This window comes from Pseudophryne corroboree, chromosome 10 (assembly GCF_028390025.1).
Source record: "Pseudophryne corroboree isolate aPseCor3 chromosome 10, aPseCor3.hap2, whole genome shotgun sequence".
NCBI lineage: Eukaryota > Metazoa > Chordata > Amphibia > Anura > Myobatrachidae > Pseudophryne > Pseudophryne corroboree.
The window spans coordinates 96908745-97052923 of NC_086453.1; the positions used below are offsets into that span (position 1 = coordinate 96908745).

General features: G+C 48.0%; 2 protein-coding genes across 7 annotated transcripts in view; one reads left to right on the forward strand and one right to left on the reverse strand.

Moving 5' to 3' along the window:
* Positions 1 to 7103: 7103 nt before the first annotated feature.
* On the reverse strand, positions 7104 to 90446 carry ARCN1 (archain 1). The gene is made up of 10 exons (XM_063942628.1): positions 90331 to 90446; positions 70163 to 70426; positions 37217 to 37396; positions 32117 to 32328; positions 31831 to 31995; positions 25481 to 25646; positions 21652 to 21799; positions 19126 to 19234; positions 15596 to 15800; positions 7104 to 7751 (listed from the first exon to the last, which is right to left on the reverse strand). Exons 1-10 carry the CDS (start codon positions 90331 to 90333, stop codon positions 7662 to 7664), a joined length of 1542 nt encoding a protein of 513 aa, XP_063798698.1. The 5' UTR covers positions 90334 to 90446; the 3' UTR covers positions 7104 to 7661.
* Positions 90447 to 106554: 16108 nt separating this feature from the next.
* IFT46 (intraflagellar transport 46) overlaps positions 106555 to 144179 on the forward strand; it is a 127870-nt gene continuing 90245 nt past the window's right edge. Inside the window, exons 1-3 of one of the 6 annotated variants that reach the window (XM_063942629.1) lie at positions 106555 to 106762; positions 123109 to 123205; positions 125740 to 125819. In XM_063942629.1, coding sequence (XP_063798699.1) covers positions 106733 to 106762; positions 123109 to 123205; positions 125740 to 125819 — 207 coding nt within the window. In that variant the 5' untranslated portion in view covers positions 106555 to 106732. The remainder of the gene's footprint in view (positions 106763 to 123108; positions 123206 to 125739; positions 125820 to 144179) is intronic. The other 5 variants (XM_063942634.1, XM_063942632.1, XM_063942630.1 and 2 more) reach the window with 5 other exon arrangements.

Here is a 144179-nt window from a genome sequence, read left to right on the forward strand (position 1 = left end):
CAATCCCAATTCAATTGGGATCTCATCGCAAAAAACTCAAACAGAGGTTGACCACTGCCAGTGCACCGCCGCCATGTTTCCGATAGCAGGAAACGCAGGCGACGTCATCGGCCAGCCACGAAAATAAGAATTTACTTACCGATAATTCTATTTCTCATAGTCCGTAGTGGATGCTGGGGACTCCGTAAGGACCATGGGGAATAGCGGCTCCGCAGGAGACTGGGCACATCTAAAGAAAGCTTTAGGACTATCTGGTGTGCACTGGCTCCTCCCCCTATGACCCTCCTCCAAGCCTCAGTTAGGATACTGTGCCCGGACGAGCGTACACAATAAGGAAGGATTTTGAATCCCGGGTAAGACTCATACCAGCCACACCAATCACACCGTATAACCTGTGATCTGAACCCAGTTAACAGCATGATAACAGAGGAGCCTCTGAAAGATGGCTCACAACAATAATAACCCGATTTTTGTAACAATAACTATGTACAAGTATTGCAGACAATCCGCACTTGGGATAGGCGCCCAGCATCCACTACGGACTATGAGAAATAGAATTATCGGTAAGTAAATTCTTATTTTCTCTAACGTCCTAAGTGGATGCTGGGGACTCCGTAAGGACCATGGGGATTATACCAAAGCTCCCAAACGGGCGGGAGAGTGCGGATGACTCTGCAGCACCAAATGAGAGAACTCCAGGTCTTCCTCAGCCAGGATATCAATTTTGTATAATTTTACAAACGTATTTGCTCCTGACCAAGTAGCTGCTCGGCAAAGTTGTAAAGCCGAGACCCCTCGGGCAGCCGCCCAAGATGAGCCCACCTTCCTTGTGGAGTGGGCATTTACAGACTTTTGGCTGTGGCAGGCCTGCCACAGAATGTGCAAGCTGAATTGTACTACAAATCCAACGAGCAATAGTCTGCTTAGAAGCAGGAGCACACAGCTTGTTGGGTGCATACAGGATAAACAGCGAGTCAGATTTCCTGACTCCAGCCCTCCTGGAAACATATTTTCAGGGCCCTGACAACGTCTAGCAACTTGGAGTCCTCCAAGTCCCTAGCAGCCGCAGGCACCACAAATAGGTTGGTTCAGGTGAAACGCTGAAACCACCTTAGGGAGAAACTGACGAGTCCTCAATTCCACCCTGTCCGAATGGAACATCAGATAAGGGCTTTTTCAGGATAAAGCCGCCAATTCCGACACGCGCCTGGCCCAGGCCAGGGCCAACAGCATGACCACTTTCCATGTGAGATATTTTAACTCCACAGATTCAAGTGGTTCAAACCAATGTGACTTTTGGAACCCAAAACTACATTGAGATCCCAAAGTGCCACTGGAGGCACAAAAGGAGGCTGTATATGCAGTACCCCTTTTACAAACGTCTGAACTTCAGGGACTGAAGCTAGTTCTTTTTGGAAGAAAATTGACAGGGCCGAAATTTGAACCTTAATGGACCCCAATTTCAGGCCCATAGACACTCCTGTTTGCAGGAAATGTAGGAATCGACCCAGTTGAATTTCCACCGTCGGGCCTTACTGGCCTCGCACCACGCAACATATTTTCGCCAATTGCGGTGATAATGTTTTTGCGGTTACATCCTTCCTGGCTTTGATCAGGATAGGGATGACTTCATCCGGAATGCCTTTTTTTCCTTCAGGATCCGGCGTTCAACCGCCATGCCGTCAAACGCAGCCGCGGTAAGTCTTGGAACAGACAGGGTCCTTGCTGGAGCAGGTCCCTTCTTAGAGGTAGAGGCCACGGATCCTCCGTGAGCATCTCTTGAAGTTCCGGTTTCCAAATCCTTCTTGGCCAATCCGGAGCCACGAATATAGTGCTTACTCCTCTCCATCTTATCAATCTCAGTACCTTGGGTATGAGAGGCAGAGGAGGGAACACATACCCTGACTGGTACACCCACGGTGTTACCAGAGCGTCTACAGCTATTGCCTGAGGATCCCTGGACCTGGCGCAATACCTGTCGAGTTTTTCCCAACGGTTTATAATCATGTGGAAGACTTCTGGGTGAAGTCCCCACTCTCCCGGGTGGAGGTCGTGCTGAGGAAGTCTGCTTCCCAGTTGTCCACTCCCGGAATGAATACTGCTGACAGTGCTATCACATGATTTTCCGCCCAGCGAAGAATCCTTGCAGCTTCTGCCATTGCCCTCCTGCTTCTTGTGCCACCCTGTCTGTTTACGTGGGTGACTGCCGTGATGTTGTCCGACTGGATCAACACCGGCTGACCTTGAAGCAGAGGTCTTGCTAAGCTTAGAGCATTGTAAATGTCCCTTAGCTTCAGGATATTTATGTGAAGTGATGTCTCCAGGCTTGACCATAAGTCCTGGATATTCCTTCCCTGTGTGACTGCTCCCCAGCCTCGCAGGCTGGCATCCGTGGTTACCAGGACCCAGTCCTGAATGCCGAATCTGCGGCCCTCTAGAAGATGAGCACTCTGCAACCACCACAGGAGGGACACCCTTGTCCTTGGTGACAGGGTTATCCGCTGATGCATCTGAAGATGCGACCCGGACCATTTGTCCAGCAGGTCCCACTGGAAAGTTCTTGCGTGGAATCTGCCGAATGGGATTGCTTCGTAGGAAGCCACCATTTTACCCAGAACCCTTGTGCATTGATGCACTGAGACTTGGCTCGGTTTTAGGAGGTTCCTGACTAGCTCGGATAACTCCCTGGCTTTCTCCTCCGGGAGAAACACCTTTTTCTGGACTGTGTCCAGGATCATCCCTAGGAACAGAAGACAAGTCGTCGGAACCAGCTGCGATTTTGGAATATTGAGAATCCAACCGTGCTGCAGCAACACTACCTGAGATAGTGCTACACCGACCTCCAACTGTTCCCTGGATCTTACCCTTATCAGGGAATCGTCCAAGTAAGGGATAACTAAAATTCCCTTCCTTTGAAGGAATATCATCATTTCGGCCATTACCTTGGTAAAGACCCGGGGTGCCGTGGACCATCCATACGGCAGCGTCTGAACTGATAGTGACAGTTCTGTACCATAAACCTGAGGTACCCTTGGTGAGAAGGGTAAATTTTGACATGAAGGTAAGCATCCTTGATGTCCCGAGACATCATGTAGTCCCCTTCTTCCAGGTTCGCAATCACTGCTCTGAGTGACTCAATCTTGAATTTGAACCTCTGTATGTAAGTGTTCAAAGATTTTAGATTTAGAATCGGTCTCACCGAGCCGTCCGGCTTCGGTACCACAACAGTGTGGAACAATACCCCGTTCCCTGTTGCAGGAGGGGTATCTTGATTATCACCTGCTGGGAATACAGCTTGTGAATGGCTTCCAAAACTGTCTCCCTGTCAGAAGGAGACATCGGTAAAGCCGACTTTAGGAAACGGCGAGGGGGAGACGTCTCGAATTCTAATTTGTACCCCTGAGATATCACCTGAAGGATCCAGGGGTCTACTTGCGAGTGAGCCCACTGCGCGCTGAAATTCATTGAGACGGGCCCCCCACCGTGCCTGATTCTGCTTGTAAAGCCCCAGCGTATACTGAGGGCTTGGCAGAGGCGGGAGAGGGTTTCTGTTCCTGGGAACTGGCTGATTTCTGCAGCCTTTTTCCTCTCCCTCTGTCACGGGGCAGAAATGAGGAACCTTTTGCCCGCTTATCCACGAAAAGACTGCGCCTGATAATACGGCGTCTTCTCATGTTGAGAGGCGACCTGGGGTACAAACGTGGATTTCCCAGCTGTTGCCGTGGCCACCAGGTCTGAAAGACCGACCCCAAATAACTCCTCCCCTTAATAAGGCAATACTTCCAAATGCCGTTTGGAATACGCATCACCTGACCACTGACGTGTCCATAACCCTCTACTGGTAGAAATGGACAACGCACTTAGACTTGATGCCAGTCGGCAAATATTCCGCTGTGCATCACTCATATATAGAAATGCATCTTTCAAATGCTCTATAGGCAAAAATATACTGTCCCTATCTAGGGTATCAATATTTTCAGTCAGGGAATCCGACCACGCCAACCCAGCACTGCACATCCAGGCTGAGGCGATTGCTGGTCGCAGTATAACACCAGTATGTGTGTAAATACATTTTAGGATACCCTCCTGCTTTCTATCAGCAGGATCCTTAACGGCGGCCATCTCAGGAGAGGATAGAGCCCTTACAAGCGTGTGAGCGCTTTATCCACCCTAGGGGGTGTTTCCCAACGCACCCTAACCTCTGGCGGGAAAGTATATAATGCCAATAACATTTTAGAAATTATCAGTTGTCATCGGGGGAAACCCACGCATCATCACACACACCTCATTTAATTTCTCAGATTCAGGAAAACTACGGGTAGTTTTTCCTCACCGAACATAATACCCCTTTTTGGTGGTACTCGTATTATCAGAAATGTGTAAAACATTTTTCATTGCCTCAATCATGTAACGTGTGGCCCTACTGGAAGTCACATTTGTCTCTTCACCGTCGACACTGGAGTCAGTATCCGTGTCGGCGTCTATATCTGCCATCTGAGGTAACGGGCGCTTTAGAGCACCTGACGGCCTATGAGACGTCTGGACAGGCACAAGCTGAGTAGCCGGCTGTCTCATGTCAACCACTGTCTTTTATACAGAGCTGACACTGTCACGTTATTCCTTCCAACAGTTCATCCACTCAGGTGTCGACCCCCTAGGGGGTGACATCACTATTACAGGCAATCTGCTCCGTCTCCACATCATTTTTCTCCTCATACATGTCGACACAAAAGTACCGACATACAGCACACGCACAGGGAATGCTCTGATAGAGGACAGGACCCCACTAGCCCTTTGGGGAGACAGAGGGAGAGTTTGCCAGCACACACCAGAGCGCTATATATATACAGGGATAACCTTATATAAGTGTTTTTCCCCTTATAGCTGCTGTATAGTTAATACTGCGCCTAATTTGTGCCCCCCTCTCTTTAACCCTTTCTGTAGTGTAGTGACTGCAGGGGAGAGCCAGGGAGCTTCCCTCCAACGGAGCTGTGAGGGAAAATGGCGCCAGTGTGCTGAGGAGATAGGCTCCGCCCCCTTATCGGCGGCCTTATCTCCCGTTTTTTTATGTATTTTGGCAGGGGTTAAATGCATCCATATAGCCCAGGAGCTATATGTGATGCATTTTTTTGCCATCCAAGGTGTTTATTATTGCGTCTCAGGGCGCCCCCCCCAGCGCCCTGCACCCTCAGTGACCGGAGTGTGAAGTGTGCTGAGAGCAATGGTGCACAGCTGCAGTGCTGTGCGCTACCTTGTTGAAGACAGGACGTCTTCTGCCGCCGATTTTCCGGACCTCTTCTGCCTTCTGGCTCTGTAAGGGGGCCGGCGGCGCGGCTCTGGGACCCATCCAAGCTGGGCCTGTGATCGTCCCTCTGGAGCTAATGTCCAGTAGCCTAAGAAGCCCAATCCACTCTGCACGCAGGTGAGTTCGCTTCTTCTCCCCTTAGTCCCTCGATGCAGTGAGCCTGTTGCCAGCAGGTCTCACTGAAAATAAAAAACCTAAACTAAAACTTTCACTAAGAAGCTCAGGAGAGCCCCTAGTGTGCACCCTTCTCGTTCGGGCACAGAGATCTAACTGAGGCTTGGAGGAGGGTCATAGGGGGAGGAGCCAGTGCACACCAGATAGTCCTAAAGCTTTCTTTAGATGTGCCCAGTCTCCTGCGGAGCCGCTATTCCCCATGGTCCTTACGGAGTCCCCAGCATCCACTTAGGACGTTAGAGAAAATGGCCATGACACACCTGCGTTTCCAGGTCCACTCCCCCCCCCCAATGACGCATTGCCTCCTGTCAATCAATGCGATCGTATGGTAAATGTTACTAATGCAAACACAGGTAAGGCAATCAAACACAGATAGAAGCTTCAAAAGATCTTGTACATTATCCGAGGCCAACTGTGACAATTGCTTTACGTAATGTGAGATCTCTACACCGCAGTGCTGTTTTATCGGTCACCCACTACCCCTCCTACTGTACATTCCCTATTCACAAAGCAAACTATGATCTGTATTACAATTGGTATCAAACTCTTTTGAAGCTTCTATCTGTATCGTGCTTGATTTACCTTATCTGTCCTTGCAGAAGTAACATCACGTTACCATACAGATTCACATCTGTATGTATCCACTGACAATACACACTCCCCACTGTGAATCACTGCACATACACAACCAACCCCCCCCTCCCCCCCACACACACACACACACACGTGTAGCACCATACTGTTCCCTCTCCTATTTGGAGCTGGCTACAACATAGACACGAATGACCTGGGAATAATACGTATGTGTGATCTCCTTGTGTAGTAATCTTAGCATGTGCCTGCTTATTTCTGTGTAAACAATAACAGGGGTTTGTATTAGAGAAGATAGCCATAAATCCGTATTACATACATGTTGCTTGTGATTTTCTTTTAATAAATAGTAAAAAACATTTTACCCTAAAGATAGACCCTCTTAAAAGAAAATGAAGTTGAAAGCAATGGACCATTGAGAAATGCCCTAAAATCTATATAAACGGATGTGTGTACTTGTTGCCAGCTATGAATGAGTGAAGGGTAACGGTACCCAATTGTCCAGACTTACCTATATTTTATAATAATACATATATATATATATATATATATATATATATATATATATATATATAAATAAAAGAGAGAGAGAGAGAGAGAGAGAGAGAGAGAGAGAGAGAGAGAGAGAGAGAGAGAGAGAGAGAGAGAGAGAACAAATCAAATCGTGCCGTTTTTGAGGAAATGGACGGTGGTCTTACAGCACATGCACCCCACGGTTAGTGCATACGGAGTCACAACTGCAATGGAGATGGCCAGCCACAGAAAAGTGCTGGGATTTGATTGTGCATCAGTTGCCCGCCCAATCTTCCGGAAGGTTTATGGGAGTGTTGCGGGTGTGTTGCTGAACTGGTTGCAAACTTAAGATGCATCGATGCTCACATTGGAGGCCATACTCCAGCGGTTGGTGCAAGTTTCAATGCTGTGTCCGGTGGTGGAGTCTAAGGCCTTGCACATTCAGAATACGGGAATGATTTGGTAGTTAACATAAAGAAACCTGAACAGAGAACACCGCAACACAAGAACGCTACACATATTCCATTCTCAACTCATTTATTTGGTTACAGAACAACGTTTCTGTGTTACGGAATGTGAGTATTCTCTAAGTACTTATACAGGATTACAAAAAAAAAACATGTCCTGTCCATCCCTTCCTCAATCACTCCCCGCAACATCACTAGGTGTGCCCACATCTTCCCTTTGCCCACAAAAAAAAAATGCTCAATTTGCCTCCAAAAAATAAATTGGCTAAATGACGACCAACCCATAAAAATTAGAGTATTCCAGAATATGGAGAAACTAGTTACTAACAGGCCTAGGTATATAAATTATTCTTCTTTTGCTGCCACAGGACAATTTACATTGATCGTCCCCTTTTGCAAGCAAGGAATAAAAACAAAAACAAAAAAAAATGAAAACAAGGAACACAAATCTGGCTCCCAGCTCTGTAGGAGTGAGTATGATCTGCAGAAAAGTTTTTATGGGGTTTCTGCATGCCTGTAAAGTGCAAGACATAAAGAAAAACCCTTATGACGCTTTTATTTTATTTTGAAAGAAAAATTTGCAGCCGATAAAACCTCATTCTGGGAGCTGGTTACAGGATTTCATATTTATCCACCAGGAAAGCAGTCTCCATAGAATACCTCACAGGACTGTTACCATCCACTTGAGTCACTTTGGTCACCTACAGAAGAGAGAGAGATAATGAATTGTTCTGCTGAGACACACACATGGGTTTAATATTATCCTTTATTTAAATGGCGCCACAAGGGTTCCACAGCACCTAACAAAGTACATAAACGAAATGAGCACATAAGAAAACAATGACTTATAATAAAAGACAATGCTGGATAAGTACATCGTTTATAAACATTGCTGCATCAGTGGTCACAGCACAGTGGCAGAAACCAAGGGTTGGGAGTCTTTGAAAGGAGTATGGAGTAGATCAGTGGTTCTCAACCACAGTCCTCAAGTAGCCCCAACAGTTCATGTTTTCCAGGTCCCCTAGCAGTTGAACAGGTGTATTCATTACTCGCTGACACATTTTAAAAGACCCACAGGTGGAGCAAATTATTTTAGCTGCAATCCTGTGAGGAGACCTGAAAAACATGAACTGTTGGGGGTACTTGAGGGCCGAGGTTGAGAACCACTGGAGTAGATGATGGTAGCTAAAGGAAGGAAAAGCACATGAGGGAAGAGCACCCTGCTCGCGAGTGCTTACATGCTAAAGAGGAGGGACAGAGAGGGGTGACAGATGGGGTAGACAGTAAGCATGGAACAGAGGGTTAGGATGAGAGCTGGATGGCTTTGATGAAGAAGCGTGTCTTGAGAGCCTGTTTGACGTTATGTAGAGAGGAGGAGAGTCTGATAGTGATAGAATTCCAGAGGTAAGTTTATATTAGGTTCTCAATGGCGTCAGGCAGAGGCATTTCTGATGGATACTATTCACCCGTTATTTCCTGAGGGCCACAATGTTCATCTACCACATACAGAAACTCCTTTTATTATCCCAGGGAAAGTAACCCCAAACCTCTATCCCCTGGCAATACCAGAAACATGGCTCACACAATCAGACACTGCCTCGTCTCCTTCACCAGGCCCCGAAGCAGACAATAATTACCACTCCATTGCAAGGCATAGGAGGGTAATTTTCCTAAACAGTGCAACCGTACCTCCTTGCTAATTTTTTTTTATTTAGGCAGGTGTTATGGAATATTTACAACGCCAAGAGTCTCCTGATTCTACAAACAAAGGGCGAGATGTATTTATGATCACATTTTTTAATGTGACCAATAAGACACATTTTCACCTACTTCACTGTGGGAACATCAGTCTGTACTTTTCTTCTTGCTGGGACAGTTCTGCGATACCCAGCTGTCCTGGCGAGGTCATCACTTCCGGCTTTATGACCATTCGGCTGGGCAAGTGCCAGGCCACTCTGTGGAATTCTAACCAAAAAACGACTATAGCTGGCACCATCTAATAATGGCGTTGGCTCGCAGACACAAGCTCCGGAAAGTTGCACTTTTGCGGAGTTTGATGCCATACTGCAGCCTCATAGAAACATATAGGAACTTCTGTGCCGCATAGCTCATATATTGGCAGCCGATATTTTACATCCATATGGGGCACCTATAGAAGAGGATTTTGGTACTTACCGATAAATCCATTTCTCTGAATCCTCTAGGGGACACTGGAGTCCTATACAGTAGGGGTGTGAAGGCTTGAACCGGAGGTGTGGCACAATCTAAAATTAGCATTGTCTGCACAGCCGGTTCCTCCCCCTTCACATCCCTCCTCCCTCAGTTTGAAAAATTTTGACTGAGAGAATAGGACATGACACTATAGCCCATGGCGAGGAACCGACCCGTACAACATATCAAACAGCGGCCAAGATCTCTTCACCGAATACGGAACATCGTTTATACGAACTGTTTATACGAACTGTTTAAAACAAGAACTGAAACACAGCAGGTTGACAGCACCGAGGCGGGCGTCCAGTGTCCCCTAGAGGATTCAGAGAAATGGATTTATCGGTAAGTACCAAAATCCTCTTTTCTCTTTCATCCACTAGGGGACACTGGAGTCCTATACAGTAGGGGACGTACCAAAGTTTTCCCTCAGGGAGGGAGTGCTGTCGGTTGCCTGCAAGACTAAACGTCCGAAGTTAGATTCTCCGGACGCAAAAGTATCAAACTTGTAAAATCTTGCGAACGTGTGGGCTGAAGACCACGTCGCCGCTCTGCAAAGTTGAGTAGTGGAAGCACCCCTGGCAGCCGCCCACGAGGCACCCACTGATCGGGTAGTATGAGCACCCGTCTGAACCGGAACCTGTTTGCCACAGGAAACATAAGCCTGCCGAATGGTAAGTCTAATCCATCTAGCCAAAGACTGCTTAGATGCTGGCCAACCCTTCTTTGGCCCATCATAAAGAACAAACAAATGGTCCGATTTTCTGAAGGAGGACGCAACCTGTACGTATACCCTTAAAGCTCGGACAACATCCAGGGACGCGTCTTCATCTGTGAGACCCTGGAAAGATGGACCACTATTGGTTGGTTTACATGAAAACCCGAAACCACCTTAGGGAGGAAGTCCGCCCTTGTACGGAGTTCCGCCCTATCCGCATGAAAAACTAAGAAGGGACTCTTACAGGATAAGGCTCCCAACTCAGAAACCCGTCTAGCCGAAGCCAAGGCAAGTAATAACGTGACCTTCCAAGAGAGATATTTCAGGTCTGTTCTTGTCAACGGCTCAAAAGTCGGTGACTTCAAATATTCTAACACCAAATTTAAGTCCCATGGTGCCGTGGGAGGACGAAAAGGTGGTTGAATCCTCAGAACCCCCTGTAAAAAGGTTTGAATCTCTGGCAAGGATGCTAACCGCTGTTGAAAAAGGATGGAGAGAGCCGAAATCTGAACCTTCAAAGAGCCCAGTCTGAGTCCTCCCTCTAGACCAGCCTGCAGGAAAAGTAGAAGTCGAGATAAATGGAAATTCGTTGAATTCCATCCCCGCTCCTGACACCAAGCCATGTACAGTCTCCAAATCCTGTAGTAGTGCCTGGCTGTGACCGGCTTCCTAGCGGCAATCATAGTAGGAATGGCCGTTCGTGGAATCCCTCTGTTTCTTAAGATCCGGGTTTCAATAGCCACGCCGTCAAACGCAGTCTGTTCAGGTCGGGGTGTAGAAATGGTCCCTGAGATAGCAGGTCCTCTCTCTGAGGTAACCTCCAAGGATCTTCCGCAAGTAACCCCCGTAGGTCGGAGTACCAACTCCTGCGAGGCCAATCTGGTGCGATTAGAATGGCCCACACTCGTTCTCGTTTTACCCTTTTTAGAACCCTGGGTATGAGTGGGAATGGGGGAAATATGTAAACTCTCCTGTAGCACCAAGGAAGTGTTAATGCGTCCACTCCCTCTGCTGCTGGATCTCGAGTCCTTGACACATATCTGGGTAGCTGATGGTTCTGTTGAGACGCCATTAGGTCCACCTGAGGCAGACCCCATCCTCTCACAATCATGTTGAAAATCCGTGGATGAAGGCACCACTCTCCCGGATGCATGTCCTGGCGACTGAGATAATCTGCCTCCCAGTTCTCCACACCTGGAATGAACACTGCCGAGAGAATGAGGTCTCGTCTTTCTGCCCACAACAAGATCTTTGTGGCTTCTCTTAACGCCATCCTGCTCTTTGTTCCTCCTTGACGGTTTATGTAAGCCGTCGTCGTGACATTGTCTGACTGAATCCTGATGTTTTGTTTCATGACTAGGTCTTCTGCTAAGAGAAGTGCATTGTAAACTGCTCTTAGTTCGAGGATATTTATGGGTAGTTTGCTCTCCTGTAGCGTCCACCGTCCTTGAAACTGATGGTCCTCTAGGACGGCTCCCCAACCTCTGAGACTGGCGTCCGTCGTCAGGATCCTCCAATCCCAAATGGCGCATTTCTTGCCGGCTGCAAGGTTCCTGTGTGACCACCATATCAAGGAGACCCGTACTTGTGGTTGAAGTCGGAATCTCCGATGAAGAAGCCAGTGCGAGCCTGCTCCCTATTTGGAATGGTCGGGAATGAAATCTGCCGTACTGGAGAGCTTCGAATGACGCCACCATCTTCCCGAGAAGTTTTACACAGAGGTGCAGAGAAACGGTTTGCGTCCTCAGCACCTGAGCCACTAATCTCTGTAAGTCCTGGACCTTGCTCTCTGGTAGGAACACACGTAATAAGACCGTGTCCAAGATGAGACCGAGGAATTGAATCCGTTGAGTCGGTATAAGGTTGGACTTTTTGAAATTGACAATCCATCCATGTTGAATTAGAAATTGATGGGATGTCTGAACATCTTTGAGCAGTTGAGTCTGAGATGGAGCCTTGATCAGTAAATCGTCCAGATAAGGTATAATCGTGACCCCCAACAGTCTCAGTCCTGCAACCATGATCGCCATGATCTTTGGGGCTGATGCTAGACCGAACGGCAAGGCCCGGAATTGGTAGTGATCCGCCACCAGTGCGAACCTTAAGTAAGCCTGGCGAGGAGTCCAGATTGGAATATGCAGATATGCATCCTTTATGTCCATGGATACCATGAACTCGCCCTCTTCTAAGCCTGCAATGACTGATTGGATTGATTCCATCTTGAATTTGTAAACTCTTAAAAACTGGTTGAAAACTTTTAAATTGAGTATTGGTCTGACCGTCCCGTCTGGCTTTGGCACGACAAAAAGTTTGGAATAGAACCCCGTTCCTCTCTGGGAAGCGGGAACCGGAATAATGACCTCTGCTTGTAGCAATTTGAGAATTGCTGTCTGTAGTGCCCCTGCCTTTTGAGGGCACCGAGGCAATCCTGTTGTAAAAAATTGACTGTGAGGCCTCTGTTGAAATTCCAGCTTGTATCCCTGAGAGATTAAGTTGTTCACCCAAAGTTCTGGTGAGGTTTTGGCCCAGATGTCCTGAAAACCTTCCAGTCGGCCGCCCACCAAAGGGGACCCCAGGTGAGCTGGGAGGCAGTCATGCCACGGTTTTGTCAGCAGGTTTATCGTGCTTTCTGGTTGCTGCTTGTGAGCTGCCTATACCTCTGCCCCCACGCGGTTGTGTACCGTAACCCCTTCCTCTGGCTCGAAAGGACTGAGATCTAAATGAAGTAAATGCTGGACCCGAATAACCTCTCCTAGTCTGTGGAGTGGTTCTCGTATAAGGAGTAGGCAGAAAAGTGGACTTCCCCGCTGCAGCCTGCGAAATCCACTTGTCTAATTCTGGTCCGAACAGCATCTCACCCCCAAAGGGGATGTATTCTACCGCCTTTTTGGTCTCGGAGTCTCCCTGCCATTCTCTGAGCCATAAAATCCGTCTAGCCGATATGGCCGATGCAGATATGCGCGATGCTATTCTGCTAATATCTTTAGAAGCCTGACATAAGTACGATGCCGATTCCCGAATGTGTTCCGCCAGTTGGGTAATCTCTTCTAAACTGTTTTCCTCCTCAATAGCTTGTACCATACGGCCGGACCATGCACCCATGGCCTTGTTGACCCAAGCACAGACTATCGCAGGTCTCTGCGCTGCACCAGCTGCAACAAAAATTGACTTTAACGCAGTGTCAACTTTACGTTCTGACGCATCCTTTAAAGTAGTTACGTTAGGAATCGGTAAAATTGTCTTTTTTGACAACCTTCCTAGTGAGGCGTCCACTACCGGCGGAGTCTCCCACTTGTCCATTACACCCCTAGGTAGGGGATAAGTTACCTGAAATCGTTTCGGAAATTGAAACCGTTTGTCAGGTTGTTTCCAAGCCTCCTCTATCTGAGATTGGAGGGATTTAGGAATAGGAAACACTGCTGAACGCGGCTTCTGGGATTCGAACAAATCGAAATCTTCCGGCTCCCGTATTTCCTCGTCCTTAAAGCTTAAGATCTCTTTTACCGCGTCAATTAAGGAGTCTAGACCTGAGATTGCCGAGTCCTCTTCTGGAAAGTCGGCGTCTAGGTTAGGTTCAATTAACTCACCTTCCTCCGTATCAAGAAGAAAACCCTCTTCCTCTTCTGATATCATAGGGAGAGTTCTTTTAAAAGCCTTGCGCACACTTGTGTCTGCGTGTGCGGGCGGCGTTAACCTGATGAGAAATTCCTCCATCGTCTTTGAGAATCCCGCAGCCCATTCTGATTGCTGCTTGCGCGATTCTGCCATCTCCATGGAGATTCTATTAGCAAGGTTGTCTTCCCATGCCTTAGCCAGAGCACTGCTCCCAGGTGTAGCGTCCTTGTCTAAGCAGGAGTCGCACACCCCGGAGCTGCCAACCCGCGTGCTCTTCTTGAAACATTTCGTACAAACATAACAGGTCTTGGAGGTCTTGGTTGCCTTAGACATGTTGTTTTGCAAACCCTGTACCAGGGTAACCCGCCGCGCTTTCACCCTTTAAACTAGGAAGAGAAAGACTGGGAGATGACGGAAGCGAAGGTATTGGATCCGGCTGGCAATTTCCTGTCCCTTTCGTATATAAAGAGGGAGCAGTCCAATATCCTTATTTTAATTAAATTAAAAAAATAAAATAAAAAATAAAACACCAGCCGACTCGCAATCCTCACACCCCAACTGTAAATCAGCTACGATGTTAGAGTTGGTATTCGCTTGCTTCTGTGAATTTTCTGCGGGATCTTTGCAACAGAAGTCCCTTGAAAATATAAATTGTAAAGTTATATTACTTTTCAGGAGATCCTCATATACTGTAAATATATTTTACACCAGCAGAGGGAGCTCTAACGATCACTCTTCTATATGTTTCTATGCACTATGCAGGCAGTGCAGCAGGGGGAGCTAATTTTGAAAGAAGCAGCCCTTTTCCTTACTTCTCTGGGGAGAGGGGGAGGACCCATCCATTATCTCACTGTGGCGCCATAATAATTAAATATGGCCCCCATTAAATGTGCGCCCCACATATGTAATAAGCAATTGTGAAAAAGGCACTTGCTGTTTACTTTAAACACGGAGATGTGGTGGGTGATATCTGTTCCCCTCCCTCCGCCCGCTGGCTGACGCGCGCCGAGCCATCGTCGCTCGGTGAACAGACTTTCCCCGCTATCCGGCGTGCTCCGGACCCGCTGGCCGGCGCGCGCCGTGACAACCCTGTAGCGGCGCCTGTGCTCCGCTTTGGCTGCCAGTGTCCGTCGCTGTGCAGCGCGCCTCCCTGCCGTCGCTCCCTGCTCACAGGGAGAAAAGGCTTGAGTCCCGCGCCGCACTCTGCTCCCGCGCCTGTAGTTGCAAGAGGGATCTATCTTTTACAGGAGGCAGCAGTTAAAGTTTTACTTTCAAGAAAGAAAAAAATAAATAAATTATAAAATACATGAAGTACCCTAGTCCTAAGCTACCTTCTCCCTTCACCAGTACTCACTGTTAGAAGGCTGGAGGATCTCCTGTGTAGAGAGGCAGGTCCCTTCAATAGGGATCTTTGTCTCTGTTATAGTAGGCAGCCTTGTCCCCCTTTTATTAGGGTTACGCAGCCCCTTTTAGATTTTTGTCAAGAGCTCAGTGCTTCACCTCAGCACAATTTTTCAAACTGAGGGAGGAGGGATGTGAAGGGGGAGGAACCGGCTGTGCAGACAATGCTAATTTTAGATTGTGCCACACCTCCGGTTCAAGGCATCACACCCCTACTGTATAGGACTCCAGTGTCCCCTAGTGGATGAAAGAGAAAGATGCAGTAAAACCTCAGAAAAATATAAATACTTTGCTACATCTCGCACATAATCTGACGTAAATAGAATCCCATTCACTAGTCAGATTATAGATGTCCTAATGCGTTCAATAAAAGGAGACAAACTGCATCCATTTCATACATCTCCAGACCGCAGGTCCAGAAGAATTTGGATGCCTACTATTGGGACAATCACGAGGGTAAAAGCAATGCAAATTACTTCATATATTAAAGGAAAAAAACAAACATTATATTTATCTATTTTTAATCTTTAAAAAGCACCTAAACTGTATATTAACTGACCAGGCCCCATTCAGAGAGGAGGTAAGAGAACGTTATGGTCTAACCTGTAGGCTGCAGTAGTTCTTCTTGGATACAAATGACACTGTCACTGGGAAGAAGTCATTGGGGTGACCAGCGATGCTGAACTCCAGACTTCCGGACTTGTTTTTGGAGTCAATAACCGGCAGAGTCCACTCTAGTGTATTCCTTCGGCTATCATGGTGGTAGTCTCCATCTATGTCTCCAATTAGTGGAGCCCCTACGCCGGACCTATGTTTAAAGCAATACGTTAAAAATTTACAACAAAAACACACACCAGGGAGAAAAAAAAAGCAAAGGTAGTAAGGTTTTAGGACCGTGCTAGAAGTACAGAACAAAAAAAGAAAAAATTATACATTTGTTCAGTTTCTTTAGGTAAAGGAATACATTTATAAAGATAATTCCACTGATGTAACACGTTTAGGTGACACACCCTCCCAACTAGCAAGGTTGTGGGGTCACAAACCACGGATCTACGCAAAGCAGGAGACCTACTCAGGCTCTATCAGCTTTGCTCCCTTATTGGCCACTGGTGTTTGCTTAAGATGAAACCATATGGTGTCACTTTCTAACAGATGCTCTGATTGGACAGCGCAGTCTGTATCAGAGCTTTGTTTTTCAGTGTAGAGAAAATAAGTAGTGTGTGAGAATAGATTCTATCACTAATTTGGGAGGTCAGGTAGGGTATGATTTATAGGCAGACAGGATGCCGGCTCTCCGTAAACCGAAAGCGGCATCCTGTCTGCCGGAATCCCGGCAGCAAGTACCCTTGTGGGCTCACTGCGCTTGCCACAAGTTCTATTTCCACTCGGTTGGTGGGGTAGACCACCAACAGAGTGGGTATAGCGGGTGGCGGCAGGAGCGGCTACAGGGGGGGGGGGGGGGGGGGGGGGGGGGGGGGCTTACTGAGATACATATTACATAGGGTCTAATTCAGACCTGATCGCAGCAGCAATTTTGTTAGCTAATGGACAAAACCATGTGCACTGCAGGGGGTAGGGGGGCAGATATAACATGTAGAGAGAGTTAGATTTGGGTGGGGTGTGTTCAAACTGAAATCTAAATGGCTACTTTATTTATACACTGCAATTATTTACCCTGCACAGAAACAAAATAACCCACCAGAATCTAACTCTCTCTGCACGTTATCTCTGCCCCCCCCCCCCCCCACCCCCCCCCCCTGCAGTGCACATGGAGCTTAATTCAGACTGGTTTGCTGCTGCTGCAGCAATTGCTGTATGAAGCCCTTTGGGTAGTGCGCACGCACAGCAGGCATACTGCGCGTGTGCACCCCGGGAGACCCAGTGAGATGCTAAAAGCATATCAGGGATGCACTCGCCTCTGCTTGATTGACAGGCAGAGACGGTCACTGGGCGGGAGGGGGCGTGTCAACGGGGGCGGCCCGCGGCGGCTGCATGACGTCACATGCAGCCACTGTGACCCGGGATGCAGCAGGTAGTCGCCTGCCAGCACAGGTAGGCTGTGCAGGCAGGGAGCAACTTGGTGGGTGCAAAAGCATCGCTGCCGTGAGATGCTTTCGCACCCGTGCAGGGAGGGGGTAGGGCCTGACATACGGGGTGGACTAGCCCTGTGCTGGGCGTCCCTCCACATGTCCGAGTGACTGATCGTAGATGTGCTAAATTTAGCACATCTATGATCAGATCTGAATCACCCCTATGGTTTGCCCATTAGAGAACAAATTTGCTGCTGCCATCAGGTCTGAATTAGGCCCATAGTCCACTCCCCCTGCAAATTAAGTAAAAACAAAAACACAATTAACTTGCTGCTCCGTGTTACCCTGTCGACGTATAATGCTGCGCCGGGGGGGACACACATTAATAAATTAAGCGTTCACATAGGAGGCCGTACCAGACGAAGAAACTGCACCTGTCATCTACAGACACGTCCCAGTCCATACACATACATGCGCACAGCTGTACACCAGGGAAAGACTGTTGAGTCACAGATGGACAACTGCCGGTAGATGCAGACACAGACGTGGCCGTCTGCTTCCAATGCAGAATCAGCCCCTAATATGGGATATTTGTACTTCGATCCATTTCTCTGAGCCCAATCACGACACTGAGACACTGAGAAATAGCGTGCAATGACGGGTGCTTGGGCACTTTCAAGCCTCCACAAGCTCAAGCTTTTCCCTTTCCTAGTCCCAATGACTGACAGCCACTACAGGACTTCTGTAACAAAGTCCCAAGGACAGAATAATGAGAGGAGAACAAATGTTCCCAAGCGAGAACAATAATCCCAACAATTAACCATGAAAACAAATAAAGAAGAACAATGTGCATAAATAGATGGCATCCAATGTCCCCCCCTGGATAGATAAAAGGACTTAATGTACAAAAATGCCACTCACTTACAGGAGCACTAATGTTGGGGATGTACCAAAGCTACGCCAAAGTGGACACTCTGACACTGCGGTGCATATTTGGACACAAATGTATTGAATCTCTCTCTGATGAAACCACCATGCCACTGGGTGGAGAAACGCGCCATATGACCCGTGGAATGCACAACTGGAAGCCGAAGCTCCAAAACCGGAAGTAGCGGACAGAGTACATAGAGCTCACGGTTTTACCAAAGCAACGTCACCATTTGTGGATGCTACAGTTAAGGAGGCCCACTGCCAGGCCCAAGCACCTCCAGCACCTAACAGTGCGTACAGCAACCGCACATTGCACCCGGCACCAAGCAGTAAGTGGCAGGAAACAGCTGCATTTTCTCCTCAAACAGGGTAGAGGAAAGGACTGAAAGCCTAAAGTATTTACAGAAATTGGTTTTAAAGGCAGAACTGCAGATCAGCGGGTCAGATGTTATATATGTAGCTAGCAGCACAGGCAGTTATTGCATGTTGTTAGACTCTGGGGGTAATTCAGATCTGAGTGCTGCTGTGTGTTTTTGCACGGCAGGCGATCAGGTCCTAACTGCGCATGCACCGCAATGCACGCGTCGGACAACAACGATGGTTATATCCAGTCAGTGACGGGATGCTGCGAAAAATCTGATTGCACAGGCGTTCGCAAGGTGAATGACAGGAAGAGGCTGTTTGTGGGAGGCAACCGACCCTTTACAGGGAGTGTCACAGGCGTGACCAGGTGTTTTCAGGGAGGCTGTCTGATGTCAGCTGGGTATTAAACTCCCTTCCAGACCCTTGTGCAAGAACAGCAGTAATTGGTCCAACCAAAAAGAAGTCTAAAACCCATTAGTCTTCACTCACTTGAAATAATTCTTTCAAATCCTTTGATAATTCAGGAGCAAAACAATGGGAAGCATAGAGGGAGAGGAAGGTGAGCTTTGGGAGGTTAATGTTACAGTGCCTAAGCGTCCATCACTGCACTTCACAGCCCAGTTTTCCAGCACCACCGTAGATAAAGGGATGATCATACTGTACTGCTAGCAGACCTATTGACATATATTATAATCTCTTTGGCATGCCATAAAAAGGAAAATGTTAGAACAGTAATGCTTTGTAAATTCATGTAGCAGGTTAAGGTCTACAGCAAAACAAAGAAATATACTTTATATCTGCATCACTTACGGCAATGGGATTGTAATAACCACATCATTCAGCTCAAGTTTGTCCTCTTGAAGTTCATACTCTATATTTACATCACAACCGTTCCCACTCTCTGAAGGCCAGCAGTTAACTAGGGATCAAGAAGAAATGTGTTTACATACAGAGGCTAGAGAAACTAGTTGCTATGGCGCGTAAAATATCAGCATATCAGAACTGTAAATTAGCAATTCCCTTTGACATGAATGAAGTATAGTTAAATACACAACCCCACAGTAATCATGTGGCTGTAGCATAGAAGATGGGAGCACCAGGTGTACAGAAGGTCTGTAAGTCCTCATATAGTTTTATGTGCCTGTTAATCTGCACATAAAAAGATTATAAAGCACCACAATTTCAAAAAATAATAGATTAAGCGCTACAGCCATTTTTCCTTTGAACCCAGGAAGCCCCAGTACAAGTCTCTGCAGCTGCCGCTGTCCTGAGGCTCACGTGGGGTAGCATTCTGGGTACAGAGCTCCTGTGACCCCTCCACTGGATCACAGAGGATGGAGGACCTGACCCTACCACACTCTAGGTTCCCATGATTGCAGCCCCAATCCTCACTGCACCATCAGGATGGGAAAACCTCCAGAGTGAAAATACTATTAAATATAATTTTGTTTAATAACATTTAAAATACTAAGGGGACAATTTACTAAGCCTTGGACAGAGATAAAGTGGCTGGAGATAAAGTTCCAGCCAATCAGCTCCTAACTGACATTTTTCAAACCCAGCCTGTGACATGGCAGTTAGGAGCTGGTTGGCTGGGACTTTATCTCCGGCGACTTTATCTCTATCCAAGGCTTAGTAAATAGACCCCATTGTTTCCAAATTCCTTAGTGTTGGGAATTAAACCCTTTAATGCCGATACCAGCATACAATAAATGTACATACACCTTATGACATCCCTGCACCTACTGACCACCGCACTGCTGGCCAATGGGTTAGCTTCTGACAGTGTTGTGGCAGGCATCAGCTACGTTTAAGAAAGGGGGCGTGGCAAGGGCTGCATTGATGGGAGGTGAGATTTTCGTTAGGCTCCTACGTTTTTCCTCCAACCTTGTCTAAGGTCAAAGGTCTCCACGGAGAAAGTCTTATGCCATCTTCAGTTTTATTAACTTCTTGCCAAATATTAAGGGCCCCATACACTACTGTGACATGTCCGACCCTCCTGTCGCAGACCCCGGCAGCCTCCCGGGCGGCAGAATTACCCAAGATACATCGTATGCTGTCCTTTTGCATACAATATATCTTGGGCAATCCCAGCCATGCCTGCGGGGTAGGACAGAACGGTCAATCTGGAGGACCCGATGCTTGCGGGAACGCGCATCGGATCAGATACACCCCCAAAATGCCTGATTTCATTGGATATATCGGGCCGAATGGCCGAAATCGGGCATTATCGTTCTAGTGTATGAGGCCCTTTATTCTCTTATTCTACAGCTACACATTTTAGCCGACGATTATTGACACTTACTACTGAACTGCAAACTACTAACTGTACAATATCTCCATGCAGCGGTGTACCGGTCAAACACAAAATTAGATGCCTGCTATATGTTATTCGTTTCCTTCAATTCCCAATAAGAATGAATAGGATTTTGATTTCTTAGGTTAGATCCTTTTCTCTGATTCCATGTGGGCTATTGGATACCTTGGAGTACAAAGAGGAGAGAGCGCAAGAAGTCTGGAGTTTTCAGAGTTGGTGCTTTAACTGCAGCACCTCTTTTATATACCCCAAAGGCTGCCTGAGTAGTTATGAACAAACCCAGCCCCATAGAAAGGCAGTGGATAATAAGAGGGGGGGGGGGGGGGGGGTTTAAGAACCTTATCACTATAATAGCTTACAAAACTGCATTAATAATAGAACATACGGGCTTCTGTTGTACCAATGTACATCTAGAACCCGGCACAACCTAACAGCATGCGGGATAAAGGCTGGTCCGCATATTAAAATTTTAACAGGAGCAATACACATTTTAGAACAACGCCAAAGTAAACCGTTTATCCAAATCAGTGCGCAGTGAGTTGTGAATGAGCCATTAAGGTTACCTACACATGACCGATGCAACAGTTCTGGGGTGGATGTGAGGGCTTTCCACTGAATATATCTTTTTAAAATGAAGTGTCAGCTGAAATCTCCAGCTCACAAGTAGGTCGTTAGGAAAATAGGTAGAAATACAAGCTTACATATTTATATTTTTCAAGAAGGTAAGATTAATAATAGTTTGACACCAATGTAATGTAAGCATTTGGAGGACATGAACTTCGCTATATATTGACTACCCTTCTACTGACTTCTCTTCTTGTAGTTTCTAAGAACGTATCTTGCCCTGGTTACAGAGCACTGAATAATTACTACACAGCAAACAGCAGACTGAATAGGTGTCTATCATTGGGCACATCAAGATGGTACAGCAAACCCATCATGTAGCCAATTTCCCAACTTCCTAATTGAACTCCGAACACTATCATTGAAAACATAAATTAAACCCTCAGTAGACTCACTGGTTAGAGGTATCAAGGCTTCATCGGTTGTCTGTAGCCGCCATTTTAAGACCCCAACATCACTATTAATGGGGAAAGATTTTTCTGGATTTTTCAGTCCGATCAAGGAGTCTGATGTGAAGAGTTTTTTGTCCACATTGGGATGAGTCTATTGAAATAAGTGTGTACACAAATATAATTATTTATTTATTAGCAGTTTCTTATATGGCGCAGCATATTCCGTTGCGCTTTACAATTAGAACAACAGTTATAAAACAAAACTGGGCAAAGACACAGACAGACATAGGAGGTAGGAAGGCCCTGGTCGCAAGCTTACGATCTATAGGGAAATAGGCATTGATACACAAGGATAGATGCTACCTGTCGCAAAATGGTCCACCAGATTGCTAGGTTCTTAATGGGTTGTGAGATATGATCACCCAGCAATGTTGGAAGACAAAATATGTGAGGTTATGTGGACTGTACAGAGAGGATGTAATTGGATAGGGAAGCACTGAAGGTTATGTGGGTGGGTCTGGAATTTGGTAAGCTTGTCTGAAGAGATGAGTTTTCCGGGAACGTTTAAAAGGTTTGAAGACTAGAGGAGAGTCTTATTGTGCTTGGAAGGGACGTTCAACAGAGTGGGTGAAAGCCCAGGTAAAGTCCTGTCATTTTGAGTGGGAACAGGTAATACATGTGGATGAGAGACACAAACCTTCTTCAGAGTGGAGAGGTCTGGTAGGGAGATATTTTGAGATAAGTGAAGAGATGTATGATGGTGCAGTTTGGTTAATAGCCTTATATGTAAGTAAAAGTATTTTATATTTAAACACGGTAGAATACCGGTAACCAATGGAGGGACTGACAGAGCGGATCAGCAGACGAAGAACGTCTAGCGAGGAAGATTAGCCTCGCAGCTGCATTTAAAATGGATTGTAGTGGTGAGAGCCTATGTTTGGGAAGACCAGTAAGGAGACTATTACAATAATCAATGCGGGAGATGTGAGCATGGATTAGCGTTTTTGCAGTGTCTTGTGTAAGATAAGGGCGTATTTTTGGATAGGTTTTTTAGGTGCATTTAGAGACAGGTTGAATGTGTGGAACAAAGGACAGTTCAGAGTCAAGGGTGACACCTAGGCAGCGAGCTTGTGGGGTAGGGTGGAAAGTTGCATTGTCAACAGTTATGGAGATATCAGGTTGGTAACTAATCTAGTTGTGGATTCTATTACCACTCTTATGGAAATATCAGCCTAAAATGAAATGTGCAGATGTTTATACAAGGAATAACTTCTAGTTCATGGAAATATACAGTTTATGGATGAAATAAAATAATATTCAGGTGAATACTATGGCCCATAAGTAATAGCCTGCGAGTTGCCGTAACCGCTACATTTCCTGCTATTTACCAGTAGATTTAAAGCGGCAATCATTTCAAAGGCAAAACCAACCCATAATGAATGGGTTATAACAGCAGAGGCTTCACTGAATAACTGAAGGCTTTTCTTCAGCACCGAGCATCAGTAGGAGTCACATCCAGAAGACAGCACCGGTTATGATACAGTATGAAGAGAGGGGTGTGGTATGTGTTAACGGAGGCCGGGGGGGGGGGGGGGGCAAGCACAACAAGCCCCTTGCGGGCTCGCCACAGGTTCTATTCTCACTCTATGGATGTCGTGGACACCCACGAGTGGGAATAGTCCCTGTTGGTCGGCATGTCGACCGTCGGGATAGTGAGAGGCGGCATGTAGATGGAGGTGTTGTGACCGGCGGTCTCCGGACCACAAGTTACATAATGAAATCCCAAAGGGAGAACCATTCTCTGCTGCCTTGTGCCAATACTCTGCTTAAGTCTAAGCCCTGAATGCCTAGGTCAGGCATGTCCAAACTGCGGCCCTCCAGCTGTTGAGAAACTACACATCCCAGCATGCCCTGACACAGCTTTAGCATTCTCTGACAGCAAAACGGTGTCAGGGCATGCTGGGATATGTAATTTCACAACAGCTAGAGGGCCGCAGTTTGGACATGCCTGGCCTAGGTGTAACGGAATGTAGTCAAAAGGTCAATAACAATGTCAACAGTTATGTCCACATTGCTAAAATATCAACAGGTGAACTGTTGACAGGCGAAGGGCTGACATTACGGTTAGGGATAGGGGAAATATACTTACCTGAACGCTGTAGGAGTACTGCAGGTCCGAACCAGAAGAGACAGTCACACGACCACCGGAAGACACCACATTCCCACCATATGAAATGACGACATTTCATCACTATCTACATGACGAATGTCGACATTTCAGCCATTTTTAGCTCTGGAGTCATACTACTTGTACTACTGTATGTAGAAGAGAGCCCCAAGCCTTAGGAGCTGGAGACTGCAATGAGAACGGCCTATTCTAGGGAGACTGTATGATCTTTTAGTCTTAGATCCTATTATCCAAAATGTATCCAAAAGATCTCCTTACAATATCTGTAAACACGATAACATGATCTAAAAAATAAAACGTTGTATTTGTATTTCACTGATTGAACAGGTCCAAGTGAAGACAACTTGTTCACAGAAGAATGCTTATAGTGGATGAGAAGGCTGTCAGTATAGCGACATCCAGTCTGCCAGAATCCTGGCAGTGAGGCCGCAAGTTTCCGTGCAGGCTCGCCGCGTTTGGGCCCGGTAGTGATGATTTCCACTCAGTTTGTGGCGTGGATCCACCAACTGAGTGGGTATTCCAGGCTGGTGTTGGGATTCCGGCCACCGGTATAATGTCAGCTGTCAGGATTCCAGCGTCGGTATCCTGAACGCCAGGATCCTGACAACCAGCACATTAACTGCATCCCGACAAGAATACGCCTAGGAGACATACTATGATCCCTAGTTCTCTTAGACAGAACAGAAGTACTACCAGCATTTCAGCAAAGGCTCTTGAAAACGGGCACATGCTGAATGGGAGAAACATGAGAAGTGGTGGGCAAACACTATCCTGTGGCAGATGATGGGGTCTCCCCATACAGAAAATAGCCAACTAAACGGAAGTTTGATCGTATGATCCTTTAACTGTGTATCTGCCACTCATGGACACAGCTATACGGCTCTACTGGTGACTATTGCTAGAGCCATACTTCTGCATGGGAAGGCATCAGCACACAGGAAATAAGTACCTTTATGCATCACTTGAATATTTTCACATCAATACGGATACGCAACCTCATGAACAGCATCTAGCCATACTGAAGACTAAATCCAAACTGGGGGGGGGTTATTGGGGGTGGGTGGGGTGCAATTACCGGAATGACCGCCCCCCCCCCCCCCCCCCCCCCCCCCATTCAATTTGCTGTGGCTAATTGAATTACCCCCATAATGTAAGTAATGTTCATGTCGAAACATGCAGTCTGTTTTCTTATCTATAGGGCGATTCAGTGAACATCCATCACCTAGCTGTCTTGTGAACGGAATGGCTAAAGCACCGAGCACCATTCACTAGCTTTCCCCTGAAAGGGAAACCGTTAAGTCTCTTAAAGAAACAAAACGATCCTGTGCTTCCCATGAAGATAGTATACAATATATGCATGGGTTTTCAGGTGCTCAGTTAGAACTCTGCTTCACTGACTATGCCGACTTGTTCGTTTTCTACCTACATGACAATTTGTAGCACATCTTTTTCTTTTACTTCCCTAGCTACAAAAGACAACAAGTTTACTATACAATAGTATTATATATCCTACAAAGTACAGTTTACATCCAGATATTAATACAAATATAGCTTTTATCCTTGCATTACACATATTGCATCTGAAGAAAAATAAAAACCTGAAAAAAAGTTTTAAAACTATGCATGGTAATTCCAACTCCTAACCTGAAGTTGCACCCCTTTCTTGTCTTCATTGTCAACGTGCACACGAATCCTTCCGAACTTCTCATCAGACACTCTGAGCATAATGAGACCGTGGACTTCCATATTCTGCAACCCTCCATCCCTGCTGCAGGTTAAAGATATTTTCTCTTCAACCTTCAAATGAACACTGAAAGACAGGGATACTTTGTTAGATAAAGACCTTGCTTGTCTTAGCGGGATGTAGTCAGGTGACTGGAGTTGAGATCCCGGCGGTCAGCATACAGACACCGGGTTCCCGGCCGCCAGGGGGCCCGGGGCTATTCCCACTTGTGGGTGTCCACGACACCCATAGAGTGGGAATAGAACCTGTGGCCGGTATCTCGGCGTCGGTATGCTGACCAACGGGATCCCGACTGCCAGTCACCCGACCCCAGCCCATCTTAGCAAGCTAATTAACTAGGCATGGAAAAAATAAGATTTTACTTACCGGTAAATCTATTTCTCGTAGTCCGTAGTGGATGCTGGGGACTCCGTAAGGACCATGGGGAATAGACGGGCTCCGCAGGAGACAGGGCACTTTAAGAAAGAATTAGGATACTGGTGTGCACTGGCTCCTCCCTCTATGTCCCTCCTCCAGACCTCAGTTAAGGAAACTGTGCCCGGAAGAGCTGACAGTACAAGGAAAGGATTTTGGAATCCAGGGTAAGACTCATACCAGCCACACCAATCACACCGTATAACTCGTGATAAACTTACCCAGTTAACAGTATGAACAACAACAGAGCATCAGTTCAACCCTGATGCAATCATAACATAACCCTTATTTAAGCAATAACTATATACAAGTATTGCAGAAGAAGTCCGCACTTGGGACGGGCACCCAGCATCCACTACGGACTACGAGAAATAGATTTACCGGTAAGTAAAATCTTATTTTCTCTAACGTCCTAGTGGATGCTGGGGACTCCGTAAGGACCATGGGGATTATACCAAAGCTCCCAAACGGGCGGGAGAGTGCGGATGACTCTGCAGCACCGAATGAGCAAACACAAGGTCCTCCTCAGCCAGGGTATCAAACTTGTAGAACTTTGCAAAAGTGTTTGATCCTGACCAAGTAGCCGCTCGGCAAAGCTGTAATGCCGAGACCCCTCGGGCAGCCGCCCAAGAAGAGCCCACCTTCCTTGAGCAGTGGGCTTTTACTGATTTTGGAAGCGGCAATCCAGCCGCAGAATGAGCCTGCTGAATCGGGTTACAGATCCAGCGAGCAATAATTTGCTTTGAAGCAGGAGCATCCAGCTTGTTGGATGCATACAGGATAAACAGCGACTCAGTTTTCCTGACTCTAGCCGTTTTGGCTACATAAATCTTCAAAGCCCTGACCACATCTAGTAACTCGGAATCCTCCAAGTCACGAGTAGCCACAGGCACCACAATAGGTTGGTTCATATGAAAAGATGACACCACTTTTGGCAGAAATTGCGGACGAGTCCGCAATTCTGCCCTGTCCATATGGAAAACCAGATAGGGGCTTTTATGTGACAAAGCCGCCAATTCTGACACACGCCTAGCCGAAGCCAAGGCTAATAGCATGACCACCTTCCACGTGAGATATTTTAACTCCACGGTTTTAAGTGGCTCAAACCAGTGTGATTTCAGGAAACTCAACACCACGTTAAGATCCGAAGGTGCCACTGGAGGCACAAACGGGGGCTGAATATGCAGCACTCCCTTTACAAACGTCTGAACTTCAGGAAGAGAAGCCAGTTCTTTTTGAAAGAAAATGGATAGGGCCGAAATCTGGACCTTAATGGACCCCAATTTTAGGCCCAAAGTCACTCCCGACTGTAGGAAGTGAAGGAAACGGCCCAGCTGGAATTCCTCTGTAGGGGCATTCCTGGCCTCACACCAAGCAACATATTTTCGCCATATACGGTGATAATGTTTAGCCGTCACGTCCTTCCTAGCCTTTATCAGCGTAGGAATAACCTCATCCGGAATGCCTTTTTCTGCTAGGATCCGGCGTTCAACCGCCATGCCTTCAAACGCAGCCGCGGTAAGTTTTGGAACAGACAGCGCCCCTGTTGTAACAGATCCTGTCTTAGAGGTAGAGGCCATGGGTCCTCTGTGAGCATTTCTTGTAGCTCTGGATACCAAGTCCTTCTTGGCCAATCCGGAACAATGAGTATTGTTCTCACTCCTCTTTTTCTTATGATTCTCAGCACCTTGGGTATGAGAGGAAGAGGAGGAAACACATAAACCGACTGGAACACCCACGGTGTCACTAGTGCGTCTACAGCTATCGCCTGAGGGTCTCTTGACCTGGCGCAATACCTCTGTAGCTTTTTGTTGAGGCGGGATGCCATCATGTCCACCTGTGGCAGTTCCCATCGCCTTGCAATCTGCGTGAAGACTTCTTGATGAAGTCCCCACTCTCCCGGGTGGAGGTCGTGTCTGCTGAGGAAGTCTGCTTCCCAGTTGTCCACTCCCGGAATGAACACTGCTGACAGTGCTCGTACGTGATTCTCCGCCCATCGAAGAATTCTGGTGGCTTCCGCCATCGCCACCCTGCTCCTTGTGCCGCCTTGGCGGTTTACATGAGCCACTGCGGTGATGTTGTCTGATTGAATCAGCACCGATTGGTTGCGAAGCAGGGTCTCCGCTTGACTTAGGGCGTTGTATATGGCCCTTAGTTCCAGGATATTGATGTGAAGGCAAGTCTCCTGACTTGACCACAGACCCTGGAAATTTCTTCCCTGTGTGACTGCCCCCCACCCTCGGAGGCTTGCATCCGTGGTCACCAGGACCCAGTCCTGAATGCCGAATCTGCGGCCCTCGAGAAGGTGAGCAGTCTGCAGCCACCACAGAAGAGACACCCTGGCCCTGGGGGATAGGGTGATCAGCCGATGCATCTGTAGATGCGATCTGGACCACTTGTCCAACAGATCCCATTGAAAGGTCCTCGCATGGAACCTGCCGAAGGGAATGGCCTCGTATGACGCCACCATCTTTCCCAGGACTCGCGTGCAGTGATGCACAGACACCTGTTTTGGTTTTAAGAGGTCTCTGACCAGTGTCATGAGTTCCTGAGCCTTCTCCGTCGGGAGAAAAACCTTCTTCTGGTCTGTGTCCAGAATCATGCCCAGGAAGGCGACTTTGGAATATTCAGAATCCAGCCGTGCTGTTGTAACACTTCCCGAGAACGTGCTACGCTGATTAGCAACTGCTCTCTGGACCTCGCCTTTATGAGGAGATCGTCCAAGTATGGGATAATTGTGACTCCCTGCTTTCGCAGGAGCACCATCATTTCTGCCATTACCTTGGTAAATATTCTCGGTGCCGTGGACAGACCAAACGGCAACGTCTGGAATTGGTAATTACAATCCTGTACCACAAATCTGAGGTACTCCTGATGAGGTGGATAAATGGGGACATGAAGGTAAGAATCCTTTATGTCCAGAGACACCATAAAATCCCCTTCCTCCAGACTTGCGATGACCGCTCTGAGCGATTCCATCTTGAACTTGAACCTTTTCAGGTATATGTTCAGGTATTTTAAATTCAATATGGGTCTGACCGAACCGTCCGGTTTCGGTACCACAAACATTGTCGAATAGTAACCCCTTCTCTGTTGAAGGAGGGGAACCTTTACCACCACCTGCTGGAGATACAATTTGTGAATTGCTGCTAACACTATTTCCCTCTCTATGGGGGAAGCTGGCAGGGCCGATTTGAGGTAACGGTGAGGGGGCATCACTTCGAATTCCAGCTTGTATCCATGAGACACAATCTCTATAGCCCAGGGATCCACCTGTGAGTGAACCCACTTGTGGCTGAAATTTCGGAGACGTGCCCCCACCGGGCCTGGCTCCGCCTGTGGAGCCCCAGCGTCATGCGGCGGATTTAGAGGAAGCCGGGGAGGACTTCTGTTCCTGGGAACTAGCTGTATTGTGCAGCTTCTTTCCTCTACCCCTGCCTCTGGCAAGAAAGGACGCACCTCGGACTTTCTTGCCTCTATGTGATCGAAAGGACTGCATTTGGTAATACGGTGCTTTCTTAGGTTGTGAGGGAATATATGGCAAAAAATGTGACTTTCCAGCCGTAGCTGTGGAGACCAGGTCCGAGAGACGGTCCCCAAACAACTCCTCACCCCTGTAAGGTAAAACCTCCATGTGCCTTTTTGAGTCGGCATCGCCTGTCCATTGCAGAGTCCACAGGACCCTTCTGGCGGAAATCGACATTGCATTTATTCTAGAGCCCAGTAGGCTAATGTCTCTTTGGGCATCTCTCATATATAGGACAGCGTCTTTTATATGCCCCAGGGTCAGTACTATAGTATCCTTGTCCAAGGTATCAAGTTCCTCAGATAAGGTATCTGTCCATGCTGCTACAGCACTACACATCCATGCCGACGCAATCGCCGGCCTTAGTAGGGTACCTGAATGTGTATAAATGGACTTCAGGGTACCCTCCTGCTTTCTATCCGCAGCATCTTTTAGGGTGGCCGTATCCTGTGACGGCAGGGCTACCCTCTTGGATAAGCGTGTTAAAGCTTTGTCTACCCTAGGGGAGGATTCCCAGCGTAACCTGTCCGTTGGCGGGAAAGGATACGCCATAAGCATCCGTTTGAAAATCTGCAGTTTTCTATCTGGAGATTCCCAAGCCTTTTCACATAACTCATTTAACTCATGTGAAGGGGGAAAGGTTACCTCTTGCCTTTTTTCCCCATACATATAAACCCTCTTGTCAGGGACTGGGGTTTCCTCTGTGATGTGTAACACATCTTTCATTGCTATAATCATGTAGCGGATGGCTTTTGCCATTTTAGGCTGCAACTTTGCATCATCGCCATCGACACTAGAGTCAGAATCCGTGTCGATATCTGTGTCAACAATTTGGGATAGTGGGCGCTTCTGAGACCCTGACTGCCTCTGCGATGTAGGATCAGGCATGGGTTGAGACCCTAACCAAAGTATATTAACTGCTGAAAAAGCGCCTCAGCAGAGGATAAACATAAAATTGAGAGTGTGTATTGAACCTATTTCAGAAATCCTGCGCTAGCCAAACAACTATATGTGTTATAGTGTAGCAAGGAATAAATATGACTATCCCAAGGCTTCAGCTTTATCCAACCTTTTATGCAAGGAATTAACATTATCATTTAAAACCTTCCACATATCCATCCAATCGGGTGTCGGCGGCGACCCCACATTCATTTGTACCCGCTCTGTTTCCACATAGCCTTCCTCGTCAAACATGCCGACACAAGCGTACCGACACACCACACACACAGGGGATGCTCTAATTGAAGACAGTTCCCCCACAAGGCCTTTTGGAGAGACAGAGAGAGAGTATGCCAGCACACACCCCAGTGCTATATTACCCAGGAGTCACACAGTAACTTAGTGTTAACCCTGTAGCTGCTGTATATACTGTTTTTGCGCCAAATTTATGTGCCCCCCCTCTCTTTTTACCCTCTTTCTACCGTGATTCTGCAGGGGAGAGCCTGGGGAGCTTCCTCTCCGCGGAGCTGTGGAGAGAAAATGGCGCTGGTGAGTGCTGAGGAAGAAGCCCCGCCCCCCTCAGTGGCGGGCTTCTGTCCCGCGTTTTGTGTAAAAATAATGGCGGGGGCTCATGCATATATACAGTGCCCAACTGTATATATGCTGCATTTGCCAAGAGGTACCTAATTGCTGCCCAGGGCGCCCCCCCCCCCTGCGCCCTGCACCCTACAGTGACCGGAGTGTGTGGGTTTAGTGTGGAAGCAATGGCGCACAGCTGCAGTGCTGTGCGCTACCTCATATGAAGACTGGAGTCTTCTGCCGCCGATTTCGAAGTCTTCTTGCTTCTCACGCCGGCTTCTGTCTTCTGGCTCTGCGAGGGGGACGGCGGCGCGGCTCCGGGATCGGACGACCAAGGGTGCGTTCCTGTGTACGATCCCTCTGGAGCTAATGGTGTCCAGTAGCCTAAGAAGCAGGACCTATCTTCTAGTGAGTAGGGCTGCTTCTCTCCCCTCAGTCCCACGCTGCAGAGAGTCTGTTGCCAGCAGAGCTCTCTGAAAATAAAAAATCCTAACAAAATTCTTTCTTTTTTAGCAAGCTCAGGAGAGCTCACTAAGGTGCACCCAGCTCGTCCGGGCACAGATTCAAACTGAGGTCTGGAGGAGGGACATAGAGGGAGGAGCCAGTGCACACCAGTATCCTAATTCTTTCTTAAAGTGCCCTGTCTCCTGCGGAGCCCGTCTATTCCCCATGGTCCTTACGGAGTCCCCAGCATCCACTAGGACGTTAGAGAAATAAGGGTCCCGTAAAGAAATAAAGAGTTGTCCGCCTATATTTAAGCACTTGGTTTAATAAGAAAGACATTGCACTTACCTCTCTAAGTTGGCAGGTGGGGGCAAGACTTTTGCTGCTTCTGATGGTCTCATGCTTGAAGACTGGTTAACAATGGTCTCTCCTTCAGATTTGAGCTTGTCTACAAAATTATCTACTTCCTTTCCTTTGGCCCCAAGTTTCAGGGCTTTGTTGATGCCAGAAGGCCTAGAACAAATATACACTAACATTTCAGATCACTGCTCCACAAAACAGCTTCTGGAGAGCAAAGTATTTCCATATAGACCGTGACCATGGTCAGCAACACATTATAATTTACCAATCTTACCTGGTGGGTAAGGAAGCAGCCTTTGTTTTCTCTGGCTCCATTATATTTTCTGTTATCAACGCTGCAGCATTGCTGGACATAGAGGAACCGCCAGAACTTCCGAACCCTCCGAACCCCGGAGGCTTTTTGCCCTGACGCTCTGCATCCCTCCTAGCCTGCTGCAACTCTTTTGCTTTACGTCTCATCTCTGCCTTTGCCTCTCGCTCTTGGGTCTGTGGAGGAAGTACAGAAAGTTATTTAAAGGAAGTAATCCCACAACCTGTGTGTCAGTGCGATGTGCGCTTTCAGATGCCAGGCTGGATGTAGAACAAGAAAAAAAAGAAAAAAATTCAGATAACCGGGAAATGCTTAAAATGTTGAATATGTTCAGTTACATTTGAACTGAATAGAAAGTGTGCACACATGCAGCATGCCCAGTGATTACATTAATCTGCCCTCCCCAGAAAAGCTGGGAACGCACTATACAGATTATCTGGCAGATGATCTGCCAGGTTGAGATGGAAATCTGGTAATGGATTAGAGCAAACAACTATCAACCATTTGCTCTAAAACACAGGAAAATGGTCAAAACCTGTCATTCAGACAAATTGGTTTAATCCGTGATTTAAACAATTTGTATGAACGACAGGTTGACAGTTTTCTAGTGTTTGTGAACAAATGGTCGATTGTAATTTACTCTCATCCATTACCAGATTTTCATTCCAACCTGACCGATCTGGCAGATTATCTGCCAGATATTTGTATAGTGTATGCCCATCTTAACTATTATTTATATAATAAACTACTACAGTCTATTACATAGCACAGCAAACGCCACAGCGCTTTACAATTGGAAACAGTGAAAACAAAACTGGGTAATAACAGACAGTCAGAGGTAGGAAGGCCCTGCTCACAAGTTTACAATTTACTACAGGTAAAAGCACTAGACATGAGTTACTGAGTTGAGATACATACACTTCCATTCTGAGTGCCAGTAGTCAACAGGAAATGCATTATTTAAAAAAATAAAAGTAGGAGGGAAATAATCCAATGCTCAGCCATCTCTCTGTGATATGGTTAAAACAAAGTTTGACCACATTTCAGTGGGGAAGACGACTGAAGGGACCACACCATTTAGATCAAAATCCGTTTTTTCTTCACCCTGCCAGAACACTAACTACTCCGGATCAGACTCACTCTCATTGCTGCTAGACATGAAGTGTGCCAGTTCCTGAAGTGGAGATGTTGTGCTATACAGTATTCTCTTGTCATGGTCTACTTGTGAAGCCTCAGCGGCAGTCTGGAGCTGTGAGGACCCTGCTTTTCCCCGTTTTGGTTTCTGTTCCTCCTGCCAGTTTTTCCTGCTGGCTCCTGGGTGGTTTCTGCTTTCACCGACTATGCCGGTTGATAGGATATCCAATGATTAGTGAAGCAGCGCGGAGGGAGTTCGAGGGACTAAATTCCTTCTTGAACCCTTGTGCGCTGATCGCGCAATACTCAGTCTGCGACTTCCCTGATGTGCTCTGAGGGGGTTGGTGCCATTATCTGCTGTTGAGGTTTAAGTACCTTTCTGGATAGCTCCCCCTCACCATCTCCTCCTGGATGCTATTTAAGATCCATAATTCCAATTCTCCATTTTTCTGAGGGGCTATATACAGTGTACTTTGCTATGTTGTCCTTCTCCTATATGCTAGACCTGGATTGCTGGGAGATATAGTGCACCTTCTTTATTTTACCTGTGCACTTTATGACCCAGAAGTAACAGTTCTTGTGCAAGTCAGTGTGAACTATGTGCCTTACCCTGACTGTACTGCCCACTAATCAACTATGCGCAAACACTCAAAGCTCTGCCAGTGAGGCTGGAGCAGCTCTCTCCAGACTCACTTCGGACCCCTCTGCTCCTGCCTGCTGTGGCTTCAGAGATGTCCAGGAAACCGGAGAATACTTAACAATTGTTGCAAGCCACTGCTCATCTGAGAAAAAGTGACCACCACAATTGCCGAGGTCCAGATTGACCTTTCCCTGGTTTGCCAAGATAAAGCTGACATTACAGCTCCCATGAAGGATCAAATGTCTATCCTTGAGTACCAGATGGTGCCTTGTTGGCTGAGGCTTAATGATTTTTGAGGGCTCTAAGCAAGAGGAGTTTCTGGAAAAGTGGCTAGTGGAACTGTATGGCAGAGATACAGATGTAGCCTTGCTCACTGCTGCAGTGATGCGTTCGCACACATTGCGAAGGCAACTTAGTTCGCCCGGGTGTGAATAGTCGCACCCATGATTGCACAATGTAATTCCTATGGCATCGCGAGTGCCACTATTCGCACATGCCCGTCGGCAGGCACGCTAAATGCGGCACCCTGCAAAGAGTCACGAGTACAATAAGCAAGGCTACTTCTGTAAACTCATGGCTAAATTCGCTGCAGAAAGTGTACCGTACTCAATCATCCTCCTGTTGCTTGTCACTGTCCTTTTAGCTCTAAGATTCTGCTCTATAAAGGACTGTGATGCCATCCTCCTGGCATGTCTGAAGAGTCCTTTGGAACACAATGGGCAGCAGGTGGCTGTCTATCAAGACTTCTCCATGAAAGTTCTGAAATGCAGGTTTCTTCATGTGAAGCAGCAGTTACATGATCTTGGATTTCCTTATGTCATGTTGTTTCCAGCCGGATGAATAGTGGTCGCAGAAGAGAAGGACTCACTTCTTCAAATCCTCCAGGAAGGCTACTGCCCGACCGCAGCTTGATCTTTTTAAGTTTCCTGTGAGTGAGTGGCTCGGAACCCTTACATACTGTATACTGCGCACAGGCATTTCTGCTGCTGTTATTGCCAACCTGGCATGGTATGACAATGTCCTGCCATAGGGGCTAATTCAGACCTGATAACTGCTGTGCATTTTCGCACAGCAGGTGAGCAGATCTGAACTGCGCATGCATATGCACCGCAACGCACAAGAGCGACGGACCGCAGCAATGGGGATCGCAAGGAGATTGACAGGAAAAAGGCATTTGTGGGTGGCAACTGAACGTTTTCAAGGAGTGTCTGGAAAAACGCAGAAGGGACCCCGCGTTTGGAAGGGGGGGCTCGTGACGTCAGCTCCGGCTCCGATCATCGCAGTGGAAGAGTAAGTCCTGGGCTGCGCAGAGACTGCACAAAATTAGTTTGTGCAGCTCTGCTACACATCTGAACGCACACTTGCACAGCGAATTTCCCCTCCCCCTCTAGGCGGCAACTACCTGATCGCAGGGATGCAAAAAACGCACTCTAGCGATCAGCTCTGTATTACCCCCATAGTCCTAAAGGCATGTTTCGCATTGCCTTTATAATGCCTTGCAGAGATTCCCTTCCAGGAGCCTAAATTGCACCTACCTTCTGGCCAGAGGTAAGACTCAGAATCAGAATTAGCTTTATTGGCCAGGTGTACTCACGTACACTAGGAATTTTTTGTGGTACAATGTCAGTAGGTGGGATGGGGGTTCTTAATAGCAATTATGCATCCCTCCAGGGATACCTTTGTTTTATGCTAAAACAGGACCAGTGACCCAGGTGGTTTTTGTTCCACTACCTCCTTACTGGTCAGGTGGAGCATGGATTACATGTTGTGTCAGAACATACAGCTTTATCCTGGTCTTAAAATATTGCTATGACTAGGGGACAAATATTTTAGAAGATCTACCCCTTCTGGCTTACCCCGACAGGCGCTGGCTTTAGCCAAGGTATGCATTGCTAGAAACTGTCCGGCCTCCAGTGGTCCCATTATTCGCGACTGTTGCACTCTGATGAACGTCAGGCTGGGGCACAAGAGGCTTATGTACAATAAACATAATTGTGTGCTGAAGCCTGATCGTGTCTGAGGTTCCTGGAATGCATCTCCATATGGCTTGATGGAAGAAATGCCTCTGTACCGGGTGCAGCATGGGGCAAGACAGACATTTAGACATCAGGCCAATTGTTCATTGCCTTTTTTTTTTTTTTTATTACTTGAATTGTATATACTAATTTTTATGCAAACATAGGACTTTAAACAAAAACAATTCTGAAATAGACAATAGGATAAAAGCTGTGGTGGGAGCGGAAGAGACCCAGGTGCACAAAGCAGACAATCCACATGGTACAGTTACTTCATAGCTTTTATCTAGCATCCACTTTTTCAGATGGTCAGCCAGAACCCAAAGAATAAAGGGCCCTACAACTAGGTCACTGGCCGCCGAGCTGCCCAACAGCCGATACTGCCAGCGGGTGACCCGGCGGCGGGGGGGAAGGGGGGAGGAGGAGGAGGAGTGAAGTTTCTTCACTCCCCCCCCCGTCCCCATAGGCCTGCATGCTAATATGGATGAGATTGTCCATATTTGCCTGCAGGTATGAATGAGCCACCAACAACTATGAACGAGCACGGTGCCGCGCATCGTTGGTGCCTACACACTGAAAGATATGAACGGTATCTCGTTCATTAATGAACGAGATCGTTCATATCTTTCAGTGAAATCTTTATGGGGTATATTCAATTAAGGTTGAAACTGCCGTCTTGTCGAAAAGACGGCAGTTTTCGACTTTTTCAGGTCAGAAGGGGTTCCGACCTATTCAGTCTTCAATTCTTTACTCGACAAGTTGGGGAATTTGACTTGTCAATAGTACGTGAATTGGCGGCATAGCTGCCGACTCACGTGCTTCTGAGGGAAACGTCTCCGACCATCTCCGTTCGAATTAAAAAACAGTCGAATTGAGATGAGGAACCTGAGGAGGAGATTGGGGGGGGGGGGGGAGACAAGCACAGTGCTGCAGGAGGATGTGGCACAGCCGCCAGACCTCACAGCAGCGTCCACCCGGCTCCAGCAAGTGAGGTTCCGCTTGCTGGAGCCGGGTGGACGCTGCAGTGATGTCTGGCGGCTGTGCCACATCCTCCTGCAGCGCTGCCGTCTCCCGTCTGCCCTCACCTGTCCCCAGTCTCCCCCCTCTCCGGTCCCTCATCTCAAATCAAATTGAGATGGGCATTGAATAGCACTTGTCAGATCCATTCCGACAAATGCATGTCGGAATGGATCCAACCTCAATTGAATATACCCCTAAGTGTGTAGAGCCCTTAAGTTATGTTTGCAGCACAGAGAATCACAGGCTGACACTCACCTCTCTGACTGCTCGGAACACCTTTTCTTCATGCGAGTCCATCTCTGTGAATGTTCTTATCTGGGCCAAGTTCACATTTTCTCTATATCCCAAAGCCACAATTTCATCAAATGCAAATATTAGATCAAAACAGTGATCAGAGATCTCGGTCTCCTCCAAAGCTCTACAGTACTCTGGAATCTGCCCCAAAAAACAAAAAAAAAAGTGTTACACATTACATTCAATTTGAAAATGTGCTGTTTACCAGCATGAAAGTGCATTACACAACACGTGATCACTGTCCACATATGTACAATAAGGTGTATTATTTAAAGAGGTTCACAATATTAAACGGACATTCAAAAGTGAATAAGTTATTGAGCCTAATTCAGATAAAGACGCTAAATGTACAGCTGCTGTGTCTTTGGAAGCAGCAGCTATGCGAAAATAGGTAAAATTTACGGGTGTGGTATGAGTTGCCAGCGGCTGGGTCCCCGGCGGCCAGTATACTGGCGCCATCAGGATGAGAGCTAATGAGCCCCTTGCTGGCTCACTGAGGGCACGGAGGCATGGGTATTCTCCCTCCAGGGGGGTCGTGGACCCCCAAGAGGGAGAAAGGGTGTCGGTATGCCGGTTATCGGGATTCCTGCTCCGGTATACTGTGCGCCGGGATCCCAACAACCGGTATACTGAATACCACCCAAAATTTCCCACTGCCTGCTTTTGTGACCTGCTGCTGTGTTCGGGGACACAGCATCAGATCATCTGCATGAACATTGATAATCCGAGTAACCATCAGGTGTCTCTGGATGGCTGCGAGATTCACGCTTCCGATCCAGTGAAGCTGCCAATGGCCCCGGCCGGCAGAGAACACAGGGCAGGCCAGTGATTGAGAATACGAATTCTTAGTAAACTACCAAGTTGTATAATATAACAGCTGAGTTTGACCGATGGTCTATTCATTCATATTTGTGTGGTCAGCAGTGTATCTCAATACAAATAGCCCCAACACTGCCGAGATTTGTGTTTAGTAAATTCCAGAGATCATACTTTGAAAAAAAAAAAAAAAACTCGAATGAAATCCAGACCTTAGTAAATATACCCCAATGAGAGGTGAGATTTACACACCAGCACACCACTAACATAAAAAAAAAAGCAACGGCTAGTAACAAAACAGCAACAGCTGAAGAGGTAACCATAGAAAAGAGAACCTGCAGAAAAGTCAACGCACTGAGGCAGGCGCCAAATATCCCTTATGGACTACGAGAAAAGGATTTACCGGTAGGTAATTAAAATCCAATTTTCTCTAGCATCCATAAGGGATATTGGGGGAATCTAGTACGATCGGGACGTCCCAAAGCTTCCAGAACGGGCGTGAATGTGCGTAGCAGTCTGCAGCACCGCCTGCCCAAACTGGGAATCCTTTTTGGCCAGAGTATTAAACTTGTAGAACTTCAAAGGTGTTCTTCCCCGACCAGGTAGCAGCTTGGCATAGTTGCAAGGCCGAGACTCCATGGGCAGCCACCCAAGAAGACCCCACTGACCTTGTAAAGTGGGCCTTCAGAGACTGTGGAACAGGCAAGGCTGCCGACACATAGGCCTGTTGGATAGTAAGCCTAAGCCAACGAGCAATGGACTGCTTAGAAGCAGGGCAACCCTTTTTCTGCGCATCATAGAGCACGAACAAGGCATCAGTCTTTCTGATCAGAGCAGATCTCTTGACATAGATCTTAAAGGCTCACACAGCATCCAATGCCTCTGGGAGGAGCAGAAGTGCCAGAACTTGACGGAACCACAATAGATTGATTCAAGTGGAACGCAGAGACGACCTTCGGCAGGAACTGCTGCCTAGTCCTGAGCACCACTCTGTCCTCGCAAAAGACCAAATAGGGGCTTTTACACGATAAGGCCCCCAATTCTGAAACACGCCTAGCAGAAGCATCACTGTCTTCCACTTGAGGTACTTGTCTACTACAGTCATCAGTGGTTCAAACCAGGAGGACTGTAGAAAATACAACAGTACATTCAAATCCCATGGTGCCGTGGGCGGCACAAAAGGAGGTTGAATGTGAAGCACCCCTTGCAAGAAGGTCTGAACTTCTGGCAACACTGCCAATTTCTTCTGGAAGAAAATGGAGAGAGCGAGCTGAAATCTGGAACTTAATGGAACCCAGACGCAAGCCCTTATCCACACCTGCCTGCTGGAAACGGAGGAACCGTCCCAAGTGAAACTCTGCAGGCGGATACGTGCGGTCCTGGGACCAAGAGACGTATCTCCTCCAGATATGATGATAGTGTTTTGACGTCACAGGCTTCCTGGCCTGCACCATGGTAGCAATAACCTTTTTGGAAAGGCCCTTGTGAGATAGGATGTTCCGCTCAACCTCCATGCCGTCAAACGAAGTCGCCGTAAGTCCGTGTAGATGAACGGTCCTTGAAGATCTTTTCTCAGTGGCAGAGGCCAAGGGTCTTTGATGGACATGTCCAGAAGATCCGCGTACCAAGCCCTCCGAGGCCAATCCGGGGGCAATTAGAATTGCCTGGACTAAGATTCCTGATTCGCTTGAGCACCCTTGGGAGCAATGGAATCGGAGGAAACAGGTAGACTAAGGCCACGGCGCCGTCAGGGCATATACTGCCCTCACCTGAGGGTCCCTGGTTCGTGAGCAATACCAATGAAGCTTCTTGTTGAGTTGAGAAGCCATCATGTCTATTTGTGGGCATTCCCACCGGTCGATGATCTGCTGAAACACCTGATTGTGAAGCCCCCACTCTCCCAGGTGGAGATCGTGACGACTCAGGAAGTCCACTTCCCAGATGTCTACTCCCAGAATGAAGATTGCAAACATTGCTCTTGCATTTCTTTCTGCCCAGAGGAGTATCTTTGACACCTCTCGCAGGCAGGCCCTGCTTTTTGTTCCTCCTTGTCGATTGATGTACACCACTGCTGTGGCGTTGTCAGACTACCTGGATCGCGTGATCCCTGAGTGAGGAGAGGACTGAAGCAGAGCATTGTAGATCGCCCGAAGTTCCATAATGTTGATCGGAAGGAGGGCTTCATGGGCTGACCACCTGCCCTGGAACTGAACCCCCTGGGTGACAGTTCCCAATCTTCTCAGCCTCACATCCGTCGTGAGGAGGATCCAATCCTGAATCCCGAAACTTCGGACTTCCAGTAGGTTGGAGGACTGCAGCCACCACAGGAGAGAAACGCTGGTCTGAGGAGACAGCCAAATTATCCGGTGCATCTGAAGATGTGATCCGGACCACTTGCTCAGGAGATCCATTTGAAAAGTCCTGGCATGGAACCTTCCATACTGGATCGCCTCGTACAAGGCAACCATTTTCCCCAACAATCTTATGCAAAGATGGATGGATACCCGAGTAGGCCGGAAAACCATTCGGAACATCTCCTGAAGTGTTCTCACCTTGTCCTATGGGAGTAACACTTTCAAGGCCACAGTATCCAGCAACATTCCCAGGAACAGGAGCCTCTGAGTGGGCTCCAGGTGGGACTTCTGTAAATTGAGGATTCACCGATGGTGTAACAGAAGCTTGATAGTGCAGTCTATATGGAGCAATAAAAGCTCCCTGGATCTTGCTTTGATCAGGAGATCGTCCAGGTAAGGGACAACATTTACCCCCTGAACCCGGAATTGGAATATTATCACCGCCATCACTTTCGTGAACACCCTCGGAACTGTGGACAGGCCGAAGGGTAGTGCCTGGAACTGGTAGTGATCGTTCAGCAGGGCAAACCTCAGGTAAACCTGATGAGGTGGCCAAATCGGAATATGGAGATAGGCATCTTTTATATCCAGGGAGACCATGAACTCCCGTTCTTCCAGGCCGGCAATCACTACTTACAAAAATTCCATCTTGAACTTGAAAACCTTTAGGTAAGGGTTCAAGGATTTTTGATTTAAAAAGGGTTTAGGTACCATGAACAGGTTGGAGTAGTAACCCTGTCCCTGTTGTTGCAGCGGCACTGGGACAATGACTTGGGATTGGACCAATTTTAGGATGTCCTGTTGCAGCGTAACACGCATATCCTCCGAAGCTGGTAAGTTTATTTGAAAAATAGTTTGGGAGGAGCACTGTCGAACTCCAGCTTGTAGCCCCGAGAAATAAGGTCTTTGATCCTGGCAGGAACTTTCCCAGATGCGGCTGAAGTGACACAGCCAAGCTCCCACCTCGAGATCCCCTCGGGGTGGGTGGGCACAGTCATGCTGGGGCCTTAGTGGAAGCAGTACTGGTGCTCGGTTTTCTAGTCTTACCTCTGGTGCCTAAAGCCGTGTTGGAGTAGACGGCCCCAGGTAGGAACGCCTAGCCGGCAGGGCCCCAGAGGGGAGAAACATGGATTTCCCCACAGTAACTTTAGAAATCCACGTATCCAATTCTACCTCGAAGAGCCAATCCACCGAAAAGGGAAGAGCCTCGACACCGCACTTTGATTCTCCGTCCGCTATCCATTGACGCAACCACAAAGCCCTTCGCGCCGACATCGCCATAGCAGTGGTTCTAGCATTAATATAGCCTATCTCCTTGAGAGAGTCAAACAGGATACGTGTGGTGTCGTCAATGTGCTACAGAAGTCATTGCAGTTACCAGGGGCATATCCCCCCGAGAGGCCCTCCTGAATCTGAGTAGCCCAGGTATGAATGGCATGAGTCATCCAGCAACCTGCTATGATCGGTCTATGTGACATACCCACTGCTATCCCCAGGGCCCTTCACGGTGAATCTGAAAGTAAAAGCAGGCAACCAACGTTTTTGTGGTCCTATATTAGAGAGGGGGGATGGGGGATGGTCAGCCCTTGCAGCCAGATCTGCAACAGCCTGCTGCAATTGTTGAGTTTTTTTGACCATTAGCAGTGAGCTGAGATGACATATCAGACACCATATTTCTAGGAAGGCACTTGACACAGCCCCCCAGGGGGGCCTCACTGAGCTGTGAGGACTGACTACATTGTTCACATGATAATGAACCAGACGTAGGAAGAGAGAATCTGGTCTGACACACTGCATAATTGGTGTTTTACCATGTTTACAGTAATAACACTTACATACACACAGACAAGTAATATGATAGCAAGCCTGCCCTTACTGTATGTGTGAGGGAGACAGAGAGAAGAGACCAGCACACCCAAGCACAACAGCCACAGTGAGGCTGCAAGCTGATATAACACTGTGAAACACCGGTGTTTTGTCCTTTTCAGGACACAGTGTACAAAAGTGGCTCTCCCCCTTTACTACACCCCTGAAACCAGTTTTCCTGCGTATCAGAGTGTCTGGAGGAGCGGTGTGTGCCTGCTGCTGCAGCTGTAAGCAGAGAAAGGCGCCAAAACGCCGCTGGTCTTGCTCTGAAGAAGCTCAGTACCCTGTAATGGCGCCAGAATTTCAGCTATCTTTATACTGGCAAAAGTCTCCCCTTGAGTAGAAAACTCCACACAAGTGCTAGTTTTACCCACCGCTGCCAGTTTACACAGGGGGGCTATAGCGCCCCCTTCCCCCCCAGGAATCCGGTATGCCGCGCCCACGTTCTGCCGCACCATGAACCGAAGGATCCCCCTAGCGGCGCCCCCGGTTTCTATCTCACCACTGATGTCACCTTCAGGCTATCGTTAGGGGTGTGCGGCGTGCTGCAATTGTGACCGCAAAGGCAAGGCTGGTGACCGTCTCCCCACTAACTCCCCCGGTGCAGGTATGCTGTTGCCCAAACAGCATACCGAAAAATAAGAATTTACTCACCGGTAATTCTATTTCTCGTAGTCCGTAGTGGATGCTGGGACTCCGTAAGGACCATGGGGAATAGCGGCTCCGCAGGAGACTGGGCACAACTATAAAGAAAGCTTTAGGTCTAACTGGTGTGCACTGGCTCCTCCCACTATGACCCTCCTCCAGACTTCAGTTAGGATACTGTGCCCGGAAGAGCTGACACAAGAAGGAAGGATTTTGAATCCCGGGTAAGACTCATACCAGCCACACCAATCACACCGTATAACTCATGATACAATACCCAGTTAACAGTATGATAACAACTGAGCCTCTCAACAGATGGCTCAACAATAACCCTTTAGTTAGGCAATAACTATATACAAGTATTGCAGACAATCCGCACTTGGGATGGGCGCCCAGCATCCACTACGGACTACGAGAAATAGAATTACCGGTGAGTAAATTCTTATTTTCTCTAACGTCCTAAGTGGATGCTGGGACTCCGTAAGGACCATGGGGATTATACCAAAGCTCCCAAACGGGCAGGAGAGTGCGGATGACTCTGCAGCACCGAATGGGCAAACTCTAGGTCCTCCTCAGCCAGGGTGTCAAACTTGTAGAATTTTGCGAATGTGTTTGACCCCGACCAAGTAGCTGCTCGGCAAAGTTGTATAGCCGAGACCCCTCGGGCAGCCGCCCAAGAAGAGCCCACCTTCCTCGTGGAATGGGCTTTCACTGATTTAGGATGCGGCAGTCCAGCCGCAGAATGTGCAAGCTGAATCGTACTACAGATCCAGCGAGCAATAGTCTGCTTTGAAGCAGGTGCACCCAACTTGTTGGGCGCATACAGGATAAATAGCGAGTCTGTCTTTCTGACTCCAGCTGTCCTGGAAACATATTTTCAGGGCCCTGACTACGTTCAACAACTTGGAAGCCTCCAAGTCTTTTGTAGCCGCAGGCACCACGATAGGTTGGTTCAGATGAAACGCTGATACCACTTTAGGGAGAAACTGGGGACGAGTCCTCAATTCTGCCCTATCCATATGGAAAATCAGATAAGGGCTTTTACATGACAAAGCCGCCAATTCTGATACACGCCTGGCCGAAGCCAAGGCCAACAACATGACCACTTTCCACGTGAGATATTTCAAATCCACGGTTTTAAGTGGCTCAAACCAATGTGACTTTAGGAAATCCAACACCACGTTGAGATCCCAAGGTGCCACTGGAGGCACAAAAGGGGGCTGAATATGCAGCACTCCCTTAACAAACGTCTGAACTTCAGGTAGTGAAGCCAGTTCTCTCTGGAAGAAAATCTATAGAGCCGAAATCTGGACCTTAATGGAACCCAATTTAAGGCCCATAGTCACCCCTGACTGTAGGAAGTGCAGGAAACGGCCCAGCTGAAATTCCTCCGTTGGGGCCTTCCTAGCCTCACACCACGCAAATAATAAGAATTTACTTACCGATAATTCTATTTCTCGGAGTCCGTAGTGGATGCTGGGGTTCCTGAAAGGACCATGGGGAATAGCGGCTCCGCAGGAGACAGGGCACAAAAAAGTAAAGCTTTACTAGGTCAGGTGGTGTGCACTGGCTCCTCCCCCTATGACCCTCCTCCAGACTCCAGTTAGGTACTGTGCCCGGACGAGCATACACAATAAGGGAGGCATTTTGAATCCCGGGTAAGACTCATACCAGCCACACCAATCACACCGTACAACTTGTGATCTAAACCCAGTTAACAGTATGACAACAGAAAGGGCCTCTTAAAGATGGCTCCTTAACAATAACCCGAATTAGTTAACAATAACTATGTACAAGTATTGCAGATAATCCGCACTTGGGATGGGCGCCCAGCATCCACTACGGACTCCGAGAAATAGAATTATCGGTAAGTAAATTCTTATTTTCTCTATCGTCCTAAGTGGATGCTGGGGTTCCTGAAAGGACCATGGGGATTATACCAAAGCTCCCAAACGGGCGGGAGAGTGCGGATGACTCTGCAGCACCGAATGAGAGAACTCCAGGTCCTCCTTTGCCAGGGTATCAAATTTGTAAAATTTTACAAACGTGTTCTCCCCCGACCACGTAGCTGCTCGGCAGAGTTGTAATGCCGAGACCCCTCGGGCAGCCGCCCAAGATGAGCCCACCTTCCTTGTGGAGTGGGCTTTTACAGTTTTAGGCTGTGGCAGGCCTGCCACAGAATGTGCAAGTTGAATTGTGTTACAAATCCAACGAGCAATCGACTGCTTAGAAGCAGGTGCGCCCAACTTGTTGGGTGCATACAATATAAACAGCGAGTCAGATTTTCTGACTCCAGCCGTCCTTGCAATGTATATTTTTAAGGCTCTGACAACGTCCAACAACTTGGAGTCCTCCAAGTCGCTAGTGGCCGCAGGCACCACAATAGGTTGGTTCAGATGAAATGCTGATACCACTTTAGGGAGAAAATGCGGACGAGTCCGCAGTTCTGCCCTATCCGAATGGAAGATTAGATAAGGACTTTTATAAGATAAAGCCGCCAATTCAGATACTCTCCTGGCAGAGGCCAGGGCTAGTAACATAGTCACTTTCAATGTGAGATATTTCAAATCCACCTTTTTCAATGGTTCAAACCAATGGGATTTGAGGAAATCTAAAACTACATTTAGATCCCACGGTGCCACCGGAGGCACCACAGGAGGCTGTATATGCAGTACTCCCTTGACAAAAGTCTGGACCTCAGGGACAGAGGCCAATTCTTTTTGGAAGAATATTGACAGGGCCGAAATTTGAACCTTAATGGATCCCAATTTGAGACCCATAGATAATCCTGATTGCAGGAAATGTAGGAAACGACCCAGTTGGAATTCCTCCGTCGGAACCCTCCGATCCTCGCACCACGCTACATATTTTCGCCAAATGCGGTGATAATGTTTCACGGTGACTTCCTTCCGTGCCTTAATCAAGGTAGGAATGACTTCTTCTGGAATGCCTTTCCCTTTTAGGATCTGGCGTTCAACCGCCATGCCGTCAAACGCAGCCGCGGTAAGTCTTGAAAAAGACAGGGACCCTGCTGTAGCAGGTCCCTTCTCAGAGGTAGAGGCCACGGTTCGTCCGTGAGCATCTCTTGAAGTTCCGGATACCAAGTCCTTCTCGGCCAATCCGGAACCACTAGTATTGTTCTTACTCTTCTTTGCCGTATGATCTTCAATACCTTTGGTATGAGCGGCAGAGGAGGAAACACATACACTGACTGGTACACCCAAGGAGTTACCAGTGCGTCCACAGCTATTGCCTGTGGATCTCTTGACCTGGCGCAATATTTGTCCAGTTTCTTGTTGAGGCGAGACGCCATCATGTCTACAATTGGTCTTTCCCAACGGTCTATTAACATGTTGAAGACTTCTGGATGTAGACCCCACTCTCCCGGATGAAGATCGTGTCTGCTGAGGAAGTCTGCTTCCCAGTTGTCCACGCCCGGGATGAACACTGCTGACAGTGCTATCACGTGATTCTCCGCCCAGCGAAGAATCTTGGCAGCTTCTGCCATTGCACTCCTGCTTCTTGTGCCGCCCTGCCTGTTTACATGGGCGACCGCCGTGATGTTGTCCGACTGAATCAACACCGGCTTTCCTTGCAGGAGAAGTTCCGCCTGGCTTAGAGCATTGTAGATTGCTCTTAGTTCCAGAATGTTTATGTGAAGAGACTTTTCCAGACTCGTCCATACTCCCTGGAAGTTTCTTCCTTGTGTGACTGCTCCCCAGCCTCTCAGGCTGGCGTCCGTGGTCACCAGGATCCAATCCTGAATGCCGAATCTGCGGCCTTCTAATAGGTGAGCCTTCTGCAACCACCACAGAAGTGACACCCTTGTCTTTGGTGACAGGGTTATTCGCAGGTGCATCTGCAGATGCGACCCTGACCATTTGTCCAACAGATCCCTTTGGAATATTCTTGCATGGAATCTGCCGAATGGAATTGCTTCGTAAGAAGCCACCATTTTTCCCAGGACTCTTGTGCATTGATGTACTGACACTTTTCCTGGTTTTAGGAGGTTCCTGACCAGATCGGATAACTCCTTGGCTTTTTCCTCTGGAAGGAAAACCTTTTTCTGAACCGTGTCCAGAATCATTCCTAGGAACAGCAGACGAGTTGTCGGGATTAAATGGGATTTTGGAATATTCAGAATCCACCCGTGTTGTCTTAGCACCTCTTGAGATAGTGCTAAAGCTGTCTCCAGCTGTTCTCTGGACCTTGCCCTTATTAGGAGATCGTCCAAGTATGGGATAACTAATACGCCTTTTCTTTGAAGAAGAATCATCATCTCGGCCATTACCTTGGTAAAGACCCGAGGCGCCGTGGACAATCCGAACGGCAGCGTCTGAAACTGATAGTGACAGTTTTGAACAATGAACCTGAGGTACCCCTGGTGTGCGGGGTAAATCGGAACGTGTAGATACGCATCCTTGATGTCCAAGGATACCATAAAGTCCCCTTCTTCCAGGTTCGCTATCACTGCTCTGAGTGACTCCATCTTGAACTTGAACTTTTTTATGTAGAGGTTCAAGGACTTCAGATTTAGAATAGGCCTTACTGAGCCATCCGGCTTCGGTACCACAAATAGAGTGGAATAATACCCCTTTCCTTGTTGTAATAGGGGTACTTTGACTATCACCTGCTGAGCGTACAGCTTGTGAATGGCTTCCAACACCCTCTCCCTTTCGGAAGAGACGGTTGGTAAGGCAGACTTCAGGAAACGATGAGGAGGATCCGTCTCTAATTCCAACCTGTACCCCTGAGATATTATCTGCAGGATCCAGGGGTCTACCTGCGAGTGAGCCCACTGCGCGCTGTAATTTTTGAGACGGCCCCCCACTGTCCCCGAGTCCGCTTGAGAGGCCCCAGCGTCATGCTGAGGTTTTTGCAGGAGCCGGGGAGGGCTTCTGTTCCTGGGAAGGAGCTGCCTGTTGGTGTCTCTTCCCTCTTCCTCTGCCTCGTGGCAGGTACGACAAGCCCTTTGCTCTCTTATTTTTGTAGGAGCGAAAAGGCTGCGGTTGAAAGGTCGGTGCCTTTCTCTGTTGGGGAGTGACTTGAGGTAAAAAAGTGGATTTCCCGGCAGTAGCCGTGGCCACCAAGTCTGATAGACCAACTCCAAATAACTCCTCCCCTTTATACGGCAAAACCTCCATGTGACGTTTTGAATCCGCATCGCCTGTCCACTGTCGTGTCCATAAGGCTCTTCTGGCTGAAATGGACATAGCACTCACCCGAGATGCCAGTGTGCAAATATCCCTCTGTGCATCACGCATATAGATAAATGCATCCTTTATTTGTTCTAACGACAGTAAAACATTGTCCCTATCTAGGGTATCAATATTTTCAATCAGGGATTCTGACCAAACTACTCCAGCACTGCACATCCAGGCAGTTGCTATAGCTGGTCGTAGTATAACACCTGCATGTGTGTATATATTCTTTTGAATAACTTCCATCTTTCTATCTGATGGATCCTTAAGTGCGGCCGTCTCAGGAGAGGGTAACGCCACTTGTTTGGATAAGCGTGTGAGCGCCTTGTCCACCTTAGGGGGTGTTTCCCAGCGCGCCCTAACCTCTGGCGGGAAAGGGTATAATGCCAATAACTTTTTTGAAATTATCAACTTTTTATCAGGAGCAACCCACGCTTCATCACACACGTCATTTAATTCTTCTGATTCAGGAAAAACTGTTTGTAGTTTTTTCACACCATACATAATACCCTGTTTTACGGTATCTGTAGTATCAGCTAAATGTAACGTCTCCTTCATTGCCAAAATCATATAACGTGTGGCCCTACTGGAAAATACGTTTGAATTTCTACCGTCGTCACTGGAATCAGTGCCCGTGTCTGGGTCTGTGTCGACCGACTGAGGCAAAGGGCGTTTTACAGCCCCTGACGGTGTTTGAGGCGCCTGGACAGGCATTAATTGATTGTCCGGCCGCCTCATGTCCTCAACTGACTGTTTAAGGGAAGATAAACCATCACGTAATTCCACAAATAAAGGCATCCATTCTGGTGTCGACCCCCTGGGGGGTGACATCTGCATATTTGGCAATTGCTCCGCCTCCACACCAATATCGTCCTCATACATGTCGACACCACGTACCGACACACACCGCAAACTCACAGGGAATGCTCTAATGAAGACAGGACCCACTAGCCCTTTTGGGGAGACAGAGGGAGAGTCTGCCAGCACACACCACAAAGCGCTATATATACAAGGGATATCCTTATATTAAGTGCTCCCTTATAGCTGCTTTAATATATATATATATATAGCCATTAATGTGCCCCCCCTCTCTGTTTTACCCTGTTTCTGTAGTGCAGTGCAGGGGAGAGACCTGGGAGCCGTTCTGACCAGCGGAGCTGTGACAGAAAATGGCGCCGTGTGCTGAGGAGATAGGCCCCGCCCCTTTTTCGGCGGGTTCTTCTCCCGCTATTTTTCCAGTCAGGCAGGGGTTAAATATCTCCATATAGCCCCTATGGGCTATATGTGAGGTATTTTTAGCCTTGTATAAGGTTTATATTTGCCTCTCAGAGCGCCCCCCCCCAGCGCTCTGCACCCTCAGTGACTGCCCAGTGAAGTGTGCTGAGAGGAAAATGGCGCACAGCTGCAGTGCTGTGCGCTACCTTATGAAGACTGAGGAGTCTTCAGCCGCCGGTTTCCGGACCTCTTCACGCTTCAGCATCTGCAAGGGGGTCGGCGGCGCGGCTCCGGGACCGGACTCCACGGCTGGGCCTGTGTTCGATCCCTCTGGAGCTAATGGTGTCCAGTAGCCAAGCAGCAAATCCACTCTGCATGCAGGTGAGTTTACTACTTTCCCCCTAAGTCCCACGTTGCAGTGATCCTGTTGCCAGCAGGACTCACTGTAAAGAAAAAAACCTAAACTAAACTTTCTCTAAGCAGCTCTTTAGGAGAGCCACCTAGATTGCACCCTTCTCGTTCGGGCACAAAATCTAACTGGAGTCTGGAGGAGGGTCATAGGGGGAGGAGCCAGTGCACACCACCTGACCTAGTAAAGCTTTACTTTTTTGTGCCCTGTCTCCTGCGGAGCCGCTATTCCCCATGGTCCTTTCAGGAACCCCAGCATCCACTTAGGACGATAGAGAAAAGAATTTACTTACCGATAATTCTATTTCTCATAGTCCGTAGTGGATGCTGGGGACTCCGTCAGGACCATGGGGAATAGCGGCTCCGCAGGAGACAGGGCACATCTAAAGAAAGCTTTTAGGATCACATGGTGTGTACTGGCTCCTCCCCCTATGACCCTCCTCCAAGCCTCAGTTAGGTACTGTGCCCGGACGAGCGTACACAATAAGGAAGGATCTTGAATCCCGGGTAAGACTCATACCAGCCACACCAATCACACTGTACAACTTGTGATCTGAACCCAGTTAACAGTATGATAACAAACGAAGTAGCCTCTGAAAAGATGGCTCACAACAATAATAATAACCCGATTTTTGTAACAATAACTATGTACAAGTATTGCAGACAATCCGCACTTGGGATGGGCGCCCAGCATCCACTACGGACTATGAGAAATAGATTTATCGGTAAGTAAATTCTTATTTTCTCTAACGTCCTAGTGGATGCTGGGGACTCCGTCAGGACCATGGGGATTATACCAAAGCTCCCAAACGGGCGGGAGAGTGCGGATGACTCTGCAGCACCGAATGAGAGAACTCCAGGTCCTCCTTAGCCAGAGTATCAAATTTGTAAAATTTTACAAACGTGTTCTCCCCTGACCACGTAGCTGCTCGGCAAAGTTGTAATGCCGAGACCCCTCGGGCAGCCGCCCAAGATGAGCCCACCTTCCTTGTGGAGTGGGCCTTTACAGATTTAGGCTGTGGCAGGCCTGCCACAGAATGTGCAAGTTGGATTGTGCTACAGATCCAACGCGCAATCGTCTGCTTAGACGCAGGAGCACCCATCTTGTTGGGTGCATACAATATAAACAACGAGTCAGATTTTCTGACTCCAGCTGTCCTTGAAATATATATTTTTAATGCTCTGACAACGTCCAGTAACTTGGAGTCCTCCAAGTCGCTAGTAGCCGCAGGCACCACAATAGGCTGGTTCAAGTGAAAAGCCGATACCACCTTAGGGAGAAAATGAGGACGTGTCCGCAGTTCTGCCCTGTCCGAATGGAAAATCAGATATGGGCTTTTGTACGATAAAGCCGCCAACTCTGAAACTCTCCTGGCTGAAGCCAGGGCCAGTAGCATGGTTACTTTCCATGTAAGATACTTCAAATCTACAGATTTGAGAGGCTCAAACCAATGAGATTTGAGAAAATCCAAAACTACGTTTAGATCCCACGGTGCCACTGGGGGCACAATCGGGGGCTGTATATGTAGTACACCCTTGACAAAAGTTTGTACTTCAGGCACTGAAACCAATTCCTTCTGGAAGAAGATTGATAAGGCCGAAATTTGAACTTTAATAGACCCCAATTTGAGGCCCATAGACAATCCTGCCTGCAGGAAATGTAAGAATCGACCCAATTGAAATTCTTCCGTTGGGGCCTTCTTGGCTTCACACCACGCAACATATTTTCTCCAAATGCGGTGATAATGTTGTGCGGTCACTTCCTCCCTAGCCTTAATCAAGGTAGGAATAACTTCCTCTGGAATGCCCTTTTCTTTTAGAATCCGGCGTTCAACCGCCATGCCGTCAAACGCAGTCGCGGTAAGTCTTGGAACACACAAGGTCCCTGCTGAAGCAGATCCCTTCTTAGAGGCAGAGGCCACGGATCCTCCGTGAGCATCTCTTGAAGTTCCGGATACCAAGTTTTTCTTGGCCAATCCGGAGCCACTAGTATTGTTCTTACTCCCCTTTTCCGAATAATTCTCAGTACCTTTGGTATGAGAGGCAGAGGAGGAAACACATACACTGACTGGTACACCCATGGTGTTACCAGAGCGTCCACAGCTATTGCCTGAGGGTCTCTTGACCTGGCGCAATATCTGTCCAGTTTTTTGTTGAGGCGAGACGCCATCATATCCACCTTTGGTTTTTCCCAACGGTTCACAATCATGTGGAAAACTTCCGGATGAAGTCCCCACTCTCCCGGGTGAAGGTCGTGTCTGCTGAGGACGTCTGCTTCCCAGTTGTCCACTCCCGGGATGAACACTGCTGACAGTGCTATGACATGATTTTCCGCCCAGCGAAGAATCCTTGCAGCTTCTGTCATTGCTCTTCTGCTTCTCGTGCCGCCTTGTCTGTTTACGTGGGCGACTGCCGTGATGTTGTCCGACTGGATCAACACCGGCTGACCCTGAAGCAGCGGTTTTGCCAAGCTTAGAGCATTGTATATCGCTCTTAGCTCCAGTATATTTATGTGAAGAGACGTCTCCAGGTCTGACCATACACCCTGGAAGTTTCTTCCCTGTGTGACTGCTCCCCAGCCCCGTAGGCTGGCATCCGTAGTCACCAGGACCCAGTCCTGTATGCCGAACCTGCGGCCCTCTAACAGATGGGCACTCTGCAACCACCACAGGAGAGACAACCTTGTTCTTGGTGACAGTGTTATCCGCTGATGCATGTGCAGATGCGATCCGGACCATTTGTCCAGCAGATCCCACTGAAATGTTCGTGCATGGAATCTGCCGAATGGAATTGCTTCGTAAGAAGCCACCATCTTTCCCAGGACTCTTGTGCATTGATGTACTGACACAGTTCCTGGTTTTAGGAGGTTCCTGACCAGTTCGGATAACTCCCTTGCTTTCTCCTCCGGGAGAAACACCTTTTTCTGAACCGTGTCCAGAATCATTCCCAGGAACAGCAGACGTGTTGTCGGGGTCAATTGAGATTTTGGAAGATTCAGAATCCACCCGTGTTGCTGAAGCACTACTTGGGTTAGTGCTACACCGACTTCCAGCTGTTCTCTGGACTTTGCCCTTATCAGGAGATCGTCCAAGTAAGGGATAATTAATACGCCTTTTCTTCGTAGAAGAACCATCATTTCGGTCATTACCTTGGTAAAGACCCGAGGGGCCGTGGACAAACCAAACGGCAGCGTTTGAAACTGATAATGACAGTCTTGTATCACGAACCTGAGATACCCTTGGTGTGAGGGGTAAATTGGGACATGCAGATAAGCATCTTTTATGTCCAGGGACACCATGAAGTCCCCTTCTTCCAGATTCGCTATCACTGCTCTGAGTGACTCCATCTTGAACTTGAATTTCTGTATGTACAGGTTCAAGGATTTCAGATTTAGAATAGGTCTTACCGAACCGTCCGGCTTCGGTACCACAAATAGTGTGGAATAATACCCCTTTCCCTGTTGTAGGAGGGGTACCTTGACTATCACCTGCTGAGAATACAGCTTGTGAATGGCTTCCAATACCGTCGTCCTTTCTGAGGGAGACGTTGGTAAAGCAGACTTTAGGAACCGGCGAGGGGGAGACCTTTCGAACTCCAACATGTAACCCTGAGATACTATCTGCAGGATCCACGGGTCCACCTGTGAGCGAGCCCACTGATTGCTGAAAATCTTTAGTCGACCCCCCACCGCTCCTGAGTCCGCTTGTAAAGCCCCAGCGTCATGCTGATGGCTTTGTAGAACCCGGGGCGGGCTTCTGGTCCTGGGCAGGGGCTGCTTGCTGCCCTCTCTTACCCTTTCCTCTGCCTCGCGGCAGATAAGACTGTCCTTTTGCTCGCTTGTTTTTATAGGAGCGAAAGGACTGCGGCTGAAAAGACGGTGTCTTTTTCTGTTGGGAGGGGGTCTGAGGTAAAAAAGTGGATTTGCCGGCAGTTGCCGTGGCCACCAGATCCGATAGACCGACCCCAAATAATTCCTCTCCTTTATATGGCAATACTTCCATATGCCTTTTGGAATCCGCATCACCTGACCACTGTCGCGTCCATAAACTTCTTCTGGCAGATATGGACATCGCACTTACTCTTGATGCTAGAGTACAAATATCCCTCTGAGCATCTCGCATATAAAGAAACGCATCCTTTAATTGCTCTAGAGTCAATAAAATACTGTCCCTATCCAGGGTATCAATATTTTCAGTCAGGGAATCCAACCACACTACCCCAGCACTGCACATCCAGGCTGAGGCTATTGCCGGTCGCAGTATAACACCAGTATGAGTGTATATACTTTTCAGGGTAGTTTCCAGCCTCCTATCCGCTGGATCCTTGAGGGCGGCCGTATCAGGAGACGGCAACGCCACTTGCTTTGATAAACGTGTGAGCGCCTTATCCACCCTAGGGGGTGTTTCCCAGCGCGTCCTAACCTCTGGTGGGAAAGGGTATAATGCCAATAACTTCTTAGAAATTAGCAGTTTTCTATCTGGGTTAACCCACGCTTCATCACACACGTCATTCAATTCCTCTGATTCTGGAAAAGCTACAGGTAGTTTTTTCACCCCCCACATAATACCCCTTTTTGAGGTACCAGCAGTATCAGAGATCTGCAAAGCCTCCTTCATTGCCGTGATCATATAACGTGTGGCCCTGTTGGAAAATACGTTTGTTTCTTCACCGTCGACACTAGATTCATCTGTGTCGGTACCCGTGTCGACTGACTGAGGTAAGGGACGTTTTACAGCCCCTGACGGTGTCTGAGACGCCTGAGCCGGTACTGACTGGTTTTCCGGCCGTCTCATTTCGTCTACTGACTTTTGTAATGTACTAACATTATCACGTAATTCCATAACTAAAGCCATCCATTCCGGTGTCGACTCCCTAGGGGGTGACATCACCATTACCGGCAATTGCTCTGCCTCCACACCAACATCGTCCTCATACATGTCGACACACACGTACCGACACACAGCAGCCACACAGGGAATGCTCTAATCGAAGACAGGACCCCCTTAGCCCTTTGGGGAGACAGAGGGAGAGTTTGCCAGCACACACCAAAAGCGCTATAAATGTATATAAACAACCCTAAAAGGTGTTGTTTTTGTTATAAGCGCTTTTAATATATAAATATCGCCAATTTATGCCCCCCTTCTCTTTGTTACCCTGTTTCTGTAATGCAGTGCAGGGGAGAGTCCTGGGAGCCTTCCTCACAGCGGAGCTGAGCAGGAAAATGGCGCTGAGTGCTGAGGAGAATAAGCTCCGCCCCCTTTTCGGCGGGCTTTTCTCCCGGGTTTTGAGAAATCTGGCCTGGGTTAAATACATACATATAGCCTTAATGGCTATATGTGATGTATTCTTTGCCACTAAAGGTATTTAATATTGCTGCCCAGGGCGCCCCCAGCAGCGCCCTGCACCCTCCGTGACTGGTCAGTGAGAAGTGTGTAGCAACAATGGCGCACAGCTGCCGTGCTGTGCGCTACCTTCATGAAGACTGAAGAGTCTTCTGCCGCCTGTTTCCGGACCTCCGATCTTCAGCATCTGTAAGGGGGGTCGGCGGCGCGGCTCCGGGACGAACCCCAGGATGACCTGTGTTCCGACTCCCTCTGAAGCTATGTCCAGTAGCCTAAGACTCCAATCCATCCTGCACGCAGGTGAGTTGAAAATCTCTCCCCTAAGTCCCTCGATGCAGTGAGCCTGTTGCCAGCAGGACTCACTGAGATTTAAAACCTAAAAAAACTTTTTCTAAGCAGCTCTTTAGGAGAGCCACCTAGATTGCACCCTGCTCGGACGGGCACAAAAACCTAACTGAGGCTTGGAGGAGGGTCATAGGGGGAGGAGCCAGTACACACCATGTGATCCTAAAAGCTTTCTTTAGATGTGCCCTGTCTCCTGCGGAGCCGCTATTCCCCATGGTCCTGACGGAGTCCCCAGCATCCACTAGGACGTTAGAGAAACATATTTTCGCCATATGCGGTGATAATGGTTTGCGGTTACTTCTTTCCTAGCCTTAATCAGCGTAGGAATGACTTCCTCCGGAATGCCCTTTTCCTTCAGGATCCGGTGTTCAACCGCCATGCCGTCAAACGCAGCCGCGGTAAGTCTTGGAACAGACAGGGCCCCTGCAGCAGCAGGTCCTGTCTGAGCGGTAGAGGCCATGGGTCCTCTGAGATCATTTCTTGAAGTTCCGGGTACCAAGCCCTTCTTGGCCTATCCGGAACAATGAGTATAGTTCTTACTCCTCTTCTCCGTATTATCCTCAGTACCTTTGGTATGAGAGGAAGAGGAGGGAACACATAAACCGACCTGTACACCCACGGTGTCACTAGAGCGTCCACAGCTATCGCCTGCGGGTCTCTTGACCTGGCGCAATACTTTTCTAGCTTTTTGTTTAGGCGGGACGCCATCATGTCCACCTGTGGCCTTTCCCAACGGTTTACAATCATTTGGAAGACTTCTGGATGAAGTCCCCACTCTCCCGGGTGGAGGTCGTGCCTGCTGAGGAAGTCTGCTTCCCAGTTGTCCACTCCCGGAATGAACACTGCTGACAGTGCTAACACATGATTTTCCGCCCATCGGAGAATCCTTGTGGCTTCTGCCATCGCCGTCCTGCTTCTCGTGCCGCCCTGTCGGTTTACATGGGCGACCGCCGTGATGTTGTCTGACTGGATCAGTACCGGCTGGTTTTGAAGCAGGGGTTTTGCCTGACTTAGGGCATTGTAAATGGCCCTTAGTTCCAGAATATTTATGTGCAGGGAAGTCTCCTGACTTGACCATAGTCCTTGGAAGTTTCTTCCCTGTGTGACTGCCCCCCAGCCTCGAAGGCTGGCATCCGTGGTCACCAGGACCCAGTCCTGTATGTATATAGATTTCAGGATAGCCTCCTGCTTTCTATCAGCAGATTCCTTCAGGGCGGCCGTATCCGGAGACGGTAGTGCCACCTTCTTTGACAAGCGTGTGAGCGCTTTATCCACCCCAGGGGATGTTTCCCAGCGTGACCTATCCTCTGGCGGGAAAGGGTACGCCATTAGTAACCTCTTAGAAATTACCAGCTTTTTATCAGGGGAAGCCCACGCTTCTTCACACACTTCATTTAACTCTTCAGATGGAGGAAAAGCTACTGGTAGTTTTTTCTCTCCAAACATAATACCCTTTTTTGTGGTACCGGGGGTAACATCAGAAATGTGCAACACATTTTTCATTGCCTCAATCATGTAACGTGTGGCCCTACTGGAAGTTACATTAGTCTCGTCGTCGACACTGGAGTCAGTATCCGTGTCGACATCTGTGTCTGTCATCTGAGGTAGCGGGTGTTTTAGAGCCCCTGATGACTTTTGAGACGCCTGGGCAGGCACAGGCTGAGAAGCCGGCTGTCCCACATTAGGTATGTCGTCAAACCTTTTATGCAAGGAGTCGACACTGTCGCGTAATTCCTTCCACAGCACCATCCACTCAGGTGTCGACCCCGCAGGGGGTGACATCACGTTTACAGGCATTTGCTCCGCCTCCACATAAGCCTCCTCATCAAACATGTCGACACAGTCGTACCGACACACCGCAAACACACAGGGAATGCTCTGACAAAGCCCTTTGGGGAGACAGAGAGAGAGTATGCCAGCACACACCAGAGCGCTATATAACACAGGGATCCCACTATAAATGAGTGTTTTCCCTTATAGCTGCTTTTTTATATATCATATATATATATCTATACTGCGCCTAAATGTAGTGCCCCCCCCCCTCTTTTTTACCCTTCTGTAGTGTTCAGACTGCAGGGGAGAGCCAGTGAGCTTCCTTCCAGCGGAGCTGTGAGGGAAAAATGGCGCCAGTGTGCTGAGGGAGATGGCCCCGCCCCTTTTCGGCGGACTTTCTCCCGCTTTTTCTGGAATACTGGCAGGGGTAATTTTACATCTATATAGCCTCTAGGACTATATATGATGTAGATTTGCCAGCCAAGGTGTCATATTGCCCTCAGGGCGCCCCCCCCCAGCACCCTGCACCCATCAGTGACCGGAGTGTGAGGTGTACATGAGGAGCAATGGCGCACAGCTGCAGTGCTGTGCGCTACCTTGGTGAAGACCGAAGTCTTCTGCCGCCGATTTTCCGGACCTCTTCGTTGCTTCTGGCTCTGTAAGGGGGACGGCGGCGCGGCTCCGGGAACGAACACCAAGGTCGGGTCCTGCGGTCGATCCCTCTGGAGCTAATGGTGTCCAGTAGCCTAAGAAGCCTTAACTACCACCTGTTAGGTAGGTTCGCTTCTTCTCCCCTTAGTCCCTCCCTGCAGTGAGTCTGTTGCCAGCAGATCTCACTGTAAAATAAAAAACCTAAATAAACTTTCTTTCTAGGAGCTCAGGGGAGCCCCTAGTGTGCATCCAGCTCAGCCGGGCACAAGATTCTAACTAAAGTCTGGAGGAGGGTCATAGTGGGAGGAGCCAGTGCACACCAGTTAGACCTAAAGCTTTCTTTATAGTTGTGCCCAGTCTCCTGCGGAGCCACTATTCCCCATGGTCCTTACGGAGTCCCAGCATCCACTTAGGACGTTAGAGAAATAAAGTTTAAAACAAACTGACAAAGACTCTCTGGAGATGCAGAGTGTGCATCCTCTCCTGAGGGCACTTTTTTCTAAACTGCCTGTGGGAGGAGGCATAGAGAGGAGGAGCCAGCACACCCAGTTGAAGAAATTTAAAGTGCACTGGCTCCTTTGAACTCAGTCTATACACCATTGTACCCAATATTCCTTATGGATGCTAGAGAAATGTATGCGATATACCCAGAAAGTATATAAAGCAAAAGTGTGTGGAAAGTATATTCAACATGTTTATTACTTTGGGCACATTACGTAATTTTCCCCTGCAAGCTGCAGAATGATATCATTGACTCATCTTGTAAGACATGTTCCATACACATGGGGCAAATGGTGCCTGTGTGCTAAGCGATCTAGTTTACACAGATCACTCAACACACATCGCTATACACCCAGCGATGTGTGCTGAGCGATCTGTGCTAACCAGTGTTTCCTTAATGCATGCTACGCGATCTGACTAGATTTGTACTGCATGCATGAATGATCTGAGCCGGCGAGAGCGACACGCGTGGCCGCGCAGCACTATCGCTATGGGGCATACACACGGAGCGATTTGTGCTTAATTTGTAAGCGATCTAGTCAGATCGCTTAGAAAATAGGCAAAAGTCACTCTGTGTGTACCCCCCATAAGTTTGAATCGAGCATACGCTGACTAGTTTCTGCAGGATGGACAATAGATGATCAGTCTCTCTTAATTCTTCATTGCTGGAATGTTACACAGAGAATGGCCTGTAAAGATCCATGGCGTATAATAGTTGCTCATTGTTAGATGGGAAGAGAGAATGAAGTAGGATTTCCTGATAAATATGAAGAGAGGAAACAACATACACTATTGCTGCAGTCATGCCAAACAGCCCTTCTCAGCGCGCCAGGTCCTGTGTGACTATGCTTAGCAGAGTGATTTTTTTTGTTGTTGCTGGAATGTGTGTCTTAAGGTAGGTACACACCTGACCAACACGGAGGAGCCGCCATTACGCAGACCGATCAAGATACGTGTAAACAATTACCAATCGGCTGCTCAATGTGTAGGACAGCATCTCCAGCTGGGCGGCATTTGAATTTGCCAGACCAACTGTGACATCAGCACCCCATAGCCAGATGGCACAATATATCTGCAGATACACTATATGGACAAAAGTATTTGGCCACACCTGTTAATTATTGAATTCAGATGTTTCAATCAGAGCCATTGCCACAGGTGTATAAAATCAAGCACCGAGCCACACAGTCTCCATTTGTTCTGAAGAGCTCAGTATCTTTAAGCGTGGTACTGTGATAGGATGCCATATGCAATAAGACAGTTCGTGAAATTTCATCCCTGTTGGATAGTCCACGGTCAACTGTCCACAGCATCTGTTCACGCAGTGGCGGCAGGCTGTTTAAGCAGGCGCCGCTAAAGTAGCTAAAACAGCCTAGCGAGTATACTGTGTGTATATTGTTGGTAGTCAGCAGTTCATAATGCACTCCTGTACTATGACAATTGCTGACAGACTCCTATTCCTGTTCTGACTGTTCCAGTCCGGTCCAAGTGCAAAGTCTGTCCCAGCCCACTCCTGTAACATGTTCTGCCGGATCCAGTCCAAGTGCAAAGTCAGTTCCAGTCTGACTTATGTTCCTGCTCAGCCGTTTCCAATCCGGTTCAGGTGTACAGACAAACTCAGAACCACACTCCTGTATGTTCTTCGGCAGCTGCTACTAGATTAGCAATCCTAGATAGCCTCCTCCAGCAGTCAGCTCTGTCTCCTGTTCAGTCGTGTTCTACCTCATGCGCAAGAGCTACATTCACCCACCAAGTTTTCTGCATCATACTCCCGCCAGTGTCACCCTCAGGTTCACAAGAATTCTCTGAAGTGACAGATACCAACTCTGACAATCTGCTATCCTGTTGCTTTTATTTGCTAAGTCCAATATAGAGACGGATATCAATTGTTTTCTACCCTGTCAACCCTTCTGCCATTATGGTTCTGCTTCTTGTGACCCTGTACAATTTTTGGAAAGATCCCGAGAAGAAAGTGCTAAATCACATGCCGTACTGCCCTCATTTCTAGAATGCTCTGTAAGTAGAGATGAGAGCTCCAGCCTTAGGTGCTGTGCACAGGGACACTCCATCGTTGTTTACTCTTGGAACCGGCAATCATCGAAGGGATTTCTTTGCAATATTTGTAGGATTGAGCAAATCTAGCTGAAGATCTCACCTATTCCACCTTGCCCAAGGAAGAATGCCTATAGTGGATGACAACATTCCAAAGAGACAAAGACTATTCATTATTGGCAGCACTTTGAGATTGAAATACTGCATGTACGCTTAGTGCTGAATTTTTTTTCTGAAAGGCTCAAATATTCTGAAAGACTAATAAGAGATGGTCTAACAGAACTCAAACTGTTGAGACGGACCCAGATCAATTTAGCTGCATTAATGATCCAAGCATATTGCTTAGCCAAGTTATCACCTGAGATATAAAAACATCAAAGTACATATGACTGTCACGGCGCTCTTTAAGGAGATGATTTCTAGAAACACTGTTAAGGTAGACACTTAGATGGCTCGTTTCGTAGTATGATTCTTACCCCAGCTAGGACTCCATCCAACGGAATATCTGTATAAGACCGGCAAGGGCAATTTCTTGATCCCAGTTTCAGTCCCCAATGCTTAGCACAGCAGAGTAGTTGTAAATTACTACAGGGGGAATCCCGGTTCCTTGTATGCCACAATTGGTCAGAGGAGATGTTCAGTCCAAATATTTACTAGGGTAGTGTTCGTCACCAGTCCAACCGGATAGCGATGTGTCTATCAGGTTCAGGCTCAAACCTGATAGACACATCGCTATACGATTGGACTTGTGACAAACTGTACCCTAGTTATTATTGGGTGGTATATTGTATTTAATAATTCTTTGTACCAGACCGTCCCACTAGCATTGTTCTTACAGCCAGCGCTGGTACACATTTTTTAATAATACTCCGTTTTCATATTGGGGATCTGACCACCCCTGGTACTAGCTGCTGCTGACCGCGCACCCAAAATAAAATTCTATTTCTCTTATCACCTGAGATGTGTTTGGCGAGGTGTTTCGACTTTCCTGCCACCAAAATGTCATTCAGGGAATGCTTTACAATGATACCTTGTAGTTTGAGAACGGCAATAAGGACTACCGGCACTTTGGTGACAGTCACAATGTGAGACGTGAACTTGAAGTGGTGACATAGCACAACGAACCTGAGAAACTAATGATGTTGAGCCATACAATAGACCGCCTAGACCGACTGTAATGACTTAATACGGAAAGGACTTTCAGAAATATACTGATTGTTTGAAGCAGCTCAAACTGTTCAAAATGGCCCAGACAGAAGACTTGGAACAGAAGCCAGTGCACCTCTGCGTCACAAGAACAGGAGAAATGACTTCTTCCTTCAGCAAAGTCTATAAACCAATCTGTAATGGTTCCAGATCTACTTCAAAGATTTTCCCGCTGTGTATAGAGTGGAATTCAGTTTTGTACCCTTTGCTGATGGTATTGCACCACACAAGTAAACTTGAGTGGTATCCGTGTATCTGCATACTCTGAAATCCTGCCACCCACAGGACTCCCTGGTGGTTGGTTAAAAAAAAAAATAAGATTTTACTTACCGATAAATCTATTTCTCGTAGTCCGTAGTGGATGCTGGGGACTCCGTCAGGACCATGGGGAATAGCGGCTCCGCAGGAGACAGGGCACAAAAATAAAGCTTTAGGATCAGGTGGTGTGCACTGGCTCCTCCCCCTATGACCCTCCTCCAAGCCTCAGTTAGGATACTGTGCCCGGACGAGCGTACACAATAAGGAAGGATAATGAATCCCGGGTAAGACTCATACCAGCCACACCAATCACACCGTACAACTTGTGATCTGAACCCAGTTAACAGTATGACAAACGTAGGAGCCTCTGAACAGACGGCTCACAACAATAACAACCCGATTTTTTTGTAACAATAACTATGTACAAGTATTGCAGACAATCCGCACTTGGGATGGGCGCCCAGCATCCACTACGGACTACGAGAAATAGAATTATCGGTAAGTAAAATCTTATTTTCTCTGACGTCCTAAGTGGATGCTGGGGACTCCGTCAGGACCATGGGGATTATACCAAAGCTCCCAAACGGGCGGGAGAGTGCGGATGACTCTGCAGCACCGAATGAGAGAACTCCAGGTCCTCTTTAGCCAGGGTATCAAATTTGTAGAATTTTACAAACGTGTTCTCCCCCGACCACGTAGCTGCTCGGCAGAGTTGTAATGCCGAGACCCCCCGGGCAGCCGCCCAGGATGAGCCCACTTTCCTTGTGGAATGGGCCTTGACAGATTTTGGTTGTGGCAAGCCTGCCACAGAATGTGCAAGTTGAATTGTGCTACAAATCAAACGAGCAATCGTCTGCTTAGAAGCAGGAGCACCCAGCTTGTTGGGTGCATACAATATAAACAGCGAGTCAGACTTTCTGACTCCAGCCGTTCTTGAAATATATATTTTCAATGCCCGGACCACGTCCAACAACTTGGAATCCTCCAAATCGTTAGTAGCCGCAGGCACCACAATAGGCTGGTTCAGGTGAAACGCTGACACCACCTTAGGCAGAAAATGAGGACGCGTCCGCAGTTCTGCCCTGTCCGAATGGAAAATCAGATATGGGCTTTTATAGGATAAAGCCGCCAATTCTGACACTCTCCTGGCTGAAGCCAGGGCCAGTAGCATGGTTACTTTCCATGTAAGATATTTCAAATCCGCCGATTTGAGTGGCTCAAACCAATGGGATTTGAGAAAATCCAAAACTACATTAAGGTCCCACGGAGCCACTGGGGGCACAACCGGGGGCTGTATATGTAGTACTCCTTTTACAAAAGTCTGGACTTCAGGAACTGAAGCCAATTCTTTCTGGAAGAAAATCGACAGGGCCGAAATTTGAACCTTAATGGACCCCAATTTGAGGCCCATAGACAATCCTGTTTGCAGGAAATGTAGGAATCGACCCAATTGAAATTCCTCCGTGGGGGCCTTCCTGGCCTCACACCACGCAACATATTTTCTCCAAATGCGGTGATAATGTTGTGCAGTCACCTCCTTCCTGGCTTTTACCAGTGTAGGAATGACCTCTTCCGGAATGCCTTTTTCCCTTAGAATTCGGCGTTCAACCGCCACGCCGTCAAACGCAGCCGCGGTAATTCTTGGAATAGACACGGTCCCTGCTGAAGCAGGTCCCGTCTTAGAGGTTGAGGCCACGGATCCTCCGTGAGCATCTCTTGAAGTTCCGGGTACCAAGTTCTTCTTGGCCAATCCGGAGCCACGAGTATCGTTCTTACTCCCCTTTGCCGTATAATTCTCAGTACTTTTGGTATGAGAGGCAGAGGAGGGAACACATACACTGACTGGAACACCCACGGTGTTACCAGAGCGTCCACAGCTATTGCCTGAGGGTCTCTTGACCTGGCGCAATACCTGTCCAGTTTTTTGTTGAGGCGGGACGCCATCATATCCACCTTTGGTTTTTCCCAACGGTTCACAATCATGTGGAAGACTTCTGGATGAAGTCCCCACTCTCCCGGGTGTAGATCGTGTCTGCTGAGGAAGTCTGCTTCCCAGTTGTCCACTCCCGGAATGAACACTGCTGACAGTGCTATCACATGATCTTCCGCCCAGCGAAGAATCCTTGCAGCTTCTGCCATTGCTGTCCTGCTTCTTGTGCCGCCCTGTCTGTTTACGTGGGCGACTGCCGTGATGTTGTCCGACTGGATCAACACCGGCTGACCCTGAAGCAGGGGTTTTGCCAGACTTAGAGCATTGTAAATCGCTCTTAGCTCCAGTATATTTATGTGAAAAGACATCTCCAGGCTTGACCATACTCCCTGGAAGTTTCTTCCCTGTGTGACCGCTCCCCAGCCTCTCAGACTGGCATTCGTGGTCACCAGGACCCAGTCCTGTATGCCGAATCTGCGGCCCTCTAACAGATGAGCACTCTGCAACCACCACAGAAGAGACACCCTTGTCCGTGGTGATAAGGTTATCCGCTGGTGCATCTGCAGATGCGATCCGGACCATTTGTCCAACAGATCCCACTGAAAAGTTTGTGCGTGGAATCTGCCGAATGGAATCGCTTCGTAAGAAGCCACCATCTTTCCCAGGACTCTTGTGCATTGATGCACAGACACTTTTCCTGGTTTTAGGAGGTTCCTGACAAGTTTGGATAACTCCTTGGCTTTCTCCTCCGGAAGAAACACCTTTTTCTGAACCGTGTCCAGAATCATTCCCAGGAACAGCAGACGTGTTGTCGGTGTCAACTGAGATTTTGGAAAATTCAGAATCCACCCGTGTTGTTGCAGCACTAATCGGGTTAGTGCTACTCCGTCCTCCAGCTGTTCTCTGGACCTTGCCCTTATCAGGAGATCGTCCAAGTAAGGGATAATTAATACGCCTCTTCTTCGAAGAAGAATCATCATTTCGGCCATTACCTTGGTAAAGACCCGAGGTGCCGTGGACAATCCAAACGGCAGCGTCTGAAACTGATAATGACAGTTTTGCACCACGAACCTGAGGTACCCTTGATGTGAAGGGCAAATTGGGACATGCAGGTAAGCATCCTTTATGTCCAGGGACACCATAAAGTCCCCTTCTTCCAGATTCGCTATCACTGCTCTGAGTGACTCCATCTTGAATTTGAATTTCTGTATGTACAGGTTCAAAGATTTCAGATTTAGAATAGGTCTTACCGAGCCGTCCGGCTTCGGTACCACAAATAGCGTGGAGTAATACCCTTTTCCTTGTTGTAGGAGGGGTACCTTGACTATCACCTGCTGAGAAAACAGCTTGTGAATGGCTTCCAATACCGTCGCCCTGTCTGAGGGAGACGTTGGCAAAGCAGACTTTAGGAACCGGCGAGGGGGAGACTTCTCGAACTCCAACCTGTAACCCTGAGATACTACCTGCAGGATCCAGGGGTCCACCTGTGAGCAAGCCCACTGTGCGCTGAAATTCTTGAGTCGACCCCCCACCGCTCCTGAGTCCGCTTGTAAAGCCCCAGCGTCATGCTGAGGGCTTTGCAGAACCCTGGGAGGGCTTCTGTTCCTGGGCAGGGGCAGCTTGCTGTCCTCTCTTACCCCTTCCTCTGCCCCGGGGCAGATATGACTGTCCTTTTGCCCGCTTGTTCTTATAGGACCGAAAGGACTGCGGCTGAAAAGACGGTGTCTTTTTCTGTTGGGAGGGGGTCTGAGGTAAAAAGGTGGATTTTCCGGCAGTTGCCGTGGCCACCAGATCCGATAGACCGACGCCAAATAATTCCTCCCCTTTATACGGCAATACTTCCATATGTCGTTTAGAATCCGCATCACCTGACCACTGTCGCGTCCATAAACTTCTTCTGGCAGATATGGACATCGCATTTACTCTCGATGCCAGAGTGCAAATATCCCTCTGAGCATCTCGCATATAAAGAAAAGCATCCTTTAATTGCTCTATAGTCAATAAAATACTGTCCCTATCCAGGGTATCAATATTTTCAGTCAGGGAATCCGACCAGACCACCCCAGCACTGCACATCCAGGCTGAGGCGATGGCTGGTCGCAGTATAACACCAGTATGTGTGTATATACTTTTTAGGGTAGTTTCCAGCCTCCTATCAGCTGGATCCTTGAGGGCGGCCGTATCAGGAGACGGTAACGCCACTTGTTTTGATAAGCGTGTGAGCGCCTTATCCACCCTAGGGGGTGTTTCCCAGCGCGCCCTAACCTCTGGCGGGAAAGGGTATAATGCCAATAACTTTTTTGAAATTAGCACTTTTCTATCTGGGTTAACCCACGCTTCATCACATACATCATTCAATTCCTCTGATTCAGGAAAAACTACAGGTAGTTTTTTCACCCCCCACATAATACCCCTTTTTGTGGTACTTGCAGTATCAGAGATATGCAAAGCCTCCTTCATTGCCGTGATCATATAACGTGTGGCCCTACTTGAAAATACGTTTGTTTCTTCACCGTCGACACTAGATTCAGTGTCCGTGTCTGGGTCTGTGTCGACCGACTGAGGTAAAGGGCGTTTTACAGCCCCTGACGGTGTCTGAGACGCCTGGGCAGGTACCAACTGGTTTTCCGGCCGTCTCATGTCGTCAACTGATTTTTGTAATGTGCTGACATTATCACGTAATTCCATAAACAAAGCCATCCATTCCGGTGTCGACTCCCTGGGGGGTGACATCACCATTATCGGCAATTGCTCTGCCTCCACACCAACATCGTCCTCATACATGTCGACACACACGTACTGACACACAGCAGACACACAGGGAATGCTCTTATCGAAGACAGGACCCCACTAGCCCTTTGGGGAGACAGAGGGAGAGTTTGCCAGCACACACCCAAGCGCTATAATATATATGGGAACAACCTTATGTAAGTGTTGTATCCTTATAGCAGCTTAAATATATAAAATATCGCCAAAAAAAGTGCCCCCCCTCTCTGTTTTACCCCGTTTCTGTAGTGCAGTGCAGGGGAGAGTCCTGGGAGCCTTCCTCACAGCGGAGCTGAGCAGGAAAATGGCGCTGTGTGCTGAGGAGAATAAGCCCCGCCCCCTATTCCGGCGGGCTTTTCTCCCGGAGTTTGAGATATCTGGCATGGGTTTAATACATCCATATAGCCTTAAGGGCTATATGTGATGTATTTTTTAGCCATAAAAGGTATTATACATTGCTGCCCAGGGCGCCCCCAGCAGCGCCCTGCACCCTCCGTGACCTAAGGTGTGAAGTGTGTGACAACAATGGCGCACAGCTGCAGTGCTGTGCGCTACCTTCATGAAGACTGAAAAGCCTTCTGCCGCCGGTTTCTGGACCTTCAATCTTCAGCATCTGCAAGGGGGGTCGGCGGCGCGGCTCCGGGACGAACCCCAGGGTGAGACCTGTGTTCCGACTCCCTCTGGAGCTAATGGTGTCCAGTAGCCTAAGAAGCCAATCCATCCTGCACGCAGGTGAGTTGAACTTCTCTCCCCTAAGTCCCTCGATGCAGTGAGCCTGTTGCCAGCAGGACTCACTGAACATAAAAAACCTAAAAAACTTTTTCTAAGCAGCTCCTTAAGAGAGCCACCTAGATTGCACCCTGCTCGGACGGGCACAAAAACCTAACTGAGGCTTGGAGGAGGGTCATAGGGGGAGGAGCCAGTGCACACCACCTGATCCTAAAGCTTTATTTTTGTGCCCTGTCTCCTGCGGAGCCGCTATTCCCCATGATCCTGACGGAGTCCCCAGCATCCACTTAGGACGTCAGAGAAAAAGGATTGCAAAAACTTAGGTCCTGACTTATCTTTCTAAGAAAGGACAAACAGACTGCTTATATATGGTACTGCAAAGCTGCTGAAAGTAGTGCTTCCCTAATAGCCTTGGGCTTCTCGAAAACGCTAGCAAGAAGATAAAATGCATAGTTTTCCGGTAGTGACAAATGACAGGATTTACCTGAAAGGGACCTCCTGATTGTACTATATGCAGGGTTTTCAGGGACACAAATGGTAGTGTGGTTAAACCATTCTTATTGGTCAGTCCCTCCTGTCCCCAGGGAGCCAACCCTTTCACACCGCACAAATAACCTGGTATCGACCCGGCATATTACCGGTTCAACACGGGTCAGCGTGCGGTGTGAAAGGGCCATAGCCGAAATCTCTGGTCACCTGACCCGGCAATTCAACCTGGGAATAAAGCAGTGTTATTCCCGGGTTGAATACCGAGGCTGTGGCAGCGTAAACGGGCTCCCGGGTCGATGCGACCCGTTCACTACAACAGGGAGAGGCAAAGCGGAGATGCTCTCATCTCCAAGCGCCGCCTCCACTGCCGGCTCCGCCCCCCACCGCTATGACAACCCGCCTGGCATATTGCCGGGCCAGGGAAGCCAGCAGTATCGTCCAATGCCGGATCCCACCCAGAAAGGACCCTTTTCCAATTCCCGGGTGGGATCCGGCATTGGCGATGTGAAAGGGGTATTAGTGACCATGCGGGCTCATCAGGAACAGGTAAGCACCTCAGCACTCTACAGTACGGGTGGGCAAACACTAGCATGACCGGCAATCAGGCAGATTTCCTTTCGCCCTGCACCATGCCACATTGCCGGTACACACTACGCAATTTAATAAACAACATCTTGTCCCGGGTATCGGGATTGAAAAAATGGTCAATCCCGGGATAGGCTCTCTTTCTGTGTGTGTGACTGCCCGCCCCTCCCGCACATAAATCAACTCACCAAACTGCTGGGGCGTGTGGGAAGGGATCTTCCTTCAGCCGCGGTGACTGCAGGGGCATTCGGGAGGAGGCGGTGGGTGATGGACGCCTCAGCAGCGACCTCAGCGGCAGGTCACTGCGCAGCGTGACCTAACAGTCAGAGGTCACGCTGCGCCGGGGGAGCTGGGCAGCGTCTGAGCATCCTGAGGACGCTGAACGCTGATCCCGCAATCCCCGGGATTGGATTTTCCAATCCCAGGATTGAATCCCGGACTATTTTTGGCCTAAATCCCGGGATCGGCCACACTATATGTAACCCTTCAGCTGCGAAGCATGGCTGTTGGAATAAGAAACAGAAGCAACTGTTTCTGAGCATGGGATCGCAGTTACAGGAAAAAACAAACCCCAGAAATGGTCACGACACACCGGCATTTTAGTTACCAATCATGTTACCTACCACCCACAAACGCTCCCTGTCAATCACTTTGCATATATATATCTGCACTGCGGTCACCTTCGCAAGACTAAGTGCAATTTACACACATGGCAGTGGCACAAAAAAAAAAGAACAAAATAAAAAAAAATCTTCCACTGCGTATAAAATCTATATTGCGTCCATCACCAGATCACACCCACAGGGTTGCTAATGGTATGCAAACTTGATCTAGAGCGGACCTGGTGTCTTCCAAGACTACTGCCTGTCAAATTCCAAATGTGACGAATGTTATACTGTCTCTCTATCTTGGTCCCGCAGTGTGACATTTATATTTCAAACAGTAATTTAAAAAGAAAAAGTAAATTCACTACATTGCCAATGTTAATTATACGAGCTTTCACTAGTAGTACAGCATAGTAGGTCTTGGATAACCCACTGTCTGTGAAACACTCAAATCCAGAAGGTCAACGATTATTTCTACTCTTCAGCTACAGAGTTCTCCACAATTATTTATTATTGCTAAGCCATCTGTCTTGCACAGGCAGATACACCCCCACCCTAATTCCCCATCATGTTCCACCTGTAACGCACAAGGACATCGCTTACAAAATAAGAAAAAAGGACTTTGTGCTTTATATGGAGGGACTGCCATTTTCCCTTAACACAATTGTAATGGGGCCCATACACCTGGAAAGTATCGAGACTACTCCCTGCTTTGCAGATGATTGGGTTGGAGGATTGGAGAAATCCAAAAAGCTGGAAATCCTCAATTTTTGGAATTAGCAGGTCAGGGATTTACTAACCTACTGTTTTTTGCAGATTCCCCGATCATCAATCATTGTCTGCCGATCGGCAATACTGGGGAAAAGGGTAATAGATGTATGGCCCGCACAACTCAATATTTTGTACACATTTTCATACAACCTTTGCTAAATGCTTGATTTAGTATTAAGGCTTTGTCTTGCGTTTTTACTGAAGTATTGAAATCTAATTAGAAGATTTTGATGGAAAATTAAAATAAAGACAGTTAGAATTAGGTAGCAAACGCTGCATAACAGCAAGTACAAAGCAATTCATCTAAACTAGAGGAATTGGTGTCCTGCCTCCTGACTGCAGAACTTAAGCCTCATCAGAGATGTATCTGGCCTTATCGTTACAGTAACATACACTTACCACTCTGGAGAAAAGTCGGAGGGTCTCTAGGTCCTCTAGGATGTTGCTGTTCTTGGTGGTGATGAGAACCATGTATAGCTTTTCCATGGGCTGGTAGACATAACGTACACTTTCGGTCTCCACAAAGGTGTGCTGTTTTCCTGTATTCATTAGTTTTGGGAAAGCTGCCAAAAGTCCTTCAATGCGAGTGCGAGTCATTTCCACGAATTGTCGTGATACTATGGCCTTGCCCACCTTCGTACATACTGCAGCAGCGAGCAGCACCTGAAAAGGATAACGGTAAATAAGGATTATGGCTCCTCTGACAACTCAAGATCAACTTTTCGTTGTACAGCGTTTTCTCTAAGTAAAATACAATTCTCTGCTTAGCAATTCAATTTATGTACGCTAGCACAGAGGAGTGGGTTCTAGGGAGGGTCGGGGACCTCCTCAATATTCACATAATGGGTACGGGGGTGTAGAGAGGAGAAACTGGGATTTTTGTACTTCTGTTACATTCTTTTCTCAGAGTCCAATCAGGGCACTTTAGTATAGAATGCTTTGACAGGTGCTTGGGCATTTCCAAATTTACCTCCAAGAGCTCAAGCTCTTCCCCCTCCAAACACCCATTTGGTTCCAGAGTACTTCTCTAACAAAGCTCCAAGGACAAAACAAGGAGAACAATAATCCTAACAAGTCAACAGTAAAACACATACAAGAACGGGAACAATAATTGAGTGTAAAGGACGTCGGTACAATGTCATCGCTCCCCCCCTCCCCCTTCTTGTAGAGGTCCTATTTGCTTTTTCATCCAGCAATAAGATCCACACCTGCATGACAGATAAAGGGGCAGGGTGCGTTTCTGCTAACATGTTATTTATTAATACCAACGCATGCACTAGGATTTCAAACGGGTGTGGTAGAATAGATCTACAATGTCTAGGCAGTCAACAGGTCGACAACATATGGTTGTCAAGTACAAAAGGTCAACAGTGAGTAAGTTCGACTCAAAGAGTTGACAGGGTGAAAAGGTCAATATGACAATGGCTGACACAACTCCTTTGTTTTTTTTTAGGCCACATCTTGTATATTCCATGTTATGTTACTACCATCAATACAAATGTGTACCCTCGTGGGCACGCTTAACTCGCCACACTTCTGGCAAGGTGGCTCGCTGTGTTCATCAAAGGTTACTATTACCTATAGATGTCTACGTGGATAGAAAATCAAGCACATATTGGTAAAACATGTGAAAACCCCAAAAACGTGTCATGTTGACCTTTTGAAACTGTTAACAATTTGTATCCGTCGACCATATTGTGTCGCCCTAATTACCGTCTACCTAGACACTGTAAAACCATCATCCGGATATCAATTCAAGTCCACAACAAACAGCAGAAATGTGAGAAGACGGAACATTTTTTTTAGGCATATCCTAGGAACCAGGCAATCAGTGAGCACAAAGAATTGTCAATGGAGCATATATTTTGGAATATCTATTGATGTCAAAACCTACACTTCTCCAACTCTTCACGTGATTCGCCAATTTCCTGCATGCTTATAATAAGATTTTACTTACCGGTAAATCTATTTCTCGTAGTCCGTAGAGGATGCTGGGACTCCGTAAGGACCATGGGGAATAGACGGGCTCCGCAGGAGATAGGGCACTTTAAAAAAGCTTTGGATTCTGGGTGTGCACTGGCTCCTCCCTCTATGCCCCTCCTCCAGACCTCAGTTAGGGAAACTGTGCCCAGAGGAGATGGACAGTACGAGGAAGGATTTTTGTAAACCTAAGGGCGAGATCCATACCAGCCACACCGTATAACTTATGATAAACTACCCAGTTAACAGTATGAACAACAACATAGCCTCGGGTCAACCGATAAACTATAACATAACCCTTATGTAAGCAATAACTATAAACAAGTCTTGCAGAAGAAGTCCGCACATGGGACGGGCGCCCAGCATCCTCTATGGACTACGAGAAATAGATTTACCGGTAAGTAAAATCTTATTTTCTCTAACGTCCTTGAGGATGCTGGGACTCCATAAGGACCATGGGGATTATACCAAAGCTCCCAAACGGGCGGGAGAGTGCGGATGACTCTGCAGCACCGATTGAGCAAACAGGAGGTCCTCCTCAGCCAGGGTATCAAACTTATAGAACTTTGCAAAGGTGTTTGACCCCGACCAAGTAGCTGCTCGGCACAACTGTAATGCCGAGACCCCTCGAGCAGCCGCCCAAGAAGAGCCCACCTTCCTAGTGGAATGGGCCTTAACCGATTTAGGCAATGGTAATCCTGCCGTAGAATGCGCCTGCTGAATCGTGTTACAGATCCAGCGAGCAATAGTCTGCTTTGAAGCAGTAGCACCAACCTTGTTGGCCGCATACAGAACAAACAGAGCTTCAGTCTTCCTGATCCTAGCCGTTCTGGTCACATAAATCTTCAAAGCCCTGACCACAACCAGGGACTCGGAATCCTCCAAGTCCCGTGTAGCCGCAGGCACGACAATAGGTTGGTTCACATGAAAATATGAGACCACTTTTGGCAGAAATTGAGGACGAGTCCTCAACTCTGCCCTATCCACGTGAAAAACTAAGTATGGGCTTTTATGTGATAAAGCCGCCAATTCTGAAACACGCCTTGCTGAAGCTAATGGCAACAACATGACCACTTTCCACGTGAGGTATTTCAACTCCACTGTTTTGAGTGGTTCAAACCAAGGTGACTTGAGGAAACGTAACACCACGTTAAGATCCCAAGGCGCCACCGGAGGTACAAAGGGAGGCTGAATATGCAGCACTCCCTTCACAAAAGTCTGTACTTCAGAAAGAGAGGCCAATTCCCTTTGAAAGTAAATGGATAAAGCCGAAATTTGGACCTTTATGGACCTTAATTTTAGACCCAAATTCACTCCTGTTTGAAGGAAGTGAAGTAGACGGCCCAAATGGAACTCCTCCGTAGGAGCAGCTCTGGCCTCACACCAAGAAACATATTTTCGCCATATACGGTGATAATGTTTCAACGTCACGTCTTTCCTAGCCTTGATCAGGGTAGGAATGACCTCCTCCGGAATCCCTTTTTCCGCTAGGATCCGGCGTTCAACCGCCATGCCGTCAAACGCAGCCGCGGTAAGTCTTGGAACAGACAGGGCCCCTGCTGCAGCAGGTCCTGCCTTAGAGGAAGAGGCCACGGATCTTCTGTGAGCAACTCTTGCAGCTCCGGATACCAAGTCCTCCGTGGCCAATCTGGAACAATGAGGATTGTTCTGACCCTGCTTATTCTTATTAATCTCAACACCTTGGGTATGAGAGGAAGAGGAGGAAACACATAGACCGATCTGAACACCCAAGGTGTCACCAGAGCGTCTACAGCTACCGCCTGAGGGTCCCTTGACCTGGCGCAATACCGCTTTAGCTTTTTGTTGAGACGGGATGCCATCATGTCTATTTGAGGCAGTCCCCACCGACCCGTGATCTGTGCAAAGACTTCTTGATGAAGTCCCCACTCTCCCGGATGCAGGTCGTGCCTGCTGAGGAAGTCCGCCTCCCAGTTGTCCACCCCCAGGATGAACACTGCTGATAGTGCGCTTACATGGCCTTCCGCCCAGCGTAGAATCCTGGTCGCTTCTGCCATGGCCACTCTGCTCCTTGTTCCACCTTGGCGGTTTATATGAGCCACAGCCGTGACATTGTCTGACTGAATCAGAACCGGTTTTCCCCGAAGCAATTCCTCCGCTTGACGCACGGCGTTGTATATGGCCCTCAACTCCAGGACGTTGATGTGGAGACAAGTCTCTAGATTTGACCAGAGACCTTGGAAATTTCTTCCCAGTGTGACTGCTCCCCAGCCTCGGAGGCTTGCGTCCGTGGTCACCAGGACCCAGTCCTGAATGCCGAACCTGCGACCCTCTAGTAGGTGAGCACTGTGCAGCCACCACAGGAGAGATACCCTGGTCCTGGGAGACAGGGTGATCCTTTGATGCATTTGTAAATGGGACCCGGACCACTTGTCCAAGAGGTCCCATTGAAAAGTACTCGCATGGAACCTGCCGAAGGGGATGGCCTCGTATGAAGCCACCATCTTCCCCAGAACCCGTGTGCAATGATGTACTGAAACCTTTTTTGGCTTTAATAGGTTCCTGACCAGGGCTATGAGCTCCTGAACCTTTTCGATCGGAAGAAAAACCTTTTTCTGGTCTGTGTCTAGAATCAGGTCCAAAAAGGTCAGACGCGTTGTAGGGACTAGCTGGGACTTCGGTATATTGAGAATCCAGCCATGTAACTGCAACGTCTTCATGGACAGAGACACGCTGTCCAGCAACTTCTCCCGAGACCTCGCCTTTATGAGGAGATCGTCCAAGTATGGGATAATTGGGACACCCTGCCTGCACAGGAGCACCATCATTTCCGCCATTACCTTGGTGAAAATTCTCGGGGCCGTGCAAAGCCCAAACGGCAACGTCTGAAATTGGTAGTGACAGTCCTGCACTGCAAATCTCAGGAACGCCTGTTGAGGGGGGAATATCGGAACATGAAGGTAAGCATCCTTTATGTCCAGGGACACCATCCAATCCCCCCCCTCCAGGCTGGCGATGACCGCCCTGAGTGATTCCATTTTGAACTTGAACCTCTTCAAGTACAGGTTCAGAGATTTTAGGTTTAAAATGGGTCTGACCGAACCGTCTGGTTTCGGGACCACAAACAGGGTTGAGTAATATCCCTCTCCTTGCTGGAGATGAGGAACTGTGACAATCACCTGTTGAATATACAATTTTTGGATTGCTGCCAACACTAGCTCCCTCTCTGACGGGGAAGCCGGAAGAGCAGATTTGAAAAACCGGCGAGGAGGCAAGTCTTCGAATTCCAGCCTGTATCCCTGAGAAACAATCTCTAATGCCCAGGGATCCACCTGCGAGTGAACCCAGACGTGGCTGAAAAACCGAAGACGAGCCCCCACTAGATCTGCTTCACCCCGGGAAGCCCCAGCGTCATACGGTGGACTTTGCAGTTGCAGGGGAGGACTTCTGCTCCTGGGAACTAGCTGTGTGCAGATTTTTTCCCTTGCCTTTTCCTCTGGCAACAAAGGACGATCCCCGTACCTTCTTGCTCTTATTGGAACAAAAGGACTGCATTTGATAATGAGGTGCCTTTTTTGTATGCTGCGGGGGGACATAAGGTAAGAAATTCGACTTACCAGCCGTAGCAGTAGAGACAAGGTCCGAGAGGCCGTCTCCAAACAACTCCTCCCCTTTGTAAGGCAAGGACTCCATATGCCGCTTTGAATCGGCGTCTCCCGTCCACTGTCGGGTCCACAAAAGCCGCCTAGCAGAAACAGACATAGCGTTTATTCTGGAGCTTAATAAATAAATGTCTCTGAGCATCTCTCATATACAAGGTAGCATCTCTGATATGCTCTATGGCAGAGGTTCTCAAACTCGGTCCTCGGGGGCCCACACAGTGCATGTTTTGCAGGTCTCCTCACAGAATCGTAAGTGAAATAATTAGCTCCACCTGTGGACCTTTTAAAATGTGTCAGTGAGTAATTAATACACCTGTGCACCTGCTGGGTTACCTGCAAAACATGCACTGTGTGGGCTCCCGAGGACCGAGTTTGAGAACCTCTGCTCTATGGTCATTAAAATGGCATCCCTATCTAAGGTGTCAATCTCCGTAGATAAGGAATCTGCCCATGCCACAACAGCACTACAAACCCAGGCCGACGCCATAGCCGGTCTAACAATAGTACCTGAATGAGTGTAAATGTGCTTCATGGTAATTTCCTGCCTGCGATCAGCAGGATCCTTAAGGGAAGCCGTATCCTGAGAAGGCAGTGCCACCTTTTTGGATAAGCGTGTCAGCGCCTTGTCTACTTTAGGCGAAGATTCCCATCGTATCCTATCCGTTTGTGGAAAAGGATACGCCATAAGAATCCTTTTGGGAACTTGTGGTCTCCTATCTGGAGATTCCCAAGCCTTTTCGCACAATTCGCTCAGCTCAAATGAGGACGGAAAGGTGACCTCAGGCTTTTTCCCTTTATACATGTGTACCCTCGTGTCAGGGACAGGGGGTTCCTCAGTAATATGCAAAATCTCTTTAATGGCAATAATCATGTACCGAATACCTTTTGTCACCCTTGGCTGTAATTTTGCATCTTCATAGTCGACACTAGAGTCAGTATCCGTGTCGGTATCTGTGTCATCAATCTGGGATATGGTGCGCTTCCGAGACCCCGAAGGTCCTGGCGCCACAGGGACAGGCATGGTCTGGCTACCTGACTGATCCCTAGCTTCAGCCTTGTCTAACCTTTTATGCAATAGATTGACATTTGCATTTAAGACATTCAGCATATCCACCCATTCCGGTGTCGGCGTTGCCGACGGCGACATGACATTCAAGCACTCCCCCTCCACATTAAGGGAGCCTTCCTCGTCAAACATGTCGACATACGCGTACCGACACTTCACACACACAGGGAAACTATTTTCTGAAAACAGTATCCCCTTTAAGGCCCTTTGGAGAGACAGAGAGAGAGAGTATGCCAGCACACACCCCAGCGCTATACCCCTGGAAAAAAAAAAAACACAGAATGCCCTTTTCCAGAAGCGCTGAGTAGTAATAAAATGCCAATTATGTGCCCCCCCCCCCCATCTCCTTCAAACCCCCTTTCACCGTGTGTAAAGCAGGGGAGAGTCCGGGGAGCTTCCTCTCAGCGGTGCTGTGGAGAAAATGGCGCTGGTGAGTGCTGAGGGAGAAGCCCCGCCCCCCTCGGCGGCGGGCTTCTGTCCCGCTCAAAGTTATTAAAAAATGGCGGGGGCTCTTTTATATACATGTACAGTGCCCACCTGTACATGTATATTGTCTTTTGCCATAAGAGAGGTGTTATATTGCTGCCCAGGGCGCCCCCCCTGTGCCCTGCACCCCCTTACAGTGACCGGAGTGTGTGAGGTGTATGGGAGCAATGACGCACAGCTGCAGTGCTGTGCGTTACCTCAGTGAAGCTCTGAAGGCTTCTGCCGCCTGAGACGTCATCTGACTTTGTTTCTTCTGGCTCTGTGAGGAGAACGGCGGCGCGGCTCTGGGAGTGAACGCCCAGGACGAACCTGTGTTCACCCCCTCTGGAGCGAATGGTGTCCAGTAGCCGAGGTAGCAGAGCCTATCATTTAAGAAGGTCTGCCCCTCTCTCCTCAGTCCCTCGATGCAGGGAGGCTGTTGCCAGAAGTGCTCCCTGTAAAAATATAGAAAAAATCCAAACAAAAATGCTTTCTAGGCAGAGAACTCAGGGGAGCTCCCTGCAGTGCACCCATTTCCCTCTGGGCACAGTGTAAAAACTGAGGTCTGGAGGAGGGGCATAGAGGGAGGAGCCAGTGCACACCCAGAATCCAAAGCTTTCTTAAAGTGCCCTATCTCCTGCGGAGCCAGTCTATTCCCCATGGTCCTTACGGAGTCCCAGCATCCTCAAGGACGTTAGAGAAAATAAGATTTTACTCACCGGTAAATCTATTTCTCGTAGTCCGTAGTGGATGCTGGGACTCCGTAAGGACCATGGGGAATAGCGGCTCCGCAGGAGACTGGGCACAACTAAAGAAAGCTTTAGGACTACATGGTGTGCACTGGCTCCTCCCACTATGACCCTCCTCCAGACCTCAGTTAGGATACTGTGCCCGGAAGAGCTAACACAATAAGGAAGGATTTTGAATCCCGGGTAAGACTCATACCAGCCACACCAATCACACCGTATAACTCGTGATACTATACCCAGTTAACAGTATGAAATATAACCGAGCCTCTCAACAGATGGCTCAACAATAACCCTTTAGTTAAACAATAACTATATACAAGTATTGCAGACAATCCGCACTTGGGATGGGCGCCCAGCATCCACTACGGACTATGAGAAATAGATTTATCGGTAAGTAAAATCTTATTTTCTCTGACGTCCTAGTGGATGCTGGGACTCCGTCAGGACCATGGGGATTATACCAAAGCTCCCAAACGGGCGGGAGAGTGCGGATGACTCTGCAGCACCGAATGAGAGAACTCCAGGTCCTCCTTAGCCAGGGTATCAAATTTGTAGAATTTTACAAACGTGTTCTCCCCTGACCACGTAGCTGCTCGGCAGAGTTGTAATGCCGAGACCCCCTCGGGCAGCCGCCCAAGATGAGCCCACCTTCCTTGTGGAGTGGGCATTGACAGATTTAGGCTGTGGCAGGCCTGCCACAGAATGTGCCAGTTGAATTGTGCTACAAATCCAACGAGCAATCGTCTGCTTAGAAGCAGGAGCACCCATCTTGTTGGGTGCATATAGTATAAACAGCGAGTCAGATTTTCTGACTCCAGCCGTCCTTGAAATATATATTTTCAATGCTCTGACAACGTCCAGCAACTTGGAATCCTCCAAATCGCTAGTAGCCGCAGGCACCACAATAGGCTGGTTCAGGTGAAACGCTGATACCACCTTAGGCAGAAAATGAGGACGCGTCCTCAATTCTGCCCTGTCCGAATGGAAAATCAGATATGGGCTTTTATACGACAAAGCCGCCAATTTTGACACTCTCCTGGCTGAAGCCAGAGACAGTAGCATGGTTACTTTCCATGTAAGATATTTCAAATCTACAGATTTGAGTGGCTCAAACCAATGGGATTTGAGAAAATCCAAAACTACATTGAGATCCCACGGTGCCACTGGGGGCACAACCGGGGGCTGTATATGTAGTACTCCTTTTACAAAAGTCTGGACTTCAGGAACTGAAGCCAATTCTTTCTGGAAGAAAATCGACAGGGCCGAAATTTGAACCTTAATGGACCCTAATTTGAGGCCCATAGATAATCCTGTTTGCAGGAAATGTAGGAATCGACCCAGTTAAAATTCCTCTGTCGGGGCCTTCCTGGCCTCACACCATGCAACATATTTTCTCCATATGCGGTGATAATGTTGTGCAGTCACCTCCTTCCTGGCTTTGACCAGGGTAGGGATGACCTCTTCCGGAATGCCTTTTTCCTTTAGGATCCGGCGTTCAACCGCCATGCCGTCAAACGCAGCCGCGGTAAGTCTTGGAATAGACACGGTCCCTGCTGAAGCAGATCCCTTCTTAGAGGTAGAGGCCACGGATCTTCCGTGAGCATCTCCTGAAGTTCCGGGTACCAAGTCCTTCTTGGCCAGTCCGGAGCCACTAGTATCGTTCTTACTCCCCTTTGCCGTATAATTCTCAGTACCTTGGGTATGAGAGGCAGAGGAGGGAACACATACACTGACTGGTACACCCATGGTGTTACCAGAGCGTCCACAGCTATTGCCTGAGGATCTCTTGACCTGGCGCAATACCTGTCCAGTTTTTTGTTGAGGCGGGACGCCATCATGTCCACCATTGGTCTTTCCCAATGGACCACAATCATGTGGAAGACTTCTGGATGAAGTCCCCACTCTCCCGGGTGAAGATCGTGTCTGCTGAGGAAGTCTGCTTCCCAGTTGTCCACTCCCGGAATGAACACCAGGCTTAGAGCATTGTAGATTGCTCTTAGTTCCAGTATATTTATGTGAAGAGACGTTTCCAGGCTTGACCACACGCCCTGGAAGTTTCTTCCTTGTGTGACCGCTCCCCAGCCTCTCAGGCTGGCATCCGTGGTCACTAGGACCCAGTTCTGTATGCCGAATCTGCGGCCCTCCAACAGATGAGCACTCTGCAACCACCATAGCAGAGAGACCCTTGTCCTTGTCGACAATTTTATCCGCTGATGCATCTGCGATCCGGACCATTTGTCTAGCAGATCCCACTGAAAAATTCGTGCATGGAATCTGCCGAATGGAATCGCTTCGTAAGAATAATAATAATAATAATAATAATTTTATTTATATAGCGCTCTTTCTCCAATAGGACTCAAGGCGCTTAACAGATACACAGCATAATATAGTACAGAAAAATAATGAAGTACATTTTTCATAAAATACAGAAGCATGAAGATACTAAAAGAGACACTATGGAAATGCTTGAGTAAACAGGAAAGTCTTGAGTCTACTTTTGAAGGATTCTATAGTTGGGGCCTCTCGCACTGTGCTGGGAAGTGAGTTCCATAGAGTCGGAGCCGCATGACTAAAAGCTCGACCCCCAGATGAATTACGGTAGATTCTAGGTACTGCTAAAAGTCCTTCATCTACAGATCGCAGTAATCGAGTGGGGCAGTATGGGATCAGAAGCTGTTTCAGGTACCTTGGGCCTTGGTCATGTAATGCTTTGAAACTCAGTAAGCCAATCTTGAAGAGGATTCGCCATCTTACAGGCAGCCAGTGAAGGGAGTAGAGGATGGGTGTTATGTGGCTGGAACGGGGCTGGTTGGTTAACAGCCTGGCAGCTGTGTTTTGCACCAGCTGTAAGCGTTGCAATTCTTTTGCTGGTAGACCAAGGTAGAGGGCATTACAGTAGTCTAATCGAGATGATACAAATGCATGTATGACTTTTGGCATATCATCTGAGGGAATTAGGTGCTTGATTCTGGCTATGTTCCTCAGGTGAAAGAATGAGGATTTGATTGTGGCTGATATCTGATGTTTAAGTGTCAAGCCATCATCCAGGACAACGCCAAGATTCCGCACATGATCACTGGTCTGTAATTCTGAATCCCCGAGTGTAAGTCCAGTTGGTTGGCTATGCTGCAGTCTTGTCCTTTGATGTTGCGGTCGTATTATAAGGACCTCTGTTTTATCCGGGTTCAGTCGCAGCCAACTGGCGCTCATCCACTCCTGTAGTTCAGCTAGACAGCCATTCAGGGTTGCTACTGGGTTATCAGTGCCCGGAGCAAAGGACAAGTACAGTTGTGTATCATCTGCATAGCAGTGGTAGACCAGGCCATGGCGCCTGATTATTTCGCCCAATGGGAGCATGTATACTGCAAAAAGCATGGGGGATAGTATAGAACCTTGTGGGACACCACATGGCAATGGCACTGGTGGTGATGAGTATAATCCAGATGATACTCTCTGTGACCTGCCTGTGAGAAATGATTTGAACCAGTTTAGGACTGTGCCATCCAGACCACAGAAGTGTATCAGTCGCTCAATCAGAAGCCCGTGGTCCACGGTATCAAATGCTGCCGAGAGATCCAGAAGGATTAATATTGAACAGTCACCTCTGTCTTTTGCCATCAGAAGATCATTTAACACACACACACCAGGGCTGTTTCAGTGCTATGTCTTCTCCTGAATCCTGATTGAAATGGATCATAAATATCATGGGTTGTCAGGCGAGTTTCCAGTTGATTTGCAACCACTTTCTCAATAACCTTTCCTAGGAAAGGAAGGTTTGATACCGGTCTGTAGTTGGACATGCAGTCGGGATCTAAATTAGGTTTTTTAAGAAGTGGTCTAACAATTGCTTCCTTTAGGGGTCCAGGAAAAATGCCTGTCTGCAAAGAGCATTGAACAATTTTTGCAAAGACAGGACCGATTATATCCGTACAACCTATTAGAAGCTTGGTTGAGGCTGGGTCCAGGCCACAGGTGGTGGGACGCAAAATCCGAGCAATTTCAGCAGTGTCCTTTACATCCACTGGGTCAAAGCTGGTCCATGAAGGCAGGTAGCTTATATTGGCAGGCTTTGTAGTTTGGCTCTCCTTTGATGGCACTGTGGATATTCCAGCCCGGATGGTGGATATTTTATCTGCAAAGAAGTTTGCAAACTCGTTGCATCTTGCTTGGGAAAGGGTCTCATCAGTCTGCAGGCATGCTGGCTTGCAAAGCATCTCCACTGTGCGGAAAAGTTGAGCTGGCCTATTGTTTGCTGCTGTGATCTCATTTGACAGGAACTGTGATTTCTTGCGAGTGATTGTCGATTGATATTCTTCGTTATGCTTTATTAGTTTTATTTTGTCATCCACTAGGTTAGTCTTCCTCCATCGTCTTTCCAGTCTACGCCCCCTTTTCTTGAGCTCACTAACACTGTTGTCGTACCATGGAGCTTGACGATGTGGTTTACGAGGTCTTATACGCACAGGGGCGATAATATCAATTGCAGCCTTAACATCCCTATTATAATAACGGACTAGGGAACAGGGATCTTCACAGGCACCCAGTATAGCAGAGAGATCCATATTTGCTGCAAGAGCCTGGGGAGTCATACCCCTCCTTGGACGGTACCTGGACAACTCCACGGGCAGAGATCTTATTTGAGGGGTTGCAACTGAGAACCAGAGGGAGTAGTGGTCTGACCAGATGACTGGGTTTATTTTTAGGTCAGTGACTTCTAATCCAATCTGAAAGACAAGATCAAGAGTGTGACCACTTTTATGTGTGGCAGAGGGAATTATCTGTGTGAAGCCCAGACCATTCATTGTGCACAGGAGGTCTTGGCCAAGGCGTGAGAGCTCATCATCCACCCATGCATTGAAATCCCCGAGGATGAGCCATCTTTGATGTTCCAGAACCAGGCCAGCAACAGTGTCTGCAATTTCTTGTAGAAATATCTTTCCATCTCCAGGTGGCCGGTAGATGAGAAGTACTCTGAAACCTAATCCTGTCGAACTCTGGGCAGCAATGCACTCAAATGAGCGAGTAATTTCAATAGGGTGGACCCTAAGTTTAAGTTCTTTTTTGAAGCAGATAGCCACCCCGCCACCCCTGCGGTCCAGTCTTGGGTTGTGGATGACAGAGTAGTTTGTTGGTACCGCAGCCTCCAATATAGGTGCTGCATTTTCGTCTAGCCAGGTCTCTGTAATACAGGCTAGATCTGCAGATTCAATAAGGTCAGCAATTGTTGCAGTCTTGTTTCTTATAGATCTGGCATTACAAAGGACTGACCTGATTGGGCATACCAGAGGGCCTTCAGTTTTCTTTATGTTAAGTGCAGGAGCTCTGGGTATGGGGACCATTTTTCCCAGGACTCTTGTGCATTGATGCACAGACACTGTCCCTGGTTTTAGGAGGTTCCTGACTAGTTCGGATAACTCCCTGGCTTTCTCCTCTGGAAGAAATACCTTTTTCTGAACAGTGTCCAGAATCATCCCTAGGAACAGCAGACGTGTCGTCGGGATCAGTTGGGATTTTGGAAAATTCAGAATCCACCCGTGCTGTTGGAGCACTACTTGAGTTAGTGCTACTCCGACCTCCAGCTGTTCTCTGGATCTTGCCCTTATCAGGAGATCGTCCAAGTAAGGGATAATTAATACGCCTTCTCTTCGAAGAAGGATCATCATTTCGGCCATCACCTTGGTAAAGACCCTGGGTGCCGTGGACAATCCAAACGGCAGCGTCTGAAACTGATAATGACAGTTTTGTACCACGAACCTGAGGAACCCTTGGTGTGAAGGCCAAATTGGGACATGAAGGTAAGCATCCTTGATGTCCAAGGACACCATAAAATCCCCTTCTTCCAGATTCGCTATCACTGCTCTGAGTGACTCCATCTTGAACTTGAATTTTTGTATGTACAGGTTCAGAGATTTCAGATTTAAAATAGGTCTTACCGAGCCGTCCGGCTTCGGTACCACAAATAGCGTGGAGTAATACCCCTTTCCCTGTTGTAGAAGGGGTACCTTGACTATCACCTGCTGAGAATACAGCTTGTGAATGGCTTCCAATACCGTCGCCCTGTCGGAGGGAGACGTTGGCAAAGCAGACTTTAGGAACCGGCGAGGGGGAGACTTCTCGAATTCCAACCTGTAACCCTGAGATACTACCTGCAGGATCCAGGGGTCCACCTGCGAGTGAGCCCACTGTGCGCTGAAATTCTTGAGGCGACCCCCCACCGCCCCTGAGTCCGCTTGTAAGGTCCCAGCGTCATGCTGAGGCCTTTGCAGAAGCCGGGGAGGACTTCTGCTCCTGGGAAGGGGCTGCTTGGTGCAGTCTTTTACCCTTTCCTTTGCCTCGGGGCAAATATGAATGTCCTTTTGCTCGCTTGTTCTTATAGGAACGAAAGGACTGCGGCTGAAAAGACTGCGTCTTTTTCTGTTGGGAGGGGACTTGAGGTAAAAAGGTGGACTTCCCGGCTGTTGCCGTGGCTACCAAATCCGATAGACCGACCCCAAATAATTCCTCCCCTTTATACGGTAATACTTCCATATGCCGTTTGGAATCCGCATCGCCTGACCACTGTCGTGTCCATAGACTTCTTCTGGCAGATATGGACATCGCACTTACTCTTGATGCCAGAGTGCAGATATCTCTCTGTGCATCTCGCATATAAAGGAATGCATCCTTTAATTGCTCTATAGTCAATAAAATACTGTCCCTATCCAGGGTATCAATATTTTCAGTCAGGGACTCCGACCAAGCCACCCCAGCACTGCACATCCAGGCTGAGGCGATTGCTGGTCGCAGTATAACACCAGTATGTGTGTATATACTTTTTAGAGTATTTTCCAGCCTCCTATCAGCTGGATCCTTGAGGGCGGCCGTATCAGGAGACGGTAACGCCACTTGTTTGGATAAACGTGTGAGCGCCTTGTCCACCCTAGGGGGTGTTTCCCAGCGCGCCCTAACCTCTGGCGGGAAAGGGTATAATGCCAATAACTTCTTTGAAATTAGCAGTTTTTTATCAGGGGTAACCCACGCTTCATCACACACGTCATTCAATTCCTCTGATTCAGGAAAAACTACAGGTAGTTTTTTCAGACCCCACATAATACCCCTTTTTGTGGTACTTGCAGTATCAGAGATATGCAAAGCCTCCTTCATTGCCGTGATCATATAACGTGTGGCCCTACTGGAAAATACGTTCGTTTCTTCACCGTCGACACTAGATTCGGTGTCCGTGTCTGGGTCTGTGTCGACCGACTGAGGCAAAGGGCGTTTTACAGCCCCTGACGGTGTTTGAGACGCCTGTACAGGTGCTAATTGGTTTGTCGGTCGTCTCATGTCGTCAACCGACTTTTGCAGCGTGCTGACATTATCACGTAATTCCATAAACAAAGCCATCCATTCCGGTGTCGACTCCCTAGGGGGTGACATCACCATTACCGGCAATTGCTCCGCCTCCACACCAACATCGTCCTCATACATGTCGACACACACGTACCGACACAGCAGACACACAGGGAATGCTCTGATAGAAGACAGGACCCCACTAGCCCTTTGGGGAGACAGAGGGAGAGTTTGCCAGCACACACCAAAGCGCTATAATTATATAGGAACAACCTTATATAAGTGTTGTTTCCTTATAGCTGCTTAAATATATATAATATCGCCAAAAAATGCCCCCCCTCTCTGTTTTTTACCCTGTTTCTGTAGTGCAGTGCAGGGGAGAGCCTGGGAGCCTTCCTAGCAGCGGAGCTGTGTAGGAAAATGGCGCTGTGTGCTGAGGAGATAGGCCCCGCCCCCTATTCCGGCGGGCTCTTCTCCCGGTTTTTCTGAGACCTGGCAGGGGTGAAATACATCCATATAGCCTCAGGGACTATATGTGATGTATTCTTTTTAGCCAGAAAGGTAATCTCATTGCTGCCCAGGGCGCCCCCCCCAGCGCCCTGCACCCTCAGTGACCGCTGGTGTGAAGTGTGCCTGAGCGCAATGGCGCACAGCTGCAGTGCTGTGCGCTACCTCATGAAGACTGAAAAGCCTTCAGCCGCCGGTTTCTGGACCTCTTCTTACTTCGGCATCTGCAAGGGGGTCGGCGGCGCGGCTCCGGTGACCCATCCAGGCTGTACCTGTGATCGTCCCTCTGGAGCTAGTGTCCAGTAGCCTAAGAAGCAAATCCATCCTGCACGCAGGTGAGTTCACTCCTTCTCCCCTAGGTCCCTCGTTGCAGTGAGCCTGTTGCCAGCAGGACTCACTGAAAATAAGAAACCTATCAAAACTTTTACTCTAAGCAGCTCTTTATGAGAGCCACCTAGATTGCACCCTGCTCGGACGGGCACAAAAACCTAACTGAGGCTTGGAGGAGGGTCATAGGGGGAGGAGCCAGTACACACCACCTAGTGGTCAAACTTTTAAATTTTGTGCCCTGTCTCCTGCGGAGCCGCTATTCCCCATGGTCCTGACGGAGTCCCAGCATCCACTAGGACGTCAGAGAAATTGTGATTATTTTGCCAGCCAAGGTGTTTTTATTGCTGCTCAGGGCGCCCCCCCCCCCCCCAGCGCCCTGCACCCTCAGTGACCGGAGTGTGAAGTGTGTATGAGGAGCAATGGCGCACAGCTGCAGTGCTGTGCACTACCTTGGTGAAGACTGAAGCCTTCTGCCGCCGATTTTCCGGACCCTCTTCATGCTTCTGGCTCTGTAAGGTGGACGGCGGCGCGGCTCCGGGAACGAACACCAAGGATGGGTCCTGCGGTCGATCCCTCTGGAGCTAATGGTGTCCAGTAGCCTAAGAAGCCCAAGCTAGCTGCAAGCAGGTAGGTTCGCTTCTTCTCCCCTTAGTCCCTCGTTGCAGTGAGCCTGTTGCCAGCAGGTCTCACTGTAAAATAAAAAACCTAACATATACTTTCTTTCTAGGAGCTCAGGAGAGCCCCTAGTGTGCATCCAGCTCGGCCGGGCACAGAAATCTAACTGAGGTCTGGAGGAGGGGCATAGAGGGAGGAGCCAGTGCACACCAGGTAGTACCAAATCTTTCTTTTAGTGTGCCCAGTCTCCTGCGGAGCCGTCTATTCCCCATGGTCCTTACGGAGTCCCCAGCATCCACTAGGACGTCAGAGAAATAAAGTTACACTGAACTTGTGGCTCAGACTGGTGAACACTTTGGAGATTTATTCAGCCACAGATATATACATGACAGCACTAAAGGGATGTGTGGCGGTAGTAGGAACATTTTGTTTGTTGCTCTGTCTTACTGGCCTGCCTGCTCTCCATAGGACTTTAATATCATGGATTCTAATTAGTTTCTCAACAGAAGGGCCCCTTCAATTGCAGATTAGTCAAAGATCTTGCCGGAAAACCAATGGTGTCCAGGGAGGGTTCACATAGGAATTATTAACAAGTACTGCATGCAGTGGAGTCTCTCACTATAATCTGAGCGTTCCACTGACACCATGGCGACATCTGAATTTAATGATAGTGATTGATGTCTGAAAGTTTTCTCCATCTTCCTATTCATAGGGAGACTGAGGACCCCCGCCTCCAAGAGGAATTTAAGCTCTGGCAGAAATGTCAGCTGTAGCTACTTTAGAGACCGAACTCCGTTTCTTCCCTTCCTCACTGATGCATGCATTCTAATCTTTATGAATGATAGCAATTCATTTCCCTCTGTGCCCATTCCTTATGGATTCAATATTTAAACACAGACTTTTTACGAATGCGGTCCCCAAAGAAAGATTTCTAGTCACATATGTTGACTAATTCATGCTCATAGTTAACCAAAATTTCCACGTGTTTAACAATCCTAGATCAGTGGTTCCCAAACTTTTTTGAATCACGGTGCCCAAGAGTATCAACTTTTTTCACGGCACCCCTAGACTAAATGTATCTTATTGTGAAATGCTGGGGGGAAAAAATTACTACATTTAGTAAATTGAGTTTCTATGTCATCCTGAGGTTCAGTTACATAGTGAGGGACAGGATTCACTTCTGTTTGCCTATATATTTTATGATAAGAAGCCACTAGCACTGGTTTTGCCTATTATATTGAATAGAAATAATCTGAATTAGTCCTGGACCACCAAACCATGGCACCTCTGAAAGGGCTCTGGGACACCCAGTTTGAGAACCACTGTCCTAGGGGTCTCCTTAATCGCTCTGGATTTATTACTAGCGTAGTCCTCTAAATAATCCAATTCTCCTTAAAGAACAGTTTACTTATTTTATTAAGAGTAATCCAGTGGTCTAAAGCTTTACATGGAATGTTTCCTATATGTACTCCAGCGTGTGCAAATGCCCTATTACAAGAGTCTGGACACAAACTACTGTATGCTCACCCTTTGGGTGGCTTAGCCCCAGCATCACAGCTCTCCTATCTAATGGGCCCTACACACATGCCGATATCACTGCACGATATGAACGATCTCGTTCATTAATGAACGAGATAACGTTCATATCGTCCAGTGTGGAGGCACCAGCGATGAACGATGCGCGGCCCCGCGCTCGTTCATTGCTGGTGCTATGTCGGCTGTGCATGCAGGCCTATATGGACGAGATCGTCCATATTTGCCTGCAAGTCTACGGAGCCGGGTGACGGGGGGAGTGAAGAAACTTCATTCCCCCCGTCACTGCCCCCCCGCCGCCGGGTCGCCCGTATCGGCGGTCGGGCAGCTCGGCTGCACATCGCCGAGTGTGTAGGGCCTATAAGGACTGCTAAAGGTAGATGAACTGAAGGAAGGCGGACACTAAGGAGGGAGTACTGCAATACACAGCCACACTCATAAGCTGAAGGAAGGAATTGGCGTACATACAGTATGCCTTATTTGCCTTTCAATGCTTCATTCAGGAGGATATTGAAAACAAACAAAAAAAAAAATATTCAACAGCAAATTCATTTTTTTAAACCATATCTTTCACTTACACACAACGACAACTTAAAGCACTATAACAAAAGCACAAATCCACAGATAATTGACAGTCAAACGTGCTGCAGCTTTAAATGTGGATCCAAAACTTGGCTATATTATTGTACATTTTACTTTTCATGTCAAGCTAATTTTTTTGTTCTACAAAATCTCATTTTTTCTACTATATCCAGTAACTTCAAAATGTAGTATTTTCACATCTTCAGCAGTTACCAAGCCGATTACACTGTAATCATCACCTACACTTCGGCCAGAGTGTCCCAGAACAAAGTCCCCGCCATTCTCATGGCATAAATAGCTTTGGGCAGCCAACATGGTTTTCACCTGTTCCAGTCCCAAAACAAATGCAACCCCTATTACCTTGGCACCCACCTCTCTCCTGTGACTTACTGCCAAACCAGAAGAATAACATAGGATAGAGCCATGGAGAAGGGAAGTGGACTTTCCTGCTACAATAGATAAAAGCAACAGCTGCTATTTCACAATAGAACTAAAGGGCAAAGTTACCCACTTACCCTTCTGTATAACTGCAGGAACATATGGGGCGGCAGGGGGGCACAGTGATTAGCTAGTAGCCTCACATCACTGAGGTCCTGAGTTCAATGGCCACCAAAGCCCTGTGTGTGTGGCGTTTGGTTAAGTTCAGGACATGGGGTACACTAACATTTCACTATATATATATATATATATATATATATATATATATATATATATATATATATATATATATACACATACATACATACATACATACACACACACACTAGTTACCAGCCCATTAAAATCACAGATTATCATAACAGTAATGTCAGCGCCACAGCTGTATGCACTCAAATAGAGTAACACTTGAATTGCTCCGTTGGGGACAATCTAGTGGCCGCCGCCACGCAAAACACTTGAATTCCCCCCATAGAGGAGAGGAACAGTGTTAGATTTTATTATTTAAGAATGGAGATAGATAGATAGATAGATATAGATAGATAGATGTTTACTTATGTTAGGTCAGTATACCCCAAATTCTGAACTTTTATTGTAGACTTAATACATCTCCTCCCCAGCTAGGATAATTGGCTTCAGACAAAAACACTAGTGTATATGTGTGTATCCATGTGGCACAGCGTATAGAGTGTAAGCTCCATTGGGACAGGCACTGATGTGAATGCCTATATATTCTCTACAGCACAGTATTCCAGCGCTATATGTAATCGGTAATAAAGGTACACTGTAGCGCATTTCTTCATGTTGTGTCACCAGGTTACATTGCTGTATAATCACCACCCAATAACTGTATTACACTACAGTAACCTGTCACCTGAAGGATAAGGCAGCAAAGTGATATCAGCAATCCTGCCCGACCGACACTGTCACTGTCAGCAAGTTACTTTGGGGTCTATGTACTAAGCCTTGGATAGAGATAAGGAGTCTTGGAGAGAGATAAAGTAGAAAGAGATAAAGTACCAGCCATATTACATGCTGTGCTTGAGAAATGACAGGAGCTGGTTGGCTGGTACTTTACCTCCCCCACTTTGTCTCTCTCCAAGGCTTAGTACATAGAGCCCTTTCTCTGTATCACCTGTATGGGCCCAGCTGCCGCCTATACCCCCTCACCTGTCACCCAGCACACTGCTCCAGCCTGGGCTAGTCCTTACACCCCCCGGGAGTGTAAACAGCTCAGCTGCCACTACCCCCGGCCTCCCCCTCCCAGCACACAGCCAGTTCCCGGGCCCTGACCCCACGCTCTTCCCCACGCAGCCCGTTACCGGCTCTCACCATGGTTGCGGGAATCAGAGCCGGGTACGGGGCCTGTCTTGCTGATTGGCCTCTGACGGTCCTCCACACAATATGGCAGTCCCGGAGCCACGTCTTCAACAGGAAGCTGCGTGAGATCCGGGGGAGGCCGGGTAAGGGCACGTTGGAAAAACTAGGAGGCGGAGGCGGCGACCGACATCTTTGAAACGGGAGCTGCCCTTAGTTTACACTCCCAGTAACTAAGCTGATGTGTCATTTATAAGGGTACATAGGGGAGGGGGTATACAAATACCCACGCACACAAGCTTAGGAAACAGACTACATAAAAGCAAATATATGAATCACAGTCTAGGGCCATTGAGCACCATCAAAGAATATAAATGAGAAAACAAATTGCTAAAATACAATGTTGAACATAACTTTTGTTCTATTTCACAGATGCTCAAATTCTGCTTTTCCTTGTTTTATATTTTCCTGAAAATTCCTGATGAATTTGAAAACTCCAAATTCCTGATAAAATTCCCTATCTATATAATATGTAGGTAAAACGACAGGAGGCGTAGATAAAATTATCAATTTATCATTACAGCTACAAAACTTTCCTTAGCTTACACAGGAATACAGAATGTTGCATGTATCCCAACTGCCCCGCTTCTCAGGCACTATCCCACCCACAGGCCGCAGTGTTCCTCGGGGGAGAGGTAGAGATGGCCATCAAATCATTCACCGTTGATAGCCCCCATCGATGGTGCAATTGTCACATCACATCAATGGAAGTAAACCGTTGATGTGGAACCAACAGTGGTTTGAGTCATCAATGGGCGTCAGTGCTGTAAAGGTGGCAAGCCATTCGGGGAAGAGGGGGGCAGCTATGCCCCGTACACTGATCTGGTGGGGAAAAAAATAAATAAAACACTGCCCGCATCTCTGCTAACAATAGCAAAACACTCAATGGTTGCTAACTATCGATGGTTGATGGCCATCTGGGGAAAGGTTGGGAGGGAAGTCTTTCTAATCTCTGCTCTGCATGGCAGCCAAACACTGAAGAAAGAGGATGGGACAGCCTAGCAGCTTGGGAAGCACTTGGCATGACCCTTAGCAAGACGCTGAACAGGGGTGAGACGCATTGCCATCCCCCAATGTGACATGTAACGGGGGCGCCTGTGAGCTGGTCTATGAGAAAGTGCCCCATTACGGAGTTAAAAATGGCCTTCGCTGGTAACATAATACTCCTGGAAAGAGCTTCTCTGTAGTCCTAAATTAGTATACATTAGTGTGAATGTGCAGGCTGGATAGGCTGCACATGTTCCTTAGAAATTTGCCCTTATGTCCATATTGGGCATGCATAGCTCGATAAGGCTGCCCGTGACCAGTATGTTTTCTGACTTTTAACGTACTGAGCAGCACAGCATGCGCAAGCAAAATCTGGATGTTGTGAGATTTGTAGGTTTCTCAGACTGCGATAAGCTTGTGGAGGTTTGATAGTATTCAGATACATCACATTCCCCATTACAGGCTATGACATCACGGTAAGCTCCAAAATTAAAGTGACCAGCTGAGAAATCAATGATTTCTCTATAGTCATCCTCTCGACAAATAACACAAAGCAGTGATGATAACGCTTTTTCCTGCTGATAACGTCGGGTAAAGGGGTCATCCACTGCTTTGTAAATATACCCCCAAGTTGGCAATCAATCACAAAAGTACCCACGCAGAACATAATGAAAAGCCGCCTCCACAACCAGCAAGGCATGGATGATAAAGGATGTTATGATTGACAGCAACTGGTTATTTTTATGGTGCCTACAAAGACTGGTTCTTGTTTAGTATCTCCACTCTCCGCTGCCATCTCTCTGTGTTTCACCCATGTCACACCACTGGTATATGACATCTACCAAGGACTGCTTTAGTTCTGGCTTATGATAATGCTGCTTCCTTGTAATAACAGCGCACATTGATTCAGCGATTATCCGTCGTCTGCTCATGCACCACTATTGCACTGCGCACGCACAAAGGTACTTCTGCATCAAGGTACTTTTGCGCTCACAGTGTGGAATCTATTGTAAATTATTTGTAGGAGGAGGTCGTTTTGTGGAGGGTAACGGGGAGTAGCGGCAAAAACGCAGGTGTGTTACAGCCATTTGGGGGAAGGGGGGGGGGGGTCCCGGTCCCTGCAGCCACTCTGCATGGCCATAGTCACTCAGATGGTTGACTATCGAAGCATTTGCAACCACCGCTGCGTGTGTGTGTACACAGTTGTTTATATTAGCGAGGCCACCGCTGAGCGACTCAATAAGCAGCAGCAGCAATAGAATATTTTCACACATTAAACTGTGTACAGAATCGCAGCTGCGATTGCATTAGGCCCACTTTGCTCTCCAGCTCCTACAATTGTTATTTTTAATCCTTATGCATTAAGGATACCTCAAACCTCTTAAGGCTGTAAATGATTTTCGACAGGTCCGTCTTTAACTTTTGTTTAATGTCATTGGGTCTGATTCAGAGGTGGACAGAGTAGCAGTAGCAACTTTTGTGATGCGTTGAGTTGAATTGAATCTCCACTATAGACTGGATTAGAATGTTCAATGAAATACTATATCAGTTGTAGGTTGCAGCACTGTGACTGTGTCAGACTGTCAGTGAAGGGCCGTGGGGTGCAGCACTGTGAAGCATTGTGTTGTGTACTCAGTGCAGGCACTGTGTTAAAAAAAACTAAACTGTAAAAAATAACATTCATTAGGTACCAGTGTTCCACCATTACTAGAAGCGCAGTCAGTCATCTTCTGTAACCTCATATGATGATGCAGCACCTTCTCGCTCTAAGCCAAGTAGAGGTGTCACCTTTAAAACAGACAGATCAGTATCCAAAAATCCCTGAGGAGAGTCTAGGGGTGTCCATGTTAGCTATTTGTGAGTCTGACATTTCTGACTGTACTCGTAGAGAAGCCTCCTTCCACCATTTCTGCACCCTCTACAAATGTGGGGATGAGCAGTACAAGTAAAGGTGGTGACATAATAGAAAATGAGGATGCTAGTGTTGTAGTGCAACAGGATGAGGGGGATATTTGTGTTCTGACGTTAATGAGGATGTTGATGATGAGGCTGTTGTTTGTATCAAATTAAGTCACCCACCAGTACCTGCAGTTCATGCACGTGATAAAAAGAAGGCCATTGTAATTCCTGGGCATCAGACCCCAAAAGCCTCCTCTTCTGTGTGGAATTATTTTTACCCAAATCCAGTAGAGGTAGGGACATTAACCATGTACAGTAGGTACTTCCTCCCTGTTACATCATTTGCAACAAGTTCATTCAAGTTATTTATCCAAATCTGAAAAAATCCTGTCAAATTATAACAAGCAGTCTAGTATGTTACCAGCAGTTTGGACCAGCATATGCAATCTCCACCACCAACAGCCTCATCATCAACCTCCTCATTAATGATTGGAGGTAGTCCTACCAAAAAAATCTTGTGTGGGGCCTAAACAAACCAGCACTTCAGCCACAAAAGTGACAGTCTCTGTCGCTGAAGTGCTTGGTTTGATTAACTGTGCATGTCCTTTTTAATATAAAATATAAAGGTGGGTGGGAGGGCCATCTTGCACCACTTTTCTTTTCCTTATAGGCTGTATTTTTGGGAGGCATTGATTATAGTCTTTTTTTGCATAGAGAAACATTTTTATTGGTTATTGCTCTAATACATTACTAATTTGCAACACATTTGTAAACAGAAATAACTGCTGTGTGTTTGTGCTGCTGCTCTGTCACTTTGTCTAGCCAGCCAGCCTTTGGCTCATATTGGTGAACAATAATGTGAGCTGTGAGGTGGTCTACATTGACTGTAAATTAATGTAATTGAGGTTAATAATACCGTAGCAATTTTTTAGCATTTTGTTTGCAAAAAAAAAAAAAAACAGATCCAAAACCAAAACACGTGAAGGTGGTTTTGCCAAAACTGGAAACCAAAACCAAAACACGGGGTACGCACACATTTCTAATTTGTACAAGTATTAAAATATAACTTTTATTGTGATCATTTATAAATACTGGAGCATGCAAAATATATGTACAAATAGTGAATAGTGCAAAAAGTGCTATGAAAATGAAATAATAAACCATATCTGTCGTCTTTTGGGTTGTTGTTGTTTTTTTGTATCTTATTATGGGGGGGATTTATCAAAGCTTGGAGAGAGATAAAGTGGAGAAGTTGCCCATACCCAACAATCAGCTTGTGTCATTTTACAGGCTGAGCTAGAAAAATGGCAGAACATGATCGTTCACGTAGAATTCCAATGTCTGGGGATCTGTGCAAAATGGGTCCTGCGTGATCGCTCACAGCCCCACCTTAATCTCAGCTTGATTGGCATGCTACATCAGTTGGGGGCAGGCATCCTGGATGATCCAGTCCCTGTCAGCCATAACTGTAGAAGTCCACAGCGGGCATAGGGCAGCAAAGGTGGATTTCCACTGCTGCCAAGCATGGACAATGGTGGTGTATACCATTTCAATTTGACTACAATATTCTGTATTCTGTCTTAATATTTTCTTTACAGGCGGACTAAAAATCTCTAGGTCGACAGTGTCTTGGTCGACCTCTATTCGTCGGCATACATTATGTGGTCATGGTTTATAGGTCGACATGGACACTAGGTCGACATGACAAAAGGTCGACATGAGTTTTTCACTTTTTCTTCTTCATTTTTTAAACATTTTAATACTTTACGATCCACGTGGACTATGATTGGGAACGGTAACCTGAAGCGAAGCGAGCCATGCAAGGGGACATGGTGCACTAATTGGGGTTCCCGGTCACTCTACGAAGAAAACAACGCCAATTTTAAAAAAAACAAACAAACTCATGTCGACCTTGTACATATCGACCTAATGCTTGTGTCGACCTATCTCAGGTGTTGACTTACCTACTGTCGACCAATAGTGGTCGACCTAGACACTGTCAAGCTAAGTCTGGTCGACTATATGATCCACACCCGTTTTCCCCAGCTATGGCATTATTCCCCTAGCTGGTTCAGCCTGGGGATGGTTATTGGAAAATAGGGAGAATCATACACCATCTATGTTGTTTTTTTTTTAGACAACCGCGAATGGGTAATGGCTCAAGTACAGAACATGAAACCACCTGGGCTAGCATTACTAAATTGCCTTAGACCACTGTGCATTTCCTTCATCATATTTAGTGGTACGTGGTTCAGTGCGTTCACAAAACGGTTCACAAAAAAAATAATCCAACTGCAAATAGCTAATCGCAGTGATTTATGGGCCTAATTCAGACCTGATCGCTCCTCTGCGATTTTGCAGTGGTCTGCGATCAGATAGCCGCCGCCTATAGAGAGTGAAAACCCGCCCCGTGCAAGTGTGCGAATGCATGTGTACGCCGTGCGAAAACTTCACCAGACAGCAGACATCTGCAAATCCCTTCACATCTCACTCACCATCGAATGATTTTTCCAGTCTGTGCACAATCCCAGGACTTACTCCTCCAGTGCCATACAAACAGGCTGATCGGGGTTGGAGCTGACGTCACACACCCACCCTGAAAATGCTCGGGCACACCTGCGTTTTTTCTGACACTCCCAGAAAAAATAAGAATTTACTTACCGATAATTCTATTTCTCGTAGTCCGTAGTGGATGCTGGGGACTCCGTCAGGACCATGGGGAAATAGCGGCTCCGCAGGAGACAGGGCACAAAAATAAAGCTTTAGGATTAGGTGGTGTGTACTGGCTCCTCCCCCTATGACCCTCCTCCAAGCCTCAGTTAGGATACTGTGCCCGGACGAGCGTACACAATAAGGAAGGATATTGAATCCCGGGTAAGACTCATACCAGCCACACCAATCACACCGTATAACTTGTGATCTGAACCCAGTTAACAGTATGACAAACGTAGGAGCCTCTGAACAGACGGCTCACAACAATAACAACCCGAATTTGTTTGTAACAATAACTATGTACAAGTATTGCAGACAATCCGCACTTGGGATGGGCGCCCAGCATCCACTACGGACTACGAGAAATAGAATTATCGGTAAGTAAATTCTTATTTTCTCTAACGTCCTAAGTGGATGCTGGGGACTCCGTCAGGACCATGGGGATTATACCAAAGCTCCCAAACGGGCGGGAGAGTGCGGATGACTCTGCAGCACCGAATGAGAGAACTCAAGGTCCTCCTCAGCCAGGGTATCAAATTTGTAGAATTTTGCAAACGTGTTTGCCCCTGACCAAGTAGCAGCTCGGCAGAGTTGTAATGCCGAGACCCCCCGGGCAGCCGCCCAGGATGAGCCCACTTTCCTTGTGGAATGGGCCTTGACAGATTTAGGTTGTGGCAAGCCTGCCACAGAATGTGCAAGTTGAATTGTGCTACAAATCCAACGAGCAATCGTCTGCTTAGAAGCAGGAGCACCCATCTTGTTGGGTGCATACAATATAAACAGTGAGTCAGACTTTCTGACTCCCGCCGTTCTTGAAATATATATTTTCAATGCCCGAACCACGTCCAACAACTTGGAATCCTCCAAATCGTTAGTAGCCGCAGGCACCACAATAGGCTGGTTCAGGTGAAACGCTGACACCACCTTAGGCAGAAAATGAGGACGCGTCCGCAGTTCTGCCCTGTCCGTATGGAAAATCAGATATGGGCTCTTATATGATAAAGCCTAAATTCTGATACTCTCCTGGCTGAAGCCAGGGCCAGTAGCATGGTTACTTTCCATGTAAGATACTTCAACTCCACCGATTTGAGCGGCTCAAACCAATGGGATTTGAGAAAATCCAAGACTACATTAAGATCCCACGGTGCCACTGGGGGCACAACCGGGGGCTGTATATGTAGTACTTCTTTTACAAAAGTCTGGACTTCAGGAACTGAAGCCAATTCTTTCTGGAAGAAAATCGACAGGGCCGAAATTTGAACCTTAATGGACCCCAATTTGAGGCCCATAGACAATCCTGTTTGCAGGAAATGTAGGAATCGACCCAGTTGAAATTCCTCCGTGGGGGCCTTCCTGGCCTCACACCACGCAACATATTTTCTCCAAATGCGGTGATAATGTTGTGCAGTCACCTCCTTCCTGGCTTTTACCAGTGTAGGAATGACCTCTTCCGGAATGCCTTTTTCCCTTAGAATTCGGCGTTCAACCGCCATGCCGTCAAACGCAGCCGCGGTAAGTCTTGGAATAGACACGGTCCCTGCTGAAGCAGGTCCCGTCTTAGAGGTAGAGGCCACGGATCCTCCGTGAGCATCTCTTGAAGTTCCGGGTACCAAGTTCTTCTTGGCCAATCCGGAGCCACTAGTATCGTTCTTACTCCCTTTTGCCGTATAATTCTCAGTACTTTTGGTATGAGAGGCAGAGGAGGGAACACATACACTGACTGGAACACCCACGGTGTTACCAGAGCGTCCACAGCTATTGCCTGAGGGTCTCTTGACCTGGCGCAATACCTGTCCAGTTTTTTGTTGAGGCGGGACGCCATCATATCCACCATTGGTTTTTCCCAACGGTTCACAATCATGTGGAAGACTTCTGGATGAAGTCCCCACTCTCCCGGGTGTAGATCGTGTCTGCTGAGGAAGTCTGCTTCCCAGTTGTCCACTCCCGGAATGAATACTGCTGACAGTGCTATCACATGATCTTCCGCCCAGCGAAGAATCCTTGCAGCTTCTGCCATTGCTGTCCTGCTTCTTGTGCCGCCCTGTCTGTTTACGTGGGCGACTGCCGTGATGTTGTCCGACTGGATCAACACCGGCTGACCCTGAAGCAGGGGTTTTGCCAGACTTAGAGCATTGTAAATCGCTCTTAGCTCCAGTATATTTATGTGAAGAGACATCTCCAGGCTTGACCATACTCCCTGGAAGTTTCTTCCCTGTGTGACCGCTCCCCAGCCTCTCAGACTGGCATCCGTGGTCACCAGGACCCAGTCCTGTATGCCGAATCTGCGGCCCTCTAACAGATGAGCACTCTGCAACCACCACAGAAGAGACACCCTTGTCCGTGGCGATAAGGTTATCCGCTGATGCATCTGCAGATGTGATCCGGACCATTTGTCCAGCAGATCCCACTGAAAAGTTCGTGCGTGGAATCTGCCGAATGGAATCGCTTCGTAAGAAGCCACCATCTTTCCCAGGACTCTTGTGCATTGATGCACAGACACTTTCCCTGGTTTTAGGAGGTTCCTGACAAGTTCGGATAACTCCCTGGCTTTCTCCTCCGGAAGAAACACCTTTTTCTGAACCGTGTCCAGAATCATTCCCAGGAACAGCAGACGTGTCGTCGGGGTCAACTGAGATTTTGGAAAATTCAGAATCCACCCGTGTTGTTGCAGCACTAGTCGGGTTAGTGCTACTCCGTCCTCCAGCTGTTCTCTGGACCTTGCCCTTATCAGGAGATCGTCCAAGTAAGGGATAATTAATACGCCTCTTCTTCGCAGAAGAATCATCATTTCGGCCATTACCTTGGTAAAGACCCGAGGTGCCGTGGACAATCCAAACGGCAGCGTCTGAAACTGATAATGACAGTTTTGCACCACGAACCTGAGGTACCCTTGATGTGAAGGGCAAATTGGGACATGCAGGTAAGCATCCTTTATGTCCAGGGACACCATAAAGTCCCCTTCTTCCAGATTCGCTATCACTGCTCTGAGTGACTCCATCTTGAACTTGAATTTTTGTATGTACAGGTTCAAAGATTTCAGATTTAGAATAGGTCTTACCGAGCCGTCCGGCTTCGGTACCACAAATAGCGTGGAGTAATACCCCTTTCCCTGTTGTAGGAGGGGTACCTTGACTATCACCTGCTGAGAAAACAGCTTGTGAATGGCTTCCAATACCGTCGCCCTGTCTGAGGGAGACGTTGGCAAAGCAGACTTTAGGAACCTGCGAGGGGGAGACTTCTCGAATTCCAACCTGTAACCCTGAGATACTACCTGCAGGATCCAGGGGTCCACCTGTGAGCAAGCCCACTGTGCGCTGAAATTCTTGAGTCGACCCCCCACCGCTCCTGAGTCCGCTTGTAAGGCCCCAGCGTCATGCTGAGGGCTTTGCAGAACCCTGAGAGGGCTTCTGTTCCTGGGCAGGGGCTGCTTGCTGCCCTCTCTTACCCCTTCCTCTGCCCCGAGGCAGATATGACTGTCCTTTTGTCATCTTGTTCTTATAGGACCGAAAGGACTGCGGCTGAAAAGACGGTGTCTTTTTCTGTTGGGAGGGGGTCTGAGGTAAAAAGGTGGATTTTCCGGCAGTTGCCGTGGCCACCAGATCCGATAGACCGACGCCAAATAATTCCTCCCTTTTATACGGCAATACTTCCATATGTCGTTTGGAATCCGCATCACCTGACCACTGTCGCGTCCATAAACTCCTTCTGGCAGATATGGACATCGCATTTACTCTCGATGCCAGAGTGCAAATATCTCTCTGAGCATCTCGCATATAAAGGAAAGCATCCTTTAATTGCTCTATAGTCAATAAAATACTGTCCCTATCCAGGGTATCAATATTTTCAGTCAGGGAATCCAACCAGACGACCCCAGCACTGCACATCCAGGCTGAGGCGATGGCTGGTCGCAGTATAACACCAGTATGTGTGTATATACTTTTTAGGGTAGTTTCCAGTCTCCTATCAGCTGGATCCCTGAGGGCGGCCGTATCAGGAGACGGTAACGCCACTTGTTTTGATAAGCGTGTGAGCGCCTTATCCACCCTAGGGGGTGTTTCCCAGCGCGCCCTAACCTCTGGCGGGAAAGGGTATAATGCTAATAACTTTTTTGAAATTAGCACTTTTCTATCTGGGTTAACCCACGCTTCATCACATACATCATTTAATTCCTCTGATTCAGGAAAAACTACAGGTAGTTTTTTCACCCCCCACATAATACCCCTTTTTGTGGTACTTGCAGTATCAGAGATATGCAAAGCCTCCTTCATTGCCGTGATCATATAACGTGTGGCCCTACTTGAAAATACGTTTGTTTCATCACCGTCGACACTAGATTCAGTGTCTGTGTCTGGGTCTGTGTCGACCGACTGAGGTAAAGGGCGCTTTACAGCCCCTGACGGTGTCTGAGACGCCTGGGCAGGTACTAACTGGTTTGCCGGCCGTCTCATGTCGTCAACTGATTTTTGTAATGTGCTGACATTATCACGTAATTCCATAAACAAAGCCATCCATTCCGGTGTCGACTCCCTGGGGGGTGACATCACCATTATCGGCAATTGCTCTGCCTCCACACCAACATCGTCCTCATACATGTCGACACACACGTACCGACACACAGCAGACACACAGGGAATGCTCTTATCGAAGACAGGACCCCACTAGCCCTTTGGGGAGACAGAGGGAGAGTTTGCCAGCACACACCCAAGCGCTATAATATATATGGGAACAACCTTATATAAGTGTTGTTCCTTATAGCAGCTTAAATATATCAAAATATCGCCAAAAAATGCCCCCCCTCTCTGTTTTACCCTGTTTCTGTAGTGCAGTGCAGGGGAGAGTCCTGGGAGCCTTCCTCACAGCGGAGCTGAGCAGGAAAATGGCGCTGTGTGCTGAGGAGAATAAGCCCCGCCCCCTATTTCGGCGGGCTTTTCTCCCGGAGTTTTAGATATCTGGCATGGGTTAAATACATACATATAGCCTCAATGGCTATATGTGATGTATTCTTTTGCCATAAAGGTATTAAATATTGCTGCCCAGGGCGCCCCCAGCAGCGCCCTGCACCCTCCGTGACCGCTTGGTGTGAAGTGTGTGACAACAATGGCGCACAGCTGCAGTGCTGTGCGCTACCTTCATGAAGACTGAAGAGCCTTCTGCCGCCTGTTTCCGGACCTTCAATCTTCAGCATCTGCAAGGGGGGTCGGCGGCGCGGCTCCGGGACGAACCCCAGGGTGAGACCTGTGTTCCGACTCCCTCTGGAGCTAATGGTGTCCAGTAGCCTAAGAATCCAATCCATCCTGCACGCAAGTGAGTTGAAATTCTCTCCCCTAAGTCCCTCGATGCAGTGAGCCTGTTGCCAGCAGGACTCACTGAAAATAAAAAACCTAAAAACTTTTTCTAAGCAGCTCTTTAGGAGAGCCACCTAGATTGCACCCTGCTCGGACGGGCACAAAAACCTAACTGAGGCTTGGAGGAGGGTCATAGGGGGAGGAGCCAGTACACACCACCTAATCCTAAAGCTTTATTTTTGTGCCCTGTCTCCTGCGGAGCCGCTATTTCCCCATGGTCCTGACGGAGTCCCCAGCATCCACTTAGGACGTTAGAGAAAAGCCAATTACCACCCACAAACGTCCGCTTCCTGTCAATCACCTTGTGTACGCCTAGCGATCTAAATTTTTGCACCATTCTGACGCTGTTTGGGCTCGCGCATGCATATTGCGATCCATACGCATGCGCAGTCATTCAAAAATCGGCTGCTTTGCAATTTCGCACAACAGTGATCAGGTATGAATTAGGCCCATACAGTAGATACATAAAAGAACGCCAATTTGTCACTGCATCTTTCTGTTTGTTCCCTTAAAGAAGGTAGATTTCCAGGGGGGCACTGAGTAATTTGTTTTCTAACAAGGGGGCGGTAGGCCAAATAAGTTTGGGGACCTCCGGTGTAGACATTGACACAGCAACAATTGTAAAAGCCACATTGTCCATATGAAATGTAATTAGAGACAAGTACAAAAACAAATTCTATTCAATAAAAACATATGTAAGCCGCAGTGATTCCAAGACCCGCCAGCACCGCAGATTGGTAGCCAGCGCTGATCGACAATTTGTCGGGCAATTGGGGAAATTAAACATATTAAAAATAGCCAATTCCCCCATCCCGACCGAAAAAAAGTCGGGATAGGGGAATCAGGATTTTTCAACATGTTTAATATTCCCGATCCAGACCCAGCTGTCAGGAGATCAGGACATTGGTCCTAATACATCTCTGTGTAACAGAAACTCTGCTTTTACAGTGCTTGCTGTCTATAGGTAAAAGGAGCACACAAAGGCTGAGTTCCTTTAGCTCCTACGTAAATAACACATGGTACTGTATGTGTCACACAAGGACAGAATCATTGTTGAGAAGGAAAAAATGTCCACACTTCCACGAGGTAAATAGACCATGGACAGGGTGTGGCTTGTCCTACATGGGATGCGTGCCATACAACAATACTAGCGTATGTGTCTGATTAACGGCAGCCATACATCAGAGACACTAGGGGCCGTGTCTTACATAATGTATTTTATGTGCAAAAAACACACGTTGACTATCACGGGTAAATTTCTCTAATACAGCAGAAATAACTCTCTGTCTCATTTACATAAACAATTATATTTTTGCTTAAATGTGCAGACATAAGCATATATATAGCTGATCAAACAAATCAGCAATCAGCGTAAGAGGAGCATTCTCAAATTGACAATCACAAAGTGATCCACTAGTGCTAGGGACCATCTTCATCATCAGCTATGTGCACTTCACCATCCGCAGATAAAACAGCTCTCTCGGGTGTGTTTGTGTCTTTTATTATTAACTAGTTAAATGACGGAACAACATAAAAGTAATGTCAGCGCCAGCGGCTGTGCGCGGCCGAATGGAGCAACAATTAAATTGTTCTGTCGGACGCCAGCTAGGGGCTGCCGGCATGCAAAACACTTGAATTCCCCCCATGGAGGTAAGGAGCAGCATTAGCCTTTTATTATATAGGATAGCCTTTATTTATGGGATGCAACAGAGGATTCACAGTGCCTTACAGAGTGCATGTAGAGAAACCGTGAAAACGTAATAGGCTACAAAATGCATAACATAACCAAACATTTTTTTTTTTTTTAGAAAAAGGAAGTGTATATGATATTACATGCTCATATGAGAGCTTAGAATCTACAGGAGAGGGGGACAGAACTGGGTGTCAAAGATAAATGACTATGGGCCTAATTCAGACCTGATTTTAGCAGCAAATTTGTTAGCTAATGGACAAAACCATGTGCACTGCAGGTGGGACAGATGTAACATGTGCAGAGAGAGTTAGATTTGGGTGGGTTATATTGTTTATGTGCAGGGTAAATACTGGCTGCTTTATTTTTACACTGCAATTTAAATTTCAGTTTGCACACACCCCACCCAAATCTAACTCTCTCTACACCATACTTACCTACTCTCCCGGAAGCTGCGGGAGGCTCCCGTTTTTTGGGGTAGCCCCCCGCACCCCCGGAAGAGTGGGCAGGTCTCCCGCATCCTGCTCGCACCCTAGTGATGCGAGCAGGATGGAGAGATAACCTCCTGCATTCGCGGGTCCGTTGACGCAAATTGCGTCATTTTAGCCCCGCCCCCTTCCCGCGAATCGCGGAATTTCCCGGTACGGGGCTTAGTGATGTCACAGTCGCGCGGGTGTGTGCAAACTGAAATTTAAATTGCAATGTAAAAATCGGAGTCCTGACCGCCAGTTGGTTAGCCCTCTTGGCTGGTGGTCCACACTACCACCCAGAGGGGTATAGACACCTTCGGTCGTCACCGGGCCCGAAGCGTGGCGAGTGCAGCTAGCCCGCAAGGGGACATGCTGTGCTCGCCGCAACGATCCCGGCTGTCGGGCTCCCGGCGCCTGTCTCCTGACCGCCGGGATCTCGTACTGATCCCGAGGTCAGAGATGTAGGAGGGGTGTGGGGAGGATTGAGTAAGGACTTTGCAGGTGATGAGTTTGGATTGACTCTGTAAGTGGAGTCAGTGTAGTGCCTGGCAGACAGGTGAGGCGGATGCAGAGCAGATGGAGAGAGAGGAGCCACGTAGCTGCATTAAGGATGGATTGGAAAGATGAGAGTCATGAAGGCCAGACGTTGTAGTAGTCTAGTTGGGAGATGACCAGTCAATGAATGAGGGTCCTTATTGCCTTCACTGTACGATATTACAAAACTGGAAGTGACAGGGGAAAGGGTTTGAAGGAGAAGACAGAGGGCCTGATTCATGCTTGTAAGTAAAGCAAAAAAGCAAGCAACTGGGCAAAACCATGTTGCACTGCAGGTGGGGCAGATGTAACAAATGCAGAGATTTGGGTGGGTGCGTTCAAACTGAAATCTATATTTCTATGTAAAAATAAAGCTAACATTTGTGAGCTACATGCAAAAGCAGCTAGTTAGCGTGCACAGAAAAAATATAACCCATCCAAATCTAAATCTCTCTGCACATGTTACATCTGCCCCACCTGCAGTGCAACATGGTTTTGCCCATTTGTGTGCTTTTTTGCTTTACTTATAAATATGAATCAGGACCAGAGTCAAGGACAACTCCTAGAAAGTGTACATATGGGACAGAAGAGATGGTGATCTTTTCGATGGATAGTGAATAGGACTCAGGAGGGTGGGAAGATGATGAGCTCAGACATGTCATGTTTAATGTTGCATCTCTAAGCTGCTTAGAATGTCCGTTGGAACAAAACTACTGGGGACAGTGAAAGTGAATATAAAGATGCAGTTGCTGGCTGCGGCACGCCCACAAACCGATCTCGACTCTCCAGTGTGACTAGCTGTCTCGTTACTTCCCATAAACGCACACTAACTGTCAATCACTCTGTGTCCAAATTATCACTGCGACTGTCATTGGTAAACCATCATGACACATATACAGTACAAAAAACATGCACAAACATTGGCATAGCAGCAACCTATGAATCCTGCTCCAAGGAAGGCAGTATAAAGGAAGAAAATAAGGGGACCAACAGCAGAGCCTTGAGGGACATGTACAGGTAGCAGGAGAGGAAAGGTTTAGTCATTAGAAGAGACAGAGTGATCAGTGAGGTATAAAGGCAGCCAGCAGATTATAGTGTCCTGTAGACCAAGGGAGTAAAGGATTTGAAGGAAAAGAGGATGCTCCAAAGTGTCAGAGCCAGAGAAGACATCAAGGAGATTGAGTAAAGAGCAATGGCCCCGCCAGAAGGTCATTACTGACCTTAATGAGGGCCTCTTCAATAAAGTGAAAATGACAAAAGACAGCATGAAGTGAAGCAAGGAGGGAGGAGAGAAAGAAGTAAGATGGCTCTATAACATTCTTTCAAGGACTTTGGATGAGAAGGGGAGTAGAGCGATTGGGCAGTAGGTAAAGACAGAATCAGGGCTTCTTGAGTATGTGAGAAACTAGAACATGACTGAATGCAGAGGGGGCAGTGTGAGTGATAGGTTGAAGAGGTGGGTGATATGGAAACAGACAGTGGGAAAGAGGGAATGGAGAAGGTTGGAGAGGAAAGGATCTATGGGGGAGGAGACGGAGGTACCAGATAATGGCACTAACTTCATCTCCAGAGATTAGAAATGAAGAACCCATGCTAGGCAGGTTGGAGAGGGAGTATGAGAAGAGTCAGGAGGGGAATGGAAGGGGTGGGGGATACTGGTGGGAGGCAATGTCCTGATGGGTGGATTTAATATTGAATGTAAAGTTTGTGGCCTTGTTGTGGGCAAAGAAAGATGAAGGGAAGGGAAGGGAGGGGGGAGTTGAAGCTTGCCAAGAGAAACTGGGATTCACAGCTATAGAGGGAGGTAAGGGCTTTGCAATTATATTGTTTGGAAAGTGACAGGGCAGTGCTATAAGAGAACAGCGGTCTTGTCCTGTGTCCTGCCTACTATAACTGGTGGTACAAATACCTGAGTTCGCAATTGTGTGAATGTGCCCTTGCTATACTTAACCTACGTTAGACGTCAGTGTCCTGCCTATCCAGTCGCAAACAGCTTTAAGTGGAAGAATCGTCTAAACATCATATACCAGAGGTTCTCAAACGCAGTCTTCAAGGCACACCAATGGTCCAGGTTATAACTATATCCATACTTGGCCACAGGTGACTTAATAAGCACCTTCGTCAATTTGATTTAACCATCTGGCTGAGCCATAGATACACCTAAAACTTGGACAGTAAGGGTGCCCTGAGGGCTACGTTTGAGAACCTCTGACATATGCTAATCTAGGAATTTACAAAGCAAATTTATGCAATACGCGCAAATTCAAATAGTTTTAAGGGAACCACACTTGACAAACATTTAGTATCATCATCTTCATATTGTATTGAGAAACCCTTCCTTGGTTAACAGATGCGTACACACATGGAACTAACGTGCAGTTACATACTAGTCATGCTTTCCGTTATGTAACTTTACTTGGTAAGTTAGCGCTGAAAAATGTCAGCGTAAAGGCGGAAGTGAGTAGTGAGGGCGGAAGGGTGTGCGTAGTGCACATGAGAGGGCGGAAGGGTATAGCGTGTAGTTCACAAGTGAGGGCGGAAGTGAGTAGCTGAATTGCCCAATTTCAACGGAAGAGCTGGCTGGCGGAAGTTCTCACCGTTTCCATAGTGACGTTGCTTGGTCCGCAGTCTGCGGGACTCAGGCACCAGTAGCAGCTAGAACCCTGGACCCGAGGTAACGGCTGCTGGGGTATTTGTACCACCAGTTATAGGAGGCAGCAATGGAGGAGGCACATGCAGAGGGGCTGCAGGTAACTGCATGGCTTATCTAGCTAATGTGCACACAGGGGTTACATGGTTGGCGGAGATAAAATGAAGTTATGAACATGATGATCTTAGCAAAGTATTCAGTATATGTATATAAGGCATGAGCTTTCGTTTATTGCAGGTAACACCCTCAACAAGACAAGTTGTACTTTCTGGTTTTAATTATAAGTAACTAGACACTAGTGGTCCTGCATAGCAGTGACGTGCGGTGAGGTCACTGGTTGGGGAGGCACTGGCAGCTAACAAGCTCCCCCCGAAAAAAAAAAAAAAAAAAAGTGTGGTCCCCCAACACATCAGGAAAACCAGCACTAGGCAGAACCAGCCAGGGGGAGTAATGCCATAGCAGGGGAGACACTCAGTATGGCGTCCCCCTGCCATAACATTAATCTGCCCCCCCCCCAGCCAGTCAGCCCAGGGTTGGAATTCCTCGGAAAGTGGGAACCCCAAAAAATAAAAATGGGGTCCCCCCTCCCGAGCAATAACCAGCACTGGGCTGATAGCCCAGTGCTATGCCCCGCACCCCTGGTGGCGGTGAGTGCGGGGTTCATTGTGTGTTAATATTGTTCTTTACATGTGGCCTACAGGTCCCAGCAAGCCTGCCCCAGCATGCTGGCACTTGGAGAACCACAAGTGCCAGCATGCCCGGACATAAAGGGCCTGCTGGCACCTGTAGTCCACCTGCAAAGAATAGTAATAATAAGAATTTACTTACCGATAATTCTATTTCTCATAGTCCGTAGTGGATGCTGGGAACTCCGAAAGGACCATGGGGAATAGCGGCTCCGCAGGAGACTGGGCACAAAAGTAAAAGCTTTAGGACTACCTGGTGTGCACTGGCTCCTCCCCCTATGACCCTCCTCCAAGCCTCAGTTAGGATACTGTGCCCGGACGAGCGTACACAATAAGGAAGGATTTTGAATCCCGGGTAAGACTCATACCAACCACACCGATCACACCGTACAACTTGTGATCTGAACCCAGTTAACAGCATGAGAACAGAGGAGCCTCTGAAAAGATGGCTCACAACAATAATAACCCGATTTTTGTAACAATAACTATGTACAAGTATTGCAGACAATCCGCACTTGGGATGGGCGCCCAGCATCCACTACGGACTATGAGAAATAGAATTATCGGTAAGTAAATTCTTATTTTCTCTGACGTCCTAGTGGATGCTGGGAACTCCGAAAGGACCATGGGGATTATACCAAAGCTCCCAAACGGGCGGGAGAGTGCGGATGACTCTGCAGCACCGAATGAGAGAACTCCAGGTCCTCCTCAGCCAGGGTATCAAATTTGTAGAATTTAGCAAACGTGTTTGCCCCTGACCAAGTAGCTGCTCGGCAAAGTTGTAAAGCCGAGACCCCTCGGGCAGCCGCCCAAGATGAGCCCACTTTCCGTGTGGAATGGGCTTTTACAGATTTTGGCTGTGGCAGGCCTGCCACAGAATGTGCAAGCTGAATTGTACTACAAATCCAACGAGCAATAGTCTGCTTAGAAGCAGGAGCACCCAGCTTGTTGGGTGCATACAGGATAAACAGCGAGTCAGATTTCCTGACTCCAGCCGTCCTGGAAACATATATTTTCAGGGCCCTGACTACGTCCAGCAACTTGGAATCCTCCAAGTCCCTAGTAGCCGCAGGTACCACAATAGGCTGGTTTAAGTGAAACGCTGAAACCACCTTAGGGAGAAATTGAGGGCGAGTCCTCAATTCTGCCCTGTCCGTATGAAAAATTAGGTAAGGGCTTTTATAGGATAAAGCCGCCAATTCTGAGACACGCCTGGCTGAAGCCAGGGCTAACAGCATTACCACTTTCCATGTGAGATATTTTGATTCCACAGTGGTGAGTGGTTCAAACCAATGTGATTTTAGGAACCCCAAAACTACATTGAGATCCCAAGGTGCCACTGGAGGCACAAAAGGAGGCTGTATATGCAGTACCCCCTTGACAAAAGTCTGAACTTCAGGAACTGAAGCTAGTTCTTTCTGGAAGAATATCGACAGGGCCGAAATTTGAACCTTAATGGAGCCTAATTTTAGGCCCATAGACAGTCCTGTTTGCAGGAAATGCAGGAAACGACCCAGTTGAAATTCCTCTGTAGGGGCCTTCCTGGCCTCACACCACGCAACATATTTACGCCAAATACGGTGATAATGTTGCACAGTTACATCCTTCCTGGCTTTGATCAGGGTAGGGATGACTTCATCCGGAATGCCTTTTTCCTTCAGGATCCGGCGTTCAACCTCCATGCCGTCAAACGCAGCCGCGGTAAGTCTTGGAACAGACAGGGTCCCTGCTGGAGCAGGTCCTTTCTTAGAGGTAGAGGCCACAGGTCCTCCGTGAGCATCTCTTGAAGTTCCGGGTACCAAGTCCTTCTTGGCCAATCCGGAGCTACGAGTATAGTCCTTACTCCTCTCCTTCTTATGATTCTCAGTACCTTGGGTATGAGAGGCAGAGGAGGGAACACATACACTGACTGGTACACCCACGGTGTTACCAGAGCGTCCACAGCTATTGCCTGAGGGTCCCTTGACCTGGCGCAATATCTGTCCAGTTTCTTGTTGAGGCGGGACGCCATCATGTCCACCTTTTGGTTTTTCCCAATGGTTCACAATCATGTGGAAGACTTCTGGATGAAGTCCCCACTCTCCCGGGTGGAGGTCGTGTCTGCTGAGGAAGTCTGCTTCCCAGTTGTCCACTCCCGGAATGAACACTGCTGACAGTGCTATCACAATATTTTTCCGCCTAGCGAAGAATCCTTGCAACTTCCGTCATTGCCCTCCTGCTTCTTGTGCCGCCCTGTCTGTTTACGTGGGCGACTGCCGTGATGTTGTCCGACTGGTTCAACACCGGCTGACCCTGAAGCAGAGGCCTTGCCTGACTTAGGGCATTGTAAATGGCCCTTAGTTCCAGGATATTTATGTGAAGTGACGTTTCCATGCTTGACCACAAGCCCTGGAAATTTCTTCCCTGTGTGACTGCTCCCCAGCCTCTCAGGCTGGCATCCGTGGTCACCAGGACCCAGTCCTGAATGCCGAATCTGCGGCCCTCTAGAAGATGAGCACTCTGCAACCACCACAGGAGAGACACCCTTGTCCTTGGAGACAGGGTTATACGCTGATGCATTTGAAGATGCGATCCGGACCATTTGTCCAGCAGATCCCACTGAAAAGTTCTTGCGTGGAATCTGCCAAATGGAATCGCTTCGTAAGAAGCCACCATTTTTCCCAGGACCCTTGTGCATTGATGCACTGACACTTGGCCTGGTTTTAGGAGGTTCCTGACTAGGTCGGATAACTCCCTGGCTTTCTCCTCCGGGAGAAACACCATTTTCTGGACTGTGTCCAGAATCATCCCTAGGAACAGCAGACGTGTCGTCGGAATCAGCTGCGATTTTGGAATATTTAGAATCCACCCGTGCTGTCGTAGTACTACTTGAGATAGTGCTACTCCGACCTCTAACTGTTCTCTGGACCTTGCCCTTATCAGGAGATCGTCCAAGTAAGGGATAATTAAGACGCCTTTTCTTCGAAGAAGAATCATCATTTCGGCCATTACCTTGGTAAAGACCCGGGGTGCCGTGGACAATCCAAACGGCAGCGTCTGAAACTGATAGTGACAGTTCTGTACCACAAACCTGAGGTACCCTTGGTGAGAAGGGCAAATTGGGACATGGAGGTAAGCATCCTTGATGTCCAGAGACACCATATAGTCCCCTTCTTCCAGGTTCGCTATCACTGCTCTGAGTGACTCCATCTTGAATTTAAACCTTTGTATGTAAGTGTTCAAGGATTTCAGATTTAAAATAGGTCTCACCGAGCCGTCCGGCTTCGGTACCACAAACAGCGTGGAATAATACCCCTTTCCCTGTTGTAGGAGGGGTACCTTGATTATCACCTGCTGGGAATACAGCTTGTGAATGGCTTCCAATACCGCCTCCCTGTCGGAGGGAGACGTTGGTAAAGCAGACTTCAGGAACCGGCGAGGGGGAGACGTCTCGAATTCCAATTTGTACCCCTGAGATACTACCTGTAGGATCCAGGGGTCCACTTGCGAGTGAGCCCATTGCGCGCTGAAATTCTTGAGACGGGCCCCCACCGTGCCTGAGTCCGCTTGTAAGGCCCCAGCGTCATGCTGAGGACTTGGCAGAAGCGGGGGAGGGCTTCTGTTCCTGGGAAGAGGCTGCCTGCTGCAGTCTTTTTCCCCTTCCTCTGTCCCGGGGCAGATATGAGTGGCCTTCTGCCCGCTTGCCCTTATGGTGACGAAAGGACTGAGCCTGAAAAGACGGTGTCTTTTTCTGCTGAGAGGTGACCTGGGGTAAAAAGTTGGATTTCCCAGCCGTTGCCGTGGCCACCAGGTCCGATAGACCGACCCCAAATAACTCCTCCCCTTTATACGGCAATACTTCCATATGCCGTTTGGAATCCGCATCACCTGACCACTGTCGCGTCCATAACCCTCTTCTGGCAGAAATGGACAGCGCACTTACTCTTGATGCCAGAGTGCAAATATCCCTCTGTGCATCTCGCATATATAGAAATGCATCCTTTAAATGCTCTATAGTCAATAATATACTGTCCCTGTCCAGGGTATCAATATTTTCAGTCAGGGAATCCGACCAAGCCACCCCAGCACTGCACATCCAGGCTGAGGCGATTGCTGGTCGCAGTATAATACCAGTATGTGTGTATATACTTTTTAGGATATTTTCCAGCTTCCTATCAGCTGGTTCCTTGAGGGCGGCCGTATCAGGAGACGGTAACGCCACTTGTTTTGATAAGCGTGTGAGCGCCTTATCTACCCTAGGGGGTGTTTCCCAACGCGCCCTAACCTCTGGCGGGAAAGGGTATAATGCCAATAATTTTTTAGAAATTAGCAGTTTTTTATGGGGGGAAACCCACGCTTCATCACACACCTCATTTAATTCATCTGATTCAGGAAAAACTACGGGTAGTTTTTTCACACCCCACATAATACCCTTTTTTGTGGTACTTGTAGTATCAGAAATGTTCAAAACCTCCTTCATTGCCGTGATCATGTAACGTGTGGCCCTACTGGAAAATACGTTTGTTTCCTCACCGTCGACACTGGAGTCAGTGTCCGTGTCTTGGTCTGTGTCGACCATCTGAGGTAACGGGCGCTTTAGAGCCCCTGACGGTGTTTGAGACGCCTGTACAGGTAATAACTGATTTGCCGGCTGTCTCATGTCGTCAACAGTCTTTTGTACAGTGCTGACACTATCACGTAATTCCTTCCATAAGACCATCCAGTCAGGTGTCGACTCCCTAGGGGGTGACATCACTATTACAGGCAATTGCTCCGCCTCCATACCATTTTCCTCCTCATACATGTCGACACAACGTACCGACACACAGCACACACACAGGGAATGCTCTGATAGAGGACAGGACCCCACTAGCCCTTTGGGGAGACAGAGGGAGAGTTTGCCAGCACACACCAGAGCGCTATATATATACAGGGATAACCTTATATAAGTGTTTTTCCCTTATATAGCTGCTGTATAGATTTATCTGCCAAATTAGTGCCCCCCCCCTCTCTTGTTTTACCCTGTTTCTGTAGTGCAGGACTGCAGGGGAGAGTCAGGGAGCTTCCCTCCAACGGAGCTGTGAGGAAAAATGGCGCCAGTGTGCTGAGGAGATAGGCTCCGCCCCCTTATCGGCGGCCTTTCTCCCGCTTTTTTAAGGAAAAATTGGCAGGGGTTAAATGCATCCATATAGCCCAGGAGCTATATGTGATGTATTTTTTGCCATCTAAGGTGTTTTTATTGCGTCTCAGGGCGCCCCCCCCAGCGCCCTGCACCCTCAGTGACCGGAGTGTGAAGTGTGCTGAGAGCAATGGCGCACAGCTGCGGTGCTGTGCGCTACCTTATTGAAGACAGGACGTCTTCTGCCGCCGATTTTCCGGACCTCTTCAGTCTTCTGGCTCTGTAAGGGGGCCGGTGGCGCGGCTCTGGGACCCATCCATGGCTGGGCCTGTGATCGTCCCTCTGGAGCTAATGTCCAGTAGCCTAAGAAGCCCAATCCACTCTGCACGCAGGTGAGTTCGCTTCTTCTCCCCTTAGTCCCTCGGTGCAGTGAACCTGTTGCCAGCAGGATTCACTGAAAATAAAAAACCTAACTTAAACTTTTTCACTAAGCAGCTCAGGAGAGCCACCTAGTGTGCACCCTTCTCGTTCGGGCACAAAAATCTAACTGAGGCTTGGAGGAGGGTCATAGGGGGAGGAGCCAGTGCACACCAGGTAGTCCTAAAGCTTTTACTTTTGTGCCCAGTCTCCTGCGGAGCCGCTATTCCCCATGGTCCTTTCGGAGTTCCCAGCATCCACTAGGACGTCAGAGAAATTGTTCTTTACAGGTAGCCTACAGGTCCCAGCAAGCCTGCCCCAGCATGCTGGCACTTGGAGAACCACAATTGCCAGCATGCCCGGACATAAAGGGCCCGCTGGCACCTATAGTCCACCTGTAAAGAAAATATTAAAATAAAACGCCACACGTCTCGAAAATAAGCTTTATTAAACTGGGTCTTCACCTGGGGGCGGCGGCCTTTAAGCTCTTTTGCGTGGCCGCCGCCTTCCCAGGGCTTCCGGCGTCTTCACCTGGGGGGGCGCCACCCCCCCATGGCTTCCAGCGTCTTCACCTGGTGGGCGGCGGCTGCTAAGCTCTTTTGCATAGCCGCCGCCCAGCCAGGACTTCCGGCCGTCTTCTTTCTTCAGGAGCTCTTCACTGCTCCTCCTCTGCCGTCGGACTGACTCTCCTCCGCCTCGCGCTGACTTATATAAGTCAGCCGGAGGGGGCGGGGCGATGACGCGGCGAGCCGTGAGTGGCTAGCGGCGGCCATCTTGAATTTCAAAAATTACGCTGAGGCGCCATTTTTGAAACTGGAACCGCTCCGCTGCCAAACTCTTCAGGATAAAGGTAATTTTCCACCCCCGCCGCCCGCACCACCGCCGCATCCCGCCGCCTGCACCATCGCCGCATCCAGCCGCCCGCACCTCCTCCGCCAGCGTCGCCCACACAGTGATTGACAGCGGATCCAGTGACGGATCCGCTGGCTAATCACTGTGGCCTCACTGACAGGGACGTGCTTTCATAGGTTGAAAGCACGTCCCTGTATGAAAGCGGCACCACTAATGGTGCCGCTTTCCCATATATTTTCAATGGGCTTTTACAGCCCATGGCTAGTCCCCGCCCGTGCCCGCCCCCCGCTCCCCATACTTTCCCCAGTGACAACGGGAGGCACCACGATCGGTGCCTCCCAAACACATAAAAAGAGGAGCAATGTAAAGAATAATATTAAGAAGATACATATGACACAGAATATGTGTCATATGCATCTTCTTTGTATTATCTTAATCATTAATGACAGGGGAGGCACTGCCTCCCCTGACTGCACGTCCCTGCTGCATAGTGACTCTCCGTTGTCACACTGCATGTGCACTGCATTGGGGGGGGGGGGGCTAATTCAGACCTGATCGCTGCTGTGCGTTTTTCGCTCAGCGGGTGATCAGGTCTGAACTGCACATGGGTATGCACTGCAATGCGCAGGCACGACGGTCCACAGCAAGGGGGAGCGCCGGCCAGCGATGCGATGGTGCGAAAAATCCAATCGCACTGGCGATCGCAAGAAGATTCACAGGAAGAGGATGTTTGTGGGTGGCAACTGACTAGGGAGTGTCTGGAAAAACGCAGGAGGGACCCGGCGTTTTGTGGGAGGATTCGTGACGTCTGTTCCGTCCCCGATCATTGCAGCGGCTGAGTAAGTCCTGGGCTGTGCAGAGACTGCGCAAACTGCTGTTTGTGCAGCTCTCCTGCACTTGCGATTGCACACCTGCCAAGCGAATTCCCCGTCCCCCTGTAGGCGGCAACTACCTGGGATGCAAAAAACGCACCCTAGCGATCAGGTCTGAATTACCCCCAGGGTTGCTTGTATTCTGCAGTGCATATTTCAACCTATTTTCTCTAACGTCCTAGTGGATGCTGGGGACTCCGTCAGGACCATGGGGAATAGCGGCTCCGCAGGAGACAGGGCACAAAAGTAAAAGCTTTAGGATCAGATGGTGTGCACTGGCTCCTCCCCCCATGACCCTCCTCCAAGCCTCAGTTAGATTTTTGTGCCCGGCCGAGAAGGGTGCAATCTAGGTGGCTCTCCTAAAGAGCTGCTTAGAGTAAAAGTTTTGTTAGGTTTTTTATTTTCAGTGAGTCCTGCTGGCAACAGGCTCACTGCATCGAGGGACTTAGGGGAGAGAAGTGAACTCACCTGCGTGCAGGATGGATTGGCTTCTTAGGCTACTGGACACCATTAGCTCCAGAGGGAGTCGGAACACAGGTCTCACCCTGGGGTTCGTCCCGGAGCCGCGCCGCCGACCCCCTTGCAGATGCCGAAAAATGAAGAGGTCCAGAAACCGGCGGCAGAAGACTTTTCAGTCTTCATAAGGTAGCGCACAGCACTGCAGCTGTGCGCCATTGTTGTCAGCACACTTCATAACAGCGGTCACTGAGGGTGCAGGGTGCTGGGGGGGGCGCCCTGGGCAGCAATGAAAGTACCTTATTCTGGCTAAAAATACATCACATATAGCCCCTGGGGGCTATATGGATGTATTTAACCCCTGCCAGGTCTCAGAAAAACGGGAGAAGAAGCCCGCCGAAAAGGGGGCGGGGCCTATTCTCCTCAGCACACAGCGCCATTTTCCCTCACAGAAATGCTGGTGGGAAGGCTCCCAGGCTCTCCCCTGCACTGCACTACAGAAACAGGGTTAAAACAGAGAGGGGGGGCACTGATTTGGCGATATGACTACATATATTAAAATGCTATAAGGGAAAAGCACTTATATAAAGGTTGTCCCTGTATAATTATAGCGTTTTTGGTGTGTGCTGGCAAACTCTCCCTCTGTCTCCCCAAAGGGCTAGTGGGTCCTGTCCTCTATCAGAGCATTCCCTGTGTGTGTGCTGTGTGTCGGTACGTGTGTCGACATGTATGAGGACGATGTTGGGAGGCGGAGCAAATTGCCTGTAATGGTGATGTCACTCTCTAGGGAGTCGACACCGGAATAGATGGCTTATTTAAGGAATTACGTGATAATGTCAACACGCTGCAAGTCGGTTGACGACATGAGACGGCCGGCAAACATATTAGTATCTGTCCAGGCGTCTAAAACACCGTCAGGGACGTTATAATGCCCATTTTACCTCAGTCGGTCGACACAGACACAGACACGGACACTGACTCCAGTGTCGACGGTGAAGAAACAAACGTATTTTCCTTTAGGGCCACACGTTACTTGTTAAGGGCAATGAAGGAGGTGTTACATATTTCTGATACTACAAGTACCACAAAAAAGGGTATTATGTGGGGTGTGGAAAAACTACCTATAGTTTTCCTGAATCAGATAAATTAAATGAAGTGTGTGATGAGGCGCGGGGTTCCCCCGATAGAAAATTATTGGCGGTATACCCTTTCCCGCCAGAAGTTAGGGCGCGTTGGGAAACACCCCTTAGGGTGGATAAGGCGCTCACACGCTTATCAAAACAAGTGGCGGTACCGTCTCCAGATACGGCCGCCCTCAAGGAGCCAGCTGATAGAAGGCTGGAAAATATCCTAAAAAGTATATACACACATACTGGTGTTATACTGCGACCAGCGATCGCCTCAGCCTGAATGTGCAGCGCGGGGGTGGCTTGGTCGGATTCCCTGACTGAAAATATTGATACCCTTGACAGGGACAGTATTTTATTTACTATAGAGCATTTAAAGAATGCATTTCTATATATGCGAGATGCACAGAGGGATATTTGCACTCTGGCATCAAGAGTAAGTGCGATGTCCATATCTCCCAAAAGATGTTTATGGACACGACAGTGGTCAGGTGATGCAGATTCCAAACGGCACAAAGATGTATTGCCGTATAAAGGGGAGGAGTTATTTGGGGTCGGTCCATCGGACCTGGTGGCCACGGCAACTGCTGGGAAATCCACCGTTTTTACCCTAAGTCACATCTATGCAGAAAAAGACACCGTCTTTTCAGCCTCAGTCCTTTCGTCCCCATAAGCATATCTTCCCAGGGATAGAGGAAAGGGAAGAAGACTGCAGCAGGCAGCCCATTCCCAGGAACAGAAGCCTTCCACCGCTTCTGCCAAGTTCTCAGCATGACGCTGGAGCCGTACAGGACCCCTGGATCCTACAAGTAGTATCCCAGGGGTACAGATTGGAAAGTCGAGACGTTTCCCCTCGCAGGTTCCTGAAGTCTGCTTTACCAACGTCTCCCTCCGACAGGGAGCCAGTATTGGAAACAATTCACAAGCTGTATTCCCAGCAGGTGATAATCAAAGTACCCCTCCTACAACAAGTTAAGGGGTATTATTCCACACTATATTGTGGTACTGAAACCAGAAGGCTCGGTGAGACCTATTCTAAATCTGAAATATTTGAACACTTACAAAGGTTCAAATCAAGATGGAGTCACTCAGAGCAGTGATAGCGAACCAGGAAGAAGGGGACTATATGGTGTCCCGGGACATCAGGGATGCTTACCTCCATGTCCCAATTTGCCCTTCTCACCAAGGGTATCTCAGGTTCGTGGTACAGAACTGTCACTATCCGTTTCAGACGCTGCCGTTTGGATTGTCCACGGCACTCCGGGTCTTTACCAAGGTAATGCCCGAAATGATGATTCTTCTTCGAAGAAAATGGACGACCTCCTGATAAGAGCAAGGTCCAGAGAACAGTTGGAGGTCGGAGTAGCACTATCTCAAGTAGTTCTACGACAGCACGGGTGGATTCTAAATATTCCAAAACCGCAGTTGTTTCCGACGACACGTCTGCTGTTCCTAGGGATGATTCTGGACACAGTCCAGAAAAAGGTGTTTCTCCCGGAGGAGAAAGCCAGGGAGTTATCCGAGCTAGTCAGGAACCTCCTAAAACCAGGAAAAGTGTCAGTGCATCATTGCACAAGAGTCCTGGGAAAAATGGTGGCTTATTACGAAGCGATTCCATTCGGCAGATTCCACGCAAGAACTTTTCAGTGGAATCTGCTGGACAAATGGTCCGGATCGCATCTTCAGATGCATCAGCGGATAACCCTGTCTCCAAGGACAAGGGTGTCTCTCCTGTGGTGGTTACAGAGTGCTCATCTTCTAGAGGGCTGCAGATTCGGCATTCAGGATTGGATGCTGGTGACCACGGAGGCCAGCCTGAGAGGCTGGGGAGCAGTCACACAGAAAAAAAAAAAAAAAAATTTCCAGGGAGTGTGATCAAGTCTGGAGACTTTTCTCCACATAAATATACTGGAGCTAAGGGCAATTTATAATGCTCTAAGCTTAGCAAGACCTCTGCTTCAAGGTCAGCCGGTATTGATCCAGTGGGACAACATCACGGCAGTCGCCCACGTAAACAGACAGGGCGGCACAAGAAGCAGGAGGGCAATGGCAAAAACTGCAAGGATTTTTCGCTGGGCGGAAAATCATGTGATAGCACTGTCAGCAGTGTTCATTCCGGGAGTGGACAACTGGGAAGCAGACTTCCTCAGCAGGCACGACCTCCACCCGGGAGAGTGGGGACTTCATCGGGAAGTTTTCCACATGATTGTGAACTGTTGGGAAAGACCAAAGGTGTACATGATGGCGTCCCGCCTGAACAAAAAACTGGACAGGTATTGCGCCAGGTCAAGAGACTTTCAGGCAATAGCTGTGGATGTTCTGGTAACACCGTGGGCGTACCAGTCGGTGTATGTGTTTTTCTCCTCTGCTTCTCATACCCAAGGTATTGAGAATTATAAGACGTAGAGGAGTAAGAACTATACTCGTGGCTCCGGATTGGCCAAGAAGGACTTGGTACCCGGAACTTCAAGAGATAATCACAGAGGACTCATGACCTCTGCCGCTAAGAAGGGACTTGCTTCAGCACGTACCATGTCTGTTCCAAGACTTACCGCGGCTGCGTTTGACGGCATGGCGGTTGAACGCCGGATCCTAAGGAAAAAAGGCATTCCGGAAGAGGTCATTCCTACCCTGGTCAAAGCCAGGAAGGACGTGACCGCACAACATTATCACCACATGTGGCAAAAATATGTTGCGTGGTGTGAGGCCAGGAAGGCTCCACGAAGAAATTTCAACTCGGTCGATTCCTGCATTTCCTGCAAACAGGAGTGTCTATGGGCCTCAGATTGGGGTCCATTAAGGTTCAAATTTCGGCCCTGTCGATTTTCTTCCTGAAAGAATTGGCTTCAGTTCCTGAAGTCCAGAAGTTTGTCAAGGGAGTACTGCATATACAACCCCCTTTTGTGCCTCCAGTGGCACTGTGGGATCTCAACGTAGTGCTGGGATTCCTCAAATCACATTGGTTTAAACCGCTCAAATCTGTGGATTTGAAATATCTCACATGGAAAGTGACCATGATGTTGGCCCTGGCCTCGGCCAGGCGAGTGTCAGAATTGGCGGCTTTGTCTCACAAAAGCCCATATCTGATTGTCCATTCGGACAGGGCAGAGCTGCGGACTCGTCCCCAGTTTCTCCCTAAGGTGGTGTCAGCGTTTCACCTGAACCAGCTTATTGTGGTACCTGCGGCTACTAGGGACTTGGAGGACTCCAAGTTGCTAGATGTCAGGGCCCTGAAAATATCGGTTTCCAGGACGGCTGGAGTCAGGAAAACTGACTTGCTGTTATCCTGTATGCACCCAACAAACTGGGTGCTCTTGCTTCTAAGCAGACGATTGCTAGTTGGATGTGTAGTACAATTCAGCTTGCACATTCTGTGGCAGGCCTGCCACAGCCAAAATATGTAAATGCCCATTCCACAAGGAAGGTTGGCTCATCCTGGGCGGCTGCCCGAGGGGTCTCGGCATTACAACTCTGCCGAGCAGCTACGTGGTCGGGGGGAGAACACGTTTGTAAAATTCTACAAATTTGATACCCTGGCTAAAGAGGACCTGGAGTTCTCTCATTCGGTGCTGCAGAGTCATCCGCACTCTCCCGCCCGTTTGGGAGCTTTGGTATAATCCCCATGGTCCTGACGGAGTCCCCAGCATCCACTAGGACGTTAGAGAAAATAAGATTTTACTTACCGATAAATCTATTTCTCGTAGTCCGTAGTGGATGCTGGGCGCCCATCCCAAGTGCGGATTGTCTGCAATACTTGTACATAGTTATTGGTACAAAAATCGGGTTATTATTGTTGTGAGCCATCTTTTCAGAGGCTCCGCTGTTATCATGCTGTTAACTGGGTTCAGATCACAGGTTGTACAGTGTGATTGGTGTGGCTGGTATGAGTCTTACCCGGGATTCAAAATCCTTCCTTATTGTGTACGCTCGTCCGGGCACAGTATCCTAACTGAGGCTTGGAGGAGGGTCATGGGGGGAGGAGCCAGTGCACACCACCTGATCCTAAAGCTTTTACTTTTGTGCCCTGTCTCCTGCGGAGCCGCTATTCCCCATGGTCCTGACGGAGTCCCCAGCATCCACTACGGACTACGAGAAATAGATTTATCGGTAAGTAAAATCTTATTTTATTAGCTTTCAGTTTTCCCTAAGAGAAAGTGATATAGTATGAATTTCTGGAAATGTAATTGACGTATTTAGATATGAACATGGTAGTGCGATGATCTCTTTGGCACTCTAATAATGTAACTCTTAATCAGGTCATTAAATCCGGCTATACGCTTTACACAGACTTTACACACAACCAAAAATCTAACAAATGTAAATATTATTATGAAATGACTGAACAGTATACTTTACGGAGCTACTACTTACGCCTTTCATTGTTCTGATTTGCACTTGTGGGTGTTTTTTATTGGTGAAAGTTTCTGTATGTTGAATATTTTGTTGTTTTTCATGAATGTCCATATTCTGTTACCTGAAGAAAGCTCTAGAACATAGTTTCCCAAACGTGGTCCTCAAGGCACCCCAACAGTCCTGGTTTTAAATGTATCCATGCTTGGCCACAGGTGACTTAATTACCACCTTAACCAATTTGATTTAACCATCTGTGCTGAGCCATGGATATACCTAAATCCTGGACTGTTGTGGTGCCTTGAGGACCGCGTTTGGGAACCTCTGCTGCTCTAGAAGAAGAAATAGGGCACTGTGCTCAATGTACATGATACCCGTACTGTCTTCTGAAAACAATTATACACTGGCCAGCGTCTTTTTATTTATTTTTTTCAGAGAAAATGCATCTTACAATGTAGTGCAATATGATGCACGAGCAGCTTCTGCTGATTAAAATGATATGTGCAGAGGTTAAAGTGGGGCGGAACTGCGTTCCGTCACCTCTAATTGCAGGCGGAACCAGTTTTGCCTCTGTCCAGCCACCAACAACTGAGCATCAGGTCCTTGCTGCATTGTTAAGATGGCAGCGGCCGCCAGTCAATTCCGGCTCGCGGACCGGCTGCAGTACCAATCAAAAGAAGGGGCGGCTATTTCAAAATCTGGCATGAGCCAATCACGGCTCGTGTATCGCCAGCCAATGAGAAGCTGTCAAGTGGCAGCTTCTAATTGGCTGGTGAGCCGTGATTGGCGCACAGTGGGCGCCAGATTCAAAGCGCGGGCCCTGCTTCTCTGAATAGCAGCCGGTCCACGAGCCAGGAGGACTGCCTGGCAGCTGCTGCCAGCTTTACACTGCAGCCGCGGCCTAATGCTCCAGGCCACAGCCTCTGATGCAGGGGGAGACCCGATGCTCCAGGCTCTCAGGACACAGGGGGTGAGAGAGAAGCAGGGGGTGAGATGGGGGAGGGGGTGAAAGAAGCAGGTTGGGAGAGGGGAGAGGGGGTGAAAGAAGCAGGGGGAGAGATGGGAGAGTGATAGACTCGGGGTGAGATGGAAGCAGAGGCTGAAAGGGTAGCAGGGAGTGAAATGTGTAGGGGGTAAGTAAAGGAGAGAAAGATTTAGGTCAGAGGTTCTCAAACTCGGTCCTTGGGGGCCCACACAGTGCATGTTTTGCAGGTCTCCTCACAGAATCGCAAGTGAAATAATTAGCTCCACCTGTGGACCTTTTAAAATGTGTCAGTGAGTAATTAATACACCTGTGCACCTGCTGGGTTACCTGCAAAACATGCACTGTGTGGGCTCCCGAGGACAGAGTTTGAGAACCTCTGATTTAGGTGATCAGTCACAAAGGAGAGTACAGTATATAGGGAGTAAGGGATACCTAGGATGAAGATATGGACACATGAGGAGAGTGACAGACAAAGGAAACAAGAAAGCAGAAGGGACACTTGGAAGACATAAGAGAGGTGAGCAAAGGTTGTTCAACATATACTGCTATATTGGGAATCAAATCTAAAATTGGGGGGGGGGGGGGGGGGCACCGCTGCGGGCATTGTATGTGTAAAGGGTACTAGTATTTGGGAAATATGAATAAGATTGTGCTACTGTGAGGCATTATTTTGAATTGGTGTAGTTTTGTGTGACCACGCCCCTTCCTTGTGAAACCACACCCCTTTTTGCAGCGCACGCTCCTTCAGCGCGCGCTAATGGGGACGGGTGGTGGGGGAGATGAGTTCCCCCACCTCTCCAGGACCACTTTAAGCATTGGATATGCGGCATGAGTAATTTCGGCTCTATCTGCATCCGAAATGCCACGTTACAATGTTTTCCATGAAAACACTGTAGCATAGCATTTTGTATGCAAATTAAGTCGCAGTCACACACATATCATTTTCGTGTTACACATATCATTTTAATCAGCAGAAGCTGCTTGTGCATCCTATTGCATTGGTATTGTGTGTAAGACGCATTTTCATGGAATAAAAATCACAAAAGAAGATGCTCGGCGCTTCCGAGTTATACGGCACTCACACAGTATGTGTAACACGAATTCTCCATATGCGTACTTTTTCCACGCACATCTCCAATGTTTTTAGATCTGCGCGTGTGCAGATCCGCGGCCGCGATGTCGCTCACAGTTCCCAAAACAGCATTTGTGGCTGGCGATAGGCAGCATTACAGAAAACAAGGGGTGTCTGCCTCATTTTGTGGTCCTGCTGCAGTGGCTGAATCCTTGAATACAATTTTACTGTCTTCAGCAAGCATTCATTTCACAGTCATCTTAAGTAACTTGAGGTTTACTCAGATGGCCGATGTTCACGCAAATGATCTGATGGTGCATTGTCGGACGCAGCAGTGGATCAGGGAAACCGGCAGGAGGTGTCTATTTACACAAGACACCTCCTGCAGCATTAACATATTATCACATAGCCGCTCCGTTCAAAGACCCAGCAGCTGTGTAATCTGAGCCTATTTCTATGTCAGGCCCTCAATTTTGATATTTTTACATTAATATTCAATGGGATGTGATGGTTTAATCATACTTGTTCCAGACACGGTTAGTACAGAACCAGCCATACGACGAAAGCCTCGAGATCAACGACTCTGAGGAGGTGGGTAGTGTTCACTCTCCAACTCCAAGGAAACCAGGTGAGAATGCTCCTATACAATGAGAATGTAGCTTTCAGAGTAGTTTCCTACTAATATGCTGAGACAGGCGCTAAACGACATTGACTGGGAAGTTTTGTTTCATGGTAAGGACACATCGGAAATGTGGGATGCTTTAAAAGGGTTGCTTGATAGCAATATTCGCACATTCATTCCCATGGGCAGTAAACGCAGGCGTCCTAAACACAAACCATTGTGGCTTAATAAGGTAAAAAAAGAAATGGCTAAAAAGAGGCGTACATTCAATGCATTTAAATCAATTGGAGGGGAGGAGTAATTCCAGTATTACAAGGAATGCAATAAAAGATGCAAAAAGTAATAAGAGCAGCTAAAATTGTAAACGAAAAGCAAATCGCTATAGAGAGTAAAGCCAAAAAAAGTTTTATAAATACATAAACAGTAAAAGGTTAAAAAAGGAGAATGTAGGTCCATTAAAAGATGAACTGTGAGCCTCCATAAATGATGACAAAATAAAAGCGGATATACTGGGGAAAAAAAAAAAAAATCATCAGTATTCACCAGGGAGGATCAGAAGGTGATAGTAGTGCATAACGACAGTGAAGGTAATGATTCTTGGCTAGATGCTTGTTTAAGTGAGGAAGTAGTCCTGGAGAGACTAAGCAACATAAAGAATAAATAAATCACCGGGCCCAGATGGTTTTCACCCGAGGGTTATTGTGGAGCTTAGGGCACAGCTAGCAAGACCCTTATACTTGACTTTCTATAGTTCAATTAGATCAGGTATGGTACAGAGGGATTGGCGTATAGCTGAGGTAGTGCCATTATTTAAAGAGGGATCTAAAAATCATCCTGGAAACTATAGACCAGTTAGTATAACCTCTATAGTGGGTAAAATATTGGAAGGAATTTTGAGGGATAGCATAGAGGATTATCTGTGGAAGCAAGAGTCCGCATGGGTTTGTGAGGGACAGATCGTGTCAAACTAACTTAATTAGCTTCTAAGCAGAAGTGAGCGATAACCTTGACCAGGGCAATGCAGTGGATGTGATCTTTTTAGATTTTGCAAAAGCCTTCGATACAGTGCCGTACAGGAGACTGATCATCAAATTAAGGGAACTTGGCCTAGGAAATACTATTTGTACATGGATAGGTAATTGGCTGGATAACCGGGTACAACGAGTAGTGGTCAATGGGATGTTCTCCAGCTGGGCACCAGTAGTCAGCGGAATACCACATTGGTCCGTGCCTGGCCCGCTACCGTTCAATATATTTATTAATGATCTAGGAATAAACCTGGGAAGCACAGTGTCAATCTTTGCAGATGATACTAAACTGTGTAAAGTAATTAATTCAGAGATCGCTATGGAGTCTCTACAGCAGGCATTCCCAACTGCGGTCCTCAAGGCACACCAACAGTACATGTTTTAGTGATATCCAGGCTTGAACACAGGTGACTTAATTAGTACCTCAGTTATTTTGATTTAACCATCTGTGCTGAAGCCTGGATATCACTAAAACCTGCACTGTTAGTGTGCCTTGAGGACCGTGGTTGGGAATGCCTGCTCTACAGAATGACTTACTTAAACTTGAAACCTGGGCATCTAAATGGGGAATGAGGTTCAATATTGAAAAATGCTAAGTTATGCACTTTGGGATTAAAAACAAACTTGCATCCTACACACTTAATGGGGAAAATATAGAGGTAACAGTAGTGGAAAAGATTTGGGGGTGCTCATTAGATAATAGGCTTAATAACAGTACACAATGTCAAAATGCAGCAAAGAAGGCAAGTAAAGTCCTTGCTTGCATAAAACAGGGTATTGAGACCAGGGACGAGGATGTAATCCTGCCTCAGTATAAATCATTGGTACGTCCACACCTGGAATATTGTGTTCAGTTTTGGGCACCATATTATAAAAAAAGATATCTGGGAGCTAGAAAGAGTTCAAAGGCGTGCTACTAAGCTGATTAAAGGGTTAGAGACACTGGAGTATGAGGAAAGGCTGACTAGGTTAAATATGTATTCCCTCGAAAAGAGGAGATTAAGAGGAGACATTATTAATATCTTCAAATATGTAAATGGTCAATATAAAGAGTTAGTAGGGGATTTGTTTATTAAAAGAACTCTGTATAGGACACGTGGGCACTCACTGAGGCTACAGGAGAGAAAATTCCGTACAAAACGTAGGAAAGGGTTCTTCACCGTAAGGGCAATAAGGATTTGGAATTCCCTGCCGGAGAAGGTAATAAAGGTGGACTCTGTAAATGCATTTAAAAACGGATTGGACAGTTTTCTAGCTGAAAAAAGCATCTAAGGCTATAGCATTTAATATATTGACATTAAGTAGATGGGAGTGATACGAAATATAGTTGTCAATTGGTACGAAGCCATTACTTCAGCCGGTGCATTATAATGTGCACTGCTTAATACAGAATACAGGTTGAACCCGATGGGCATTTTGCCTCTTTTCAACTTCATTAACTATGTAACTATGTTAATTATGTAACTATATTACATATTTCAGTGGTTTTTTTTTTTGTATTTTGTTCATCAGTTCCTTCCAAACTTACATCTCATAGAGTGAAAAGCATGACAGACCCAAACATCAGCAGCGAGGACGATGAAAGTACCACGGTAATTTCAATGACCTTATGATGACATCTGTCTTGAAATGGGAAGTCCTGTCCAGGGCAGTTGAGACAGCCGCAGGACCCAGGTACTGAAGGGGGCATGGCCAAATCAAGGAGGTGTGACCATGCCCCGTCTCTGGAAAAAAATACTTTGTGCAGCACAGGGAAGTGGCACCGCGCACTACAAAATAGGATATTTGCCCCTCTAGACAGCTGGCCCCCGCTAAGAGGCTTGCTCCCTGCCCCTCTTGGCACTCCTGGTCCTGCTATTTGTACTTTTTCTTTTTCTTTATAATTGACTTAAGTGTGCCTCCCAGCTTCCCTGATGTGGGAATTAGGACACATGCAAACTATCTGGCTACATTGTAAAAATCACTAGGCTATGCCCATGCAGTACAGAAACTGATTAGAGTAGTTTCCAGCTGATGCACTGTAGCTTGTAGGCCATTATTACAGACGATGTCCTTTACGCATTTTCCAGAAACCATGGCGACCTACCCAGAGTGTCCTGTAGGGGTTTTAGCTCTAGGAACTGCAAAGTCTGGAAACCAATTGAATAGTCCTTGGAGGATGAGGTGATGCAGGAGAGAAATCCATTTATCTGAAGCAAATTGTAGGCTGTAGGCCACATAGGAAGGAATATGCAAATGTATGCATTTTTTACACCCAGTTGTCTGTAATATCCATGTCCTTCTGGCATTCATTAGTTGTATTGTTGCCTTTTCTGTGTCATTTTTATGTATGTGTATCACAAAAGTATCGCTATAGTGTAGTATAAGGGGAGCTATTATTTACTTTGTGCCCTTCCTACCCTTCCTCCCAGACGATCCTACATTTTCATGAGTATGTGGCCTCTAATTTGCGTTAAATGTATATATCTGTAAGTCCAAACTGCAATTTTAATACATAGATGAATCCATTTTTGAGTGCTGCCAGCATTTGCGAATCTGCAATCCCACAAGTTCCGGAATCGCTTTTACAAGATGGTGGAAAAGTTTTGGGGTGAATACTGGAAACATTTGTTCTTTATTACACTCCATGGCAGCACCAACTTGCTGGTTAAATAGAAAGACGTGCTCAAACCACTGGAAGATTTATCTCCTTTACTTCATTGTCTTAAATAACTTTCCAAGCTGGTTCTGGGACATATTTAAAAGTACATGTAAGTGGTATATATTGCTGCCACGGAGTTCTTATCAGACAAGTTATTTCTTTTTCAGACTCCATCGCTGACCTTACTAATGGGATGTACCAAAGCAGTAAGGTGGGGGCGCATATCAGTCAGTCAAGTACTGAAACCAATATGTGTACAATTCATTTATTGATCAATAACTGGGCGACACGAATGGTCTAATGGATACCACTACTGCCTCACAGCATTCAGGTCTTGGGTTCTATTCCCACCATGGCCCTAACTGTGTGGAGTTTGTATATCCCCCCCCCTACCCCCCTGTTCTTGCGTAGGTTTTTTATCACATTCCAAAAGTATACTGGTAGGTTAATTGGCTTCTCACAAAAATGACCCCGTGTGTGAGAGTGTGTGTACAAGTGGTAAGGAATATAGGGGTATATTCAATTGGTGTCAAATCCCTTGTTTTGTCGAAAAACAGTGCTTTTTCGACAAAAAACCCATGTCGAATTGGATTCGACAATTCAATACGGCACTTTTCGACAAAAAAGATGTTGGATCCGTTTCAACTTTTGACTTTTTGACATTCAATGTCTGTAATGTTAAAAACCCGGCATTTTGACAAAAATATATTCAATTGAAGATTTTCTAATCGGTATCAGTGCTTTTCGACGTGACAATTTCATTGCGCCAAGTTTTTCTGTCGTTAGCTGACAAGAAGTTTTAAATACTTTAATTTGGTGTTTTTTTTATTTATAATGGCATATATATTTATGGTTGAAGTAATTATATAATTGTTTTTTGTATTTATGACCCACATTATTTTATTTTATTTTTCCCCCCCTAATTTTCTCTTACGTCCTAGAGGATGCTGGGGACTCCGTAAGGACCATGGGGATAGACTGGCTCCGCAGGAGACATGGGCACTTTAAGAAAGACTTTAGGTATGGGTGTGCACTGGCTCCTCCCTCTATTCACCTCCTCCAGACCTCAGTTTACTACTGTGCCCAGAGGAGACTGGGTGCATTGCAGGGAGCTCTCCTGAGTTTCCTGTCAGAAAGTATATTTGTTAGGTTTTTTATTTTCAGGGAGCCTGCTGGCAACAGATTCCCTGCATCGAGGGACTGAAGGGAGAGAAACAGATCTACTTTAATGCTAGGCTCTGTTTCTTAGGCTACTGGACACCATTAGCTCCAGAGGGATCGGTACGCAGGTCTCACCCTCGCCGTCCGTCCCAGAGCCGCGCCGCCGTCCTCCTCGCAGAGCCGGAAGATAGAAGCCGGGTGAGTATGAGAAGAAAAGAAGACTTCAGAGGCGGCAGAAGACTTCATGATCTTCACTGAGGTAACGCACAGCAGTAAAGCTGTGCGCCATTGCTCCCATACACCTCACACACGGCAGTCACTGTAAGGGTGCAGGGCGCAGGGGGGGCGCCCTGGGCAGCATATGAACCTCTCTTTGGCAAAAATATATATATATACAGCTGGGCACTGTATATATAATGAGCCCCCGCCAGTTTTTTAGTATATTTGAGCGGGACAGAAGCCCGCCGCCGAGGGGGCGGGGCTTCTCCCTCAGCACTCACCAGCGCCATTTTCTCCACAGCACAGCGCTGAGAGGAAGCTCCCCGGACTCTCCCCTGCTTATTCCACGGTGAAAGAGAGTTTTAAAGAAGGGGGGGGGGGGCACATAATTTGGCGTATATCTATCTATATATATATATATATATATATATATATATATATACAGCGCTACTGGGTAAACATATATTTATTGTGTTTTTTCAGGGGTCATATAGCGCTGGGTGTGTGCTGGCATACTCTCTCTCTGTCTCTCCAAAGGGCCTTGTGGGGGAACTGTCTTCAGATAAGAGGATTCCCTGAGTGTGTGGTGTGTCGGTACGCGTGTGTCGACATGTCTGAGGTAGAAGGCTCGCCTAGGGAGGAGGGGGAGCAAATGAATGTGGTGTCTCCGTCGACAACGCCGACACCTGACTGGATGGATATGTGGAATGTTTTAAGTGCTAATGTAAATTTATTGCACAAAAGATTAGACAAAGCTGAAGCTAGGGAACAGCCAGGGAGTCAACCCATGTCTGTCCCTATGTCGCAGGGACCTTCGGGGTCTCAAAAGCGCCCACCATCCCAAATAGTAGACACAGATGCCGACACGGATTCTGACTCCAGTGTCGACTACGATGATGCAAAGTTACAGCCAAAAGTGGCTAAATGTATTCGTTATATGATTATTGCAATAAAAGAGGTTTTGCATATCACAGAGGAACCCTCTGTCCCTGACACGAGGGTACACATGTATAAGGGAAAGAAACCTGAGGTAACCTTTCCCCCCTCACATGAGTTGAACGAATTATGTGAAAAAGCTTGGGAATCTCCAGACAAAAAACTGCAGATTCCCAAAAGGATTCTTATGGCATATCCTTTCCCGCCAACGGACAGGATACGGTGGGAATCCTCCCCTAGGGTAGACAAAGCATTGACACGCTTATCCAAAAAGGTAGCGCTGCCATCCCAAGATACGGCTACCCTCAGGGATCCTGCTGACCGCAAGCAGGAGGTTACCTTGAAGTCCATGTACACACATTCTGGTACCTTACTCAGACCGGCAATTGCGTCGGCCTGAGTTTGTAGCGCTGTAGCAGCATGGACAGATACCATATCAGCGGAAATTGAGACCCTAGATAAGGGTACCATTTTATTGACCCTAGGGCATATAAAAGATGCTGTCTTATATATGAGAGATGCTCAAAGAGACATTAGTCTACTGGGTTCTAGAATCAACGCTATGTCAATTTCTGCTAGACGAGTCCTATGGACCCGGCAATTGACAGGTGATGCCGACTCAAAGAGGCATATGGAGGTTTTACCTTACAAGGGTGAGGAATTGTTTGGGGAAGGTCTCTCGGACCTGGTCTCCACAGCTACAGCTGGTAAATCAATTTTTTTGCCTTATATTCCCTCACAGCCTAAGAAAGCGCCACATAATCAAATGCAGTCCTTTCGATCACAAAGAAACAAGAAAGAACGAGGCGCGTCCTTTCTTGCCAGAGGTAAGGGCAGAGGAAAAAAGCTGCACAACACAGCTAGTTCCCAGGAACAGAAGTCCTCCCCGGCCTCTAAAAAATCCACCGCATGACGCTGGGGCTCTGCTAAAGGAGTCCGCCCCAGTGGGGGCACGTCTTCGAGTTTTCAGCCACATCTGGGTTCACTCACAGGTGGATCCCTGGGCAATGGAAATTGTTTTTCAGGGTTACAAGCTGGAATTCGAAGAGGTGCCTCCTCGCCGGTTTTTCAAATCGGCCCAACCAGCTTCTCCCCCGGAAAGTGAGAGAGTGTTAAATGCAATTCACAAATTGTATCTTCAACAGGTGGTGGTCAAGGTTCCCCTGCTTCAACAAGGGAAGGGATATTACTCAACCCTGTTTGTAGTCCCGAAACCGGACGGTTCGGTCAGACCCATTTTAAATTTAAAATCCCTGAACCTATACTTGAAAAGGCTCAAGTTCAAGATGGAATCGCTAAGAACGGTCATCGCCAGGCTGGAAGGGGGGGATTTTATGGTATCTCTGGACATAAAGGATGCATACCTTCATGTTCCCATTTATCCACCTCATCAGGCGTACCTGAGATTTGCGGTACAGGATTGTCATTACCAATTTCAGACGTTGCCGTTTGGGCTTTCCACGGCCCCGAGGATTTTCACCAAGGTAATGGCGGAAATGATGGTGCTCCTGCACGAGCAAGGTGTCACAATTTATCCCGTACTTGGACGATCTCCTCATAAAAGCGAGATCAAGAGAGCAGTTGCTGAACAGCGTCTTACTTTCACTGAAGGTGTTACAGCAACACGGCTGGATTCTCAATATCCCGAAGTCGCAGTTGCTTCCTACGACTCGTCTGACCTTCTTGGGCATGATTCTGGATACAGACCAGAAAAGGGTTTATCTTCCGATAGAAAAAGCTCAGGAACTCATGACTCTGGTCAGGAACCTATTGAAGCCAAAACAGGTGTCAGTGCATCACTGCACTCGAGTCCTGGGAAAGATGGTGGCATCATACGAAGCCATTCCCTTTGGCAGGTTCCATGCGAGGACTTTCCAATGGGACCTACTGGACAAGTGGTCCGGGTCACATCTACAAATTCATCAGTTGATCACCCTGTCTCCCAGAGCCAGGGTATCTCTCCTGTGGTGGCTGCAGAGTGCTCACCTTCTAGAAGGCCGCAGGTTCGGTATTCAGGACTGGATCCTGGTGACCACGGACGCGAGCCCCCGAGGTTGGGGAGCAGTCACACAGGGAAGAAACTTCCAAGGTCTTTGGTCAAGTCAAGAGACTTGTCTTCACATCAACATCCTGGAACTGAGGGCCATGTACAACGCCCTACGTCAAACGGAGACCTTACTTCACGACCAACCAGTTCTGATCCAGTCAGACAACATCACCGCAGTGGCTCATGTAAACTGCCAAGGCGGCATAAGGAGCAGAGTGGCAATGGCGGAAGCCACCAGGATTCTTCGCTGGGCGGAAAATCCTGTAAGTGCACCGTCAGCAGTGTTCATTTCGGGAGTGGACAACTGGGAAGCAGACTTTCTCAGCAGACACGACCTGCATCCAGGAGAGTGGGGACTTCATCAGGAAGTCTTCGCACAGATTGCAAGTCAGTGGGGACTGCCCCAGATAGACATGGCGTCCCGCCTCAACAAAAAGCTACAGAGGTATTGCGCCAGATCAAAAGACCCTCAGGCGGTAGCTGTAGACGCCCTAGTGACACCGTGGGTGTTCCAGTCGGTCTATGTGTTTCCTCCTCTTCCTCTCATACCCAAGGTGTTGAGAATAATAAGAAAAAGAGGAGTGAGAACAATTCTCATTGTTCCAGATTGGCCACGAAGGACCTGGTATCCAGATCTGCTGGAAATGCTCACAGAAGATCCGTGGCCTCTTCCTCTACGACAGGACCTGTTGCAACAGGGGCCCTGTCTGTTCCAAGACTTACCGCGGCTGCGTTTGACGGCGTGGCGGTTGAACGCAGGATCCTAGCGGAAAAAGGCACTCCGGATGAGGTCATTCCTACGCTGATAAAGGCTAGGAAGGACGTGACAGCTAAACATTATCACCGTATATGGCGAAAATATGTTTCTTGGTGTGAGGCCAGGAATGCTCCTACGGAAGAATTCCATCTGGGCCGTTTCCTTCACTTCCTACAGACTGGAGTGAATTTGGGCCTAAAATTAGGCTCCATTAAGGTCCAGATTTCGGCCTTACCCATTTTCTTTCAAAAAGAATTGGCTTCTCTGCAAGAAGTACTGACTTTTGTGAAGGGAGTGCTGCATATTCAGCCTCCTTTTATACCTCCGGTGGCGCCTTGGGACCTTAACGTGGTGTTGAGTTTCCTTAAGTCGCACTGGTTTGAACCACTTCAAACGGTGGAGTTAAAATATCTCACTTGGAAGGTGGTCATGTCATTAGCCTTGGCTTCGGCTAGGCGAGTGTCGGAATTGGCGGCTTTGTCTCATAAAAGCCCCTATCTGGTTTTCCATATAGAAAGAGCGGAATTGCGGACCCGTCCTCAATTCTTGCCTAAGGTGGTGTCATCTTTTCATATGAACCAACCTATTGTGGTGCCTGTGGCTGCGCGAGACTTGGAGGATTCCGAGTCCCTTGATGTAGTCAGGGCTTTGAAAATTTACGTGGCCAGAACGGCTAGAGTCAGAAAAACAGAAGCACTGTTTGTCCTATATGCAGCCAACAAGGTTGGCGCCCCTGCTTCAAAGCAGACTATTGCTCGCTGGATCTGTAACACGATTCAGCAGGCGCATTCTACGGCTAGATTGCCATTACCAAAATCGGTCAAGGCCCATTCCACTAGGAAGGTGGGCTCGTCTTGGGCGGCTGCCCGAGGGGTCTCTGCACAACAACTATGCCGAGCGGCTACTTGGTCGGGTTCAAACACCTTTGCAAAGTTCTATAAGTTTGATACCCTGGCTGTGGAGGACCTCCTGTTTGCTCAATCGGTGCTGCAGAGTCATCCGCACTCTCCCGCCCGTTTGGGAGCTTTGGTATAATCCCCATGGTCCTTACGGAGTACCCAGCATCCTCTAGGATGTAAGAGAAAATAAGATTTTAAACCTACCGGTAAATCTTTTACTCGTAGTCCGTAGAGGATGCTGGGCGCCCGTCCCAAGTGCGTACTACTTCTGCAAGACTTGTATATAGTTTTGCTTACTAAAGGGTTATGTTATGGTTTTCATCGGTTTTGGACTGATGCTATGTTGTTTTCATACTGTTAACTGGTTAGTATATACACAAGTTATACGGTGTGATTGGTGTGGCTGGTATGAATCTTGCCCTTGGATTAACAAAAATCCTTTCCTCGTACTGTCCGTCTCCTCTGGGCACAGTTTCTCTAACTGAGGTCTGGAGGAGGGGCATAGAGGGAGGAGCCAGTGCACACCCATACCTAAAGTCTTTCTTAAAGTGCCCATGTCTCCTGCGGAGCCCGTCTATCCCCATGGTCCTTACGGAGTCCCCAGCATCCTCTACGGACTACGAGAAAAAGATTTACCGGTAGGTTTAAAATCTTATTTTCTCTAACGTCCTAGTGGATGCTGGGGACTCCGTCAGGACCATGGGGGATTAGCGGCTCCGCAGGAGACAGGGCACAAAAATAAAGCTTTAGGATCAGGTGGTGTGCACTGGCTCCTCCCCCTATGACCCTCCTCCAAGCCTCAGTTAGGTTTTTGTGCCCGTCCGAGCAGGGTGCAATCTAGGTGGCTCTCCTAAAGAGCTGCTTAGAAAAAGTTTTTAGGTTTTTCATTTTCAGTGAGTCCTGCTGGCAACAGGCTCACTGCAACGAGGGACTTAGGGGAGAAGAAGTGAACTCACCTGCGTGCAGGATGGATTGGCTTCTTAGGCTACTGGACACCATTAGCTCCAGAGGGATCGAACACAGGCCCAGCCATGGAGTCCGGTCCCGGAGCTGCGCCGCCGACCCCCTTGCAGATGCCGAAAAGCGAAGAGGTCCAGAAACCGGCGGCAGAAGACTTTTCAGTCTTCATGAGGTAGCGCACAGCACTGCAGCTGTGCGCCATTGTTGTCACACACTTCACACCAGCGGTCACGGAGGGTGCAGGGCGCTGCAGGGGGCGCCCTGGGCAGCAATGAGAATACCTTGTTCTGGCTAAAAAATACATCACATAGAGCCCTTGGGGCTATATGGATGTATTTAACCCCTGCCAGGTCTCACAAACTCCGGAGAAGAGCACGCCGAAATAGGGGGCGGGGCCTATCTCCTCAGCACACAGCGCCATTTTCCTGCTCAGCTCCGCTGCGAGGAAGGCTCCCAGGACTCTCCCCTGCACTACAGAAACAGGGTAAAAAAGAGAGGGGGGGGGGGCACTTTTTTTGGCGTTTTTGATATATATTAAGCTGCTATAAGGGAGACAACACTTCTATAGGGTTGTTCCTATATATTTATAGCGCTTGGGTGTGTGCTGGCAAACTCTCCCTCTGTCTCCCCAAAGGGCTAGTGGGGTCCTGTCTTCGATAAGAGCATTCCCTGTGTGTCTGCTGTGTGTCGGTACGTGTGTGTCGACATGTATGAGGACGATGTTGGTGTGGAGGCGGAGCAATTGCCGATAATGGTGATGTCACCCCCTAGGGAGTCGACACCGGAATGGATGGCTTTATTTATGGAATTACGTGATAATGTCAGTACATTACAAAAATCAGTTGACGACATGAGACGGCCGGCAAACCAGTTAGTACCTGTACAGGCGTCTCAGACACCGTCAGGGGCTGTAAAACGCCCTTTACCTCAGTCGGTCGACACAGACCCAGACACGGACACCGAATCTAGTGTCGACGGTGAAGAAACAAACGTATTTTCCAGTAGGGCCACACGTTATATGATCACGGCAATGAAGGAGGCTTTACATATCTCTGATACTGCATGTACCACAAAAAGGGGTATTATGTGGGGTCTGAAAAAACTACCAGTAGTTTTTCCTGAATCAGACGAATTGAATGAAGTGTGTGATGAAGCGTGGGTTAACCCCGATAGAAAACTGCTAATTTCAAAGAAGTTATTGGCATTATATCCTTTCCCGCCAGAGGTGAGGGCGCGCTGGGTAACACCCCCTAGGGTGGATAAGGCGCTCACACGCTTATCAAAACAAGTGGCGTTACCGTCTCCTGAAACGGCTGCCCTCAAGGATCCAGCAGATAGGAGGCTGGAAACTACCCTGAAAAGTAGATACACTCATACTGGTGTTATACTGCGACCAGCCATCGCCTCTGCATGGATGTGCAGTGCTGGGGTGGTTTGGTCGGATTCCCTGACTGAAAATATTGATACCCTGGATAGGGACAGTATTTTACTGACTATAGAGCATTTAAAGGATGCATTTCTATATATGCGAGATGCACAGAGGGATATTTGCACTCTGGCATCGAGAGTAAGTGCGATGTCCATATCTGCCAGAAGAAGTTTATGGACGCGACAATGGTCAGGTGATGCGGATTCCAAACGGCATATGGAAGTATTGCCGTATAAGGGGGAGGAATTATTTGGGGTCGGTCTATCGGATTTGGTGGCCACGGCAACAGCCGGGAAATCCACCTTTTTACCTCAGGTCCCCTCCCAACAGAAAAAGACACCGTCTTTTCAGCCGCAGTCCTTTCGTTCCTATAGGAACAAGCGGGCGAAAGGACAGTCATATTTGCCCCGAGGCAAAGGAAAGGTTAAGAGAGTGCACCAAGCAGCTTCTTCCCAGGAGCAGAAGCCCCCCCCGGCTTCTGCAAAGCCCTCAGCATGACGTTGGGGCTTTACAAGCGGACTCAGGGGCGGTGGGGGGTCGACTCAAGAATTTCAGCTCACAGTGGGCTCACTTACAGGTGGACCCCTGGATCCTGCAGATAATATCTCAGGGTTACAGGTTGGAATTCGAGAAGTCTCCCCCTCGCCGGTTCCTAAAGTCTGCTCTGTCAACGTCTCCCTCAGACAGGGCGACGGTATTGGAAGCCATTCACAAGCTGTATTCTCAGCAGGTGATAGTCAAGGTACCCCTCCTACAACAGGGAAAGGGGTATTATTCCACACTATTTGTGGTACCGAAGCCGGACGGCTCGGTAAGACCTATTCTAAATCTGAAATCTTTGAACCTGTACATACAAAAATTCAAGTTCAAGATGGAGTCACTCAGAGCAGTGATAGCGAATCTGGAAGAAGGGGACTTTATGGTGTCCCTGGACATCAAGGATGCTTACCTGCATGTCCCAATTTGCCCTTCACATCAAGGGTACCTCAGGTTCGTGGTGCAAAACTGTCATTATCAGTTTCAGACGCTGCCGTTTGGATTGTCCACGGCACCTCTGGTCTTTACCAAGGTAATGGCCGAAATGATGTTTCTTCTACGAAGAAAAGGCGTATTAATTATCCCTTACTTGGACGATCTCCTGATAAGGGCAAGGTCCAGGGAACAGCTGGGGGACGTAGTAGCACTAACCCAAATAGTGCTGCAACAGCACGGGTGGATTCTGAATTTTCCAAAATCTCAATTGACCCCGACGACACGTCTGCTGTTCCTGGGAATGATTCTGGACACGGTTCAGAAAAAGGTGTTTCTTCCGGAGGAGAAAGCCAAGGAGTTATCCGAACTTGTCAGGAACCTCCTAAAACCAGGGAAAGTGTCTGTGCATCAATGCACAAGAGCCCTGGGAAAGATGGTGGCTTCTTACGAAGCGATTCCATTCGGCAGATTCCACGCACGAACTTTTCAGTGGGATCTGCTGGACAAATGGTCCGGATCGCATCTGCAGATGCATCAGCGGATAACCTTGTCGCCACGGACAAGGGTGTCTCTTCTGTGGTGGTTGCAGAGTGCTCATCTGTTAGAGGGCCGCAGATTCGGCATACAGGACTGGGTCCTGGTGACCACGGATGCCAGTCTGAGAGGCTGGGGAGCGGTCACACAGGGAAGAAACTTCCAGGGAGTATGGTCAAACCTGGAGATGTCTATTCACATAAATATACTGGAGCTAAGAGCGATTTACAATGCTCTAAGCCTGGCAAAACCCCTGCTTCAGGGTCAGCCGGTGTTGATCCAGTCGGACAACATCACGGCAGTCGCCCACGTAAACAGACAGGGCGGCACAAGAAGCAGGAGAGCAATGGCAGAAGCTGCAAGGATTCTTCGCTGGGCGGAAGATCATGTGATAGCACTGTCAGCAGTGTTCATTCCGGGAGTGGACAACTGGGAAGCAGACTTCCTCAGCAGACACAATCTACACCCGGGAGAGTGGGGACTTCATCCAGAAGTCTTCCACATGATTGTGAACCGTTGGGAAAAACCAAAGGTGGACATGATGGCGTCTCGCCTCAACAAAAAACTGGACAGGTATTGCGCCAGGTCAAGAGACCCTCAGGCAATAGCTGTGGACGCTCTGGTAACGCCGTGGGTGTTCCAGTCAGTGTATGTGTTTCCTCATCTGCCTCTCATACCAAAAGTACTGAGAATTATACGGCAAAGGGGAGTAAGAACGATACTCGTGGCTCCGGATTGGCCAAGAAGAACTTGGTACCCGGAACTTCAGGAGATGCTCACGGAAGATCCGTGGCCTCTACCTCTAAGACGGGACCTGCTTCAGCAGGGACCGTGTCTATTCCAAGACTTACCGCGGCTGCGTTTGACGGCATGGCGGTTGAACGCCGAATTCTAAGGGAAAAAGGCATTCCGGAAGAGGTCATTCCTACACTGGTAAAAGCCAGGAAGGAGGTGACTGCACAACATTATCACCGCATTTGGAGAAAATATGTTGCGTGGTGTGAGGCCAGGAAGGCCCCCACGGAGGAATTTCAATTGGGTCGATTCCTACATTTCCTGCAAACAGGATTGTCTATGGGCCTCAAGTTGGGGTCCATTAAGGTTCAAATTTCGGCCCTGTCGATTTTCTTCCAGAAAGAATTGGCTTCAGTTCCTTAAGTCCAGACTTTTGTAAAAGGAGTACTACATATACAGCCCCCGGTTGTGCCCCCAGTGGCTCCGTGGGACCTTAATGTAGTTTTGGATTTTCTCAAATCCCATTGGTTTGAGCCACTCAAATCGGCGGATTTGAAATATCTTACATGGAAAGTAACCATGCTACTGGCCCTGGCTTCAGCCAGGAGAGTGTCAGAATTGGCGGCTTTATCGTATAAAAGCCCATATCTGATTTTCCATTCGGACAGGGCAGAACTGCGGACGCGTCCTCATTTTCTGCCTAAGGTGGTGTCAGCGTTTCACCTGAACCAGCCTATTGTGGTGCCTGCGGCTACTAGCGATTTGGAGGATTCCAAGTTGCTGGACGTTGTCAGGGCATTGAAAATATATATTTCAAGGACGGCTGGAGTCAGAAAATCTGACTCGCTGTTTATACTGTATGCACCCAACAAGCTGGGTGCTCCTGCTTCTAAGCAGACGATTGCTCGTTGGATTTGTAGCACAATTCAACTTGCACATTCTGTGGCAGGCCTGCCACAGCCTAAATCTGTCAAGGCCCATTCCACAAGGAAGGTGGGCTCATCCTGGGCGGCTGCCCGAGGGGTCTCGGCATTACAACTCTGCCGAGCAGCTACATGGTCGGGGGAGAACACGTTTGTAAAATTCTACAAATTTGATACCCTGGCTAAAGAGGACCTGGAGTTCTCTCATTCGGTGCTGCAGAGTCATCCACACTCTCCCGCCCGTTTGGGAGCTTTGGTATAATCCCCATGGTCCTGACGGAGTCCCCAGCATCCACTAGGACGTTAGAGAAAATAAGATTTTACTTACCGATAAATCTATTTCTCGTAGTCCGTAGTGGATGCTGGGCGCCCATCCCAAGTGCGGATTGTCTGCAATACTTGTACATAGTTATTGTTACAAAAAAATCGGGTTGTTATTGTTGTGAGCCGTCTGTTCAGATGCTCCTACGTTGTCATACTGTTAACTGGGTTCGGATCACAAGTTGTACGGTGTGATTGGTGTGGCTGGTATGAGTCTTACCCGGGATTCAAAATCCTTCCTTATTGTGTACGCTCGTCCGGGCACAGTATCCTAACTGAGGCTTGGAGGAGGGTCATAGGGGGAGGAGCCAGTGCACACCACCTGATCCTAAAGCTTTATTTTTGTGCCCTGTCTCCTGCGGAGCCGCTAATCCCCCATGGTCCTGACGGAGTCCCCAGCATCCACTACGGACTACGAGAAATAGATTTATCGGTAAGTAAAATCTTATTTTTTTTTCTGTACTGGGCTGAGGGAAGAAATGTACCCATGATTCCACAGTTTTACCCAGGTTACACTTCACCAGAGCCACTCCTATGCTTGAGACTTCAGGGAGAAGAGCAGCCATTGCAGTCAGCTCTCTTGTGGAATAGTTTTTTTTAGGGCAATCTGCGTTTTTAACATATATATCATATTTTTTTTTTTACACTGACTACAATAATGGAGCCTTTTTCTGACCAGATTGTGATGTTCATGAAGTCGAATCCTGGCCGCCCACAATCTGAGCATGGGTCACTTTCCGACCGGAGGCATGTCGAATCCATTTCAAATTGAATATGTCGAATTAAGTGCCCGGGAAGGAGGGTGTCAACAGTCGAATGCTGTGGAATCTGAAAACTGTCGAATCCATTGCGGGATTCGACACCAATTAAATATACCCCATAGACTGTAAGCTCCAATGGGGCAGGGATTGATGTGAATGTCCAAATATTCTGGGTAAAGTGCTGCACAGGGCCGAATCCAGGGTGGTAACGATCGGGGCGAACCCCTCCCCTCCCCCCCCCCCCCCCCTAACAGTCATAGCCACGCCCACTTACATGATGGTGACAGTAGCCACATTGCCAGCTACAGCCACCAGGTGCAGCAGCGGCATGAGGAAGATCCCAAGGTAGCGGGGCAAGCTGTCTTTGGCACACAGTGGGGAGAACGAGCTGGATGAGCAGTTCCCGCTGCTGCTGCTGCTGGTGTTCAGACAGGGGCTGTGCGCTGGCGACTCCTCCATTATGTCTCCCGGTCACAGCGGGAGATGGGGGTAAGCCGCTCTTGGTGGCTGCGATCCAGTGCATCAGCGATTTCGCTCTGCTGACATCGCTCCTCTTCCTCCCCTGACGTCCCCATCGTCAGCACCTGCAACAGCCAGCACTGCCCGGCATCTCTCACCTGAAGGGGGATCCTTCATAGCGGCAGCATACGGCTACCCGTACCAATACATGGCGCGCTGCAGCAACGCCAGCCCCTGAAGCATGGACGGGGGTCGTGCTAGCTGGCTGCCTGCGCTGCTGGGGCCGCCAAAGGTGGGGGCTGCTGCTAAGTGATGGTGTGTGGCTGCTCCAGTGGTGTCGAGAGAGGGGGGGGAGAGGGTACAAATTACCCGGGCCCATATCTGAAAGAGGGGCCCAGTGAGGGTCTGGGGCCCCATCCCCCTTACATGGCAGCAGCAGCTGCAGCACTTACCCTCAGACCAGCACGAGCTGCTGTGTGCTGGGCTGCAGTGTGTCCATGGCGGCAATTAAAATACAATTTTTTCAGTATTTTTTTCTAAGGGTGCATGGCCACGCCTCCTGTGATTAGGCCATGCCCCCTGAAAAGTACCTGGGCCCGGCCAGGCTCTCTACTGCCCTGGGCTGCACTGACATCCCTACCCATCCTCCGTGTCCCCGGGCCCCTAGCCCTATCCGCCACCATCACATGCTGTCACCCCCACCTTGGGCAGTGTGTGCCGCCCATCGGTATGTTAGTAGTTACATGTTCCCGGTGTGTGTGTGCTACATAAGAAGTACATGTGCAGCCTGGCAATGTTTTATTTATATGCTCTTTAGAGCGTTAATGGACAGTTGGGATGGGAAGTGTGAGGAGTAATGAGTGTCGGGGAGGAGTCGGGAATAAATAAACCCCCCCCCAAAAGAAAAGTCTAGATCCGTCCCTGGTGCTGCTGCACATGTGTGCAAGTATATGCTTCCTAAATTGCGTATATCCAGAATTAGCTTTCCATAGCAATCGCAGCCTCTTTTTTTTTTTTTTTTTTCTTCCTAAAATCTTTATTTTTAGGAAACATCAGCAGGACTTGCTTTGGCACTCTTGGGGCAACCGCCACATCCCCCTCCCCCGAAGGACTAATTAAGCAGTTGGAAGTTTACAATTAGCATAATTAGTCCATAATCCCTTTCTGAAGCGATGTCTTCTTCATTCAGCGTCGGGATCTGAACTCCTGCAGCAAAGGTGTGTGAGACACTCAGCCCCCAACCCCCCCTTCCCTGCAGCAGACCCTTCCACAGTGCAAAGATGGAGGTAAGCCCACCTGACTGGTAAGTATACGTTTTTCTCTGACGTCCTAAGTGGATGCTGGGGACTCCGTCAGGACCATGGGGAATAGCGGCTCCGCAGGAGACAGGGCACAAAAGTAAAAGCTTTAGGATCAGGTGGTGTGCACTGGCTCCTCCCCCTATGACCCTCCTCCAAGCCTCAGTTAGGTTTTTGTGCCCGGCCGAGAAGGGTGCAATCTAGGTGGCTCTCCTAAAGAGCTGCTTAGAGTAAAAGTTTTGTTAGGTTTTTTATTTTCAGTGAGTCCTGCTGGCAACAGGCTCACTGCAACGAGGGACTTAGGGGAGAAGAAGTGAACTCACCTGCGTGCAGGATGGATTGGCTTCTTAGGCTACTGGACACTAGCTCCAGAGGGACGATCACAGGTACAGCCTGGATGGGTCACCGGAGCCGCGCCGCCGACCCCCTTGCAGATGCTGAAGAGAGAAGAGGTCCAGAAATCGGCGGCTGAAGACTTCTCAGTCTTCATGAGGTAGCGCACAGCACTGCAGCTGTGCGCCATTGCTCTCAGCACACTTCACACCAACGGTCACTGAGGGTGCAGGGCGCTTGGGGGGGCGCCCTGGGCAGCAATGAAAGTACCTATGCTGGCTAAAAATACATCACATATAGCCCCTGGGGCTATATGGATGTATTTAACCCCTGCCAGGTTGTCAGAAAAACGGGAGAAGAAGCCCGCCGAAAAGGGGGCGGGGCCTATTCTCCTCAGCACACAGCGCCATTTTCCTACACAGCTCCGCTGCTAGGAAGGCTCCCAGGCTCTCCCCTGCACTGCACTACAGAAACAGGGTTAAAACAGAGAGGGGGGGCACTTATTTGGCGATATTATTATATATTAAGATGCTATAAGGGAAAACACTTATATAAGGTTGTCCCTGTATAATATAGCGTTTTGGTGTGTGCTGGCAAACTCTCCCTCTGTCTCCCCAAAGGGCTAGTGGGGTCCTGTCCTCTATCAGAGCATTCCCTGTGTGTGTGCTGTGTGTCGGTACGTGTGTGTCGACATATATGAGGACGATGTTGGTGAGGAGGCGGAGCAATTGCCTGTAATGGTGATGTCACTCTCTAGGGAGTCGACACCGGAGTGGATGGCTTATTTAGGGAATTACGTGATAATGTCAACACGCTGCAAGGTCGGTTGACGACATGAGACGGCCGGCAAACCAATTAGTACCTGTACAGGCGTCTCAAACACCGTCAGGGGCTTTAAAACGCCCATTTACCTCAGTCGGTCGACACAGACACAGACACGGACACTGACTCCAGTGTCGACGGTGAAGAAACAAACGTATTTTCCATTTGGGCCACACGTTACATGTTAAGGGCAATGAAGGAGGTGTTACATATTTCTGATACTACAAGTACCACAAAAGAGGGTATTATGTGGGGTGTGAAAAAACTACCTGTAGTTTTTCCTGAATCAGATAAATTAAATGAAGTGTGTGATGATGCGTGGGTTTCCCCCGATAGAAAATTATTGGCGTTATACCCTTTCCCGCCAGAAGTTAGGGCGCGTTGGGAAACACCCCTTAGGGTGGATAAGGCACTCACACGCTTATCAAAACAAGTGGCGTTACCGTCTCCAGATACGGCCGCCCTCAAGGAGCCAGCTGATAGGAGGCTGGAAAATATCCTAAAAAGTATATACACACATACTGGTGTTATACTGCGACCAGCGATCGCCTCAGCCTAGATGTGCAGCGCTGGGGTGGCTTGGTCGGATTCCCTGACTGAAAATATTGATACCCTTGACAGGGACAGTATTTTATTGACTATAGAGCATTTAAAGGATGCATTTCTATATATGCGAGATGCACAGAGGGATATTTGCACTCTGGCATCAAGAGTAAGTGCGATGTCCATATCTGCCAGAAGATGTTTATGGACACGACAGTGGTCAGGTGATGCAGATTCCAAACGGCACATGGAAGTATTGCCGTATAAAGGGGAGGAGTTATTTGGGGTCGGTCCATCGGACCTGGTGGCCACGGCAACAGCTGGAAAATCCACCTTTTTTACCCCAAGTCACATCTCAGCAGAAAAAGACACCGTCTTTTCAGCCTCAGTCCTTTCGTCCCCATAAGGGCAAGCAGGCAAAAGGCCCTCCACCGCTTTTGCCAAGTCCTCAGCATGACGCTGGGGCCGTACAAGCGGACTCAGGTGCGGTGGGGGGTCGTCTCAAGAGTTTCAGCGCGCAGTGGGCTCACTCGCAAGTGGACCCCTGGATCCTACAAGTAGTATCCCAGGGGTACAGATTGGAAATTCGAGACGTCTCCCCCTCGCAGGTTCCTGAAGTCTGCTTTACCAACGTCTCCCTCCGACAGGGAGGCAGTATTGGAAACAATTCACAAGCTGTATTCCCAGCAGGTGATAATCAAAGTACCCCTCCTACAACAAGGAAAGGGGTATTATTCCACACTATATTGTGGTACTGAAGCCAGACGGCTCGGTGAGACCTATTCTAAATCTGAAATATTTGAACACTTACATACAAAGGTTCAAATCAAGATAGAGTCACTCAGAGCAGTGATAGCGAACCAGGAAGAAGGGGACTATATGGTGTCCCTTGACATCAAGGATGCTTACCTCCATGTCCCAATTTGCCCTTCTCACCAAGGGTACCTCAGGTTCGTGGTACAAAACTGTCACTATCAGTTTCAGACGCTGCCGTTTGGATTGTCCACGGCACCCCGGGTCTTTACCAAGGTAATGGCCGAAATGATGATTCTTCTTCAAAGAAAAGGCGTCTTAATTATCCCTTACTTGGACGATCTCCTGATAAGGGCAAGGTCCAGAGAACAGTTGGAGGTCGGAGTAGCAATATCTCAAGTAGTTCTACGACAGCACGGGTGGATTCTAAATATTCCAAAATCGCAGCT

Coding starts and splice junctions, on each gene's coding strand:
- ARCN1 (XM_063942628.1), bottom strand. Junction 37,397..70,162: donor TCCGACTTTTCTCCAGAGTG/GTAAGTGTATGT, acceptor TTTTTGGGGCAG/ATTCCAGAGTACTGTAGAGC. Junction 19,235..21,651: donor AGCCTTGATACCTCTAACCA/GTGAGTCTACTG, acceptor CTTGATCCCTAG/TTAACTGCTGGCCTTCAGAG.